Below are 144,179 nucleotides of genomic sequence, written 5' to 3'. Positions count from 1 at the left end.
CAAGTTTCCAACTCATGCCCTCAAGTAAAAACTTTGTTTTCATACTGGATTTTTATAAATTATCTCTTCTGAGATACCCACTGCCCATCTGAAGCACACCAATATATTAATCTGAGTCACATTTTTCTATAACCCAAGTAATGATATCTCAAACCTGCCTTTTCATGTCTAGATTTTCAACTGAGTTAAAGTTGACATTTTGTGTAATTCTTGTCATTATGTAAAGTGAAATATGACTTCATCTGCAAAATTCTTAGAAATGCATCTAGAAATAAACTGAGAGACACTGGTCTGCTGTGTTGGCAGTGGTTTTGAATACCTGATAATGAGGTGTTAATTGCCAGTGAAAAAAACCTGCTTGTGGATTTGTTTTAAAAATCAAACCCAAATTTCAAACTGGGATAACAGCAGTTACCAAACAAAAATGATAGCACAGATACCAAACAGAAATGATAAGAGTCTTTTAATTAATATATTCAGCCTTCTATATAACTTCAGCCTTATTAAAAAATACAAAAAACTAAAATGCATAGTTAATTATATTACTTGCTTTCACAAACTTCATACTAACTGTCAACTTTTTTTCTCAGGGAAAAAAAGTGCACAGAAAAGATAGTCCTTAATGTTATTTTGCTTTTGCAGAACTGGCCAAAAGCCAAATTTGAATGGATATGCTTTATATGTAAAACTTATCATGCAGTTCTAATTAAAATCTACTGAAGCTTTCAGCTTCATTTGAAAGAGTTCATCTTCTGAATACTTTTAATTTTCTTTTGATTGCATTATATCTCAGGAGAAACTATCACACTTTCTTAAATTATATAAGATGGACTAATTTTTAAAACATCAGGAAGTAAACCCCGAAATTTTGTTTCTTGTGGACAAAAATTTATGCATATCTTTATAGACGCATATCTATTTCTATGCATATCTTTTATATCATAGGATTTTTAGTGGCAGAAACTCTGCCTTCAGTAAATATTCAATATCAGCTTGTGGGAAAACAAACAAAAAATATTTCAAAAAATACAGTATTTAATTATTTATTCTCGTTGATAGAATATATGTTTTCACATATGACTACATCTCCCTGAGATGGATACTGAATGTAACTGATTTGACCACATGTACAAAGTACCTAAGTCTGTTTCTGTCTTCTAGAGTATTAATTTAAAATGCTATTTAAGTGTGTGCCACTGCTTAACTGGGGTTAACTCTGGGTAGGTTTTCTAAGAAATACATTTTCTAAGAAATCTCCTCATTCTAGTAGGTAAACAATAACTAGCAAGATAGTGGATATTTACAGGTATAGACCATTTCTATTGTCTTCTGTCTATATTATATATATAGAGCATATGCATCTATTGTATGTAATTTATATTAAGATAACAAATAGTTAATAATTAGACAGTAATATATTGCAATGAAGACTAGAATGAACAAATTAATAATACTACAAAGATTATAACAATGAAGATAGATACAGATGTAAATTATATAGAATTATATAAATATAGATACTATGGAAACAGTAATTTTCTTTGTGCCCTATGGAAATAGTACTCGAACTGGTCAGACAATATAGGCTGAACTACCATCAACAGTGCTGATAAAGCCTGCCTCTATGCCTCCTTTGCCTCTGAGCCACTGTCTGGCCCAGGGCTGACTCACTGCTAATGGCACCCAGCTCAGAGCCACGGCCATGCAAGGTGGGCAAGAGAACCCTTCTGAAGAGTTCATAGCAAAGGTTACTCACTGTTGGTAATCCATTCCATAGTTTGTGGGTGGTTGAGGATTTACCAGGTAAAAAATGCCCCAAAACAGCTTTCTTTCACCTGTACTTGAGTAGGACATCCTGAGGTATCCTGACCTCAAGAGATCACAACGGACTGGTGACACATATTGAAGCTGGAGTCTCTCAGGCAGTACCGATGCAAACACGTCTGTGCAGTGACTGCACCTACAAACCCTGGAGTATCAGGCTGTAGTGCACCTCAGCACCAGTAATGTCACCAGGGACAGAAAGCACAGGGTACAAAATAGTCACTATATTGGACTTCTAGAGAATTACAGAAGAAATATAAGAGTTAAGTCTTAAAATTTTTCCACTGCCTGGTAAAGTAAAGAGGTCTAAGGAATGAGCTAAAGCAGCCATGGCATTGGTAGTGTCAAAAAAAGTTATGCCAGCCTGAGTCTCAGTGTAACTTCTCCTTGAAGCTGATCTTGTTTAAATATGTATTAATTATGCAATTAGGTTTTAATAGTGGTAAGTAGGAGCAGGCTGTGGAGTTTGCTGATGATAGAAGACCGTGAGTGCTCACTAATAAAAGAAAATTTCAGGACACCATGAAAAAAGAGCTGAGTGATCTCACAGAATGGAAAAATAGGAAAGGGAATAAACATGAGAACTGATAATAAGCACTTCTACTATATATTAAGAATTGGAAATGACTGAAAAGTCATGACTGTTGAAGTATTAATATGGTGTAACACTAAAATATGCAAATGTGATCTTTGAATGTGTCAGGAAAGTCCTCCCAGGAGATATGAAGTAAATGTTTGACCCTTTCTAGTCCCACCACTTTACTCTGGTCTTCCGTATTTAAAACAGATGGATTCAAACTGAAACAAATCCAAGAGGGCTATATGAAAAGACTATAATTCAAAAGAAAAGGAGTCCTTACATTTTTTTACTATAGCAAAACTTTGTCTGCAAGGGATATGCTAATATTGATAAGCAAATCCTATTGTTAAATATTAGAGTAAGTGGTAAAGAAAAATTTTGAAAGAGAATGTTGTCACAGAAATATATAGATACATTATGTACACATGTAGGCTGGAAATCAGAGGAATGTGCCTTAAAGAAGAGGGTTCTTAAACAGTTTTCATTAACAAGCAGTGGAAACAGAAACCTAATTGCTTCTGAAATTTATAAAGATTACCACTTTTGATTGATTGTCATACCAAGAGATTGGACTCAACGACCTGGGAAGAGCCTTCTTACTCCACTATATTTATACGATATCTAAACTACAGCCTTAAACTTTAGGGTTGAATTTGCAATGATCAGCTTTATTCTTCTAGTATGAATGCACTCTGCAATCAGAGTAAAGGTCAGCTTTCCCACAGTAAGGATTCCTTCAGCACCAGCAGTATATGAATAATGAATTTTTCCAGTATCTAAAAACTGAGTCAGTTCTCCTAAATTCCTATCCATTCGGTAGTTTGGATAAGATTGTCTCACATGATCAAAAAAAAAAAAAAAAAAAAAAATCTCAGAGGCTTTAGTGTCTACACTATGGAGTCATTGGATTTCAAGAAAGTCCTAGTCCTGCACCATGAAAAGGTCAGACCACAGCTCTGGTGGATGGTGTTTCATCTTAGCAGAGACAGCAGAAATATAATTTCTGCAATGCTCTTTAGTTGCAACAGAAGCAGCTTTTATTTGCTCAATATCTTTGGATAAAACTGGCTCTACTTACAATTAAACATGTTGTCTTCTTCCCTCTAGCTAATGATTTTTCATCTTTGCCACTGAAAATGAAACTCAAATGTTTATTTCAACTGGGCTGCTACTGATATTACTCTGTTTTAGAAAAAATCCTTCTTCATTTACATCTAGAGTCCCAAAGGAATTTTGCCTTTTAATACAAATAGGGAGGATTACATTTCAAAGCTATCCATCCATTTTACTCCAGCTGAAGTCAATTGAGGGTGTGGGAGTTTGGAAGCTTTGGCAAATTAAGCTCTTACACAGCAGCTATGTTAATGATGGTGAGTCAGAAGGAAACCCATACCACACTCCCACAACTGCATCAGCTCCCTGCTTCTATCATCAGGATGTAGAACACATTTACTTTTTGTCACTGAATTCAAATGTGACTGAATATAGAGCAGATCTGCTGAATAGGAAGGTGCAATTTTCCATAATGCCTTTTCAAAACTGAATAAAGGTCAAAATCTGTTTGACTTACATTGCATGAAATTAATTCAAAGGAGATAATTTAGGACAGAATTCAGCCCCAAGCTCCGGTAGGACTACAATACATATGGCCTTTTCAGAAAGAAAAGAACACGCTACAATGTCTCTCACATACGTCTCATAACACTTTTCCAAACCAAATCCAAATGAAACTAATGTTAGATGCTAAATAGTTATTGCAGAGGATCACAAAAATAATAATTCCATCATAATGGGGCTAAAATAAATGAACTAACTTGAGACAAGATTGAAAGCTTGGGTACCTTTCATGGACTACTCCCAGTTATAGAGAGCTTCATGAATACAGTTAATGAGGCATTGCATAAAAATCATCCTGGAGAGACATGATGTTCAACAAATACCTAGCATAGACCTAAGGATTTCCTCATTAAAAAGGATTTGTTTCAGCCTTAATGGGCCATTCGAAAACCTGCTGATTACTTAAACATACAGGGCTGGTATGCTCCTCATTTCCTGAGAATTCTCTGTGCTCCCAGCACACTCACACTAACACTTCTATTGTGATGGCTTAAGTCCAGACTGTGAATGATGTATAACAGAAGGAGCAATCAAAATCCCCTAAAACCATTAAAGTCACATTTTCATTGTTAGTTTGTGGCACAGTACTCCTATGACCAATAATTCTAACTGCAAGGAACACATAATAGTAATACTGTGAGATTGGTTCAAAATTAATTTATACTGGGCTACTTCAATTAGTCAGCACAACTCTAGAACAGATGTTCCATACTGTAATGCAGTATTATGGAACAAGAGTATGACACAGCTACATTGATTTTCTCATCACTACCTTTCTTATTTAGTATCAGACTACAGGCAGGACATATGATCAAATGCAATTATGAGTCTTTAGAATTAGCAGCTGGACATGACAGAAAATATTAGTAAGTTCTCCTGCCCTTAGAAGACCACCACGTGGAAGAAAATCAATTATTATAAAGTTTTGGATGGTTTCCCAGATAGACTGCAAAAATTGACAAACACTTAAAAATTTTTCAACCAAAAGAGGACAGGTGTCAGAGGAAAGAGGAGATGTATTGAAGCACTTATACCCTACTTTACAGTAGTGCATCATCACAGTGGTGGCTGGCCCAAAACCATGGCACTGCTCAACATCTACCACTATATATAAATTCATCAATTCTAAGGCCAGAAGCAGCCTCTGCAAACACAAAGTCTTACTTCCTATTGAAAACAGGACATAGGATGCCCAGGATACAATATGACCTGTTCAATAAACCCAGCTATACAAAACCTTTACAACTTTTTCCTGTTTGGAAAACATCTACAACTTTCTTTTGATGTGAATTGTCTCATTTTAACATCTTGCCCTCCAGCCATATCAATAATTTTGGTTTAGTTTCAAACTTCTGCTTTCCATGTAAATGCTTTAGCTGCAAACCTTTGATTCTTTGAATCTTAATAGTTACTTGATAAATCTAACTAGATTAAAAGAGATTAAGCTGCTAGAGTTATGTACTGTAGCGTTTATTTCCCAATAGGATGATCCTGAGGATTATAATGTAACCTCTCTAAACTATTTGCATGCCTGTAGCAGCAGATGTGAGCATATTGCTGCTCTGAAGTAGTAATATTCAAATGTGACATAACTTCCTTACTTCTGTACAAATAGAGAGCAATAGCATCACAGCTCTTGCTCATCTGAGCTTTACAGTCAAGGCTCCTTGGAACTGAAAATTTTCCTGCTTTCTTGGAAGTAACACTCCTTCATCTTAGGCCTATGATGTTAGGCTTGGCCATATGTAAATTCAGCTGTTTGTTTGCATCTAGCTTGCCAGACAGTCTTGATCAACTTGCGTCAAAGACTTTCCTTTTTATTATTCACTAGACTCTCAAAATTTTTCATCTGCAACTCTATCAGTATCATTGTGTATTTTCTTCCAAGCATGGAAAAAGAATATTAAATATAATAGAGTCAAATACTGATCCCCATGGCACTCATAGACAAATCTGAAGAATGATTCTTCATTTACAGTAGTATTTTAAGACCTTTTGCTTGCCCACGTTTTAATCACTTCAGTATGTGCCATGTTGATTTTATTTCTTATTCAACATGTCATGTGCTACCAAATGAAATGCCTTATAGAAGACTGTGTTCCATCAGTTTTATTACCTTTATAAACAAAACAGGATTGCAGCATCATCTGTTTCATTATTCTGCCTGAGATCATTATTAGGCTGACAAATCTATAATTATACTTTTCTCTTGTTTACATTGGAACAGAATTGGATCTCCTATTAACATATGGGACTACCAAAATGCTTTGAGTGTTGAAATTCCACACTGAAAACCAAGCCTAACAGTTCAAGTATATCATCAGACAACTCTGTTGAAAGTCTTGGATGAAGATTGCCTGAATTTGCTTATTTGAAATGTTTGTTTTCATTAGTCCCTGTTTAACATATACCTTTGTTTTTTGAGCTGAAATATTTTTACCCTTATGCCATACTTGATTCAACAGCTACAATAGTGATATGGGGCTGCATGGTATTGCAACCTCTTTCTTATGACAAGACATTGGATATGTCTCAGATGTGGTCTTGAAGTGCAAATGCCCCTTCTCACAGCCATCACTGTGCTCTGATATGCCATATCATCTGCCTTTTTTGTAAAGCAAGAACTGTAGTATTTTGTTTAATAAATACTCTGCCTCTGGTATGTTATTATTGAAGTATTCCTATTAAGATCTGGCTTTAGACCAGTGCTAGACCAGAATTATCCTTGTCATTATCTACATCAAAACATCTTTCTTGTTTTACTGACATTTCTCAGTACCTTTTTGTTCTTCAGCTTCTCCCATTATTGCTCTGTATCTCATAGTTTTCTTTGTAATCTATGGTTTGAGCTGACCAAAGCTATTTTTTTCTAAATACAGCTTTGAAAGACAGTGGTAAGAGAGGTATGCTTCCTGTTTAGTACAGAGTAATCTAAAATTCAACAGAAAATATACTGGCTGAGATAGAAACTGTTTTTTCTCACTAAAATAATGATATAATCTCTATCTATGCCTGCATTAGATGTGGGTAGTGACTTAATTAAATGTCAACAATATGTAAAACATTATTTTTTCTTTAAAATGTCAGACAGTATACCAGCACAACACTTAAAATAATTTTCACTTTTAAATGTTAATATTTGCAATGAAAAGTTTCAATTTTGCCTTCTAAAAATTATATTTATATGGGAACTAAAAAAAAAAAAGTTAGAAAGTCAAAATATGGTCAAAACCTTTCAATTAAGTTGAAAAAGAAACCCTGTATAAATTGAAATTGATATTCAGAATGTTGTGGCTTTTTATTTCTCCCAAAATACTCATGTATACACTCACACAAACAGGATCAAGCATATATTCATTGAGAAAAATTAGTCTTGAATCCTGACCTTGCTACTGACTTGAAGATTTTGATTCCTGTGGCTCATTGGTCAATAAGGTGGACTCTGTAGAAATAGAAAAATCTGTCAACAGAGAACTTGCTACAGAGTTAAAAACAAGCATTTGCAATCTTAAAACTCTATTATCTATTCATTTATTGATTAAAAATTCATCATCATTTCTGCAGTAATTGTCTTCAAACTCTCTCCCTTTATAAAATGCAATTCTTTGTACAATTCTCTATCAGTTCTGTTTGCCAAAGGCCCTGAGGCATCTCAGGGAAGTTTCTTCAAAAAGAGCTTTAAAACTTCATGATTACTTAGATATTGTAAAATAATCTAACTTGTCCAATATTAATATTTATTTTGTGCAGTTTGTAGTCTTTTTGTCCTCTGTTCTCTGAATACCCACTGTGAACCACACGTGAAACTGGATGTTGTTTACACTATAACCTGACTATCAGCTAGATCTGCACCCGTTTTACGTAAGCACAGATTTTGCTCCATATCCCAATATGCCAAGATCACAGGGCTTGGTGGTGGTGGGGGCAGGGAAAAGGCAGAATAGTGGCCTGTTATTGCACTACTTGTCTTACACTTTCAGGAAAGGCAACTTTATTTTTGCTATTGCTCAAGCATGCTACACCCTTCTCTCCGGCTCTGAATTATTGTCCAATGTATTTTATTTATAATAGGAAACAATGTTTGTTTTTCAAGTCACCTAGGAACAGATGTGGCAGGGCACAGTTGAATGGGAAAAAAAATAGGACGTGGTTCCCTTCAAGTGGCTAAGGAGGCTGTATATGAAATCACAGCCATAGGTCTGTGTTTTGCTCATGGGAACCTAACACTGAAGGTCAATGTAACCATGACATGCATGGTAAGGCAACACTGCCAACAATAACCCTAAAATCCCAAAGCTGATATTCTTTATTTATAGTGTATTTATTGGTAAAAATAAGAGTGGAAATCTTCAACTCAACTACAACTTAAATACATTTCTCACCATGACCACACCATGTCTGGCCTGCTGGAAAGCAGCTCTGTGGAGAAGGACCTGGGTGTCCTGGTGGACAACAAGCTGTCCATGAGCCAGCAGTGTGTCCTTGTGGCCAAGAAGGCCAGTGGTGTCCTGGGGTGCTTTAGGAAGAGCACTGCCAGCAGGTCAAGGGAGGTGATCCTCCCCCTGTACTCAGCCCTGGTGAGGCCACATCTGAAATGCTGTGTTCAGTTCTGGCCTCTCCAATATAACAGAGACATGGAGCTCCTTGAGTGGATCCAGTGGAGGGCAACAAAGATGATTAAAGGCCTGGAGCATCTCTTACGAGAAAAGGCCCAGGGAGCTGGGCCAGTTCAGCCTCAAGAAGAGATTACTGAGAGGGGATCTCATCAATGTCTGTAGGTATCTAAAGGGATGGTGTCAAGAGGATGGATCTAGGCTCTCCCTGGTGGTGCCAAGCAATAGGACAAGAGACAATGGGCAGAAACTGATGCACAGGAACTTCTACCTGAATAGGAGAAGCTTCTTTACTGTGCAGAGACTGAGCCCTGGAACAGATTGCCCAGAGAGGTTGTGAAGTCTCCCACACAGGTTTGAGCCTGTGGCTCATCCTACCACCCCTGATACAGTGCCATACCTCCATGTAAGTTCACACAGCAGTAGACACCACTGAAATGCTGCAGAACTCCTGCCATGCATCCTAAGCAGTTGCTGTAGGACCAGATTGTTGCTTTTTGCACAATGTGTGAGAAAATAAAGTCATCCCTGCACCTTCCCCCAAATTATCTGGTAACAAACAGCTCTGGGAGAAGCTGCCATTCTGAGCAGCATTGTTCCCACTCTTCTGAGCTGCATGCATGCCACCATGCTCACCCACCAGCTCCAGGAGAGTGGGAAGTGATTCACCTCAATTTTGCAGAACTATAGAAAACTCTCCTCTGCTTTGCTGCCAGTGTTCCAAGGCCCTCACAAGTCCAGAAAAGAAATTATGAGGAGGTATTAGTGTAACCAGGGTATATGCAAGACCTGCTTCTATTTGTTCATTCTTGCTCAGGGACAATGCCATGGCTGCCTTCAGGGCTGTGATGTAATGCAGCTGAAATAATGTTATATATACCTGTATATACCAATATATACCTAGATTTTCTTTTTATAATTTGTTGGCTGACTATACCTCTCTTACAGAACATGAGCAAATAATCTGTTGAAATATGTAAGTAATCTTTATTGAGGAATCAGTAATGGTAAATGCAGCTCAAGCAATGTGGACGTTATCACTTACCAAAATCAATATGATAAATGTAACAGCACAAGATAACAATAGAGAAATGAACAGTAGCTTCTGCAAATTTTTAATAGAAAATTAAGGTTCCCCAAATTTTAACCAAATTTCTATTAGATACTTATGTTTTAGAATGGCATTTAAAAAGAAACTAAAGGCATATTTCACATTCCCAACTTGTAATCACCTATTTATCATAAAAGGAGAGAGAAATACATTTTAAATTTGGTATACCAATGTGTTACAAAATTATTTTCTGAATCCTGCTTTAAAAATATACGTTTAATATATATACATTACACCTGCATAGATGCATTTTTACTGATATATGTTATGTCACAGATAAAACTTCTTTAACCTAAAGAAGCAAATAGAAGAAAATCTCAGAAGTGCAGAAAGCACAAAATTACTTCTTTACCTGAAATTAGAAAGTGAGTTGATACTGGCAACTACCTTTGAAACTATTACTCTTGGGAAGTTTTTTTATCTATTTGTTTTCCTTGCGACTGGAGATAAAAACACTAACTCATTGTCCATAGTTTAGTTGCAATCTGCTACTGATAAATCTTTACACATGTTGTTGTAACTCATTTGGAGTTCTTTAAAACTTGTATCTTTCTAGCATATAATATTTTTACTTGGGGTTTACTGTATTGGGTATTTTTTCCCCAAGGTATTTCCACTATGTAATTCTGAACAGAAATACAGTATTAATGCTTAAGTGAGAAAAAAACTGTCTTCTCCCTTATCATTATTTTTGCCATTTTGAAAAAATAAAATGAAAACCAACAGAATAACTCCTTTTTGAGACAAAAATGAGTATTTTAAAATTCCAGTTGTTTGCTGGAAATATACTCAGTGAATAACAGTCTACCTTTCTTCCCTGGAGTAATTGGTTATGACTGGGTAGGGTTATTTGTACTTGAAAATTTCATAGCAGGCAGAGTCTTTTAAAAACATTACTTAGAGTTGTATACCAAAGGAAAACTTGCAGCAACAGAAATACATTCAAAGGGATTTTTCTGAGAGTTGCTATTTTAAGGAACTAAAATCTGTGTCTAGCATGAGTTATTTGTACATTAATTATTCTGTGACTCCTGCCATCCTTCCTTTCAGTACACATACCATTTTTCATTATGAGTACTATATTTTCATGTAGTAGTCAATATAACTTGGAAACTTTGAAACATGACCATACTTATATGTCACACACGTACCTAACTACCAAAGCCATTGATGACCAATGCCATGCATCTCCCTCATTAACTGCTACCCACGGATATCTGACAGAAAAGTTAAATGGGAGAACAGAGGCAATCAAAAGTTTCTCTTAATTCTTCCCCAAAGATCCAGAAGTTACCTTCTGGCTAATCACTTAATTTTGAAATAGAAATCTGAGGTTTTGTTACTGAAAGTTTTCTGAAAGAAGTTTGCAGCGCAAAGAGAGAAAGAAATAGCGCCTTCTCCACGTCAGGATGGCAAACTGAAATAATGAACTTCAAAGAGAATAATGAAAGGAAACAATAGTTTCTCCTTGTGAATTTCTTCATTCTTCCTTGTGTCCTTCACAACCAGACCAAGCATTTCACTCAGCTACCTTATTCATCATCTGACTCCATCACTCCAGCATTTTACCCTTTCTTTTCACCCTTTTATCTCAAAATTTACTCTGCCTTATCCATTGGAAATCTTATTGTGCTAGCACTCCTTTTTCGGAATGGAAAAAACCTCTTCGTGTTTATCCCATCAGAGATCACATTCAACCTTCTAAAAACCTGAATCTCTTCTGGCTTAGAGAGAGATAATTAGAACCAAAGATCCTTCTTTTTATGGCTCTATTTGTCTCCACATCCTTAAAACAATGTTTTCCTTCTACTTGACACTTTTAAGTATCCCTCTATATTTGTCTGGGAGAGTGGGCATGTGCAATTGTGCAAATGTGCAAATGGTGTTTTACTACCATCATGTGTTTTTCATTAACCTTTCACCTTTGAGGACAGGTCTTTTTTCCTCCTCAAAAACAGTTCAAGAAATATGGGTCATAGACTCATAGGCACAACAAAAGGAATGAAAGGCAGAATGGACTAAAGTGCCTTCAGTGTCTTTGGAGAAGTTTCAGTGTTGTCACTAATCACCACCTGAAGGATTTGGTCACCTGCTGGTGGGACAGGAATGTTTCAGGCTGAATGTTTTGAACACTTCCATTTATACATTTAAATATCCAGAGGGAGAGGATCGTCTCGTTGTAACCTGCTATTAAACACGGAGTAGATTCAGCAATAGGGTTCATGAGAACACCGACCACCACCACCAACTCCAGCTATATTACCCTATACTAGTTAGAGTTCTCATTTGAGAACATTTTAAGAAGACAAAGAAATTAAAATCTGTGCATGACACAGGCTCAAGTAGCTGATTTGTTGAACAAAAGTGAGCTGGCACATCCATCCCCTCTGCTGTTCATGTTTGTTCTGCTATTTAAATTGGATAAACATGCTGTACAAATGCTGCCAAATCAGGTTCCCCACCTGGAAAAACAGGGAGAGAGAAAGCTTCTGCAGGTAAAGTGGTTCTGGTCAGTAGAAGACAGCTAAGTCCAGTGCTTTCAAAACTAAGGCAGGTTTTATGTCCATCCTCTATAGGCAGCAATTTGTGTGCGGCATTCAAGGATTACAGTTTTCAACTCTGATATTTTCAATTATAATTTGCTTGGGTTTGGACATCTAATACTTCTGTGTCTCTACTTCATCTCAACCAAGCTGTCAGTGCTTTACTGCTCCAGGCTCCTCAGTGTGTTGAAGCTGCCAACATTCTTTCCCACTTCTTCATGATTCTATTAACTGTCTGTAAAAATTTGAGGTCTGGAATATGAATTTGGTAAAATAAAATCATCCTTATTTCTCTGAGAGTAGGAGGTTACACCACAAAGTACCAGCAATGAAGATGAAAAAGGAAGCCAAGTGTCTGGTTAGAAACAAGTAGTTTGCAGAGGTGCAATACTGTGCCTTGCCAAACTCCATTCCTAACACCAGAGGGAGCTGAGTAAAGGTATAAATTCTGAAAACCCCCTCCTTGAGAAGCCCAGACTGCTGGCCAAAAGGGCCCCCGAGGCTAATACTGTCATCTATCCAGATTCAGAAAAGAAAAAAAATTTTTACAAATATTGCCATAAGGAGAGCATCCATTACTTCCTGTTTGAGGAGGAGTGAAAAAAATAGCTTCACAGTGTTTGCCCAGAAGTTTTCTTCCTTTTATCTTCTTACTGAGAACTCTACCAAACTCTTTTATTTTTTGACATAACATCCATTTTTAAAAATGAAATCTTTCATACATCTGCTCCTTGGGTGGCGTTGGTAGTCTGTAACTTATATTTATTTCATACACAGATATTATTTTGTCCAGTCTTAATTACTGCTTTTATAAAAAGCCATTTCCTTTTGCTTCTTCAACTTTTCACAGTTTTTGCTATATGGATATCTTCATAAGTTTAATATAATAATCTTGTTTATCAGCAAAGATCTTACCTCTTCTGCAGTAAATGGGGTTTGGCTTTTAGGGGTTTTTTTGGTTGATTTGGTTTGTCTTTCAATTTTATGTTTTCCCCACTGTTTTAAAGATATACTGTAATATAAAAAACTGTATGATCAGTATTACAGACAAATGTCTTGATATAAATTTTCTTAAAATATTTTAAAAACCCCCAAACTACCACATGTTCTTTAGTTTTGCTTTAATTCTTAAAGAAAAACACAGGATCTGCTGATCTATCAAGCTGCATATACATGGTCTGTAATTATTTCAGCACTTGTCATTGACATAAATGATAAGATGGGGTATCTCTACCACCAGATGAAAAACTCAACCCTTTCCAAGCATCTAACTGCAAAAAATGTAGAGACTACCACTGTATTCAGAACAAGTTCAACACACACTCTTTGAGCCAATATTTGGGTACTAGCCTATAAACTGAACTTTAACATCCAATAGTTCCGTTTTGGGGTTTTTTTATTTATTCAAAACTCTCCTTTTTTTTTATTTTCCAGTGTTTTCTGTTGACCTGAGAACTCTGTCATTGCTCATTGTGGTAACCTGCTGGATGGAGGACTGTCCATTTTTGGCTTCACTTGTGATTACTATGCTGCAATAACTTTCTTTAAACATTTACCTTTTATTTTCTACTCTGACATTTATGTACATCACACCTCATTTGCTGCCCAGGAGTCCAATTAATTTTAAAAACTCCATTTTTGTCTGCATTCATCTGTTGCTGATAATTTCTGTGCAATAAGTTCAGTTCTGTATGAAATACCACATACTTGATTTTAAGCAAGCTAAGCCTACAGTTATAATTACTGATGTGCATGTTGCGTTTCTGAATGTGAAAATGGTCATCATCCATTTGCATGTGCAATTATCCATTCTGCATATACCATCTGCAGGTGAAGGTTTCAGAGGCCACAGTGGTCATTTCTTATGCAAATTAGATGTTGACTACACTTGCATGTTTTACATGTAATTCCCCGCTTAAGACAGCTAAAAATCAAGACCTAAAATTGCTATTTACAATAAAGGAGATGATCAAATTCATTAATCTGAGGAAGTTCTAATAAAGATGTGTGAAATCTTGTGTTATATTGTCACTGTGTTTCACAGTTATGCCAACACTGCTGCTGGACAGGTGAATAATGCACAACTTTGTAGCAAACCTGTGGATGGATTAGGGCATTTGAAGAAAGAGTAGCTATGCAAAGTAGGCTTTGATGCAAAGTTTGGCTTTGTAAAAGCTGTTGAGGTTACATCATGAAAAATGCGAATGAGAACATATGTTCAGATTTAGGGGAGGGAGATGTAACCTGCTGCTGCATTGTAGAAGAGCTAATCTTACTGTGTTAAATCCATTGCAGAGGATGCTGATCGGCTGGTCTTATACACATGCCTGTTAGGCCACTGACATTTCACTGTTCAAGCTGCCCATATGTCGAGTTTAAGCCTCACACATATATCAATGACATTGATGCTAAAATCCAGCAATGGGTGAGGTGAAATAAAGGTTTTTATCCTCACTCAGAAGAATTACTTAAATTTCTATTCAGAAAAGAATGCCTTCATCAGGACCTGCAAAAGCAGAAAGTGTGAAAAGAAAGGATTAACAGAGATGCCCTTGTGCTTTGCTGAAGGAATAGGAGTTTCTCCCAGATGAACCCAGTGAAGAATTCAGCTTCTTTCATTAAAATCCAAGGATAATTCAGAATTTGGAATTTGTTTGGTTCCACTCACTTGAAACTCCCTCCTAAAACTGTTATCCCATTTGTGAGTGTGAGAATTCCTGTCTTGCAGATAAGTCTCTTGTAAAACATTTCATATTGAGAATTTTTATTTCAGTCAAATTATAATGTACATTTCAACATCCTCTTTTCCATAATAATAGTCACTGACTTTCCAGAACTTCATGACTCTTCTTTTGTTAGAGGACAATATGGTGTATGTTTTGCTGACACCAAGTTCATCCTTGTCTGAGTGTTTTAATTTTTCCTGTGGCAAAAGAAATTAAATTTTTTCTGTGGTCACAGATAGCTGCCGAGTTACCCAGCAAGCTTCACTAGCACAGACATAACCTAAGGAGAAGGGCCTCCTGAAAACTGAATTATGTTCCTAAGTTATTGAGTAGTAGTGCTTTTAGAGCAGTCTAAGGTCATGAGACAAGGTTTATAAGGAGAAGCAGTATTTTCTATCAGAATCATTAAAACAATGAGTAAAAAAAAGTTATACATTTGGGGCTCAGAATGCCTTAAAATAAGCATCTTTGAATGACTGGCTTAAAAAAAAAGAAAAAAAAATAGAAAACTATAAAAATAATAGCAATTCTAAGAAGAAATAAATTTTAAAAAAAGAAACCTAAAATAGTTTCTCTGTTTATAGTCTGTCCTTGTATATTCTCCTCCCTTACACAGTACTCATTTTTGTGATATATTGGAACCTATGTTTAGTTTTTCAAGAAATATGACTACAAAATAGAGGCATGGAACTAGATCAATCCAGGTCAGCAGGTCCAGTCATCATTTTGTCAGGTAAACCCTTATTCTACTTAAAACTGATTATGGTCCTTGCTTCCCCTTTTCCCATCACAAAAGTGTGGTTTAGAAATGCACTGCCCCAAATCTTAGAAACTTCCTCCTAAATTCTACCTCAAATTGATTGATTTGCCATTTTTGACTCATTTATCTTGTGGCGGCATAGCTGAAAAAGCTTTTAGCTTTCCCAGGTTTGTGGTTGACCTTCTTATGTACTTGTCCAGAGCAATCATCTCTCGTAGGATTTTGCACACCTAAATAATCCAGATTTTTATATTTGCCTTCTCAGGAGAAATAAATTAATTTCCCTGATTGTCTCACAGCCTGTTGCTATGTTGGCTGTACTTTAATATAACCTTTGTTATACATGGGGACCAGAACTGTGTATGCTATTGCTGCCTCTATTGGCATATTACCTATCTGCCCTGAATTGCTGCATCTTTCAACTTCGGTTGCCTTTTTTTTTCCTGACCACATCACATCAATGACTCATAGTCATCTGTGATTACTAATGCACTCAATGTATTATACATTTGTCATGTGTTGTTTGTTCATTCTGTTCATTCTTTGAGTCTTTTCCCAGGAGGAGAAGCATGTCCAGAGATGTGTCAGGCTTTAGTAGCACTTCCTTTTTTTTTTCACCCTTAGCGCTCTGGTATGTGTCTCTGCGTATTTTTTAATTGGTGTCTTAATTTTTCCATTTGAATGAAAATGTGAGGACATTGGTGATTGTTGACAGTCCCTGAGCAGCTAAATCCAGCATCTCAGACCAACCACACAGTGTTTTGTCCTTCACAAAGAAAAGTTTTGTCCCTAGAGCAAAGTGTTGAACAGCACACTTATTGATCATGGTCTTATCCTGATATTCTGTGATGGCCATTTAGGTAATTTGGCAACAAAAAAACTTGTCACTGAAATCTTGAAAATTAGACAGAGATCTAGCACAAAAAATAAATATTGTTACAGCCCACATGACAGCTATGAGCTGCTCACAGAAGCCTTTACTAGTACCAAAAATAATCTGCAGTATTTCATACCACCCATGAAGGCTTCATACCTTGTAAAACCCCAAAACAGCTATACTGCCTTGATGCAGTCAAGAGGAGACGAGTGCAAAAGAAACTACAGTTAAATAATTCTGAAACATTCTGAGACATTCTTCAGTCTCTTCAGTGAGAGCTGATATAGTTGGTCATGCTTGGAGAGGTAGATCATTGATTTTAGCATGAGTGAGGGTTACAGAAAGAGGACGCTGTTATCCTACAAAGAATGGCAGACAGAAGAGCCAAATGCTCTGAGCTCCTGGAAATTTAACTGACAAGGAAAAAAGATTAGTTTCACTTTTTTTTTTAACCTAAACCTCTCATTTCAAGGAACATAAAAGCAGGTAAGATTTTCAGGTGATTATCAGTTCTGGGAACATGAACTTTGATATTGGTAATGAGGATATCTATGCATAGAATTCTTAATATATTTTATCCAGTGATTTTTAATTTGTTTCTTGGCAGAAAGAAAGGATTCACTCAGAACCTCAAAACAAGTTAAAATATGCGAAAGAGTAAAAAAATACAAAGATATGCAAACCTGAGATGAGATTATTTTAAAAATAATGAGTGAGGGTAAAAAAAAGAGCTCTTTAAAATGCCTTGATGGGTTTATTTTAAATATTGAGTGAATTATGCAGCCTGTTTTCTTGTTTTGTTAATGAAGCATCAGGACCTAAAATACATTTAGTGTTTCATGAATATGCAATGAATTGCTAAATATTTGCAACGAGGTTTGGCAGTGTGAACTTTCCTGAAAACTTATCAACCTGAAAACTTAAAAATACTTTGAATCAGCAAGAAGTCAAACGCAGGAGCTGATCAGCTACTCTCTTTCCTTGAGGAAATTTCTACTGGCTTTTGATTTTTGGTCAGGGAGTGCAGAAGAGCAGCCACTATGGATGAAATATCTCTTGACCTCATTCAAATAATGTCTTGACCAAATAAAAGATGGAGGTATTCAAAGATTCCCCATGTAGATTGATAGAACTGGAGTAATTATTATTATTATACGACACAGTTGCTTGTTTTGCAGCTGTCACCAAAACAGGGCCTTTAGTGCATTCAGTGAGTTTGAAAACATTTTTCAGATCCGTTAAACACCAATTTATTTATAAAAGACCAGTCATAAGTAGAACTGGAGTAACTGCAAAACACTATAAAATGAAAGCAGCTTTGCCAGACTGAAAATAGAAAAAAAAAAAAAAGAAATTAGCCTACTTTATCATCTTGGAGCTCTTCCTTTAGTTGGAATTATGATTGTAGAATCAAAGAATGGCTTGAGTTGGAAGGGACCTTAAAGATCACCTAGTTCCAACTCCACTGCCATGGGCAGGGAACCTTACACTAGAACAGGTTGCTAACAACCTCATCCAGCCTGATCTTGAACATTTCCAGGGATGGGGCATTCACAGCTTTGCTGGGCCACCAGTTCCCATGCCTCACTACTGTCAAAGAAGCTCTTCTTAATATCTAATCTAAACCTGTCGGGGTCCCTCCCCCCTGCCATGTAGCCCTGGGAGAGGGGCCCTGGGGGCAGACACGGGATTTCCCTGCCCCTGGTCAGCCTCATTCCCATTGATTGTTTTGTGTTCCCTGCGCGGGCAAGGACCCTCGGGTCCCGTGATTGCCGCAGTTCCTCGGCAGATCCCGGCCATGCGGCTGGAGAAATAAACATCTCTGAAACAGCTATCAAGAATCGGTCCATATGTATTTCTTTTCCACAGGACTCCTTGTTTGATACATCGTGTTACAGTATCCGCACTGTAACACAGACCTACCCTCTTTCTGTTTAAAGTCGTAACAGCCTTGTCCTGTCACTGATTTCAAAGTCCCTCTCCAGCTTCTCTGTAGGCCCCACGTTAAACAACTCCAACTGCATCAGTCTGTCTTCATAAGAAAGGTGCTCCAGCCCTCAGATATTCAGGTTTTCATAAAAGGTCAACCCAAAGGAGCTGGGATTTGGCCCCATCACTGGTTCAGCTCAATGCAGCTCTGGGTGCCTCCCTCACTTGCTTTCAAGAATGGTCAGAAAATTATCTGGTCTCACCCTCTGTCCTTAGTAAAACTGTAATCAAATACTTTTAACAGTTAAGTATTTTTAAATCATGGCAACTATATTTCAATACTGCTGCTGGTAGCAGAGTTTTAAATAGGACTGTGAGTCACATCAGGGCTCTGTGTGGCTGCTCTCCTGGAAAGAAGCAGGCATAGCTGCATTAGGTGCATTTCTGCTGCTCAAGTGTGCAGGCTGCCTCGTAATTCAACACTCCTGACAGCAGCTGTTCATGCTGAAATCATAGGCTGCAAATTGCAAGAGCTGAAAGGCAGATATTCCTCCTCCTTAGTTATGCTGTTGGAAGGGTGGGGTGGCACGGCTGTAGGAGAGTGGGAACAGGGAACAGTAATTCTATCATCCGTCCCAACTAAATTCCTCTGGGCAGTGCAGCAGGGCTGGAGCTGTGATGTCCCATACAGGACAGTGGGATTGCTTAAATGACTTCGTTACAAGCAGAAAGCTGCCAAAATAAGCTGCTCGAATGGCTTCAGACTGCGCACTACAGATCCAAGACTGGTGTCCACCATTAGAGAAGATGTAGCATATATGTCCTCTTTTTCTTGTGCTAATGTCAAGTGCTTCATCTGACTTGGGAGATCTCAGGGTTTTTCCTCTCATGACCAAGTGAAAAAGAAAAAAAATGTATGGCTTTCTGCAAATTTCTAATTTATTTTTTCTTTCCAGATTTTAAGATTCTCTGGGTTAGCAAGCATGAAGATATTAGGAATAAACAAAAAAGATGGAGGCAATATGTCTAGGCCCAAATCTTTTAAAGATATACACTTGTCGTTTCCGTCATTCAAAACTAAAAAGGACATACAACTTAAGAAAATAATCCAGCCTGAAGTTACAGGTACCTGCTTGGTCACAAACCTAACTAATGTTTTCAAGCACATATTAAAAGTACAGAGGTGAATCCCCAGCAAGTCCAAGGGATCAATGCAAAACCTGCTGAGTGTCACTGTTCACACCTGAACCTGATCTTTGGTAGCTCACTGAGGTTTGTACTGCTAAATTAGTGCAGTTTTGATAGAAAATAGCAAACATATGGTGAAAAATTCAGCATACAGTGACTGGTAATTAATTAAAACTTTATTTATTCTTAAGTGTGCTGTGCTGACTCTAGAGGAGTCAGGTTTTTAGTACCTACATTCAAGCAACTGTACAATCTAAAAGCATATACTTTGATGTATAGAGAAAATACACAGAACAAGCTGACTGGAAAAGAGTTAGAAAATTATGAGGATGGTACTGTAAGCTGTGGCTGCAGCCTTTTCAAGATTGTATTACACCTTATCAGACAAGCATAATTTCTAATAGCAAAAATGTATTGCATGCAAATCCCCTTAGAAGATGATAGATGAAAGATAGCTGGTTTCTCTTACATTCAAAGAGGATTTCAGGTTGTTCCTGTCTGAGTTACTAGAAGTTAGGTTTCTTGAGAAATAGGAAATCCTGACAGAAGCCAATATTAAAGGCATTCAAGTGAAACCTTTAGTGCTTTATTTTTCTGAACAGCCAGGGCAAATTGTTCTTTTTGAGTTTTCTGAGACCATTTTAATTGTATTTAGAGCCAGCGCAGGTCTCCTGAATACAGGAGATCCAGTGGAGGAGAAAATACCAAACACTTGTAGACTGAATGATTATCAGCACAGGCCCTGATCCCTTAAAAACTTTGTGACATTGATTCCTGTTTTAAATAGCAGTAAGCTGTGATTGTTCAGTGTAATTGGCCCCAGGTGTCTGAGGCACAAGACTGCCTTTTAGTATGAAGTATTTCCATCTTGTTAGCACTAGAGCAATGCTAGAAAGCTGTGTAATTCTGTAACAGCTTGATTCTATGTACAATGGGACAAAGAGAATGCTGAATCTTAGAAACTTACAGACATTCAGGAATTGTGCTGAAGGAATAGCAGCTTTGGAAAAGAGTACATTTCAGACTGATAATATTTGCAGGAAGTATCAATTTTCAATCTTCTTTTCTTTAGGACAGTCTACGAACATAAATTACTGTGTAACAAGCTTCATACAGCTTATGTGCTCGTCATCTAGAGGAATCTAGGAAAGATTGTGCCTGCTGTCCCCAAAACTGTGAGCAAGAAGGAAACATATGACCTCTGTTTTTAACAGCGTGATACAAAATGTTTTTCAGATTCTGAAATGCCTAATGTAACTTTAAAATATTCTCATGTATGAATCCATGAGCACTATAAATATTTCAACTAGCATTGCAAGTACAACAAACCACCATAATTTCCTCTGGTAAAGTAAGGTTTGTTTGCAACTCTGAGGGCCAGTGGTTGATGGACAGTGTCAAAGGATTTACTTGAAAAATAGCATTGGAATATATGCAGATTTCCCCAAATAATAGGAACAAATACAGTCACTGTACCACAGGAATACTCCCTTCTCGTTTTCAATTATGTCATAAATCTTTCTATGGTACAGAAGCTCATTAATCAGAAAACCAATAACCTCTATGAGCATAGCCACTCCCCCTTGAATAGCTGAGTTCAGATGTGATCAACAGTAAAATGAATGGTCTTTCCCCTAGAAGGAATGATGTATTAAAATAATCAATAGAATATCAGGGTGATACGACGATGGCATGCTTGTAAGATGTTGTTTGTACCAATCACACCTGAGACTTAATTGCTTCGGTTTAAAGATATGAGGAATCTCACTGTCACTAAGAATGAAAAGCGTAGTAATCACTAGTTGACAGCAGATCCACATCAGGTGTCTGCTGTCATAGTGCTGCAGCTCTCACTGAGGCACGTATTCAGTTGGAAAATCTTCCATGTCGTTCTATTTCGCTGTTTCTGATTATGCTTTCCCTTAAAACATGCTTTGGGGTAAAGCAGGTGTTAAAAGCAGTACAGCTGGACTGTGTTCTCCTTGGGCTAATCAGACCTGTGTCTTTAGTACTGCTGACAGGGTCATGTGAGTTCAGTCTCTGAGGCAGCTTGGTTTGTGATCAACTGCCCGATGTGCTGGGCTCCACTGTGCCAGACTGGCAGAGCTCCCAATGCTCAGGACTGAGACATGCAGTGCTTTTGACTGGAGATACGGGACAGCAATTTTGGAAACTCCTTCTGCACCAAAGTCAGATGTGGCTTCAGACTCTGAACAGTATGATGAATTGCTGCAGTTTTTTTCCAGGTTCCTGGTGTATCCTGGTGCCTTTCATCAACTTTCCCCTTGTCCTTTGACAACAGAGTCTGTATGTTTTCACTATCATGTAAATTAGCACTTCCATAGGACACCATCTACACAAAAAATTATTCCTCCTTCTGGTGTGGTATATTATAGCAGTCAATTACATTGTAGCATTCAGGGACCATTAGGAAAGACGTACGTCCCTCTAATGTCTAATTCAAATCTTTGATTTCCAAAAGGTGCCAGAGCCCTGCTTCACACAGGGAAATTAAAAGATTTATGACCTGCAGAGGGGAAAAAAAAAAAGAGAAAAGAGTAGGTAAAAGAAATTAAGGGAAACAAAAAATCAAGCTAAATATGAAAAGGAAATTGTACATTAGGTTTTCCACACAGTTTAAGCAGGGAGAATATACATAATTGATTAATTTGTTTCATCAGAAGCACCTTATAAGAATGGCCTGTATCAAACAAAGTAAGAAAAATACATGCAAACATGGCTAAAAATAAAATTGCTAGACTGAGTGAATCAGTGAGGAACAACGATCCAGAATAATGGGCAAATATAGCACTTGGGTCTGAAGATGATATGGGGCATTTCGTCAAGCATAAAGAATCCATCTTAAAAACATTCAGATTAATAAGGTTTCTGTCCAAACAGGAATAATTATCTGACAAGAGCAGGACAGGCCTGAGTGAAGTATTTATAACTATTTGATTATCAATCAACATAATCAGAGCAATAAAAATGACTGCTTCCCAGCAGGTGGCACTGAAGCTAATGAGTTCTAATTCACTTCAGCATCTTTCTGCAATCTTCATAAAAATTGGTAGATTTTCAGGATAGAGGCTTCCTCATTCTCTTTCTGGAAGGTCCCTATTGGAGATCTCAAGGAGTCAGAGAACAAAATAGGGGCCAACAGAAAAATTTCAAAAATCACAAAATGCTGCAATTAAAAACTGTCTGGCTAAAAAGAAAGAGCCTTTTTCTCTCATAAATACTGGGGTAGAAACTGTACAATGCTACAGAAACTTGGCTCTATCACCTTTTCTTCAGAAGTCATAGATCATGTTTTGCTGCCTAAACCTATAGTTAGCCCATTCAATCTACTTTTCTTGAAAAGCTTTGCAATTCAGATTAATATTCACCCTCTGTATTTTAAAAATTATAGGCAAAATACTAACATGACAGCTGACAAAGCCCCTTGAATGTGGTTAGAGTGAGATATATGGTGCAGCCCTGTGGAAGCACAGCGTGATAGATGGATGCTGTGCAGGCTTACCAGCCATCCTGATTTGTATGCAGTGATTCCATCCTCATTCTGAGACTCCCACATTATGCCAGGGATTATGATTGTTCTGAGACTCCTGATCCCGAGGAGAGGCATGCAGAAAAATATCTAAAAGTGCTACAGTGAGGCAAAGTTGTAAAGGAACAGCTGGAGGGACAAGACATCGACAACAAAACAGGGAAAAGACAATCCCATAGGCCTTAGAGAGATAATTGAATGACATCCTCTGTCCCTAGCATACCTGGTATTCTACCATTCTTTCTTCTTTGTCTATTATTGTGTCACTGCAAATAATAACCCTGTGTTTAATAATATAGAAAGGATATGGACTATGACTATTTTAAAGTTTTATAAATCACTCTACCTTGACCGTTTGTCGACTGCATCCTTGAAAGTCTACTGAAGAGTGAAAAATCCTGTTAGCAGACATGATCTGTTGTAAAGAGTTCTTGTTTTTTCCTTTTTGGTTGTTTAAATTTTAAAGTATTTGTTTTAAAAAGTTATCTGTAGGGCTGTCCCATTATAAGAAAATGTTTAAATTTTAAAAGCAATTTACAAATTACCCTTCTGTACTCTATGCATTAGTTCATTAATAATGGATTTCCATGTGATGTTTCCTTATTGCTTTTTTAATGGAAGAAATTTAGCCAGTTGCTCTCCTAATTGTGACTTGATTATGTTCCAGTTTTTACAACAAACTTTCCTAAGATGAACTTAAACAGAATCAGCTCTCTTCAGTGTCAGTTCCCCTGAAAATATATATCCAACTGCTACAGCAGGACTGCTGCTTGTGCATTCACACAAGAAGCTGAAAGCAGTCCAGCAGAGAAACTGTGAATTTGGGAGACTATGTTTATTAGAAGTGAATTCTGTACTGTAGCCAAGCATACCTGCAAAGAATAATATTTCAATCACAAAACAGGTCAGTGAAAAACATACTTTTTCAAGGTACTTTGATAGAGAAACAAAAATCTCAAAAGAGTACAGAATTAGTTTAATTAATAGAGGAGCCTAAAATTCAGATCTTTGCAAAAATTAGCCAAGGCTAACTTCAAGGAGAATACAATTGCACAGATATGCATATAATCTGACAAAATTGTTGCTAAAAGTATTAAAATTGTAAATCAGAGTTTATTAAAAGCCAGTAAGTGACTGAAATAAGCTTTCCTGTGGAAGCCTGTGTATATATTATTCAAGGTGTCTTTCCTGAAGGAACCTGGCTCATGAGCCTCCTCTCTTCTTCACAGGATCAAGGAGGCATTCAGATATACAGTACAGTGCAATCTAATGCTTAAAAGGAAAGATTAGACCATCCCTGCAGAAAGTTGTTCTCTTCTGTATGGGTCACCACACAGAGAGGGACAGAACCATGTAGCTGGCAGCTCAGCAGCAGTTTGTTATATGGCAAAGGAGTATCTAGCAGTGTGATCAAAGAACTGCTCAGCTTCTAGCGGAGAATGGTTCCTTGAACTATTCTCAGCCCATCTTCTCTATAGCTCATCTTTATTCCCCTCTCCTGTTCCTTCAGTCTCTCGCTTTCCTCCTCCTCCTGGTCCAATCTCCTCTTTTCACTTTTTACTGATCTATTCTATCCCTCCCTACCTTCCCTGTGTCCAGACAGTTAAACCTCTTTTCTAGAATTTTTCCTCATTAGGCAGAGCTGATTGTAAACATGGGAACTCAGCTGCAGAGTCTGGAGCCACAACACCCCTGAAAAGGCAGGAGCAACAAGAGACACGGGAATATTCTTGTAAACAGGAATATCCTCCTAAACATCTGCATCCCCAGGGTGGAGCATGCCTGGACATTTGGGGAGGCAGGAGCAGGGCTGGAGCTCAGCAGGCAACTAAGAAGCAGAAACAACAGCATCTTCAATGGACAGAAAGTATTATTTCTATAAAGTCATACATAATCAAGTTAATGATAATTCAAAAGCTTTACAGTTTATTCAAATTTGGAGAAGTTTTCATAAAATCGGCAAAAAAAAAATCATATTCTTTTTACCTCAGAAATCAACCTGACAAATGTCAAGTTCTTGCTCCATAGAACAGAGACCTAAAAAAATACCTCTAGGAAGACTTTTAAGATGTGTAAAATAATATTAGTCTTGTCCTCTGAAAATTTCTGGATTATTTCAACTAAAACACTCCCAAATAAAGAAACATAAAAACCAGCCCACATATAACATGAACATATTTAAAGTTTAATGATATTTTCAGCAACTAGAAGGAGTCATAGGCTAGAAATTACTGGGAAACTTTTATCATTAGCAGATGTATTACCTTATCAATGGTGTTGAAGAGGGAAATGATCCATTACTAAAACATGCAAAAATTACAAAAACTGTATCTGTAATATCTGCAAGTCCTGCAGGGCATTGCCTAACCTGCACCTGTACAAGTAGCAAATAGCACTTTTTGTTAGCTAAGCTGTTTTTAAATATTGATTTATAAAGACCTTTCTGCTGTTGATAGTAAATTGTCTATCACTCTGATGATTCTCCAGCTCTAGCACAAAAAAAAAGGTTGCAATAGGTCTTTGTATGGTCCAAATTTAAAAATAAAATTACAAATAATAAAATATCAATGTGTCTTTAAATTGTGTACATTTGCCAACAACACTTCATTCTTTGATAAGTGACAAAAGGTTGATAATTTTTTTTCAGCAGATTTTCTTCATAACAACAAAGCTATTAATATAACTCAACACAAGAAAAATATGCTTTGTTTCAGCCAAATCACTGGAAGAGCCCAGCAGAGGATAGTAGCACATATCTTATGGGTTTGACTGGCTGTGGTTTCATAGCTCTGATCAATAAACTAATTGAGCTGTGTCAAATTGGTCTTCTGGGCTTTTACTCCTATTAGAAGCAATTCATACTCAATTTTGGAACAAACAGAGAAGGCAGGCACAATGATGTCTCCTCTGTGAACAGCCTGGATGTACTGCACATCTTCTCTCTCATTTTCCCCTGTAGCTTATTCTGGTATTATAAATACAGTCCCCATGATCCTGAAGTTTCTTAAATTTTTACTTGATTGTAGTGAAACTCTCTTTTTAACCCTGCAACAGCTTTAAACATGTTGTTCTGCTCTACTAGTGTTCATCACCTACTTTTCTGATCTGAATCCTTCACTGCCTTGCCGAGGCAGTGACACATTTTTCACTTTCATTTATCAGGCCTTGCAAAATCTCAGTCCTGTGTTGTTTTCACTGGATGTTATTTTTGCTATACTATGCATGGGAAATCCAAATGTGAGGATCAATAATCTTTGCATTTTGATTAAAAGGCTGAGAGGAGATAATCAAGAACATGACTTTTATTTATTTACTTATTTATATATTTTTCTGGTGACTTTCAATTGCATTGAGATATCTCTGAACTGCATTTTGAAGACTTTACTACAGGAGTCTCTGCTCCAGGACTACTAGGACCTTTCAGCTTCACTATTGATTTAATAGCGTTTCCAGAGCTTCATTTCAAAACAAATTCCAGCAGGCATGCACAGATTGTCAACTTCCAGAAGCATTAAAAGTAAATGCAACAATGTCAGGGAAGGAATTCCTATACAGAGTGCTGTAGCTTCAGTTAGTCCAGCATCTGTCTAGGTCTTTTTTATCCCACATACAAATCCTTCTCATGTTGCCACTTATAACTGCACAGGTAAGTTTCCCTGGAGATTTGCAGTCCTGAGCATAGTAATGAGGAGTTCCCTTGAGAACCATGTTTGCCACAAGGGTCAGGATTTGGGTTTGTGCTTCCCTTTCCTCTGGTCTTCTGCTGTTTTGCATTAGGTGTACACAGAGTGATTTTCATGCCAAAGAACCTTGTGCAGTAGTGCAACAAAGAGATATGGGCAGATCCTCCTTAAGAAACTAAACTTCAGGAAGTGTTCCACTAGCACTTGCTCTATTTACGGGAAAAGGTTTTGTCCTTATGACCAGCAAAGACTTTAAAGTATGTTAATTTTAATAACAACGCTAAACCTTTTATTCTGTCATAATGAAATAATCAGTATATTCTACTGCTGCAAGCTGTACAAACATTTGAGTATAATATTATGACTTTAGTTCTTAGAGATACAGGTATTAAGGAAAGAAATTTTATTTGTGTTTGCAAAGTTTGCTAGGATTTGATGTTGAAAAAAGTCTGAAATGTTTTGACTTTCCTGGTAGCAAGAACAGTTCTTCAAATTGTTTTCTTTGAGTTCTGAGTTTTGGGAGTTTTTTGAGAAAGGAGACCATCTTTTGTACTTTTGTACACTTAATATATGGACTTTCTAGAAGTTCTTTTTGAGGTCAGAGGTAGGATGTAAAACTACTTTTGTGACTACTTTTTTTGTTTCTCAACTGCACTTTTCTGGAGAGATAAATGTAACATTTAGCAAATTCACCCTGACAGTTTTACTGTTCCACCCACACACAGTGATTCCTCCACTAAAGAGTTAACTGGAGCTTTTGCCGGTCAGTACTACTACCTTTCCTATCAACAAATAATAACCTTTAACCTGCCTCTAGAAGTGATTTAAACCTGCACTAACTGAAATACTGACTACCTAGAAAGGTTGTGATGGGAAGACCCCTGAGTTATACTCTGGCAGAAGCACATTTACCATGAACAGAGGACATGGAGAAAATCAATCAGCTGTCATTACTTCTCTAGGAACATCCCATAATTCTTGCAAAGAACAGGTAAGTTGTCCTGCAATTCACCCAACTGATGGGAAAGACTTCATAGGACATTTAACACAAAAAACCTTACACTTTACCATCAAGGCATGTAAGCAGAAGTAAAGAGAATATGGAAACAATTTCCTGAGGAAATGTTTAAACCTACGATAAACTAAACCCAGTGGGTGCCGTTCACCCAGTTTGTTCTGGGTAATAGGAGGTAGTCCTGTGGACTGGCTGGCTGTGCTACACTTACTGCTATGCCAGCACCTTAGTAAGTATTTGCCAACACTTACCAGACTTTTCTCTTTGAGCACCCAGCAGCAGCTGATTAAAATGACTGAACACCGGCATCTTAAAGTCAAAGTAGCATGTAATTGCCAAATAGGACATGAGATTTAGGAGTATATTAGCACAACAAAGAGACCCAATGCATCTTTTTCTGTATGAGCTCAGAGGGCCTATCCATTGCTCCAGTATGGTCCAGCCTGTTTTTTCCCCTAGACTGGGAGAGCTAGGATGCTTGATGGCGGATAGGTAAGATTCAGTTGTGAATGTTTTGTTATTTATTAAAGACTCAAGTCAACTGATAACTAATATATCAAAGAATTTTTGAGTAGTAAAATGTATATAGAATAATTATTGGAAGAATTGAATAAAATTATGAGGCAAAAAATAGACTGTCACAGATTTTGTACCTAAAAAATCATGCTTTGTTTTCCCAAAGAACATGACATTACAACATTAATTTATGTGGCAATTTCTCCCATAAGTTTAGGAGTGGGTCCAGTCTCCACTCTCCAGCTCAATAAATCTGTAATGAAAACCAGTGTAATGCCCAACGTATTAGTAAATCCATACTTCTATCCTTTCTACATGTGTTCATTCTTTATTAATGTACCAAAAACTTTTCCCTTACAAACTGGTAGAAGACCAACAATGAATAAATCATTCAAATAAGCCTTTTAGCAGAGCTGTATATTAATGATGATCATCAATATCTGACATTCCCTCAGGAAGAAATTCAGTTTTTAAAGTTATTTGTTTTAAGAAACATTTGGGCAACAGGTATTCTTGTTGCTTCAAAACAACAGCAGGGAGTCTGAAGCATACTGTTAACACCCTCTTGAGTAGATGTGACTACATTTTCAACCTATTGAAATTCCTGCTGTGTTGCCTTGTATTTAATCACAGTCTTTATTGGCATTTCTTCATTGTAACTGCACTTTATTCATTTATTCACTTAAATGTTTATACAAAATTGAATATCTAAAACTGTGGCAACATCTTTTATGAGCAACAAATAAAAATTAATCCTGCTTGCATTGCATGTGCACATCTATTCAACAGATGCCCTGTTATTGTTTGATAGATGCCTGTGCCAGAAAAAGAGCTAGAAGCATATTCTGTTTAGTTTAGAAATAATTGGTTCTTAAAAGATTTTCAGTTTTCTATTTATCAGATACATGAACGTATGTTTATGCATACACTCATTTCATAGTAAGAGTGTCATTTGTACTTTCTACAGTAAGAATTCTGATTATTTGCCACAGTCAGAATTCTGACTAAATGGAAGCATAACAGATCAGAGTCTTCACTGCTATTTTCATTTCACAGTCTATTTTCATTTTTCATAAAGAAAGAATGGGTCCAGTACGGGCTGACTGAGAGTATGAACAGTGTTTCTCACAATTATGTAAAAAAAAAAAAAAAGAGTAAGTCCTTAATATTAAATCACTTCTGTTTTCCTTGTAATTTTTTTTTCCATTTTCTGCCAGGAAATAAAACCAAAAAGGTTTACAACCTTTGACCACCACCATGCAACTAAGCCATAGTGCTAAGTACCACATCCAGTTGTTTTCTTGAATGCCTGCAGGAATAGTAACCCCTTCACCTCCCTAGACTGCCCATTCCAATGCTTAATCACCCTTTCAGGGAAAAAATTCTTCCTGATGTCCAACCTGAACCTCCTCTAGTGCAACTTGAGGCCATTTCCGCTTGTCTTGTTGCTGGTTGCCTTTGAGAAGAGGTCAACCCCCATAAGCAGTCAGAATTTTATCTGTTCTCAAATGAGGGAGATTTGGTCCACTACTAGCTGGACTAAATATTCCCAAAAGGCATGTCTCACAGCAGAAATCCTTTTGTTCTGCAAGCCAATGTCTCAAACTGGGCATTGTAAAGAGAGGACATGTTACATCTTCAATAACGAGACCCATGAATAATTTCTATGCATGTAACTCCAGAGCCTTTTCTCTGACTTCTTTCATCTGGAAGGATGTGTCTGGGAATTTTGTCTAGCACAATTATTTCCTCTTGCAGCACTCTGGGCCCTCATCAGAACTGAGCTGCTACAGGTACATTGTTTATCTCACATTTTAAATGCTGACCCCAAAAGAGAATTTCTGGGGGAAAAAATAAATTCAGGAATCAAGAACAGGGGTTTTGGTCAAACAACTGCTTCTTCAGGCACTTAATTTTGAAATTGCCTCACGGTAATAACATAAAGACCCTCCTTTTTGTCAACAAAATCCCTATGGCACTTAATTACTTGATTCGCCACAGCGAACAGTTCTGTGTCTCTTTTGTGCCTAAAACACAGTGTGACTCACAAGAATCTCTACTCTTCCTTAGCTGTGGCATCCTGCTCTAGAGCATACGCTAACCACATGGCATAAACCCACAGGAGAAGACACCCCTTACCACTCAAAAATCAACATACTCATTTGCACTGACCTTGAGCCAGGGAGAATACACTTCAATTAGCAGACCAGGAATTTGAGAATTGGCTTGGAGTAAATATTTAAAGTGTTTACAGAAATAAGAATGACACAATCACCAGAGATTAATATTAGTATTACACATCATATTCTACAGCTTGATAGCAAATATGGGATGGCAAATGGGGGCTGAAACTTCTGCCTGATCTGTGGGTGGTTTAGCCCTTTACAAAATCTTCAGTACGTAAATCTGGGAAAGAATGAATGCACAAAGGTGTGCACTCTATCTCTATCCAGAGGTTGGATTTACACATCTCTATATCATAAAAGGGGTTTGAAGTGAAGCTCTTCACTTCAGCAACTCCTCCTAATTACCTTAGAAGTTCTGTACACTGAGTTTTGTGAATCCTGTTTTGAACTACCTTTCTGGTCATTAAAGTACTTCTCTAATCATTGTGTGGAAATTGTACTTACCTAACTTGTGGCTGGGGATGCTGGTAAGTAGAACTAAAGAGGCAGTTTGGCTCACTGCTGCACTGAACCAAAATTCCCTGTGTGAGTCCAGGCCTAAGAGATTATCATTAAGCAGGGAAAAAATCCTCCTTAAAACAGTATTTCATGCAGTAATTTCAGACTGATGGAACTATTTCTGAGAATATAAACTACTCAAAGTAATGGCGATAAGGAATTAAATGGCAACTAGAAGCAAGCTATGGACTCATATTTTAGGGCCACCAGAGGCCACTAAGGTCATCACATCCAACCTGCTGCCTAGTGCAGACCAAATAATTTTATCTAATAGTTCCTGCAGTGAACAAAAATATTCTTTCTTGTGGTGCAAGTTAGTGTTACTTTTAGCCGAGCAAAAATGTAGACCTTAAGAAAACATCCATTTTTGATCTAAACACTTCCGGCTTGAATAAGTCCTTCTCCAATTAAAGAAAAAAAAAAACAAAAACAAACACCAAAACAAGTGTTCACATTGCTACTAACTGGAAGGTAAAGAAACAAGGACTGTAGTTTTCTGAATTAATAAAAACTGTGAGTTGCACAGAGACCATAGAGTCCAGTATCAGCCAAAGATGATTTTTTTTATTTCCTTTATTCTTCTATTCATCACTGAGATTTTAAAGTAGGTTAATTCTGGAGATTGAAAGGGTTTTCCTAGTAATTCACAACAGCATAACTTTGAACATATTCCAAAACCATGGCAACTAATAGATATCTTTCACTATCTTAGTCATGCTTTGGAGCAAACTCAATGTCTAAAACATGCTCTAAAATACTGACCAACACAATGCACTATAATGTGAACCTTTTATGACTAATATTATGCTTACCAATAACTAAAGGCAAATAAGTACCAATAAGTAACAGTAAGTGACATCTTGAAATTCAATTTATATCCTACAAAAAAAAGAAAAAACCTTATCCTCGGTACATGGTACATAACTTTGCCAAAAGAAGTCTTATTCTGCTGACACTTATACTAAAATAAATAAGTAAAGAAAAGAAAATGCTAAGATAATCCAAGAGTGATCATAAAATGGATCACAGTCATATTTCAAATACATATATATACACATATATAACACATACAGTAGCTGAATATGAAATAATAATGGAGGGAATTTTATCTTAACACTGCAGTGTGTCTCAGAAGATCCACCACATAGGTCTCTGTCATAAAGAGACAGTCCAGAGACTGTTTCAGATGAGAATTTGTTCTATCACACTAATGGGATGTGAGGTTACATGTCCAAAGGAACAAATAACTGTGAGAGAGAAAATTGCCAAGGTCATTTGACTCCCTCCTGGAATTTGTTTCAGTAATTTAGAGTGAATGGAGTATCAAAAACTTGGAGATGACTTAAGAAAATCTAATTACATCCAAGAAACTGTTGACTCCTCTGCTACCAAAGTTTAAGGATAAATTCCCAACTACCATTGTACCCCTGTGTAGCCTCCCTCATCAATATTCTGTGGTAGGATAGAAGAAAGCTTCTATTGAGTGACTCCTCTTTCACTCTTGCTTCAGCCCAGCATGAATAATCTAATACAGGAGAAAAAATAATTGATACTAGTCACAGAGCCCCTTATCTTTGATTACCCTATCCATGGAGAAGTTTAGGGTTTGAACTACAAATGTTTGAGTCTCAAAATAATGTCTGGTCTTCCTGATCTGCAACCTTCCCCCATCACTCCATTTTGATATGCCATAATTACCAATGGTAGCTCAAAAGCTGTCATGGAGTTTATTTCTGGTAATTTCAAACCAAGAAAAAGTCCTTTGTATGGCTCTATCCTGAGCAGACGGGTATCAGTTCGGCTAGTAGAAAATGCTAAAGAAGGGATGTCAAACTTTAGACAAGCTTGAAAAAATTTAAACCTGATGATATTTTGTATCAAAAATGCCTCCTGATTTGGCTGTCAAGCAGAGTAAAGCTTAATTGTTTCAGCGTGAATTAACGCAGTTCTGAGTAAGGTGAACCTTCATTTAGTGCATCATTGTTCTGTGGTAAAATGATGATCTTCTGTCAAGTAAAAGGATTTGATTGCGAACAGAAAACAGTACAATGAGCAGAACATCCAGAGGAGAGCTCACAAAGAACAGATGATGTTCAGTGAATGTTGGTAACCACCTTCTTTCTTTGACCAAAACACCAGATTGCATTTCTGAAATGTGCCAGAAAGCATTCTTTGACTATCGGCAGCCAGGAACCTAAGTTATTTTCATTAATGCTTCATTTGTGGTATGAATGTTTTTTGTTAAAAGTATGTTAAGTGAGGAGAAGAAAGTGTTATTTTCAATCCTCAAAAACCCCAAGAAATGGCAAAGCTATGTCTCCAGTCACTCCTATGAAAAGATTTAAGAGATGCCTGCTGAACAGTTGTCTCAGACTTCCAAATCTCTACTTAGATTGGCAACCTCTTCATAAGGCCTTACAATACATTTACTTCTCAATAATCACTGCTTCCTTTGAATCATGATTTACTACTTCTATGTATACCAAAAGACTACTTTACAGAAGATAACCTTCTGCTATTCAGGTGGAATGTGTAAAATGTACGTTTTCATATTCCTTTGTGCCTTCTGTAATGCCATTCATTACGCAAGAGCAGTGATGTTGCACATGTTGTATATTGCTACAGTGTAAGATGGTTTGCAGTCAATGCCATCAGCTGGAAAGCATGTGATCCCAGCTCAACAGTTTGCCAGGGATTGTGCGATCCTCAGGGATGTTACAGACTCACAAGATTTGAAATACAGAGACATTTTACACAGTGCTTTGTGGTGCCTGCTGAGTGGTTTCCTGGAGGTTGCATGAATTCACCACACTAATGAACTGATGGCAGTAAACAATAGTCATTTCAGTACTATTAAAGATGCTTTTTTCCTTTGGGTACGAATGAGTAACTGCCAGTGACTTTAAAGAGAGGTACTAGTCTGAACCTAGGATCTAATTCTGTGCAGTTTGGTTTTACTCTATTTCTTAGTGGTTTCAGTGCTAGTCCAAGGACCTAGATCATGTTTTCAGGTGTCTGTTTATGTCTCCAGCAAAACTTCTTTATCAAAATGCTCTATCAGCATCCTCATGGCCTTATCTCCCAAATGCAGATGTTTTCACATGCAAATACCCTCAGCATACTGGAAGGTCAACATCAAAAAAGGAAACAACTACATTCCACAGGTAGCCTGTGCAAGGCTACATATGGGAAGATTGCTGCTGATGATCCTCCAAATCAAGGTCTGCACAGAGGTAACACACCAGAGCACTGCACATGGTGCTCAGTTTTCCTCTTCTAAAATTTTGCTGTGCTGGTGGAGGTCACTATAAACTCTTAAACACTGTGGTTGACATGCAGATGTGGAGCCAGAGTCTGCCCACACTGTGACAAGTAGGGAACCAGCATGGCTTACATTCTCACTACAAGTGGCCTAGCAAAGATCCTCCTTCTCTTGGTCTCATGGTCCAGCCTACATTTATCTATTGATTTATAGAAAAGCTTGGGCCAAAATAATCCAATTCACTGAATTTATTCCGTAGAGTCATGAATGTAGGCCAAAAAAAAAAAAAAAAAGAAAAAAAGAAAGAAGCCAATCTAGTTGGTGAGATATAAATTCCACCTTGCAACCACTGCAGTAGGAGTCTCACTCTTGGAAATTCATAGGAAATTATTCAACATTAGAAATCAGAATGTTGGACAGCTCATTATACTTTTAAGATTACCATCTATATTGCATTTAATGACTGGTACCACCCCAAGAGCTCTGAAGCTGTATCTTTACCATGATTATTTTCTCCTCACCATTGGGATTACCCTGAGCAGTTTTGCAGCAGCAGTGAGCTGGCAGAAGGGGGTTTTACCCCTCGCGTGCCGACACAAAGAAGCCCGGAGGTCAACGCTGAAACCCCTCTGGAAGGCGGCACTCAGTGCCCAGCACACAATGAAAAAGGGGTAGAGCTCCTCACCCAAAGGGGCTGTACCTTCCTGTCCCTGTCAGGCAGGCACACAGGGAAGGCAAAGAAGTAAAGAGAGGGGACTCTCCGTATGAGTTCCACACAAGTTTATTCCCACGAAAAAACAGGGATGAAGAGACCAATTGGTGGGAGGGTCCAGGGATCTTATACTGGGTACAGAATAGGTGGGGAAAGGGATCTCAGCCAATGGGATAGGGGCAAGTAGGTGGGATTGACAGGAAGGGCACCAATGGGAACAACACAAAGGAGGGACTTAGGGAAGGATCCAATGGGATGTCAAGGAACAAGGAACTTTCTAGAGCTAATATATATTACAGAAGGAAAATGAATATACATAACTTCATACATAACACAGGAGGACAAAGTATTAACCAATTGGGAGAAAACATGCAAAAGACAGAACAAGGGGATCATGGGTTCTCCGCATGACTGAAAGTTACATGCTAAACTTGGGTTGCTGACCACCACAGCTGGTTGTCTGAATTCTCCTCAGGAGACAGAGTGGCTGGAGCCACTTACACTACCACAGTAGCCTAGTCTTAACCTAGTTACAGCCTGGTCTCCAAGAGTAGATTAACCTGATCTAATTTTAGATTCTCAAATGAGGTAACTAGTGTATGCCTGTAGTCAAGCACATGCAGTATCCCCATGGCTAGCGACAGGTTACAGGTTTTTAATAACTGCAAGGACTCAGGATGAGGTTTTTCTGACTCTTCCTGTCTGCTCTTGCCTTTGCCAATAGAAAGGTTTGTTCCAGTTTACATAGTTGAAACTGCAATTTCCTAATGACCAGGCGGACATCACCTAATTTATTTTAGCCCTTCTTAGCTCTGCATAATTTCATGCTACAGCACCTATTGCTGTTTTAATGTTGATATATGTCCTGTAAATAATAGATATTGGTTACAGGTAGCTATTCTGGTAGTTAGTCTCAGTAGAATAAAGCATCTGTGGTTTCAGAATAACAATGTGGTGTAGTGCACTACAAGTGCAGGAGTGGGCACAGAAGTGTGGCCCAAGCACAGAGGCTTCAGGGCTCTGCACAGCTTGCCTGTTATCCACATCTGAGCACTAATGGAATGAAGCTCCTGAAGCTCAACGAAACTGATTTCAGGAGTCACCAAGAGCACAAGTATCTGGCATATACAATATACCCCATATAGAATTAAATTTAGAAGTAATTTGAAATTGCAAGCTAAAGAAGAAAGACCATAAGTGTAGGATTTCTTGGAAAGCTGCAGTAGCCTCAAATTTACACTTGGTTGAGGAGGAAAAAATTATCAGCATCCCTCTCCTCATGGCAAATGTCTTGAGATGCTGAGTATTCAAGTAACCCGACTATTGAAATAAAGGGGAAAAGCAATGGCATACAGTCACTGGGGAAAATAAAAATGAGTGTAAGATAATTCAGAAGAAAGATTTTTTTGTAAATAGTCAACCCAAGACTTATGGAGACTGATTTTTAACAGTGCTGAGTGCTCACATCACTGTATATATACTGTTGTATATATACAACATAGGTCAAGTATACTTTGACCTGTGTTGTATATATAGAAAGTACTGTAGCAATCCTAAGTGTTCTGACATTAAGGCTGTAAGGGCTATCTTTTAAGATATATTTAGGCACCAAAAATCATGCCTATAGGGATTTTCTCAGAAGACATGGGAAATAAGATCCCTAACACCCATGAGTCAGGGTTAGCATATCCTTAAGCTAATGATATCCTCAAACTAATTTGCTTACCTGCACTTTTACGGGTTTGAAAATATCTGTAGCCATGTAATTGAAAGTTGGCAGCTTGAATTTGTATTTTTGACAGGGCAGTCAGGAAGAAACATCAAACTAAAGGTTTTGAAGCATTCAGAAAAAGTGTGAAAGCTATTGAAACATCTTAGCACCTGATCATGGGCAGGTTTACCCCCCAGTAGAATGGATAATACAGACAAAATACAGCTCAAGCTACAGCTAGTCAGGAAAATCAAGCCTGTGAAGAGGATTTTGAGGGACAGGATCTGTGTTTTTCTTCCTCTTTTATTTTTTTAAAATATGTGAGTACAGCTAAAAAATTATTTTGAAATGTACCGATATCCTTAAGAAAATCTTCCAAAATTTCTTCACAAAATTTTCTCAGACAGAGTGACTTCAAGACCTTGAGAGACTTATTGTCAGGTTTGCTATCCTGATTCACAACCTACTTAGGTGAATCAAACAGAAGTTTAAAAGGCAACTTGATCAGAGTTCGTAAGAACCCAGAGGAAAAGACTTCGGATATTTGGGACACTTTAATCTGACAGACAACAGCATAAAAAGATTTTAGTTTCCAGGTAAGTTAAAGACAGAAAAGCAAAAATTAGGAAGAAGAGATTTTATGAAGAATGGCAGTTAATCATTGTTGCAGCTTGCCAAGATAAGTGGCAAACTTATCATAACTGAGTCTTTAATTCAAGGTTGAATGACTTTCCAAAGGATGGGATGCAAACAATACATTTTGGGGCTAGATAGAAAAGGAGAAAAAAACTTCCTGAGGGAGAACGTTTTCTGTCCTGTGATATGCATACATCCAGGCTAAGTCTGTGTCATCCCTTGGCTTAAAATGAACGTATTTATACTTGGCTGCCTTTCATGATGAACAAGAGATGGATGCATACCACAGAATTTACAGTATGCATTCACTGAACTTAGCATGGAGCATTCATCTTTTGGCCATACAGTATGCCTTTTTCCTTGGAAAATTAATTACAGTTAATTATCATGACTCATATCTGCAATGCTTCTTAATATGTATAAACTAAAATGCTGTCCTAGAATTCTGTTCTATCATAATTGAATGAAAAAAAGATCAAAGATGAAGAAAAAGTACTATACAGTGTGAAAATTGTTTACATTCAAGAATGTACAATGACATTTCTGTTTTTTGCATCTGCTGTCATTTGCTTGCATTTGCTTTCAATGTCATTATTTCCAAATATTTGAAGTTTTCAGATGTTCCAGAGACTATATTCCTTACCAAGCGTAATATAAATAATAATAATAGATTTTGTAACAGACTTTTTTCCCCCAGAATTAAACATAAATATACATATACAAATGTAAGTAAAAGAATGTGAGCCATTAGCTTTGAAAGGATTGTATCATTTTGTATCAACCATAAATTTACATCCGAACTGTATGTTCCTAAAATTCAATGAGGCTTAAAAGATAGTTGGGAAACCTTGACAGAGAACAAGTCATTCTATATTGGACACTCCCTTGGGGACATTTTAGTCAATTAAGAGTGGTCACAATTGAAATGGTAGCAACAGAAAAAAAGGGGAAGAGAAATTTCTCATGCAAGTTACTTTGAAACTCTTGTGTTTCAAAAATCCACATATCCACTGGCTTTCCCCTGAATAAAATTCCGGAGGGGGACTTAGAGTTCATATAAATTCTGCCAGTGGCATCTAGACTCTGATTTGTAATATGTTATTAAGCTAGGCATTAAAAAGAACATGACAGGACCTAATCTTGCCACTTGTTATTTGTGCTGAAGATAGTCCTCTTACATTCACATAACTCAGTTTCATCAGACATATTAGTTATATATTCAATATTATTCAAATAAAGAGGAGGAAATAAACTGGAGGTGGGATGGGAGTACTGCTTCTTTTCCAAATTCATCAGTTAGTTTTGCAAGAGAGATTTTCTTTCTCCACAGACCTTGCCTCTCTTACATCCCTAGATTATCACAACTACAACAGTAATTATGCAAATTAATACTTTTTAATATTCTGACTCATCTTTTGCTTTGAGGTTTAGTAGTACCTCCCAGGTTTTTGGAAAGTATTTCCTCAGGAGAGTGAATTAAACTGGAATATTGACATCCAGGGTGACTGATAATTTTTTGAACGCACCAATGGAGTTCTGGAGTTTGTCAATGTTCAAAATGTATTAATTACTGTATGCATTTTATTGAAGTAGATCTTGGTGGAAAAAATTTTAATCACTGTCTAACTTGTTCTTCAATCTTATGCACTCAAAAAAAACATGAAACTTTTCCAAATGTACTTTCCTGTAAGTTTCAATCTGTTATATGCAACTAGATTTTGTCACTATTATTTCTCTAATGGTTCAAAAAGTATACAAGAAATTTTATGTACTTAAACCCACGTAAACAATTCAAAGTATTGTCCTACTTTCTCTGCAAATTTGCAAACAATATTCAAACAAAACTTACCATTAGCTGTCATGAAAACCTTTGACTGTATGCCTACTTGATGTAGAGGTTTCCTAAACTCCAAGTGTTCTTTTTCACTGCATCGCCTGCATCTCCCGTGGTCAGCACAAAGGCAGCCTTTCAAATCCCTCTGTGGGCTACTAACTTTGGCTTGTCTACGTACACAAACTCATGGCTGCTTCCCACTCCATTGCATATTTTTCCAACATCAAAGGAATCTGATGCTTTGCATATCTCCCAGCTATCTAGCCCACGTGATTACAGGATTTGGAGCTGATGCATTGTTGTTGTTACTAGCTACTAGCTGAAACCATACTGGTAGCCCACAACTCTATTGTCCTACATACTGTAAAATGTGAGAAAAAGATGGTTTGTGGTTCCAAACACCTAACGGTCCTTCCAGACAAATGAGAGAAGCCAGGAATCTAAGAGAACAGTGCAAAAGAAGGAGTCAGATCTATAATTAATCATTAGCAGTTGTAACTGATACTGAAGGAAAACACTCTAAGCGAACAGAGGATTAACTCTCACATGGGCATAAAGACTTTTAAAGTTTAATCTGTCCATTCAAGAACATTGTAAATTGAGTCACTATGGAGTTAAATGCTTTTACTTCTCTCCAATAGTTTCATCACATATATACAGAACAGCCTGTTCAAGTGGAAAATGTCCCTGCCCAGCACAGGGAGGGTTGCAACTGATCTGTAAGGTCCCTGCCAACCCAAACCATTCTATAAGTGACTTTATGTTTCAAATAGAAAACATGTCCATTTTTCTAACTGTAGGCTCTGCCCAGCCAGACTGGGCTCTCACACAAAAAGACTGTATTTCTATTCCCCTCAGCGTTAGTAGCAAAAATGGCCAGACCAGCTGGGTCCGTATTTTCTCCCAGTAATGCACTCAATAACAGTTTCTATATTCTGCTGCCGGTACCAAATTGAAATTCAGCTATGCCTACATTGCATATTTCTGTGGGCATAGCCCTGTGATCCACTGATAGGAAAATGTCTTACAGAAGCTTCTGTCATAAGCATACTTCCATTTAAAAAAGAAAAGCTAAACAAAACAACTCACAACAAACTAGACTTTTTAGCTGTTAAATCTGTTCAGCTTCTTAGCTTGTTTAATTCAAAGGTAAGCAAATAAAGTATGCAATACATAGCTTTCACAAGAGAAGCTGCATCCTTGTTTAGAAAGGGTTACTGCAAAGGCACACTACTGTAGAAATAACTTTAAATCATTCCTCGTGAAGACATGGCCCTTAGTGGACAATTCTGTTGATGATCCACTGAACAGACGAGAGTTTGCAGCACAGTTGTATTGACTTGGTAGCACTGGGTAATTTTTGAAGAAATTGGTAGATTCTTTGTTTCCAAAACCACCAGATTTAATACTGAACTAATACAGAAACAAATCTGTTGAAGTTTTTGTGCTCCCTTTTTCCTTCATTAAGCTTCATTTTAGTGTACCACTGCTGAAATATATATATATATGAAGTATCAACAATATAATACTGGTGCACAAGATAAGAGTCAAGGCAGGAAAAAGGCAGGAGAAATCTATAATTAGATTTTTCTCAGTGCATCCATCTTCATTTATCCAAGAGGCCAAAGTCATTATTATTTACTCAAGAATCTCCTTGGAGAGTAGAACTGTAAAGATTTACTGCATATTATGAGAATCTGTAAGTATATTGAAGTTCCCTAGTTCAATTATTTGTCCCTTTTATGTTCGATTAAAATGGGAAGAAAGTTATACCAATGTCTATATGTTTTGTTTCTGATTATATCTTCCCTCTCCTAAGTTGTTCCTGTAATGGAAAAGGGGTAACTATACTTCATTTCTTCTCTCACACTTTTTTCACCAGCTGATATAAGCTTGCCTGAAAAGTTCTTTGTGTTTGGTAAGGGAAGATGATCAAATTTTTTAAGAAATTCATGACAGGAAATCTTTACTGGAGCAGTTGTACATTTCACAGCCATTCTTTGAGCTCAGTGGAGCATGAGGCTTAGATGCAATAACGTCTCTTTAAAAATAGTGGTACCCCAGACCAGTCTAGATTCAAGAATGAAGTCCTTGATTTGTCTTGGCCTGTTACAGCAAAACACTTTTTCAGGATCAGTCCTATGAGTCATAGTGCAAAGGCATTTAATTTAAAATTTTAAATCTGATTATCCTGTATAATATGAGACGGCTGTTTAGGCAACAGCCTTATTCAACAAAAAAGGTACTATGCACATGCACATGAAAAAATCCCAAATCCAAGCCCAAACCTAAAAGCACCCTAGTTCACAACAGATTACTTATCCTTACTTAATCTTTGTTTATCCTTGATAAAACATATAGGGCAAACAAAATCTTCTGTGAGTAAAAGAAAGCTGTAATATATTATCTACATTTCCATACAAAAAATTTTAGCATTTTATTTTCTCTAAAATAAAGACATTAGCAAACAGTATAAATGTGCCTAAAAAGACAGACTTAAACCGCTCAGGTATCAGTGTGTTCAACCTGCTGCAAAGCAAAAACTAAGAGCATGGAGCTCTCTCTCAGATTCAAATACTAACAATATTTTATGTCTTTTTTTAAACATAAACCCAAAGCCTCAGCCTGGATTCAGTTCTTGCTGTACAGTACAGTTCTTGTCCAGATCTAGAATCCTACTCCTTGTCCACAGCTTTGCAAACTGCACCGAGTCCCTGCGCTCAAAGTCATTAAGGCTGATAGCACAGCTCCAGGTACTGGTATTAGGCAATCTAGCTGCAGAAACAGGGCCAAGTCTAAGGCAAGCCATAACTTGAGGACTCTTTGCAGTTGCGAGGAAGCTGAAGGGGGTTTACCCCTCGCGTGCTGACAAAAGGAAGCCTGGAGGTCAAAGCTACAACCCCTCTGGAAGGTGGCAATCCCTGCTGAGACACACAAAAGGAAGGGGTAGAGCTCCTCACCCAAGGGAGCTTTCCTCCTGTTGCTGGAATGAAGACACAAAGGCAAAGAAGAAAGAAAGGGGACTCTCCATATGCGTTCCACACAGACCCACTACAGCGAAGAACAAGGACAAAAAGTCAAATTCTTGACAGCATCCAGGGATTTTATACTGGGTACAGATAGGCGGGGAGAGGGATAGGGTAGGGTACAGATAGGCGGGGAGAGGGATTACAGCCAATGGGATAAGGACAAGTAGGTGGGGTTGACAGCAAGGGAACCAATGGGAACAACACAAAGGAGGGACTTAGGGAAGGATCCAATGGGGCGTCGAGGAACAAGGAACTTTCTAGAGCTAATATATATTAAACAAGGGAAATGAATATACATAACTTCATACATAAAACAGGAGGACAAAGTATTAACCAATCAGAGGAAAACATACAAAAGGCAGAACAAGGGGATCATGGGTTCTCACCATGAGTGAAAGTTACATACTAAACTTGGGTTGTTGACCATCGCAGCTGGTTGTCTGAGTTCTCCTCAGGCAAACAGAGTGGCTGGAGCCAGCTGCACCGCCACAATAACTAATGAGTGTCAAGAACAGCAAGCCAGGGATGATAGATTTTTAAATGATGCACTTAACCCCCAAGCCCACAATCAATTACAAACAGTTAAATGCAGATGGGACTCCCACAAGGTCCTGAGTCCTTCAAAAGGAATGCGGACAAAAAGAGGAGTCCTATCCTTGCAAATACTGATGGGACTAACTTCATGGAAACAACATCAGTGGAAGAGCACACTATTAGGTACAGCATGTAAGATTTTAGTCAGCTCTTATATGTTCTTACTTTAAAAACCTCTCATATAAATACTCAGATCATGTTAGATAAAAAGTAAGTATTTTTCTTTTTCTACTTGATTTTGGTAAGTATCTACTTTTGCAGTTGGGGAACTGATTGAGAATGGAATTGTTCCTTTTGTTTTACTTTTGTAATATTGTTCTGTTTCTTTTGACCCTGACAGTATCATGCTTTTTTACTTTTAAAATATCTATTAATATCCACATTTTCCATTATGTGGATAAAACCTATTACTGTGCTCTCAGAAAATATTTTGGATCCTTCAGAAGACAGCATAAGCATATTTCCAGTCTAAGGTGGCAAGCTCAGCAGCCAGTGTTTGCAAAGGCAATTTATATAGCAACAGTATTATCACAAAGGGCTTACATTTTATCTTCAATTAGAAAAAAAAAATGTTTACTGCAATTACAAAGGTTTTATAGAAGAGATGAATCTAAGAATAAACCAGTTCACTACAATGACTTTGAAATGTAAAGGTTAATATTTGTATTCTTCATAAGCAAAATTCTACTATAATTTAAAAACAGATAAATCCCTGTACATAAACATAAATCCTTGCACAAATATATAAAGAGCATGCAAGAATCTGAAGCAAGCCCTGTAATTTCCTGAAGAACTGACCAATTTTCAACAAAATAATTTTGGTGAAAAGAATTCTGTGGGCATATATGAGCTTGCTTTAATGCAAACTATATTTGTAGTCAAAGATAGAAGAGCTAAAGCCATTCATCTGAGAAAAGACAGGACCTCAATGGTTCATTTCCTATTCTGAATCTCAGTGGAAAAAACGTTTACGCTCAGTCTCTCATCTCTCAGGAATGACTCTAACTACCAGGCTACTATTACACTAGTACATTGTCCCTACTGAAGTAATTCATCAGGACCTAGAGAACAAGTGAGGAACAACAAAAAAAAAAATCTATATTAAAAACTACATGAAATATAATAAACTCCTGTATTAACTATGTTTTAAAAGTGTAAGACAATTTCTTTGCCATTCATGCTAGATAAGCTGATGTCATTATGTATAGTGAGCCCAAATCTTTCCCACTGCCCAATTTCCCTTCTCTGACTGCTTCCATTTCTCTTGACAGCCTAGATTCTGTGCTGGAGAAGGCAAAGAGCAGGTGGGGGGAGGGACAAACACAGGCAAAATAGCAAAAATCTGCAAGTTAAAGGGGTGCTTAGATCTAATCCCAGGACTGAAACCAGAGAAGAAAAAAAACACTGAAAGATTAATTTGTTGAGTTCCTTTGCAGGCAACAATTGCTCAAAATGAAACTGAGTTCTTATTCTACTGGCTTTAGCAATGCCCAAAATTGGACCTGTAATTTCCCTCCCCTCTCTTACTTGTATTTGGTAGCTTCGTTGAGCCTACAGAGATGTAAGATATCCTCTAGCCAGGGGCTCTAATCTGCCTTCTAGGACATATTTTTGCCAATAGCTGCAGGGAAACAGAGACTGGTCCCTGACCTTCTCTCAATAGTCTTATGAAAAAAGATGTATATTTTAGTACCTTTTCCTGTTCCCTGGGAGTAATTTTTCTTGTTCCCAGGGAGTTCTTACCAGAATAGCTGCACTCAGAAATACCTTCACGCCAACAGCAAGCTCACAGGAGTTTGAACCAATTCCCATTACGGTTATAGAAGTATTTGTATTGTCTACAGTTAATTTTGGGTCAGGCCTCTCCTTCTGAATAAACCTGTTAGAAGACCAGACCTACTCTCTAAGTGACTACAGCCCTTACAGCAAATCAGCAGTTTGTGGAGCTACGTGGAAATCTACCCAATCTCTCTCTTTCCTGGCTTCACAAGTGGGAGCTGTTGATACCTGCACGACTCCTGGTACAAGGCAGAGCAGAAGAGCACAGTAAGTTAATCTGCAAGCCATTCAGAAACGTCTAGGACAGAGGCAGTGACACCAGGGAATCATATGTCTGCACTGAACGTCTAGTAAATTGTTTACTTGGAGCGTTGATGAGCAACGTGCAAATGAACCTCTGAAGCAACTACTTGTCAGGTAAGGATACTAACGTGCTCTAATAAAAAGCAGTATGTTCTCATCATTGCCGTATTTTTTCCCCAAACGTACTTGCAGCACGTTTATATAATGCAGGGAGAGTTCAGGGCAAGGATAAAGAGTTGATAGCCAGCTTTTGGTGTGCTCGTTTATTTGACTCGCTTGATTCATAGGTCTCCTCTTTACACAATGTACTCTGAGCTGTTTTTTCTTTTATTTTTAATGTTCAGTTATTACTCTTGATCCTGAATAAACATCCAAGAAATCCTCTAGGTTTCAAGAGCAAGCTTGACAGACTGCTTTTAAGAACTAATCCAGTGTATGGTTTGTTTCTCATACAGTCAATGATTATTGTATTCTATGTTTTCCTCTTGTTTACCCCCTTTTTTTCCCTACCACAGAACCGTTTTTTTTTCCTCTTGCCGTGTGGGGAAAAAAAAAAAAAAAAAAAAAAAAAAAAAAGAAGAAGAAGAAGAAAGGAAGAGCAGGATAGGAAAGCTCTAGCAGTGCTTTTTCTATAGGGGCTGTGCGGGGAGTGAGGGAACAGGGCTGGGAATCTCCTGCCCGTCAGAGGAGCGGGTCGCCCTTCCCGGGGGCAGGGAGGGGGGAAGAGGAAAGGGGGAATTGTGTGAATGCGCAGCAGGGGCAGCATCACGCCTGCCGTGGCCCCGGGGAGCTCCGGGGACACCCTGCGGCGGAGGGCGCGGGGAGGCGACCGCGGGGGGACGGCAGCTCCGCGGCCGGGGTCGCGAAGGGGCTGAGGAATGGCGGGATGGATGGATGAGGGATGAAGGATAACCGGGGGAAGGGATGGAGGGGTGAAGGACGGATGGATGGGAGGATGCGGGATGCAGGGATGAGGGATGGAGGGAGACGGCGTAGAAGAATGAGAAAATGAAGGCTGAAGGACGAAGGGATGGAAGCACCGAAGGACAGAGGGCTGCCAGAGCAAGCGCCCGAGCTTCCCAGCTGCTCCCCCTGCGCTGCGCGCCCCCGCGCCGCTCCCGGTCCCCCCCCTCCCCGCTCCGCCGCTGCGCGTGCCCGCGCCCGGGGCTGACTCTCCCTCGCATCCTCCTCCGGCGGCGGCGACGGCGGCAGCGCCGGGGATGGGCAGCGAGAGCGCGCCCAGGAGCAGCCCGGGCCCCGCCGCTCCCCCCTGCTCCCGCGCCCGCTGCTGCTCCTGCCCCGCCGCCCCCCGCGCTCCGGGGGCAGCGCCGCCGCCGCGCCATCCGCAGCCCCCGCCTCGGACGGGTGAGTCACCGGGCCCTAAGCCCTCGCCCCGAAAAGCACCTGCCCTGCATCCCCCCCCATTCCGCTCCCGCGCCTCCCATCCCGGAGCCGCCCCGGGATGAGCGCTGGGGGAGCAGGGGGGCCGCGGGGGAGGCTCCGCGCTCACCCCCTGCCCCAGCCCGGAGGGTCCCGGCCCGCGCTCCCGCCCCCTCCGCGGGTGCTGAAGGTCCGCGGGGCAGCGGGGATGTCCCCGCGGCTCCGCCGGGATGCGCGGAAAGGGGCTCCCGCCCTGCTGCCCCTCCTGGGCACCGCTGTCCATTCCCACGGGGATTTCGCACAAGGGTGCACGGAGACCCCGACAGCCCCGGTCCCCCGCGGCGGCCAGGAGACCCCTGAGCCCCCTGAGCCCGCACCCCCGGACGCCCGGGGCGGCTCGGGGAGGGGGCAGAGCCTTAACTTTTGCAAGGGACCATTTGGAGGTGGGGAAGGAGGACCCAGCAGAATTGGCGGCTTCCCCGGAGTCGCCCCGGAGGGAGGTGGCAGAGGGTCCCGGTCCTCCTCCCGGAGCCGCCGGGTGAAGCGAAGCGCGGCCCTTCCCGCGGGGTTCGGGAGGCGGCTTCGGGCAGGGCTCAGCGCTCAAATGGACTTTTCTAACATCCCCCCCCTCCCTCCCAAATAATTAAATAAATAAAGTGACGGGGGCGGGTAGAAGTCTGTGCTTGCTCTGCTTTCGCTGCTCAGAGCCGCGAGTGCAAACGACGGGATGCTGTGTCTGAAAAGGGTTTTCTGGTTTTTATGTGTCATGATGCACACGGCTGGTGGTAGCTAGTATAGTAACTATCTGTATCCCAATAGTTCCCTATCGAAGGGTTGTTATGGCAGCAGCGCTCCCCGCTTCTTTTATTTTTTTATCTCTGGCACAGAGTAATGTTAAAGACCTGGAAACTGCCTCAATTAAAAAAAAAAAAATAAAAAAAAAAGGCAGCCTCTTGCCTCTTTGCCAAATAGCCAACAAGTACAAATATCAGATTCACACTCAATCTTCACTCCCTTCTCCAGAAGCTGGTGCTGTGATAACGTTTATGACTGGAGGAGTCTGGGGGAAAATGTCTTTCCCCCCACACCCAATCCCTGCATTTTGTTAAATTTTGTCGGAATTTTTCCTTGGTTGTGGCTTGTGCTTTTTCATGTGTTTCACTGATACTTTTTCATACTGTTGTTTCTTACAGAGGATCCCTTGGTCCTGCATTACACTAAAGGGTAAAGGGATTCAAGTGGTCTCACATACAAGTAAAGCACATCCTTTGCAAAAACTTGTAATTCTGTAGATTTTGCTTTACTGTACAAGTCACAGGATGATAGTTTTCTCCTTGCAATGCGAAGAGGAATCTCTATGAGAGTCAGAATGGTTTCAGCACATCTTACCTGCCACAGCTGCTGGCAGTCTGAAACGATAAGATTTAAAGGCTATTATGGAAGTAAGTTTCTCTGTCATTTTTAATGGTCAGCCTGTTGTCAGTCAAAACACATATAGTTCTAAGGGAAACACTGATTCTGATTTCCGTTTAGTCAGGTTTTTGGAAACACTGTTTAAACCCTGAAACCATTGATGAGGATGGATGTTAAAACCACATAAAATTGGTAGAGGGTTATACTACTTTGCCATTTTTACTCTGCACTTTTATAGATACCATTTGTTGTCTTCAACCAGAGTTTGTTTGGGTAGAGATTGAGCAATAAATGATAAGGACAGAGGATTTTTTCCTGGTTGCCTCCTGCATTTTTACTTATGACAGAATATTTGAAGACTGATATTGATATTGCAGAATGAAATGTTATTGAATTGTGATAGCTTGTTTCCAATTGTACATTTTGAAATAAGTTTCTCTTATCAGTAGGAAAGCAACACAAATGTGTAAATGTTTATTTAAGGATGAAAAAATGCTGTCCCAGGGTGATTCATGCATAGAAATAGGCTAGATTTAGGTTAAATACGTGAACTAAAATAATGTAGTGTAAGTGATCCGTAACTAATTTTCACTGCTTATAATGAAAACTCCTGTTATCTTCGAGCTGGAATTTAGAGATGCTGGAGGAGAGACAAAGAACAGCAAAATACATATATTTAATGACAGACTAAATCCTTGAATAAACATCAGATATTTCTGAGGGAATGCAAGGACTTTTCTTAGTATAACTTTGGTCATGACTCTGATCCCAGCTAAATCAGTTTGAGATTCTCCCCAGGCACTGCTGTGAGCAGAATCAAAGACATCCCTGCTATCCATTTTTGAGGAACCAGGACATGAAAAGATCATTTGTCGTTTTCCCCATTATCATATCTGGAAGGGTTTATTTTATGTCTCATATGGAATATTCCACACTTTACCCTCCTAAGCAGTGCTCAGGCCTATAGTTCTTACCCACCCAGAGAGCTCAGCTGAGATAATTCTTGTGGGAAAGAATAATTCATGTATTTCTAGGGGCAGCTCTATTGGGACCAAATAATAGTCATGTTTACTGGAACAAGGTTTGACTTTGAATGATATTTTCATATTTGATACCACTAAAATTTCATATTAGGGAGTGGGAATAACATGTTTCTTAAAATAGTATTATTCGCTTAAAGGTTCTGGTATGAAAGGACTAGATTAATTTAATCGAGATGGAGGGTAGTTGTGTCTATCTTTAGTGATTAAAAATATCCTTAGTGATTTAAAAATAACCTTAAGTTGTAATAAGGAAAAGACAAATTTGGACGCTCTGAAAAGGGTTACAAATGAAGTTATTTGATACAGATTGCACTTATTTAACAGAGTTAAAATGGAACAAAAAAGAAAGCTGGCAAAAACAAGTCATCATGGGAAAAAGTACAGTATAAACCCTGAAAGAGTGGCAAAAATTAGCCAAGAGACTCCAACTTTGTTTGACTCCCTTAAGGGAGTCAAATGGAAAAAGCCCCATTGATTTCAGTAAACATTAAAAGCTCAAGTATATGCTAAGAGAAGATATGGGTAATTCAACTAAATACCACAAGAATTCAGAGTGATAGTTACTAAAATCAGATTAGAAATGTATGGGCTTTCTTCAGTTAGAAGGAAGTCCTGACTTCACTGAAAATGAATTGGAGGCTTGCCATCTATTTCTCTGGGCCAAAATGTTAACCTGAGGATAATGTTTCAAGTGACTTTTGAAATACGCTGCATGTTATAGTTAATCTGGTTTTAATTTGTGTGATATTCTATTAAAATGAGGTTGCCTTTGCCAAGCTCAAGTTATTAATTAGTTATTAGTAACCATTTTCCCTTTCTTTTTACATTTTTTTAAATGTCAGTTTTTCAGGAATGGAAAGAAATACAAAACAGTCTTCCTGCAAGACTGCACTCATAAGCTGAATAATTCAAAGCCTGTACTGTCACAGTGCAATCAAATTTTTAATATGATGCTGTCAAAGTCATAAAAAAAGAAAATCAAATGTGACATCATAGAAGACAATGTATATAGCTGACATGACATCCTAATGTTTTAATTTCCCTGTGTTATATTTATTGGTTAATAAAGATAGACTTTTCCTTCTTTCCTCTGAGGAAACTCCTAATACAACATATTAAATATTTCAAAAAAATTACTATATTTTCATAAAAATATATGTAAATTTTGTGAATTCCCAAATATAAAGGAGATTAAATCATTTAAAAGGTAATGTAAGGCCTTCACTGGGAAACAGAACTAATTTGTGGCTGATGAGAAAAAATTATTGTCAGACAAATTTTCTGGAATATAGTAGGTATTATCTCGACAAAGGACATTTTATTAATTGTTCCTAACTATGGATGAACCTCTGTCTAAAGAAAGAAACTAAGGCACCCTTGCACTCAAAAAATATAGTAATTTCTTTCTGCAGAAATAAACTTTTTTCTGCTGTTTTTCTTCCTAAATTAAGTATATTTAATGCCAATGAAAAGTACTAAATTATCAGAATGGAAAATAAAACTGGTTTCGCCCAGTCTTTGTGGACCACAGGAAGCAACAGTGCAGTGTGGTGACCCCAGAATGATCTGCCATTTCAGCCTGGTTTGGCTGGCTTCTTGACAAGGAGAAAATATTTGCCCACCAAGATCTTCCAGGTGGCTAAGGACCAATTTGCTCCAAGAGAGCGGTGTACTGAGGAAAGTTGTCTGGAATGGGATTTTGGTTGATAACCTCATCCTCTGTCATCCTCAAAGAAACCAGCCCTGGTTGTGACTCCATGGGACCTAACTGGATCCCACAAGGAGCACAGCATCAGTGCTTTCAGAAGTGCCAAGTGCCATCTCAAGATCCTCTAAGAAATGGAGTGAAATACCAGTTCATTTCACACAGGCCACAAAACAGCTTTCAAATCTCAATGATTTTCCGTCACTGCTGCATGTTCGCTGTATTTGAATCAGTGAACTAGAGGTGAAAGGCTCCAAAAATGTGATTACTAGTCCCCTGAGACATTTAGTTCTTCAAGGATATCTTACTGGAAGTACTTATTTGTATTTCAGAAACTGGGGCAGAGAGAAATGAATTAACAACACACAAATATTATTCATTTGTTCTAAAAAGTGCTTTCACAGATATTTTTGGGGGGGGGTTGGGTTGATGTTTTTTTGTTTGGTTGGTTTTGGTTTTTATTATTTTGTAGACAGACTGTTTACGCCAGGTATTTGATTCTGGAATACATATATAATCTGTGAGCAAACAGCCTCATAGATTTGTATTTCTTTACCACATAATGCCGCATTTTTCATCTGACAGTAAACAATGATTTAACCATACACTCCCCTACCTGGCTAAATTGAAACATTCCAATATTAATGTTTGGGGTGTTGGGTTTCCCCCCCATATCTGCCACTAAAAGATCAATTAAAAACGTAAATGTAGAATCAAGTGTAGACTGAATGAACATCTGGTTTTTATCATGGATTTTTACGTAAAATGGATTATTTTGTCTAATTTAAGCCTAGTACTCTTTTGGAAAAAAAAATCAGCTTAAAACTATTGTAATCATTTTATGCTACAGTCCAAACCTACTATGTAAATAATGCTACTGAATTAAGGAAAGCCACAAACACTGAAAATTAATTGATAATCCATCAGTTCAAAGGTCTCTTGTCTTTTCTACAGATGTCTTCTTCCTCTTAGTTTATCCAGGACAGCTACTACAAGAATTTCAAACCAAGAAAGTGTGCTAGAGCTGAAATTGCAGGAAAGACTGTTTTCCCATTCCAGTGTTAGAATGAAGGTGAGAGGCAGGGATCCATAAGGTCTGAACTTTGAAGGTCACGATGACATAAAACATATGCTCTCTTCAAAATTATTTTTCTCATTGAGGCAATGAGTATGGGCTTTTTAAATTTTGGAATATTGGGGGGTGGGGAGGGGAGCAATTTGTATTTGTTGAGAGCATTTATTTTTATAATTAAGCAGTGTTAACTCCCTGTATATTCAAAGACTTTCTTCAAATGAGTCACCACATCATGTGAAGTCAGGTACCAACAGCAGTACCCAGAGCAGATTACAAACCAAGGACAGATGGATGCAGGTGGCAAGGAGACCATGCCAGACACCACGGGGTGAAGCAGGCTCACAAAGCAACAAAAACAGTTTTCTCTGTTTATCAGCATGACATTTCAAATTTCAAGTATCTCCTTTTGAAATTAAAGACACAGATTTAGAAGTCCTCAAAAAACTGTTTCTTCACCAAAATGTTTTGGATAGACTGAAAGGTAAAATATTGTAATGCACATACTAGCATATCAGAAACAATTTAAATATTTCATTTTTTGAGGTTTTTCTTCCAAACTAAAACCAGCAAAATTATTTCAATTCTGGGAAGCAAAGTGAGGGGAACTCATATTCTGACAGAATAGGATTTCAGTAAAGATTCTTCAGTGGCTTGAACTAGAGAAGAAATGCCTTCCTTAAAATTGAGGTTGTGGTGAATGAAGGCACCAATCCCAAAATTGTTTGTATAGATGCAGAGCTTGGGGCATGTGTGTATTCCAATAAACTGACTAATTGTGTACATCAAGTTACTCATATGACAAGTACTTTCACTTTATCAGAATTGAGTCCTTGCTGTATGGCAAAGCAGTGAAAGTCCTGTGTTAGAGGGAGAGGGTAAAACTTATGGTAGAATTTGATCTGGAATTCTCCATCAAGATTATTTTTCAATGGAAATAGTTCATGCTTTGAAATTAGAATTGGCATTAGTGTGGGTCAGTAATAGAAGACCACTAATTTAACTTGAAAAACAGAAAAACATAGTTCTGCAATTTAAAATTTGAAATGGGAAATATTTTACGGCCACTACTGCTGAGTATTGCATTTAAATGGAATGAGAGGACACCCAACTACACTTAGAGAGCAATCAAATTATTGCCTGTATGTTATGTTTGGAATAAAATTTATCAGTCAAGGCTATCAACCTAGGCTATACTGATTTTATGATTTATTTAAGCTGACAATAGAAGTTTTTCACAAACTTGCTGCTTAAGACTGTTATTCAGCAGTTCTAAATACCTGTAGTTTAAAGGCCAACGTTTAAGCATAATGAAGTTAGATTGCTCTGACACAAATGCTAATTAGTTTCTTGCAGCTACCAGACTTTTAAAGAGTTTTTAAGCAACCTCATTTAGATGAATGGAGAAAGAAAATGCAGTAGTATCCAACAAATGTCATTTGGGAACATAACAAGTTTCCTAATTCTAGAACTTGCAATAATTAGGAGACTTTCCAGTGCAAATGTTTGCCACAAACAACACTCACCTCAACCAGCTACACTAAGAGACAGCTGATGTCCTACATTCGGTATTAGGACTGGTATTAGGATTGGAAGGTAGGAGCTCAGGGAAAGGATTGAACTTCACTGCTTGGATGGTCTCCATGCCTTCCCTACAGATGCTTGTCGGCCACCCTGTCTGGGCAGCATGCCTGGGGAGCAGGGGAATGACCAGCTGCCTCCCGAACAGAGCTTCCTGGGGAACACAGCCAAAATTTCCAATGATTTGACCTCACTGAGCCTCGATACTCTGTACATAGCTTCCTGACCTGCTGGACCTTCAGCACTGGCCTGCATGCCCACGTGCAGCAAGCTGACAGCATTTGAGATTCAAACTAAAGAATATTTAAAGAGAAAGCAAAGAGAAATTTTCAAAATGACACTTAAAATACTTTGGCAGTTAAAATGCATATAGCTAGAAGTGTGTTTCCTGAGGCCCCATTGAGATGAAAGGTCTTCTTTCCACAGACATCCTAGGGAAGGCAAGTGCAAATAGATTAAAGCATCTGTATTTTAAAGCAATCATAACAAAAAAAAAAAAAATTAACAGCAATAATTACATCAGGTTTATAGATCTTTCCAGATAATAGATGTTTAAGCCTTGCATGGCAAATGGTACCAATATTCAATGGGAAGGAATGCCAAACTGCTTGCACTGGAGTGAAACACAGCAGCACTGCTATGAAACTCAAGGCTGAGAATTTTTATACTGTTGGTAATATCCAGCATGAGTCTGAAAATAATTTAATTTCATGCAGTCATTGAAATAAATAGGAAGATGGCTGCTGTGTGTGTGTACATGCAAACTACAGTATGAATGAATCAACTCAATTCAATAAAAGGAGAGAAGTAGAGTCTGTTATGTTATCAATGAAGCGCTCAGCTATATGAAAACATGATTTAATTTATGGTAATTTTACAGTTTCACCAGTTCTCCAAAAGAACAAAACCATAAATTGAATGTTTAAGAAGTGGATCTTTTTTAAGTCAGTAATTCTGCTTTAGGTAATCTTAGTGGCAGATAAATTTAAAAGATTGATTATGATCAAACCAAACCAATTTGTTACTTCTTTATGATGGAAAAGACACTGCAGTGGAAAGGAATGTCAGAAGAGAAACTTGAAAAATACACTTCTTTCAAAACTATTTTTCTTGAAATTTGCACAATTCCAAGAGGTTTTTTGGTTAAAAAATATGAAATTGTCTTTTATTCTTCCCTGAAAAAAAATTTCATGCAGCTGTAGATCTACAGGAAGTATATCACATCCCATCAGATGTTACTGGGAAAACCTGTAGCTTTCTGTGTTAAGGTATATAACAGCAGTAGTCTAATCTCTGTGTCTTAACCATATAATTAGTCTGTATGTATGTGTGTGTGCGTATACACACATATATGCATATATATAATTCTTTAGTGTATATATACATATATACACATACATACATATATATATATACACACTTATAAAGGAATATTAATATATATATACATATAAATATGTGCATACACATAAATACATACTTCTGTTCTTCCTGGTGCACAACAGCAGCTGATCTCCTCAGGCACCCTACCTGGTTAAAATCCTCCTCCCTGAAACTCAGCAGTTTTGGGGTTTTTTTCCCAATAGAGCAATTTGCTGTGGTGGATTTATGAAGTGATCTTCTTTTTCTTGAACTTTATTGGACTGGCCTAATTTGTAATTCTTTTTGCTCACATTACTATGCAGATATTTGTTCCTTTCATTGGGTTGCTATAGAGTAAGTAACTTTGATGTTTGTGCTCTGTATTTGTAAGTGCTTAATGCTGTGAAATGGTTATGGATTATCTATAGTTTTCAGACAAGTAGAAGAAAATGACTCCAGAATTATCCCTCCCTGGAGGTCAGAGATGCACAGCTACAAATGGAAGCCAAGGCTCTAAGTTCCCAATCCCCCAGCCCCAGCCATGCCTCCTCATATAGTACAAAATTGGTTTAGCACTGATTTTCCCCAAAATATGGGCAACAATTTTGATGCCATGAAGGGGAGGTAATATGTGATAATTCGTAGGCTACTTCACCAGCAATGAGTAAAGGCTGGTAAAGACTTGAGAAGATAGTCTCAGATCAGTCTAGATAGCTACCTACTGGTATGTATATATTTGAATGGATACAAAATGATATCTCTCTCTCTATATATATATGGTATGTATATTTTTTTTAAGCTTTCTACAAAGTATTACTTCAAAATAGTATTTTCCTCCTGATTCTTTACCACCTGTTCTCTTTTCTAGTTCATTCCCTCTTGGTCATTACTTAACATTTCCTTAACTTCTGTGACACTTTCTTCCTGCATTTTGTTCCTCATATTTGTTTTATTTCAATTCTTAATTTCCATCTTATCCTTTGTATCATTTCCCCAATTATGTCTTCTTATTTAATTATTGAAAAGTTATTTTATTTACCTTAAGGAGAAAAAAAAATGGGGGAAATTTGAAGTTTTCATTAACAATTATCTGTGATGAACAAGAGCAAAATCCACACAGAGACTTACAGCTCTGTAAAGGTTTTTAGGCAGCAGAAAATGTGACTTGGATGTTTTTGTCTGTATTAGCAACCAATTCAGCACAATAGGAGCAAAGCAGTAGATCAAAGCATCTGGTGTGGAGGTCCTTATATTTAAGCATGTGATCAATATGTTTTACCACAGACTAGATCCAGTTTGTTGTCTCAGACAAAATTTTAGTTGATAACTTCATCCCTGAAAGCAGTTTGAGGCTATTTGAAGGACTAATAAATTCAGATCCTTTTGTCCCCACTGCAGGTTATAGTACATTTGGTACAGACTGTAAGCAGAGCTTCCAGTTTACTTTGCTTCAAAAGAAATCCAACCCATGCATACCAAGGCTGCTTTCAAACCTCACCAATGTACGGCAGTTGGGATTCACTGCAAACCAACACCGGGTCTCCCAGTCAAATGGCAGTGTCCTAGGTTTCCAACAACAAACTCCACCACCTTGTCCTGAAATTGCACAATCTTAACTCAGTTCTTAGTCTTCAAATTTTTATTTGCTTCTGTCCCCAGAAGAATGCTAAGTCTTCTGAAGAGTGAACAAGTCTGAGAACTGTAAATATTTCATTGTTCTGGCTCATGGACTAAGTACTGCAATCAATTACTCATTCTTTGGGCAGCTGTGTCAGGCGCTAGGCTGAAGAGTCATTCACCACTATTGTGGGGGCAAGTAAAGATTTATTTCCCTCATTCTGATCATGGTTCCTATAGGTGTGGCCAACAGTTTATCTTGATACGGTCTCTGGGAGTAGTAGGTTGCAGTGCCACAACTACAGCAGGAAATCAGCAGAATTGAACTCAGACTGTCAATATTTTGGCTGGCAAATCTAATCATGATGTCATTAGGAGAACACCAGCACAATTCTTATCCTTTTATTTTAAAAGAAAGCTTGATTCCATTTCTTTTTCCCCTCCCTCCTGTTTCTAAAAATAAGTTTACTTTGCTAACAAAATCTGAAGCCTGAACAGATAGATGCACCTCTTTTTAATCTTACACAGGGTGCTTAACTTCCAGCTTGGTAAAATTTGAAACAGACTTAGTGATTAACACTCTCCTCTGTATCAAAATTCCTTTTCAGTGCCATGAAAATACATAGTTCTCTGGGTTTCCCACTACCCAGTCTGTACCATTTACCTTCCTGGGGGGTGCTCATACAGCTCATAAACACTGAAGTACAGATGTTTCATCCAATGTGAGGACAAGACACCAAAAGTGATGCAGTGAATTGCTCTGCCTTTTAGTACCCTAACTCTTTTTTGGATGCAACCATCAAGCATTGCAATGTCTAACTGACAGGTGCTTTGTTTATAAAGACTATCTCTACCCTGAGTTAGGCTTCCTGCACAAAGCACAGGAGATAGACAGCTAAGAGGGGCAACCATAGAAATCATCAAGCAGAAGGAAGAATAGCTTCAAGGAAATATGGGGGGACAGTAATACACGTAAAACCTAAGTTTTTAAGGTATCTGCTTTCAGCACTGGGGAGGTCTCTACTGTCCCCTGAAAATAAACAAATAAGGCCAATCTGCTTTTTCTTCAAAATTATTCGAACATGCTGCTAATTGATGCTCAAATATCCAGTAATTAGAACACTTGCCACTGAGGTGGATGACCTTTTAAACACATACCCACACTCCTGAGTTGAGAAAAAATTTAACTCACAGGCACTTTCAGGTCGGAAATGTGCTCTAGCTACTCACTAAATGGTTATTTTGGGATGAAGTCAGTGACTTTCTCCCCTTGAAACCTTGCCAATTTGGATAATTGATTAAATAACTAATGAAGCTGGAACTTAAACCTGACCCCCTTTCTTCACAGAAGAACAGACTAACATTGGTCTGTGGAGTGAATTGCTTGCCATTTGGCTGAATAAATATTTAAAAGCAAACTGAATAGTTCCAAGAGGGGAAAATTAAAAAGTTGTCCTGTCAAATAACAAATACTTTCTGGTTAATGGGAACCTTCTGGGAGGCAGGCAATCTTAAGTCTGATACTCTCTGTAGATCAGATGAAGTGGGCTTCTCCGTTTCCCAAGAGGGAATTTAATATTCTGCAGTTTCAGAAAGTCTTGCTTCTCCATTTTTTTTTCCCCATGCATGTGGCATCTGCCGTGGCAAGCATGGTCTCAGAAAATATAGTGGTCCTCTCTGTGAGTTGAGAGTGCTACCTCTTGCAAACAAGTTCAGCATCCAAGAACCTTGGCAGGGTCAGGTTTTGAGGGAGCCTGCTGCATGAGCACCATGAGCTTGGACTGTGCTGTAGTTGTGTGGAGGCTGGAAAGTGTTGGTGGTGTCTGAATGCTCAACTTGGTATTGTGCAAAGCAGCAACTAAATCCCTTGATAGAGTTGGTACTCAATTTTAGGGTTTAAAAAGCAACGCTTAGAAATACAGAAAGGTACTAATAATAGAAATATTCCATAAATTTAACATTTTAGAGCAAGATCTTAGTATCCAGTTTGGGGAACTAAAGATCTCTCTTCTTTCACGAAGGAGATATGGTGTAGTGAGTGATAATATGGCTTTCCATCATTACTTCGCCACTTTGTCTCCATTTGTCAGAAGGTATTCAAGTGGCAAAAGCATAAAATAAGTTAATGTCCAAAGGAGTAGAAAAATGTTTTCGTTCAGGGAACTAGGCTTCAGATGAAAGTTAATATCACTTCCCACAAATAGCTGGTTTAGACAGACTATTTACTCAAAAACATCTTTACTTTACTAGTCCTTTACCAGTTGCTCTTCCTGTTTAAGATTTTTAAGTCTTCATGGCTCCTGTGTCCTTGAAAGCAGCTCTGGATTAACATGATAGTTCAACTTAATCTAATATAGTTTTTACATTTTATTTTACATAGGTTTCTGTAGCACTAAAACTGATTTGCTGATGTCCTTAAAAATGTAATTTATTCAAGTTCAGGTAGGCATTTATACTTCCTAATGCTCCTTGAGCAATTTTCAAATCATAGATATAATTTCAGAGGAAATTCTAATGTTTGGGTAAGTCTTCCCTGATATGGAAAATGGAAGATAACCAACCCTTGACATTTATTATTCCCTGTTTAGAATGAAACCTTTCTGAAGCAGGATTAAGTTGACAAGAGCATTAGGATTTCCCAAATATTTATTTTTTCAATGTCTGCAAAAATATCTGCAATCTCTTGGCGGTAGGCAGGCAGGAAGCTGCCTTCACCTATTAATCTTTTACGACTTCCTCTAACCCAAAGCAACATGTTTTCATGCAAAAAAATGTATCTATCTAAGTTTTAACAGGTTGGAAAATGTTATTTTTCTGATTATAATATGTAGCTTCTTTGTTACATGTGTAATTCCTTTTGGATGAGTACCTTGCAATTCTTTGATAGACTTGGATTCTTCCTGGACTAGAATATATCTATTCCACTATATGTTACTCTTTCAAACTAGTCTTTCTTTATGTCTCTCTGTGACTTCTGGAAAGTCTGTATTTTCTTTCTGAAGCACAGATATGCCAGAATGGTCATTCTTTCCTGTTAAGAGTCAAATCCTCAGCTGTGGATTGGGTGCACATTAATACGTCTGGGAAAGCCAAATTTAAATATTTGCATTTCAAAATCCCTGAGTTTTCTTTAAAGTCAATGAGTTAAGATAGAGGTGTGCCTCTGACAGTTAAGTATTTAATTAATTTGAAAACAGCCTAACCTTCCATGTGAAGCCACATAAATTTTCAATTTAAGTACAAATATGGCACTGTATTTTAATCCCTGTATTTTTTTCTCCTTTTTTTTAAGTAATAATCTGCACCTTTCCTTCTCATCTTCTGTATCTTCTCATCTTTTCTAGCAGTATTTTATCACTCAGGGTCATGATCTTACTTGAAATATATATAATTGACCCAAAGTTGTGGGCCTGGAGTGGTTCAAAATGCACCATGAGTGATTTTTCCTTCAGGTAACTTTAGCTGCCAAGAAGTCAGCTAATCTTCAAGGATTCTTCTGTAGTTCAGAGAGAGAAAGCCATCACTGCACTTTCTCTTAGACCCCTGTCTCTTAGAGTCCCTCCCTCTATATAGAGTCTATATGGCACCACAGAGGAGCTTCAGTGAGTACCATGGAGAATATGCCTGATTCCTTTTTAAAATATGGCAGCATTAGTTCGGACTATAAATTACATTCCTACAAGACTTTCAGTTTCCAGTGTGCTTGACCTGGTTTATGTGTAGAGAGCAGGAAAGGAGCCAGATGAGCTTTCTGTGCCTCCCCTGCAGTTGTGAAAGCAGGGGACTGTGGCACAGAGATATTTGAGCTGGCAGCACAGAAGCCATTGTGGAGCAGCACAGCTGTGTTCATGCAGCACTGCACACTGAGTAAAGAAACACTGCTGAAACCAGCTTAATTCACGGGCAGAATACAAAAATTCATATGAATTTTTTTATAGCAAATAGATTCTAAAAAGTCCATTATTTAGTAAGCTTCTTCCAGATCACCACGTTCTTTCAGTTTCTAACTTGGTTTTTGACAGATCATCATCAAACCTCAGAGACATCTCAGAGACAGTTCATACAAGCCATTTGCTGCTTGACCAGAGTATATGGTCTCCTGAGAAGCAATGCGATCACCCTCCAACTTCTACATGTATACACATCTATGTCAAAGTGTTAAAGAACATGTTAAGCAGGAAAAAAGTGAGAACATCATGATATTCAGTTTTGGAGGAGTAATTCAACTTATTTACACTACAGATAAGTCCTTTTGCTGTTTTTTGTTAATGAATGCATGCTGAATGCTAGTAGACAAGTGCATGTCATTAATTATTCCTAAACCAAAAGGATACACAACCTAAATACTGCAATAAATGCCCACAGTGCCATTTCAAATAAGGTTTTCTGAAGCTTTTAATGACATAGCAATACTTCATTTAGAACCGCAAGACTATGGAGGATAAAGCTGCAATCTTTTCTGAAAGCCTGAGAAGCAAGTCTGGCTTTCTGTACAATCATTATCATTTTGCCAGCTGAATAGATGTCATTTAAGTTAGACCCTGTAATATTAGTGCTACACAGGGTTTTGTAAGAGAAAGTGTCTTGACTGTGTAGAATCAAATTTGTGTTTGCCAAGAAAAATGTCTTTACATTGGTATGGAGACTGGTCTCCATTTTGGTTTACTACTCTTTTTCACAAGTGTAACTCTGTTTTGTTTCACCTAAAAGTACTTCTAGGTTGGGAAATGACAATCTGTGTGTACAGAAATCCTAAACCAATAAACATTGGGCTCAGCTAATTTTATGACTTTCATTCTCAGCATAGATGAGCTGGGAGCTGACCTGCTCTGAGGGAATTGCTAGTGCCCCTCCCTGAGACCTGTCAGGAGAGTATGAGCTTTTGAATTTGTTCTATGGTCCCTAAGTTGCCTTTGCACCAGGAGAAAAGCATGGAGACAGCAGGTTGTGATCCAGCTCTGTCTTCTCGGAGCAGAAAGGTGACTCTAATTCTTTCACACACATATTGGTTTCTTATTGGACTTCTGATTTAAAAGTAACAAGGCACACAAAATAAGGGAACTAAAACTGGTTTTATAGCAGTAATATCTTTACACTGACTTTACTCCTAAAAATTCGCTGCATAGTTTTCCTACCACTTACGGGCACATGAAAGGGCTGGTGATACCTAATCTCATTATTCTGTGATATATGCTATGATTTTTTTTCTCTTAATGCTCTAACTTAGAAAATTATAGTATTGCATTAAAATCTAAAATGCCATTAGACAGGAAAAAAAGAAGAGAGAGAGCTAGAAATATGCACACAATAATAGTACACTTTTTATGCAAAATCCTTTCCAGCTGCTAAGCATATTATTGTCTTCTCTGTTCTGTTAGCAAACAGATACTGTTTAAAGTATTTAGGTTACAATAGATGTTTTAGCCTGAAACAAATTATGAACATATACTAATGTGAGCAATTGAACTTCTGTATCAGAGAAATTATAACTTTCAGGTGATGAGATGAGGGTAGGTGGAAGTTAATTAAGGTAATCATATCTGTAACCAGAGGATGATGAAGGATGATGTTTTTCCAAATCCTTACTTTCTAGATATCATGAGTGTAGATGGCATCTTCAAAATGCATCCCATACCAAAAAAAGCAAACAAATCGAACCAAACCAAAAAAATAAAGCTAATTTTAAAAGTATTGACATGTCTTTCTTTTTGATTCACATAATTTTTGGGCACACCTCATAGTCTCATATGGTTTAAGCTACCATTTTTGAGCTCTTTTTTCAGTTCTACAATAAAATCTGTACCATTGAGGCAATTCAGATTGAGCCTGGAGAGTGATAATGAGTTTGACTGAATCCACTGAAGTTGGATAAAACTGTGCTTCAAAAATGAGATGGAATTTTCTTCTACTTTACACATACTCTTTGTATAATTTGACAAATCTTTAAGTAATTTTATGTTTTCTCAACCCTTTTCAGAACTATGAATTTGTGCAGAAATAAAGGCAATTTTTTGCCTTATAGAAGTTTTACTTCTTGTGATAAAAAAATAAGGACAGTAGGAATAAAATCAGTCCACTTCTACACGGAATAGTTTTCATGGGCAAGCTGTTAAGAAATTATCTTGATATATAATTTGATCAGTCTTAACCTTGGTGAATCTTAATCCAAATGTGCCTCCTGTACTTGGATGATCATATACTTAAGCAGGTAGTACTATTGACATCAATGTGCCTACTCACCAGTAGGAATTTAAATCAGGGTGAGTAATCAGCATGGAAATGTCTGCGGCTATAATTATAATCTTTCACAAAGTAGTAGTCCCCTTGACTGTTCGTCTTGCTTCATAACTGAAGATAAGCCTTCTAGTTGAACCTTTGGTTAGTCTGTGTGGTTTTTGGTTATGGGATAGGGCGTGGGGAATTGGTAATGATGACTCACTATGACTTGATGCCATGAGCTGCAGCTTTCCCAGAGCAGCTGCTTTTTCTGATAAACATAATGCTCCACACTAGGCCTTTGATTTTGTGCAAATTTTACTTGCTCATTTGGTCTTGCTCTTTGTATTTTACTGCTTCATTCATCACACCTATTCTACTGTATGTTTCAAGATGGTCAAGTATTTTCATCTGTGTTTTTTATTTTTCTCTAGCAGAAGTTGCTAAAGGTTTTATAAGCATGAGTGAATGCAGGTTCAAATTATACCTCACAAAAATAGTGGGAGAAAAGTGTAACTGTAACAAAAATAGCCAGGTGGGGGGCAGAATGCTAGGGGTGTACACGCTTCTACTGCAGTTTTAAATGCTAAATCAGTTGTATGAAGAGCTAAAGGTCTGCTGCACCACGAGCACATGCCACTTCTTGGAAACAGTTCCTCTGACTATCATTTTCCCTTGGAAAATACTCAGGTCCTTGACTGTGTGCTGCCAACATTCATTCTGAGCCCTCCATATGGACAGAGAAGGGATTGTTTAATATCTTCTGTGTCTGATGATTATCCACTTTCACGGGAGAGGTTCTTGTTTGAGTTTTGCCAAAGAAAAAAATGTAGCAGTAATTCCATCCCTTACACTTCATGTTTACTAAGTAATTTCTTTTATCATTAATCACAAAAGATTGTATCTGATTTTTAGCTTTATGTATGTTTTATCAGTTTCAGGAACCAGTAACTCCGTAAGCATCTGGATTTTCTTCATGTATTACCAACATTATTCTATAACAGATTAAATATATTATCTACTTGATAATTTTAGAAATTAATGCATTTTCCTATTTTTCTTGGTAATGCCCACAAACAATAATAATTTTCATTTTTAATTTTATTCCCAGACTACATTCTAGACCCTGGTATTTTAAAGAATTATGACAACGGTGATTTAATCGTCATATGAAATACACGGTTTTGTTTTTAAAATTTTTGGGAGAACTTTTGGTTTGCTTCAGATCATTGAATTTTAGGTCACCCTGTGTTTGATTTTGGTTTGGTCTTTTTTCTTACAGTCTTATTTAAAAGGGGTTTAATTCACAACTTTTTTTTTTTTTTTTTCTTTTTGGCAAATGGATTTTGGAAATGGAAACCCTCAATGCAATTCATTTAATGTGGTACCTAACTACTTTGTAGCCCAACTGTGTATTCTCTACATGACTTAGGGATCACCATGCTCTTGTCATAAGCAGATAAATATAGATTTTTAGATAGATTTCATCTTTTGCTTTTGGTACAAGACTGAGAAAGTCCTTGAAGAATTTTGAGCATTGTGTTACCGCCCTTAAGAGCCAGTTCTTACACCACTGGATGAGATAAAGACTAATACTGGAGCCCAGACTTCAGAGAATATTCAGTTTGGATATGTATTTTGAAAGGTTTTATCATCTTGATTGCTAGTTGTGGTTTGCAGTTAACATAATTTTGCTCTAGGCATTGGCATGTGGTATTAAAGGAAATGTATTTTGCTTCGTGCTCTTCCTGTTGTTTCAGATTAGTAGTCTTCCATTTAAGGAGCCTCACAAACACCTAGAACGAGTACCAGGCCTCCAGGAACACCTTCACAGCCTCGCTCCCACTGCTCTGTATGACCCAGTTGCCTTGTGCAAGGTTGGAACATCAGTGATGTGTTGGAGCATCCAGACAAATAAACAACCCCTGGTGTTCTGAGGATTTGCTCCTCCCTGCTGCTGTGAAGCTGGAAATGCTGGGCTGTAGCAGCCAGCACAGCTCCCTTGGTACCCTCCAGGCTTTGCTGCAAACTCTCATCAGCTGGGGAACTGTCACAGGGAACTTACCACAAAGATAAAGGGAAACATTTTAACCTCACAGTCCTTCACTAACACCATGGAAGGTTTCCAAAATAGTTTTGGAAGATCTGGAAAAACAGATCTCCTTCTTCACAGAGACTGCAGAACAAACCCTGTTTTCAAAGGAATTTAAAAGAGTTCTGTAACACTTGTCCTTTGAGAAATCCTGAACATGCACTGTTCACACCTGCTGAATAAAATTGTTTTCTGAACTATTCTCTAATGAAGGGAATGTATTTTTTCCCTTCAGATAAAAGAAACCTCATCCCAAAATATTTCACCATTGACATTAGTCATACTTATTTAAAAGGGTGTTTAAAAGTTGCATTCAATGTAATTTGATTTCTGTGTATTATGGCCACTGTGCTGTTATCAGTCCATTCTCCAGAACTTGCCAGTTCTTGGTAAAAGCAATAAATTTCAGTCCTTGGAAAAGAACATTATTTTTATGACTGTGTCAAGATGAGTAAATTGGATTAAAAAAAACAGGTTTTCTCTATATAGATTTGTAGTGATGCTAGATGAAACTGAATTATGCTGATTATGAATATATTTATTTTAAATAATGTGAAACTGCATGCATATAATTAGATCTTTAATGCTAATTTTAGAAAATTGCTTCAGTATGGTCAGCATAATCTATTTTTTATCAGCACTTCAAAATTATTCTGGTTTTGATTATTACTATCTCTTTGCAGCAACAATAATTTTTATTTATTTAAGAAAGTGATTAAACACAGTTCAGCATATATTTTTGGAGGTAGTATAAAAAGCTCTTGCTGTGATACTAAATGTGAGACATCTGCTTTCTGGGTGAAATTATTGCACTAATGATTAAGAATCTATTTCTTTATTCTAACTTTAGAACGTTATTATCTATACAAATAGTATCATTAAAAAAAAAAAAACCAAAACAGTTTCTTAACAAGTTCCTTTGGAGTGGAGAAAACTTATTCTGCTGTTCACACAGGCTGCTTTCCAAAACATTTAAACTCCACTGATTGAAATAGAAGAAGAGTAAATAGAGCTTCAATAGTTAAAAGAATGGAAGTTTCCTTACTCTTTATATTAGATTTGGGGGAGTAGGTATGTGTTAGCTTGGCTTTTTTTCAAGGCATGGAATTTTTAGTGAATAAAAACAAGTTTAAGATGTGGCTTTTCAGATCTCTGTAGTTAACCCTGGACTCCTAAAATTGTTGAATGATGTTGAATGTAGTTGAATGATTATGAACATGTCTGCATTGCCATTTCCTCAAGGAGGGAGCATTTTCTTGTGAACCCAGCCTCATGAAGTTTTGGGTTGGTTTGTGTGCTTTTTTTGTGTGTGCCTTAAGATTGAGAGAAACTTCTTTAATGAATGATAACTTTTTGTCCAAGAGGATTTGTCTCTTTATTATTAAAGATTTTTTTTCTTTAGAAAGAAATTACAGTGAACCTTTCATTCAGAGTGGGTGATTTAATGATCTTCCCAAGTTGTGTTGAGATGTAGAGAATAAAATTTTTTTAAAGACTAGAAATAACAGCAGCATGTAACAAAGTGAAAATGTTCATCCAGAGAAGGGTCTTAAAGGAAATAATTAAAGACAGAAAAATTAAATAAAAACACTTTATGCTGAGCAAAGACAGAGAAGGAATAAGGAATGTTGAAGACTGCAGCAGCCACTGCACATGAATTGTTGAAAACACAATGGCTGCATTACAAAAATAATTTCTCAATGTGTTTCCAGTTAGAGAAATAGAAATTACCTTTAAAATTAGCAAGAAAGGAAGCATATCTGTAAAAATTAAAGATTTTAATATAAATTCTGAGGACTCAGTGATTTACTAAGAGATAAGTGCAAAATACCTGGCTTATGCAGCCTGCTCTCTGAATTATCCAGGTGCAAATTTCCCCCAAATTCCATGCAAAGCCTCCTTATGAGGGTAGTCACATAACAAGTACTCGAAAAGACTGAGCTGGACTTTGCTAAAAAACAAAAAAAAGACTGGCAGCAAAAGTGGTCATGTCCAAATCCATTCACTTATGGCAGTATCCCCCAGTCTGCCTCATTCTACAAGGAAAATCACTTTCCCTTTGCCCTTCCCACTTCTGAGAACAGGATCGTAACCTGCATGATAATCCCATTTCTTCCTTCAAGTTATGCATGAGATGACACTTATTTCAAATATTAAAAAATGTATGGTTGCTAGCTACCTCGCTTTATAGGTATTCCTCATTTCTCTTTTTCAAAGGGAAAATTTAAATTAGTTTTATACTGAAAGTGGGCTGTTCATCTTCAAGAAAACATGGAAGTGAGCACTGTCAGGTGATAGGACTACAAATAATTCCTACGTAGATACCCCTCTTTCATCTCTGTAGATATGGACTACTGCCAGTTTAAAAGAAGTCTGTTCCCTCAGCAATGCAGAGTTTGATTAGCTAAATATTCCACACCAAACCTGTGGGGACCTGCAGTGTATGGAGTCCAGTCATGGGCCTAAAAAGACCTTCCAAATTCAGGAATCCCAACATATTTTGCTGCTCCAGAAAATTTAATAAATACTGTCTATTCAAATATATTTAAAGAAATCTGATTATGCTTTGGTTTAAGGATCATCACTTTCAGGTAGCAAGTATACTGAGAGTTGTAATTCTTGTGTCCTGCTCATGAGCATGAGGAAAATATTAGAGTAGCTGAAGAAAGCAGAACAGGAGGGAAATGTCCAAACAAGAGGTTGGTTTTGACCCCATGAATTTTTGTCCTTGAGCTCCTTGCAGAAGCACATAACTCTATGACTAAAGCTGTCCAAAATTAATGAATAATAAAAACAATTTCCATTAACTCTATTTAAAGCCAAATATGATAGGTGGTGCATTGTTTCTTTTTAATCCTAGATAAGCAGCCAAATTAGCTCGAGGTGGGGGTACTGAATTAAACAAAGTAGTGATTTCTAACTTTTGAATTGTTAGCAAAGGCACAAATTCTTTCATCCTTTGAGTCTTCCTGGTGTTCTATCAGGGAACTGTCTGCATAGTGTCTCTTCTGCAGTTATGACATTTTCAGTCTCCTTTGTTCTGTACCTTGTTTTAATGATCATAGTCTTAAAAACTCAGAGGAAATATCATATCGTCTCTCTGAGCCCGCCTTCTTTTATTGTTTGATATTCAGCTTCGTTATCTCCCACCTTTAAAGGGTCAATGCTGCAGCCTGTAACCGATCTTTCAGCTTGGGAAATCTGAGGCACTGTTACAGCATTCAGTTTTGTTCTGTGTTGCTGCCCTTACTTGTGACTAGGTAGAGCTTTTCCCATTCCTGAGAAGCGCTGAGCCTCCTGTGAATAGTTCCCTTATAAAAGTGTCCTTTGTCTAAGGTCTTCTCACTCAGCAGAATCAGCAGTATAATAAAAATGTCAGTTTAAGTTTTAGTAGGTAATGCTTGACTTTTTTAACAAGACAGGAGCACTCAATGTTGAAGCCATCACGAAAGAAAATGTCTTTTCATGACCACTGGAATTAGAGGGCAGGGACAGCGAGGGAGAGAGCAAAGGGTGGGAAACTGGCTTTGTTCCAAAATGAGAAAAAGCTACATTTAAGGAAATAATTGAAAGATTTGGCATTACTTTGAAGAAGTAATACAGCATATCCTTTTTAAATGAATAAAACCTTAGTGTATAATAGTCCTATGTGAAAAATGCAGAAATTAGTGTTTGAAGTATCAATGCATGAATTCACAAATATTTTAAACAGAGAAAAACAGTGAAAACACAATTGCCATCTGAGTTTAATACTACAAACACATGTACACAAGTCCAATTATCTTCAATGAAGTAGCATTAGAAAAAAGAAATGAGGAAACTTTAAAAAATTAACATCTTGTCAGCACACTGACTTCACTGCTTGCTTAATAGAAAAGTCTGTTATCACTTTTATTTCCTTTGAGGATAGGGAAGAAGCTATTACAGTGTAAAATCCCTCATGCCTATGAGAAAAGAGCTGAAAATAGGCTGAAAAATGTGGGGGGAAAGCAGGCATAATCCAAACTAGTTACTCTCAGGAACACTTCATTTTTTTATATCCCAGCTAATGATACATTTTGCACATTTTTATGTTTACCTAAAGAAGATGCTTATAGTATTTTGTGTAAGCACAGAAAGGAAAGAAACTGAATTATAGGTGGTTTGAAGAGAACACCCAACAATTGCTGCATAAGGCATACTAAAGCAAAGATATTCAAATTCAATAAAAAGGGGCATTCTGATAAATACTAATAGTGTGTAATTAACAGAGTATCATAGCTGAATCTGTGACATACCACAAAGGCTAAATATTGTTTTGTGTGCCTAGAAACATGTGTGGGAGGCAAGAAAAATAAGAGCTGTTAATCACAGAGGCGCAGTGAAACTTGTCAATAACAACCTCACAAAGGGCACAACTTTCATCATCTTTGTATCCAATGGCTGCATAATGTAGGATGATTAATGTAAGGTAATAATTAATGTCCCCTGGGAATAGGGGTTTGTGTTTAGGATAGGTAGAAGGGACTGTCGAGTGACTGGCAATATTTATCTTGCTCTAAGACATGGTTTTGCTTTCCATTTCCGTGAGCAGGCCTGGCATAGCTGTGTGCTCCCAAATACTGAAAGCCTGTGTGATGTCTGGTCTTGAGAACAACAAGATCAAAACATATTTCAAGGGGTGGTCAGCGCCAAAATGGGAATTTGCATCTATGTTGCCAGGGAGGCAGAGATGTCTCTGCTAGTGATTAGGGCTTTTTACAGTAAGAATAAGACTGGAGTGTTGAAGGTTATCTAGCAGGGAATGATAAGGGGAAGGATCTGAGATGTAATGGAAAGGCACATATAACAAGAATGCCAAACTCATTGTTCCCAACTAAGCCTTCGCACTTCTTCCTCCATGGCTTTCTACATGAGGAAGTCAAACACAACAGCTGGCTTTATATTGATTTCTTGTTTTATTGCCTTGGCTGCTTCCTTTGGCTGCTTTTTCCATCCCTGGTATGTTAACATATTTTCACTGCAAAGTTCAAAATGCAGCAGGAAACAAAGCACATAGCAATGTATGGCATAAAAAGGTGATTGAAGAGCTGTTGTCAATGAAAAAGGGAATAAGTCAAATTAACATAGAGAATAAGCAGAGAAAACTAGCCAGACAGCTGATATCGGTCTTATCAACTGCTACTGAATAAATAACTTATTTTGATTGGAAGTGGCTGAGAAACCACCACAATCCCTCAGAGAAGTCCCACTTTCGTTGCACTTTTCCAAAGAACAAAGTATGAAAATGCCACAAATAATTTTCCTTTTTTAGCTTTTAATACTGCTTTGCAAGTGCTTGTAAGTTTCAAGTTAACACATGGTGGCGTTCTGCTTTAGTCTGCTGTAGCAGTATGGCAGCACACTCTTTTGGCTGCCAAGAAATAATATGAGCTGAATACGTCATCTTTGACCCAAATTACAATTGCATCATTCCTCTGAGCAAATGGAAACACTGCTGTATGTCATAGAATCATAGAACTGTGTAGGCTGGAAAACCTCTAGGATCTTCAAGTCCAGCCATGAACCCAGCACTGCCAAGTCCAACACTAAAGCATGTTCCCAAATACCACATCTACATGTCTTTTAAACACCTCCAGAGACTGCCTCTACCACTTCTCCAGGCAGCCTGTTCTGATGCTTAACCACCTTTCCCACAGATAAATTTTTCATGATACCCAGTCTAAACTTCCCCTGGCACAACATGCTGGTTGGACCTGATCCCCCGGTCATCCCCCACATGCCATGTGATGGCACTGAAGATCATCTTTTTGTGAAAACAAGCTCTTCAAATAAACCAACCAACATATACACAATCTAAAAAATGCAAACAGACCAAAAAAACTATTAAACAAGCAACTATCTCCTCAAAAATGCCTGGAAATTTTCCTTTTCCATACTTTATAGAAGTCATCCCCAATTCACTTGAAATGGAAGCAGTCACATCTTCTACAGAATAAGATATATTCCCATTCATAAATATCTCTGTATTACATTGCCAAACTTTTGATGATAAACACATTTTTAGGTTGATAAATTATAGTCTTGTTTTATTATATCATAAAGATAAACAAAAACTAACTCAAAAAATGGCATGTTTATTACTCAGTATTCAGGGTCTTCTCCAGCAGAATGTTCCCAAAGATCCTGTTTTGCTACTGTAAGGACAGGGAGCAAGAGCTGTAGCTTCCATATATTTCAATAGCTTAAGATTTCAGTATTAGAAGAACCTGAATTCCCTGTTAGATATGTGACAAAGGGAAGGTTATGTACTCTTCAAAACCTGGAGAAGCTATTTGAGATAGAATGGAAAAACCTAACACTTGCCAACAGTCTTTTTCTCCTTCTTTTTGCAAGGTGAATTTTCTGACAGATTCATCCGCACTGCTTGCCTAATAATAGCAATTGTCTGTGTAATTGGGAGCATAAAAAGAGGTGGGTAAGCCTTTGAGGAGAGCCAGCTAAGCATGCAAATACTGCTTGTAATTGGTACATAAATTTAGATGATCTAGTTGCATGTGTATTTCCTACTTAATGGTAATATTGAGAAGCTTGATACTTGTTCTGCTTCCCAACTTTCCAGGCCCTAATCAGTGGTTCTTCAATGCATTTGATTTTACATGCTTTTACAAGAGCCTAACACCCAGAGCTGCTTGTTTTAAGTGATGCATATTTCATCCACCTGCCTTTTCCCGCAAAAAATAATAATGAAAAAGCAGGAACAATACATATGTATGGAATGATACTTGGCAGATAATGTACAGTGTTTTCTCTTGTGTTGTTTCAAATTTAGGCTTGAGCTGCTCAGATTGAACTTTGTCTGAGCTGTCTTCTGCACAGAGTGGTTTTGAGGATAGACTTGGCCACTTAATGCGAACATATCGTTACTCATCTTCAGAATTCAAATTCAACATTACTTCCATAATTTTCCTTCACCTGTAGCACAAAGCAAGCCTAAGTGGTTCACATACTTAGATTTCAAGTTTCTTCAGGATTCTATTTTCATCCATAAAATATTTCATTAGTCTCCACTGAACTCATCAGCATTTTTCAAAAACAGCTAATTTTTACTCTGACACTAACTTTACTTTGTTCTTACTTTCTGGAATCCCATCTCCTTCCATTCCACCCTTCCATTCCATTCAATTAACTAATTAATTCTTCTCTGTCCTTTTTATATCCCTTCCCTACTCTTTCATATTTCTTCTCATTTCTCAGATCATCTTCATATTGACTCCCTATGTCTGTCAATACTCTTTCCAGTTTATCCAGGTCATTGAACTCTGTTAAGTCCCAAACCAGAAATGATAGTGAATCCTAGTATACCAATAACTAGTAACATCCTCACAAGGGAAAAGATGGTAGCACTATTTCTGAGGCAGTGACTGCAGGTCTGGCTCCATTTCTGGGCTTCACGAGTAAAGTGCTTTCTGTAGAATTTTGCAAAGGAAAAGCAATGCTTTGGTGAAGCGGAACCCAAAAAAATATACCTGTCTGTTAGCCAGAAATCTAAAATTTCTTATTGAAAACAAAGCCCATACATACCATAGGAGATTTGCAGAAAAAATACTAAATCAAGATGCAGTAAATATGTACGGTGACAGTGCTAATGACCACCTTTATTACTACTTTTTTACAGGTAGCAGCAGTTACATATCTAGTCCCCCTCATTATATTCTTGACAGTGATTGTCCCACTCAGTTTGTGTGCAGATGTTAAACTGAGACATTATCAGTTGATGACTACATTTCACTACCATCCCAATTATATCCACTGTCTCCACATGCAATCACAAATATAATTGTATGCATGAATAGTTGCATTGACATTAAATTTTGTAAAAACTGGATAGCTTAGAAAAATAACAGACTGCCTGCAGTTTTATTTTACCACTTTTCATGGCTATTGTAATTCTAGGAGTTTGGACTCTGCTAGGGTTCACAGGAGTTTGTTTTTTGCAGCATAATGTGCCTGAACCATTCTATGTGGTTTCCACTTGTTTTAAAAAAAACTTCCATAGTACATGATTGTGGCATAGATTTTAATTTTTCTGAATAAATAATATAAATCCATAATGTCCATAATGTTTAGGAAGACAGAATCTTATTTTAATATTGAGAAATGTGTAGGAGAGAGGAACAAGACACATATACAGGACTAGTAAGAGAACTCCTTATTCATAAACTTAAAAAACCACAAAATATGTTAACATTAATAATATTTGACTGAGTTCTTGCAGGGGCTTTTATACAGCAAGACATCTTGAGTCAGATCCAAAGTTAAAGCACAATTCTCAGCTGCACTGAGAAGAAACCTGGCACCTCAATTAACAGAAAAGTTTTCTATGCTTGAATTAAGTATATGATAGCTTCTTAGAGGAATTCATTGATTAAATTACCAGTGTCTGTCACCTTTCAGTTTAAGTATTTTTTTATCTTCCATTTTTACTATGATATATTTGTAAAAATTCACCACAAGCCCTCTCATTCTCTTTATTAGGCCACTTAACTTTTCCTAAAAAAGAAATAACCTCCTTCAAATCATCATAGTAGGGCTTTTTACATCATTTTTCTGACTGAATAATTTTACCTAAATGAGAGGACTGAAAATTTCTGTTTATGAAAACTTACCAGGGAGAATTTTATTTCATAAGATAGAAACATTGAGATAAACAGGGGGGGAAAAAATCATTAATTTTTTAAACTGGGACAAATATGATAGCAAAATTCCTGATGAAAGTATCTAACCCAACGATGACAGACAAATAAACATGTGATGTTTAGATGGTGTCAGATGTTATATAGACATTACAAAAGATGCTATCACAAGAAGATTTTGAAAGTACATGTTGTAAAACACACCCCAGTGCAGATAGATTTTTCTAGGATTAGTCCTCTGAGACTCATGTTGCTACAACTGGTGTAAATCAGCTGCGAAATGGGAGAAAACTGAAACAAACTTGTTTTCATTCATTCAACTGAGAATGCGGTTAAGTATAAAGGAAGATAAGAGAAGAGGATAGCCAAGTAAGGAGAAGAACAGCAATAGGTTTCCAACAGATTTCTTTCTGAAGGTAGAGTAGTTTTGACTTTTCCTCTTAAATATTTTTCCAAGCAGTCATTTTTGCATTTGCTCTTTTGCAGAAAATTCTGTAGCACTGGAGTTTTCAACACCTCTGTTCAATCGTAGGGCTCGCAGCAACATTATTTAATTAAACCATGGGACCCGTCTGCTATCCTGTAGTAAATGATCAGTCCTTCACTGTCATCATTTGATTTACTTGTAACTAACTGGTGAGATGAGAAAAACTTCAATCTTAGAGAAAAACATTTGCCAACATAAAAATGTATTTCACTGTATGAGAAGGTGTGCAAAAGAGTCTTAATTTGCCTTTATATATCTCATTGATTATACTTCTTTAAACACAGGACATAAAAGGAGAACACTTTTTTTTTCTGTAGTATAGCATAACAGACAAATGTTTATTTTTATATTCTTTCAGAAGAGCAGGTATTTCAGATGCAGTTTTGACAAAGTATAATAAATATCTATTAAAATATAAAGGGAGAACAGAGAAGAAAAAAAAGTTAGTCTCTTAGAGTAGTCATAATTTTTTCCTGGAAAACAGTTGTAAAAACCTGATTGATCCATTACTCTCCCCTTTGTGTTTTAAAGATAATTGCAAGTTGCAAAGGAAAATAAAAAAAAAAACAAAAAAACATGAGAAGTTACTTGCCATCTGAAAAAGAAGACAAATATGAGTGTTATATATTAACGAATGTTAATCTACTCATTGCTGCATGAAGGGAGTCTTTCTGCTGAATTTGCTAACATCTGCTGAAACCTTTTGTTTTCAGTTTCACTAATATGCAAATATTGAGCCTTATGGCCATTCCAGATGTTTTAGCCTGAGCACATGGTCCTGACTGCTGCAAAGCTCATCTCCAGAAGTTATGCCATACCTTCAGAAGTCTTTATGATACTGACTGTTGCCAGGAAAGACACTGTTATTGCTATGAGAAACATTATATGCTCTGAAATATAAAATACCCAGTAATGGCAGTAATACAACTAAAGTATAAAAACACCGTAAAGCAGGAAGCAAGGATTTTATTATGAAATTCTACAATTTATAGAGTACAAATAAAATAAAGATAAAACTGAAATCAATATCTCTTTTATACTTCCCTTCTACAAATTCGCTTGCAGCTCACTACAAATAACATTAATTAGTTATTAAACAATTCTATATTGTATTCAAAATTTAGTGAAGGTATGTCTTTCGATATTTTTCTGCAATATATTAAAAAAAAAAACCAGACAACAAATCCCTTTTTTTTCCTTCACACCTTTTTTTTTTCACCAGCATCCTATTTTCCTGTTGGGGCCTAGATGCTGCCAATCCTTGTATTTTTCCTGTTCAGAAGCTTCCTTCACAAGCAAGTATGGCTCCCAAAACACAGGCCATCAGAAACCCCTTTTGCTAAAAGCCAATCCTGGTTGCCCTTGCAGGTCACAGCAACACTGTGTGGCAAGAGAAACAATCTCTGTGGTAGTAGCATAGTGAGCTGTGGGGGATTTCAAACTCTTCCAGCTGACAAACAACTGCTGTAGCTTACAGAGGGTTATTTCCACTCCCACCAGCTACTGAATTGGATTCTAAGCTGCACAGGCTTTTTTTGTGGCCAGGACCCAGGGTATCTAAACTGAAGTCCCAGAATGAAAAGAGTGATTGACGATTTTGTTCTACTGGCAAAGGGAAACCTTTCCAAGGACAGTAAATCTTATTAAATAGAAAACAGTGGTTTTGCTGGGGCCAGTCTGAGATTGAGAAATCGACTCCTCCGGGAGGCAAGGTCCAGAACAAGTTTGAGTGCCATCCTCCTTTCCAAGTGCAAATTAGATTTTCTTAACCTTTCCTTCTACAACATAAACATTTAGACATACAGTCAGACAAGCATTATATGTTGTAAAACAAAGCATTACACAGTAGACACATCTTCCCCTGGGGAGAGGAATGAAAGAATAAACATGTAACAAGCATTAGTCACATTGCTTAATGCACTACTGGAAAACACTCAAATATTCATTGTGAGTATCCTATAAAGAGATATATGAAGTATAATAAGTGTGCTGTATAACTTGTCAGATAATTTACTGCATTCTGAATCAGCCCAAGTTAGAATAAATTCGAAGAGTAGTTCCATGTATAGTTGAGAAAAGCAGCAAAATCTTGTCAAAAAATAATTTTGCATTTGTCTTCCTAAGTGCAGGTACGAAAAGCATTCCTGATTTTTTTAAATGTAATTCTTTAGCAGCGCCTATAACTGGTAAATTGTCAAAAGCCATCTTGATTGACGAACTGTAGAGAAATATCCTGAATAAGAGGATACTATCCTTCTCATCACCGTCATCTGACTGTTTCCTAGCAACCTTTCAGTATCATCTCCATTTATTTCCATTTCCATAGGGACTGAGACTGCAGCAGTTAACAACTACAGCATGTCGATACAGCCTAGGAACAGAGAGCAGCCAGTGGAAGTTGAACAGAACGAAATCAGTTACTGCTGTGCTCAGCAGAAAGTTTTTGGAAGTATGTGGGGGTCCCTTCTAACTTAGGATATTCAATGATTCTCTTATTATATACACAAGTGAAGCATCCATCTCTGATTGAAAGTTCATATTTACAGTCATTCACTTGCAGTTTATAAGCACTGTTTTTTAGAATAGAATGACATTTCAGTTGGAAACACAAATTAGTTCTTCACACATATGAACTGGAGAGAGCAAAATAAAAAATCCCACTACCCTGAGTTGTTCACACCAAGACAATTGATGGTCTCAGGTATGGAATATTCAAGACAAGCACATTGAAAATTCATCAGCAGTCAGAGATTCATGCTTATACAGTCTACAGCTGCTCTGCTGTCAGAATGCAATTTTCTGACGTAATGATAAAATTTGTGGTGAAATAGCAGGTTTGCAGTAGATTCTAAATAGAGACAGTTTTTTAAATGCTTTGATTTTGTGTGGGGGGGTGTAGTTCATTTGTTTGCTTATTTATTTTCCTTACATGGAATATTTCTCTGTTTCTCATCATGTCTTACCCCCGGCATGGGATTTTCAAACTGCATTAGATGGAAGTCAGCTCTGTCACAGTTCCTTCTTTAGACCAGTCAGTGGTGAAAGGTGAAGAATATCACATCTTACCGAGAGTGAATCCAAACTGTCATAGTTTTCTACTTTTCCTGTCACTTGCTCATATGTTGTCATCTTGAATAGAATTTAACTTCCATTGTGGATTCCACTGCAGTCACTGCAAGTTGTCCAATATCTTACTGTCATATTGTGTAGAAAAACTGAGACCATGAGCTGTGGCCAGAACTGGACAGCAGTTCCATGTGGACAGGTCTGAAGCATGCAGCTAAGTGTGCTTCACTGAGCATTTCTGCACACTCTGCATCATGCTGGGCATACAGACCTAGCCTTTTGACTGCAGAATTTAGGGGCCTACCTCTGTTTCCTAGGTAGAATTGCAGAATTTTATCTGGTATCCAATGCCCATTTGATTCTGCTCATTTGGCTTTACTGAGTGGTTGAGGAGACTTGGCAGGGTTGCCATTGTTGAGGAAGAATCTCTATGTATCATGCAGCTGCAGGGCTTCTTTTCAGTTCTGAATTCTATAAGCTGTGTGTTCAGTTAATTACTCAGTATTGTGGTGTTAATGGTGCTATAGTCGTGACACAGGAGTTTGTACAGGCTAGGCCAGAACTTTTCTGAGGCTAGGGAAAAGAAAGAGTACATCAGCAAGCACACTGTCTTCCAGGGAAGATGCACACACTAATAAGACAACTTGAAAGTGGAGGGGAATGGGAGGAATCAATTCATTAAAACATTTGCAGATGCACTGTAAGAATTCAAACAGATATGTGTAATGACTCTTACAGAGTAAATTATTTACTCTCTCAGAGAGAGTAAATTATGCAAAACTCTGCCAGACTGTGTCTAACCTTACACAGAATTACACAGAATTCAGTGGTTCTAGGATTTAATCAAGTCATCTCAAGCACCAAAAAATTAATACTTCTCTTTAAAATGCAGCACATCAAGCTTTGAGTAGGTAAAATGTTATACCTCTCATTTGTAATGCATGAATTGAGGCACAAATTTTAGACTTATGTTTACCCTTCCATTAGAGTAAAAGCACTATCTGTATACGTTATTTATATCAAAGGTACAATTCTGAGAGTGAGGTTTTGTTCAAAACTGTAGGCTAAGGTGAATAACCTTGAACTTCTCTTGCAACTTGGTCAGTTCTGGTTTTATTCCTCTCTTTGGCTTTGCAGCGAACTTTGACACTGAATCCTTTAGATGGGAAGGGATCTCTTGAGAACACCCAACCCAATTCCCTTGCTCAGCTTCACTTCCCTTTACCATAGCTGTTATGGCTTTCTACCCTCTGCTCCAAGCACTGTGAGTACATCATCTACCCATCTCTTCTGAGCTTTCTTCTATTGTAAACATCTGTGACTCAGTCACAGTCAACTCCTTTGGCTCCAAATAGGAGTTGATCCAGTTTAGAGCCTTTCCTGAGAGCCAGGAGGGAATGGTGCTGCAACAGGCTGATACCTGTTGTCCCTTGCGTAAAGGCAGGAAGTATTAACTGCATCTGATGGAGAAACCACTGTACCATTTCTCAATCAGGGTGGAAGTGTTGGAGGCAGTGTGGGGCAAGGGAAGCTCTGACTGCAGAGCTGAAGTCTGGGGGACAGCAGGGGCTGTGGGAACTTAAGTCTTCTTGGCACCCAGCTCAGGGCTCAAAAGGTCTGAGCTCACTGACAGGGTGATGTGCAGGCCAGCAGCTTCCTCAGGGCCAGGGTGCTGGGGGTGAAAGGCAGCCAGGGGGCAGAGGTTCAGTGCCCACACTGATGGGTGCGGCCCCACAGCACCCAAGACAGCCAAGACAAGCAGCGTGGTGATGGCAACAGGCCCTGATAACAGATTGATGAACACCAGCCAAAAACCAGCTAACAATTCAGGGCCAAGGACAAGCCAGGGAATCCAAATAATTGCTCAGGAACAGGGCTGGAGACCCTGCAGCACCTCTGGAGGGTGCTAAAGTGGGATTCTGGGCTGTGGGTAGGTTTAGGGTAGCTAGGCAAGGACAGTCAGCTCCACAGTTGTTACATAGCCCTGGGAAGATCTCTGTTTAGTACCCAGTCTACTTTAGGATGTGTTGTGAGTAAAAAATTATAATTGGCTACTGCAAAGGAAAAAAGCATTTACTCAAGCTGAAAAAAATTGAGCCATACCACTTCATTTTTGTTAACAAAAACAAACAGCTGAGAAAACATATATTGTAAGAAAATAGCTTGTACTGGCAAAGTAAGTGATGTTACTGTAACTGCAAGGTGATCTCATTAGCAGCATGATATTGTACAAATTTTGCACAGTAATTGCTTAAACATTCCCAATATTATTTAGAAAGTTCAAACATATCTCTCTTAAGATCCATTGGATTTTGCTCTGATAGTGTATTCCCTAGGAAGATAAATTATTTGTTGATTTGTTAAGAACAGTGATCCAAATGCAAGAACTGAAGTGCATGTAATTGAGGTCCAGATGGAAGGACATTAACCCACTCACTAAATTTTAGTGCAGATATTTAAAATGTTCCAAAGAGTAAAATACACTATTTTTCAGTTGGAGCCTTTCCTTGCCAGAAAGTACATTTTAAGAATGAAAAAGCTTTCTTTGTGATTTTTTGTTTTAATATCTCATTCTAAAAGAGCAATAAAAATTACTTTTAAAATGACCCAACACTTGCTTACTTAAGATTATAATCTGAGACTGTATTTTAAGTACTTCTATAAATATTAGGATTCACTATTGCAACTTTTCCTGCATGTCACATTAGAGCATAAGCTCCAGAGGAGTAAAGTCACGGAGAAATTTCAAGACCAGGGGAAAAAAAGTGAATCAGTGTGTTTTTTAGTCTGAGCATTGGGAGAGTTCAGCACATTCTGACTTTCAGCTACAGTCAAGAAAAGAAATTTATTGTAAATGATATGCCATTAACCTTTGAAAGTAACTTTGCTTTACAGGAGTTGTATTCTACCAGGACCTTATTATACTATCAGTTCCTCTGAGTAATTGAGATTGTTAAACTGCTTCTTAAAAATTAATTTCTCTTGCTGATAATGGGAACATCCCTGGCCTCCAAAAGAATAAACTGTACTTGAATTGACTCAGCCCGGAAGTATTGCCTTTTTCCAGTGCTGTTTTTTGTGAGCAAAAAATGAAAAAAAAATTTAGCTTTTAAAAAAAAAGAAATTTAGCTTTTAAAAGAAAAAGTGTTCTCATCTGTTTGCATTCCGCAAGATATAATTAACTGAATTCCTAGTTTGAACACTTTCCTTTCTTCACTTCTTCATTATTGGTAGGTTCATATCCCTCTAAATTGCTGGTGAGCCCCATAATGATGTCACTCCATAATAATCATTACTCGTGGACTTATGTAGAGCTATATGTATAATTCATCTCTATTTTCATCTGCAATTCCATAGGTCATACTTTTATATATGCTGTGAAAGGAAGAACAAATGCAAGCTCATGGTATGGTGTTATCCAAAGCTTCCCTGCTTCTAATTTGTATTCATTATCCCTCCATCCCTCTCCCTTCTCTGTTTCCCTTTTCAAATCTACCACTTACTTTGTGCTCTGATGTGTCCTCACTTTTCCCTTTCTCTTTACATGCTGTTTTCTCTGTCCTTTTTTCATTTTCTTTGTCTCTCTCCAGGGTATCTAGTGGGATTATTTATCAACAGTAGAATTCAGACTTCCTCAGCTAATTTTGCTGTAAGCTTGACAGACATACATGAAAATGCTCTTGTCCATGATCACAAAAGTGGTCATGCTTCACTGTAGCAGTTCTAGCTGGTGTTTTTAAAGTATTAATCCCCTGTTTATTTGGGGAAAACAAAATGACAGTTAAATAGAAACTTGGGATTCTTACAGTTCAGACCCAATTTAAAGTACTATTGTGTGTTAACAGAGATTTATTTCCAGTTTTTCTTCCGCTTATGGTGGATTGATTGCATGTTGCAGGGCCTTTCCTTATCTTTAGTAAAGGATAAAACAACTGTATATTCTGTAGGTTACAACTGTGTTTGACTGGTCAAAAAATCCTGGAGTCTCAAATCTGGCTATAAGCCTCCCATGAGAAGACTTCTTGTTGAGAGTGTTGAGACAGGCACTAAGCCAAGATATTATGCAGAATTTTAAGAAACATGTTTTTTTAAAATTAAATAGGAATAAAACCTCAAAACAATATATTAATCAATGATCTAATTTGTAGATTTCTAGATATGAGATATTTATTTTATTTCCCTTTATTTTTTACTCTTTAACACACTCCTCCAAACATACTTTAAACACATGGATTACAAAGGCAGTGTTGGATAATGACATTCTTAATTTTAAAAGCCAGTGGTTAAAGGGTAATTAAAGCAAAAATGATTTGACTTTGATGTCCAGTATACAATACAGTATTTTTAATACTGAGTGAGCATGGAATTCAGCCTCAGGAACTGTCCTGAAATAGCTCGCTATCTGTGATACTTTAAACTTATAAATATTTAAGCCTATCTTAAAGATTATATGAGACCCTATCTTAGAGATATGAGAAACTGAACTGCAATCATTCTTCCTTCAAACACTAAATTGTGTCAGTTGATGTGATCACCTTTCAGAAAGTGAGGCCACTTCTCTTCTACTCTCCTCGATTCTCCACTCAGCTTCTGCAGGTTCAGTACAGTAACAGAAAAGAAAGAAGATAAAAAAGCCCAAGTCAGTACTGACACTTCTATAGAGTAGCCCACTAACAATGCCATTTACATTTTAGTGTGGGTTATGGGAAACATTGGGATTGCTTCCCTAAAAAAATATTTTGAAGATAAGAATACAAAACCATTAAGCATATAAGCAAACTGAGATCTTTTTGTCATTTTTTGATTTACTTTTATCTCACTTACCAAGGTTATAAATTCCAACACCCACGGCAGGGAAACAGGATTCAAAAATAACTATTATATTTTATTGGGAATACATAAAGAAACATGACTTTCTGCAAAGATATGAAAAAATCCACCAAACTACAGACCAGCTCTAATGGAAGTACATCTTACTTCTTTCCAGCTTAGTTTGCAAGTTGCTAGAGATTCCTTGTCATTCTCCATTCTAGAAGAACCACTCCTAAAAAATTACTTTTTCTGGCCAAACCTATGGAAACTGGAATAGTATCAGAAGAAAAAATTCATATGGCTGTGATTAGTGATGTCTCCTGATTTCTGGTGACATATTTTAATGAGTGGTCATCCTTTATTATTTGCTCCAGAATTTTTCTGCCTTACTAGCAGAGGTGAATATATATTATGTTATTGGTCATGACACCCTGTGGCTCAGCATATTACTCTAAACTGAAATGAGTGGCTTTCATGTGAGTGTCATAGGTTGTGAACAGCAGCAGCTCAGAGGACAATGCCCTTTCACTTTTGTTATCAGCTAGCAGTAAGCCAATATCTATAGGAAGACAGTGACATCTTAAAAAAACACCATTGAACAGTTAGAGCCTTGACTCCATACTGGTAAAATGAAGTTAAAATAAGGCTCACCCACCTCTTGCAATGGCTAATTATTAGTACAGAGAAGTCAGCATGAGCAGCAAAACAGTAAAAAACCCTTCCCATGAATGATGTTTTCATTAAGGTGAAGTTATTGGGCATTTAAGACCAAAATTACCAAGAAGAGGAGAAGTGGTTTGTGTCTCACTTGCACAAAACCATAAAACAGAAAACTTGAGAGGGAGATGAATCATCTTGCACTCCATCCAGCAGTATGACAGATCATGAACTGTATTACAACATGTGGAGAACCTCAAGTAGTCAGACTAACAGAGAGATGTGGAGAAAGAAGCAGCTTTCAGACAGACATCCTTTGTCATCCGTGGGTTTCCTGTATCCTTGAGCATCTCAGCTGAACTGCTATTTTAGAGGGTACTGTTGCCAACTGCTTCCATGAGCTATCATAACACATATGTATATTAATTGCCAAAGGCGTTAAATAAATCTTTTTGCATCTTGGCTTTCTTACACATGACAGCCTACACAGAATGCTTTTTTCTTTGTTGTAGCCTGCTACACTTCAAGTGAAATAATATACTGGATTTGTGCCATTGACTTACACCCTGTGCATCCTACTTATGCCAGTAGATTTATGCACTGCTGACAGTAGGAACAGACCATAATCATATATTTCCCCCTTCCATTTTAGTGGAGAAAAATTAATATATCTGATTAAAATATCTTCACAGACTGACAGGGACAGCAGTATCAGTACGAGGGAGATTCTCATTGTGTTTGAAAATTACCTGAGGGGTTTCAAATGGTCTTTTAATTAATTTATAATAACTTCTGAGTATAAGTGGCAATACATAATCAAATCATTGAAACAAAATGCCTGAATGACATTTGAATTTTATTCAGTAATTCAACAGGACTACCGAATTGGGATTGCCTCAGCATATGGCAAAGATTCAAGAAATTTCCAACACAGAATAAATGACTGGGATGGTGCTTTACACATTATAGCACTCAAGACATTTATCTATTGGAACATATGTATTACTACAGGCCTAATTCTAAAGAATGTGTTCTTGCACTTGTTCCATCATTACCTGTACATTTGAAAGATGATGCCCAAATTACTGTCTTGAATACATTTGCTGGCAGGTCTTTACACCCGTTTTGGACACACTGAAGGTGTCTTCACAGTGGTACCAGTATAATTAGACACTTGAAGGAAATAGCGAAAATGTTACATGCGCAAATTTATTTTAAAATTAGATTTCTGGCAAGTACATGAGAAAGGATTGAGAGTATGTTAAAATATCTGAAAATAATTGCCACTAAGTTTAATCAGTTATGTGAAATGTGAAGTCAACCCAAGGTCACCTTAAAAAAGAAATGAACGATTTCAGCAGCCATTGCACAGAACCAGATTGCATGACTGGAAGGTTAAAAACAAGAAAGGACAAAGTTCTTCAAAGCTGTGTAAATTTGTTAATGTAGGCATACTAGAATCATGTAAATGAAAGAATCACTGATTATTTACAAACGGAATTCAATAATTTTATAATTGATGAAGAATTGAATGGAGATAAGAGGCTTAAGTCACATAGAATATTTTTGTATTCCTATGAATAAAAGGTCTATACATTTTCTTTAAAGTTTTTTATATTGTTCATAGACATCTCCTGCACTTCAGACTCCCCCTGCTAATTTCAGAGTGTAAAGAAGATCAGACAGGCTGCATGTCTGCTCCTGCCAGCTCCTGCTAGCCTCTCTACAGAGATCTTCAAGGTTATTTCTATTTTATGTCCCTTTATCCTACATTTTAATAGAGATAGGAAAATAGTCATGTAATAATTAGGCATGTATAATTTATCCTGGTCTATCAAGTTTACCCTTCAGACTATCAGATCCCCTTGTGTTCATCCATCATCTCACATCTGTACTCCAGACAATAACTTTACATACCTCTAAACTATTATTGGCTTTGCTATTGCTTAAGACACTTGTCTTTCCTGGTACCAAAGGCCATTGCATTTGTAATTTAGCTGCTCTTGTATTAATTAATTAATAGGTCAAAGTTGTAAGCAGCTAAAAGCCAAATGCTCATCAGAGACATCTAATAGAGCACTGTACCTGAAGCCAAGCACCGCTTTGGAAGCAAGCATAGCCATACTACAGAAATAGACACTGCTTGAATAAAGCATGACCAGCAGCACCATGGTCCGTAGCTATTTCATCTGATTATAATCAGATGTAGGATGAAAATTTTCAAGGAAGAGTACCTGATAAACATGAAGTCCAGTGTCTATAGAAAGCAGGACAGCAATGTCCTTCTGGATCTCACATCCCCAAGCATAAACAGGGACTTAGGGTAACCCTCTGCTCTTTGAGATAAGTCAAGTTGGCATAAATACAGTTCAAAAACTAGTTGGAATGTGGCTGCATGGTTAGTGTGTGTGTGAATGTGTGGGTGAAGGGGGAAAATATCTAAATACCTATGATAGGAATTTACAGAAAATCACTTCTCCAGGGGAAAAGACTTTTGGTCACAACTACAGGGGTGAGATTTGACTTGTCATTTAAGAGTCCTTTGCTATGAGTAGCATTATGACTCAGTTTATTAACATCATTTACATTCCCTAATAGGATGATATTCCTGTTTAATACTGGCACCTTAAAAATCAGACATCTTAACCGAAGAAAGGCTTCTTCCATAGCAGTTTAGGCACTCTGTGGGGAAATTAGCTATTATGAAGAGTTAAACTCATAGGATCAAGGACAGACGAGTCCTCAGAACATCTCCAGTCCAACTCACTGTTTCCCACGGCTTTACCCAGCTGGACCTGGGAAACCTCCAAGGATGGAGACAGCACAACCTCTCCACACAACCTATTCCATTGTCTCTATTTATATCTAGTCTGAACATTTCTTGTTTCAAGCTACACCCACTGTCACCCCTCCTTTGTTTACAACTGTGAAAGCCAGCTCCACTTTCTCAAGGACCACCAGTAGCTAATAATGGGCTGCTGTTCAGTCTCCCCAAAGATGCCTCTTCTGCTGAACTCCCTCAGCCTCTCCTCAGAGGACAAGTGCTCCAGCTCACTGAGCATCTTGGTTGCCCTTGCTGTGCTGTCTCCAAGTTATTGATGCCTTTCCTGGACTTGTGGGGGTGAGGGATGACAACTGCCTCCTCCGGGTCACAGATAAAAGCGTTGAGGAGAGGGGGTCCCCATTTAGACCCTCTGATGATCACTTGTTACTAGACTTCATGTAGCATGTGACCAATTAAATTTCAGCCTCTCAGTCTAACCCTCCGGTCATCTTTCTATCCTTAAAACTTTCCCCTCAGCCATAGTGTCCGTACTTGCACAAAATCACATTGTGAGAAACAGTCGAAAGCCTTACTAACACCCATGCTGATGACATCCCCTGCTCCATCCCTGTCTGCAGATCCAGTTACTTTACTATAAAAGGCAATAAGGTCAGTCACATGGTTAAGGCCCACCTCCATGGACTAGAAGTTTACATGCATTATTGCCCAGATTAGATGCTTTTATACTGCAGAAATAAGATTAAACAAATCTTAAAATTAGTCTTTCATAGTTCTAGAAATTTTTATTTATGATGTCCATTGTAAACACAGAACTGTTTTCTTCACCAGCTGTTTGAACACTATGAGCTCTTACAGCAAATTAAAGAGGTTTCAAGTGACAAAAGCATGCCATTGCTGTCAAAAAAGAAGGGCTTCTGACAAACAGGATGGTAATTGCAGTATCAGGTATCCTGCTGCTTTAGGTTGGCTCCTCAGTACAGTTCAGCTTGGCAGACTTAGCTTTGACACAAAAGCTGTTTAGTTATGGTTAGATTTTTTTCAAGACAAGTTGAAAAGTTTGCCATTTAATCTTCCATTAGAACAATTGATGAATCTTCCATTGCCTTTTGTGAAAACTAGGTTATGCCATGAGGACAATCCAGAAAATCCAGCATGGCTCATTTGGTTTTGAGATGCTGGAGAAGAGCGGCTTATACTGGGAATTGGGTTGCTCTGAAAGACGAGAGAAAAATTTGCTTAGAAAAAGAATGTTCAGAATCTAGAATACTTCATTGGCCCTTGTGAAACAGGACTTGGACAATACATTTGAGGATCATAAAAAGACAGAAAATTAGCCATTGCTTTTATCTGAGGAGTTCCTAAGAATATTTCAAGCTCGGACCGAATTGTAGTACTTAATAATAATTTTAAAAAAACCCAAAAAACAAAAATAACACAAACAAACAAAAAAAACCCCACAAACAAACACATTTTAACGTCTACTAAATAAAACACATCTATTTTGCATTTCTAACAACATTACAAACAGATATTGCCAGTGCAGTAGGTATTATGGTCAAGAAAACATTATGTATTTTGGCACTATCTTACCTCTTTCCTCCTGGGAACCTCTGTTTCTGCAGCACTTTAGATAGTTCAGACTGGTAAGGAAGCCTCTTCAGACTATATAACTTTAATATAGTTTCTTTTCTTCGTACTCAACCACCTGTAAGTGCTATCCCATTTGCCAGTCTGCAGGGGCTGTTTCCATATTAAGACATATAATTGCAAGATCCACCATCATCTTTGTAAGATTCCTTGATAATTCATTTAAATCATTTGTACATATGCAGCTAAGTGGTTAATAAGACTCAAAAACTTATATTGTCTCTCTACATGAATGGCTTCTAGTTCCCAGTTTCAAGTAGTAGTCTGAAAACCCAACTTCTAGCTGTTACTCAGAATAAATCATGGGGCTCAAAGCCCCCTCACAAGGAAATACTCAAGAAGGCAATCTATCCACAGGGAGAAAGTAAAGAACCTGGCCTGTAACATACTAATAAGCTAGGAGTATGCAGTAGGAGAGGGCTAATGGATGCCATGTTATTTATAGCCACAAGAAGCTCACTGCCTATAGTTTGTAGATAGGCACATTCAAAGTGGAAATATGAGACACATTTCTACTAGTGTTAAGGAATAGCCATTGGGTCACTTTGTGAAGGAAAGTAGTAGATTTTCTGTCCATCATACAACATTTTAAAATCAATATGGGTTTCTTTCCAGAGATGTACTATATTAAACCATAAATTATTGGACTTCATGTGAATGTCATTGGGTGAGGTGTTACCTCCTATGTCACTTTACAGGTCAGACTAAATGAATGCAGTGTTCTCTTCTGGCCTTAAAAGCTATGAAGTGATCAATGGCTGTTACAGGGCCACAGCCATGGAAAAAAACAATTATTACTTATGGCTGAAAGGAAAAGGAAACACCATGTGACCTGATAGGCCTAGTCAGTCAATACCAGCCCATGGAGACTCCCAATACTCATAAAGCAAAAAGTAATCAGACTTGTCTGAGCTGTGCTTTCTGCTTTGCGATTCAAATTCAGTATTTTACCATTTTCGCTCTCCTGCACAGAATGTAATGGGTTCAGTTAAGATGTCATTTCATGTCATGGAAAGATGCAAGTACTCAAATGAGAGTGGCATTCTAATATATATATAAACAATCCAGGTCCGTCCTTCCTGTAATTCATTATCACTGCTCTATTTCACCACTTTTCTGACCTGGATACCTCCTTTACATCTGAATACCATTTCTCATGTTCTCTCCCTGCTTCCCCTGCCCCATCTTTGGACTTATGCATCATTTATACCTTTGCATTTGTTTATGATTAAGGAAAAGGTGTCTAGAAAAATAAAAATATTGATTATTGAATGACATAACTCAGCATGAATGAAAGTGCACTAGAAATTCATTATTCTTTGCTTTCCTAAATATTTTGTATATATTGTGGCATGGATAAGTACTTTTTTTTTTTTTTTTTTAAAGAACAAAATTAAGAATTAGTGTCTTTTTCAGACAGAAAAACTCTGGAAAGACCACAATCTGACCCTGTATATTATCACAGAGTCACAGAATTGCAGAATGGTTCAGGCTGGAAGGGACTTCTGGGGATCATCTGGTCCAACCTCTCTGTTAAATTAGGTTGCACAGGATCATGTCCAGACAGATTTTGAATAACTCCAGAGAAGGAGACTTCACAACTTCTTTGGGCAGGTCTGTCAACCTCAAAATAAAGAAGATTTTTTCATATTCAGATGGAAGTTCTTGTGTCTCAATTTGTGCCCATTGTCCCTTGTCCTGTCACTGGGCATCACTGAAAATATGCTGTCTTAATTCTTTTGTGCTATTAATTATGTGCTATCTTAATTAATTTAGCTCTAAATTAACCTTCAGAATTCCTGTGCAGTCTGTCTAGAAGGTCAGTAGAATACTAATGAATTCTCTTGTCTTCTTTAGCTATTCTGTGTACAGTAGGCTGTGTAGTGAGAAATGACTGAACTTCCTTTGAGACTTTTACTACAAAACAATTTTTCTTGTCAGAAATATGAATTACATGGGGTTGAAGGAAAGTGTATGTTTTAAAAATATGAATAAATTCTGGATGCTACTTAGGAGGAACCTTCATTTTGTTTTCATTATGAAAATCAATTTGTCCTATTGAGTGCAGAGCACTGTGACAAGATGCTAGTGGAAGATGGATTATGTATAGATAGATACAGGTATATAGATATGGATATATAAATAGTTCCATGATCCTGAGAGAAAAGGAAGGAGACAGGAAGGTGGAAAGAATATCTCATAACTGTCTGTGACATAATGTCGCTGGATGGGGAACATTCTTCCTGTCCCAATCTCATTCAAATATTCTGTTTCAAAAATTGAGTGCATGGGCTGCCCCTCTGAGTTGATGCCTTTTCATGTTTTGTACCTTACAAAAAGGTTTCTCAAACAGATGTGTAAAAGGATCTTGTACCTGCATGGGAATTATGTGGTAGGGATTACTTTCTTATCATGATGTACAGGTATAAAAATCCCACCAAAATCCAATCCATCTTAAAGAACTGACAATTTAGCCATGATTTATAGAAGTGCAGGTAAAATGCTACAATCTTATTCTGTGTCATTGCATCAGTGATGTGTAGATTAAATATGCTAATAATATGCTTTGCTATAGTCCAAGATGACAGGTTTTCTTCTAAGGATTACAAAGCATTGTACCACTCTGTGCTGTTACTGTCTACATAGAGTGATACGCCTTTAACTGCCAAAGTAAGATGTAGCTCATCTGACTGGTCCTACAACAAAAGAATTCATGAAATTCATGAAAAGTTGAACCGCATCATTTTGCCTTCATTTTTTTTTTTCCACAATACGTACTGGAAAAAAAAAAAGAAAAAGATACATAAAATGTTGTCTTTGTTCTGGTTGATTATGAACCCATATAGTTCAAATTCTGAAGGACTAAATTAAAAAAAAAAGCTTGAGGACATTGTCTGATTAATTATTCTGAATTTTCTGTAAGTTTTTTTGGTAATTGTAATGTTACTTAGCATCTGTAATAACTATTTGGGAAGAAAAATAGAATCAAAGAGATATTTTCAGAGCTGTTACTATTAAATGTATCAAGAAATTTAAAATCTGAAATTTATGCAACTTGCTGAATGTGTAAAAAAGATCAAATTCGTCTTGGAAGGAAAAAAAAATCTAAGAAAACATCTTCACAGATAAGAACACTTAGTAGTAAGGAATACTTAAAAAGTTGTGCAACCAAAATACACACGTGGTTCAATAATTTGAATGAATTTTGATACCTGGTTTTAAAAAGCAGCTTCAGGTGTAGTCATATCTCTAGAAGTAGTACCTAAAGCCTAATTAGAAAACATTGTCTTACTATGAGCAAGTACATCAGCTTAAACCTTATAACTTATTATATTTAAAAAGTTTATTATATATAAAATCTTAATAAAATATAATTATTATACGATTTTATGTGTAGATATAAAAGCTTAAAACTTATAACTCAAGCATCACTTTAAACCTTACAAGCCTTGTAAGCTTCAAACTTTCAGTTTAAGTGCTTTCAGTCCTGAGTGCTTGGATACGAAGACACTGGTACTCAAAGAAAAAGAGAGCATATGCATCCTAGCACTGTAGGGTAGCCAGCTGTAGAGGTTCCCTACTCCAACAAGCAGGGTCTGGAATGGGAAGCATCAGAGAGGCAGCATCCATTTTAGCCAAGTGCCTGAGTAACCATCGCTGCAAATCAGGAAAAGAAAAACACCTTGGGGTATTCTCTGCTATATAAAGCATCACGGTAGGACCACTAAATAAAGGAGAGAGGTGAGTCACATGGATGTTTGATGACTTGCCACAGATTTCTCTATAACTGCTATCAAAAACTAAGCTAAGGCTTTTCTCTGTACTGACCTTACTCTGGTCAAAATGAACATAACAATTCTTCCCACCTGCTTCAGATGCTTTGTTGCCAGTGCCTTTGTACTCAGGGATTCAGAGTGATTGTACTGAAAGGTTGAGCTGATCTTCTCATGACCTTTTCTATTGAGTGGAAATATTTACATTTTGCTGAACTTCTGAAAATTATAACCCTGAAAATGAAGGGAAGATTGGAATGTAGGACATTAAAGCTACATCAGCACTAGCAAAACAAGTCACTGTCATCATCTTACACTGGTTTTAACACTTAGATTAAAAGTGTTTAAAACCACTTAGTTTTTAGCATGTTCTCTGCCTTAATTTTCTCTGGTGCTAAGAAATGCTGAAACATGGTTTGGAGCCTGGCAAAACACACAGAGTCAGTTCAGCCAGCAGTATTGATAAATCTGTCCCACTTCAGGAGAAATAGGTTTGTGCATAGCCATGTGGCATAAGTCATCCTCAGGCTTGGCTTGGGTTTTGATCTATACGTGTGACCTTAAATTCAATGCCATCAGCTGTCTTTTTTGAATCAAATACTTGAACTGGGCCTTCAATACCTGACCTTAGCTCTCCAATCCTGGGTTAAAGGTAATTTACACAGAAGGAATCCAGTCATTCTCATGGGTCTGACCAGAAATTTCATTACAGATTGCAGAGCACTTCCTGAAAAAAAAAAAAAAGAAAAAAAAAAATCACTGAATGTGTTGTTTCACCAGTTTTCCTTCTGAAAACTTATGATTTTCTTCTATAAAAATACTGAATCCAAATCTGCTCCAAAGTGCTTCCTGTTTTGTTTCAAGAGCAAAACAATTTTCACCTTTGAATTATAGCTTTCTTCTTCTCTCTGTACATATTTACTCCAGTTTTATTGTGAACAGGAAGTAAAAATTTATTTTACACTGTTTTGATTTTTCAATCACGCATTACAAAATTCTTTCTAAGTACTACTGATCGGTCACAGCTCATAATTTTGAAAAAATGAGACAAAATGCATTAAGTCTTGACTGATGTTATTTTATGACTTAGCATTTATACACACCCAACAGTCAGAAGCTGGTTTTCAAAGTTGTTGCAACACTACCATATCCTAACATAAGACTCAGTTTGGGGAAGCCGTAGATGTATGCTTGCATGTGCGCTGTCAAATATTATTCTGACATAAGAAATACTAGTCCAGTCCATCAGCTGCTTTTATTAATCTCCTATACTAAATTTAGAGCTCATTCCTCTAGACATCCCTGGTGCTAAGATAGTGTGTAAGGACAGCATGTTTATCTACCAGTATTAGCAACAGACGGCATCCAAAAGAGAGTAATGCATTCAGCACAGCGTAGCACGGCAGTGCACGGCATAGAAACAGAACCTTATGAACTTTCATATCTTCATGACCTTTAGCTCAAATACTTCTCAATGAAAATATTGTGGAATTTATATTTATACAGGTCTCAAGGCCTAAGAAAATACCCAAAAATGAAGAATTATGGACACATCCTAGTATCTGACATTTAAATTCCAATCGCATCTTCATATTAAAATGGTACCTACCAGCACACAACTTTGGTTTCATATTCATGTCTCTTATTAGTACACGTTTAGAAAGAGTGTATCTCAAGCATAAAAGAGATCAGTTCAGAAATTGAAGTTCTTAAACAAATATATTTTTTTAAACTGCTAGAAATTTACTGTGTCTACTGAAGCAAATGAAGTTTTGCCTTAGAGTCTCCTGAGAGCAATTCTGTAGGCTGTTTCAGTTAATAATTGGGGGAAAATGAGGAGAATCCAACTTACACATCAGAAGAAGACAAAGATTTCAATGAGATTGAGATGAAATAATAAATAATGCATTTTAATACATCCATCCTGGCAGTAACTTAATTCACATCATATTCATACAGCTAGAGCATTCCACAGCCTCAGAAGTACTGATCTCTAAGTTTTACAGATGTGGAGCTTATATTATACTTATTTAGAACTTAAATTCTATTTATTTCTCAGGCAGCTAGTTTATTTGAAATTTGCTTGTAATATTGCAGGAGAAAGTTGTGGCTGATAATTATATACTGAAATGGATTATTTTAATAAAACCTTATTTGTCAAAATAAATGTTACAAAATACAATATAAATTAATCCAGATCAGTTACACTTATAGCTGTTGGCTCTGAACTGGAAAAAAACTTCAATAACAGTAAAAAGAATAGCACCAAATATAGAATACACAGCACACACAGAGTGAGATTTAATTTTAAAGGATGAGTGGTTTCTCTCTCTGTTGGTTACCCTTTGGCATGTTCAACTAATGCACTTCCCTCTCTGCCTGCCCCTTTCACTGCTCAAGCTTTTTCTCCTGATGCAGAATCAAAACTGTAAGGCTTTTTGAATAGCTAAGTGAGCCTATTTGACATCAAGTCTAAAATAATTCCCAATAATACACATTATAGAGGAGTCATATTTCTAAGAAACTACAAACACGTATTTTGTATTCTAAGCCAAGTGGAATTAGTTTCTGTTATTTCGTTCAATACACAAAATTTAGTAGGCATTTAGCTTAGTGGATATTAGACACCTAACCTAAAGAACTTTGATTTTGATCCAAAATTATACTGTCTAAAGAGAGGGTCTTCTTCACTGCTCACCTTTATTACCATGTGCTTACCAGTGCAAAGTCAAAAAAAAAAAAAGAAAAAATGGACATAGACCAGCATGGCTGTGATGTTTTTATACCAACTTAGCAGACTTATGAGTGGTTACATGAGATGTAATATAGTGAGAACAATCCTGAGACTACCAGACTGGCATTATATTTTGTATCATACAATAAAAAGGGAATAAAAAACAAGACCTGCCATAATTATTACCATTGCTACTTAGAAAAATTATGGAAAGTCTTGAGACTTCATGTTTTGAGGCTCAAACAAGTCTCTGTCAGACCTGGAGAAAACACCGACCCAAGAAAAGCACATATATTATTTAAAAAAAAAAAAAAAGAGAGTTTCTAGAATCTTTCTCTAAGCCCTATAGCACTGGTTAAAAAGACGCAAGAGATTGCCTAGCATAGTGCCTAGAAATCTGCTATAGAACACTAATTCCTGATTCATCTGAAAGTGCTTTAGAATTACAAAGGTTATTCTTGCAAATTTACTCTTAAGAACAAATAGCCTGAATAAGTAAAGAACATAATTGTGAAGAAAATAAAAGCATAGATGAATTAAAGGTGAAGGATAGACCACTTATTTAATGAGAACTAAGTTAAATGAGGCCACAGAAAAATAAAAGAAGATAATTTTGGAGTCAAAATGCAGCAACAGGTCAAGGGCATGTGGCAACAAAATAAAGAAGTTCAAAGGTAACAAAGGAAACCCATCTTTTCCAGTTGAATTGCAAAAGCAATATAGACAGGAATTACCCACATGCAAATTGTCCAAGACACCAATATTAAATTCATAAAACTCAGCCTAAATTGAACCTCCTTCTGGATATTCCTTTACTTGTTTTTACTAAACTCGTTATCGAGACACTTGAGAAAGTTTACACTCAGTAATTAAATGCTCAGTAAATTGCTCAGTCCCTGTGACATATTATGGCCCAGAATTGTACTTAAAGAGGAAATAGAATTTTGGAGCTTTTGAAAAAATAAAAATTTGCTCTTGAATTCTGTAACAGTGTTGTTTCAATTAATAGACCTTGCTGGAACTGAAGTTTTGGGGCAGGTGCACAGAAGGGCTGATACAGAGACTAGACATTCACTCCATACCTGGGATTCACTGAGCAGGTGAATAACCTCATCATCATTATAACAGCAAAGCAGGGTTGATTGCAGAGTCCAGATGGGTATGAAAATGCTTGTTTGTCTTCAAAAGCCCAGGCTTTTGACCTGAAATAACACAGGACTGTGACCCTTATTTTTTAGGAAATAAATAGCACTGCCCTAGATAAAGTCTTCTCTTTGTGTAACTTTTTAGGTTATTGTTCTCCTGTAAAAAAATGACACTAAATTATTTGAAATTAAATATTACAGTTGCAAAGATTCCATATGCTGAAAACTACTCATACATACCAGAATAACTTCATTGCAAGATTTGTGCAGTTTTGTAATGTTTTGCTTTTGAATAAGAATCCTCAAATCAACGTTATTTCAGGCATTATTTCCTCTTCATCCTATAGGCAGTCAATTATGCTTGTTCTTCAGGGACAATTTTATTCTATTCCCAGTAAACTATTTCTGTGAAAAACCTCAATGATCAGTCTGAAAGCAAAGCACAGCTCCAAGTCACTACTTAGAGCTGTACAGAGTATCTATATGACCGCACATTTTAACTACAGACAGCGATACGTTTAGAAATAAACTGTATCTTTTCCAGGAGCTATTTTCCTTGACACCGCTTTCTTCTTAAAACATGAAAATTAATGAATATTGTGTCCTTGCACCATTTATTTCAGTTTCTGTTTTTGTTATACAGATTAAAATCTACAAGTGTTTGTCACTGTATTTATTGTTTCTCCTTCAATTCTAATTCCTCTTTGCCATTCCCAGGGTTTGTGCTCTTTTTCACTGCCATTAGGATTATGCACATGTGTACACTGTCCATTTCACTAGCCAGTCCTTCAGGTGCAGAATGTAGTGGTATTTCTGTTTGCACACTCTGCAGATACCTCAACTGCTTCAAGGCAGGTACTTTACCCTCAAGTTCTTATTTCTCCCATGACCCTTTCTTTCCTTTATGATCTTTTACATCATTTTAAAATACCTACAGGGCTCCTACCCTTTCCTTTAAATCTCTTCTGATCAGCCTGTTCTTCTGTGATGTCTGCAAGAATCTTATCAGCCATTTATCTACTGAGGTATGTTGTATCTATTTATCTAGATAGCATAATAAATAATCCTGACTTGGATCTATCCTTCCAAACATTAGCACAGTTGTGATAAAACATGATCAGTTCAGGGAACTCCTCTACTTTTACTGTAGTGTCCTTCTGCCTTCATTCCTTAGTCTCATATTTATTATGTCACATGTAGCATAATTTGGTATATTTTCTTTGGGTAAGGATCTTTGTGGTTCAGCACAAATATTTGATCATTATTGAGAATCAAATTACAATATTAATTTTTTGCAATTGGAAGCACAAACAAACTTGCAAAGACAAAACTGCATTTTCACTTACTTGAATTCCTCTAATTATAAATATCATGCTAAGGATGTATTTCAAAATACTTTCCATTCATTAAATAGTTTAATAATACTTACTGAGTACTTGAAGAAAGTAGCATCTAATATTTTCAATCCAGAGAATAGATAGCAAAGAAAAAAAACAACTAGATTCAGGCTTTGAGCTATACAAAAAAGAGTTATCAAATAGTATATTAATAGATTACAAATCAGATAGAGATTTTCTCCTAAAGAGAAATATTTTCTGCTAACAGTGTAATAAATGTACACACTGACAGTCACTGAAACACAGGCATGAGAACAAAAGGATAATTGCATAAAAGCGTGATCAATATAAATCACAAAAAATGTGGTTCAATATCAAATTACTTTGAGTAATGAAAGATAGCACCAGCCTAAAAAGTGTGAAAAAAAGGAACTAAGAAAAATAAATTACAAAATTACAGGATCATCTAGCAGAGTTGCAGGCATAGTAGCATTTTATCTGGGAAATAGAATGTGATCTTACAAAGACACATATGGCACTTCAGAGACCCCAGTGAGAATGTTAGCATCTTACTCCAAGAAAACAATTCAAAATCTAAAAGCACTATGGAAGTACTGCTTCATTTCATGGAGAATTTTCCCTTTTGAGATCACAAAATTCTAATTAAAATGTCTGTGCCTACACAATACCCAGAAATATGTCAGGAACACAATTTTAAGGAGTAATTTTCATTTTAGTAAAGTGTGTGTTGTGTCACACAACAAATGTGTCTTTCCTTACTCTTTGCCCGCTTTTTATTGGGGTGGATCATCACTGGAGTGGCTCTACCAAAACCTCTTATTCAGAAGGACAGGACCTGCCCCTTCCTCCCCTGCATTGTCAAAGGTCTGTGTTATCCCTAGTGACTTTGAGGGAAGAAACATATGGAAAGAAGGGGAAACTGAGATATATTTGGACCATCACATCAGCAGTATTCCTTGTCAGAATATCACAATCCCATGCACAAACAACTGAAACTGAAGAAGCTGTTGAGAGTCTGGGATAATTTGTGTATGACAGTACACACTGATGTCTCATCTTCCTCTTCTTTAAAGATGTTCATAGAATATTAATGAACAAAAAAGGGAAAGATGACTGTTAGAGATCTTAAAAACAAGAGCTGAACAGCATATATGATTAAGGTCTCCTGTGCAGGGCAGTTGTTTGCAAACGTCTCTGTGGAACTTTGTTGTGTTTCTCCATTCTCATTATTATGAGCATTTTATATTTAAAAAGCTTCCTGTTCATGGCATGTTATTCCACACCTGCTCATGTCATTCCTTTTTAAAACCAAATTATATTCCTGTTGTGAAATTTCAGTATCATACGGCCTAAACAGTGTAGCTGCATTGGGCAGCATTTCATTCTTTCAGATATGGGCTTGTCACTGTTCTATTTTTGTTGAAGCATGGTCCCAAATTCTCCTGGGGAGCTGGGCTAATACAACACCATCAGTCACAAGGGTTTATGTTACACGCATGGCAGTAGGGCATGACCACCTATTCTATTAAATTGGCACAAGGATTCAAATCTTTTTGCCTTAATATCAAACTTGGAAGAAAATACGTCATGTTTTAAAATTACAGCAGTTCACTATTTTAGAAACCACCAGTCTGAGACAAATCACACATGGTGACTTATGCAGAGCAGTAAGACCTGTGTTTCTCTAACTTGGTTTATTTCAAAGTTTTCAACACACAGCACACAGTATTTCTGTAATATTTTATGTGTGACATATAAGTACTTCAAGTCCTCTTAAAAGGTATCTTTTTCTTTTCACTCCCCAGGAAAAAAGTCAGTTCTTCCTATCCTGACTAAATCTTACTAGATTTTTATATTTTGCTGTCAAAATATCTTCATTATTTGTGATATTTATTCATGTTATCCTCATTGCTTAATGGATTTTTTTTTTTAATCCCAAGGCATATCATAGGGAAACTACTCAACTTAAAAAGATAGATGTTGCCATCTTTAATATGATACAAAATTAATTTTGGTCTCAGAGAAGTGATACCTTTTGTCATTTTACAGTCCAGGAGATTACTCTTCTGCTGTAATAATATTTTATATATATATATATATATATATATATATAATTATATAAAATAAGATATAATATATATAAATAATATTATATATAAAATTATACATATATTATATATAATTATATTATATAATAATATATATATGTACGTATAGAGTATATATAATATATATATATTATATATATATAACTCTTCTGATAAAACATATATACTCTTGTATTTGAATATAATTCCAGAGTGACAGTTCTAGTGTAACTTCCGAACTTAGTTTGATATCTGGTTTTTATGTGTAACTTGCAAAGAATTACAGTTTTGTTCTTAGACTGAAAGTTAAGCAGTGCTCTGATTTGTGTACTTCTATGATTTCATATTCCAAGGGGATGCATTCCCCAATTAGAAATTTTTAACATCTTCCACAGCCAATTTAATTTGCACATTTCTCAATACTTTAGGATAGTCACAGTAGTTTCTTAGTTACGCAGCCTGTGGAGGAAGCATTCAGTAGTTAATCGAGACAGTGTTTAAAAAGAGATCAATTCTGATAGCAAAATACATTGAAAGCAATAATATATATTTTCTAGCTCTGAAAGCAGAACCACAAAGAAAGGAAATATAACAGCAGTGATAGTGCATAAATATGTATACATATGAAACCTTTTTTTTGTGATATAACATTGCCTTTCTCCTCCTTGTCTTGAACATGGTCACCACAACAGCTGCTCTTTGCTTCTGGTGTTTCATTGCACAGCTCTTCCATCACTCTTGGACTCCTGATATCTAAGGATATCAGGATATCCTGATATCTCTCATAAGGTATTACAGATTCCATGAGGTCCTCTTCTAAGAGTAACAAATGTCAAGTCAGGGACTGGAATGAAAGGAAGACAAATCTGTAACAAGGAAGGGGAAGGAAGCAGGCAATTAGAGAATAATTAGAGAAGAAATGTGCAGTTCAAATATAGAGATAACTTGGGGAACTTCCAAAGGGTAGAAGGAGAAAGGAAGACAGAAAAGAAGTATTCACAAGGTAAAAGGAAAAGTAATAGACAAAAAAGATAATTTTAAACCATGTTTTTTAGTGGTATGGAGATTCTCGACGCAGCACAACAAACATAAATGGAAACATGCATCCATTCCAAGTTAATACAGTTTATACTTTGTTATAATAATAATGTATATTAACATACATAGTGTGTACAGATTTTAAAAGTAAATTTCCCAGGTATACCATAAGTGCCTTTCATTTCAAATATAATATTTTTGCAGCAGAGAATAGAACCAGGAAAAAAAAATCAGTTGGCTAGGTATAAAATTGGTAACCTTGACAAAAGTAATTACAGGACAAAATTGATGTCTTTCTATTTTAAATAATTTTTGAATGGCAAATCATGGGGGAAAAAAGTTAACATTTATAGTTTCTGTAGTATGTAGATTCTTTACCTTCAAATCTTTACTTAAACCAGAAAAGATTACCTTGCTTGCTGTATGGCTGGGCTTTTTGGATTAAATAAATTAGATTCAAAATGAAGCCTGAGGATAGTGCTGCTGTATTGTCAGTCACCTGAGCATTATTAACTTGCATTTTAAAATGCTTTGGTAGCATATCCAGATTTCTGTATTCCTTGATTAAATAATAAGTTGAATTAATGGAATTAGTCTTGTTCTGGGGTTCAATCCATTTTTTGTAGGTTTTTCTCCTTTCTGCTAAGACTTTTTGTTTGGGGTTTTTTTAGAGATTTTAAAATTTTACAGGTAAACCAGAAGAGAGCAATATGAATTCCGTGTGCAATTCGTTATCCCTTGGTTGAGCACGGAATCGTAATATTTTATTTGTCAGTGTTATGGGATATCAGTGAATGTACTCATCTCTACATGTGAAAAAAATGTGAAAAAGCAAGCACTTGAGGCACTCTTAAGTGTAAGCAGAAACTGGCTTACTCTTTTTTCTTTAAGTAGGTGGTACTGAAGTATTTACGGAGTCTGTGACACATTTAAACAGATTTGGGTATTAAACCTAGTGCTCCAGTAAAATTCTTAGCTAGAGTCCTCTCTGATTTCATTTCAGTGTAGTACTCTCATTTAAAGCCTTCAGTAGATTACAGTTGCCTAGACCATGCAAGATCACCCAACTGAACTGGCACTGTCATTGAGCACGAATCCTAGAGTAATTCAGGTAGGAATGGACCTTGCAACATTTCTGGTGCAATGTCCTGCTCAAAGTAGTCTCAGATCTGAGGTCAAACCAGGTGCTTAGGTTGGTGTCCAGCTGAGTCTTGAAAACCTCCAAGGACAGAGAACACTTGACATCTCTGAGCAGCCACTGCTAGGCTGTCTTCAGAATGAAAATTTTTCTCTATTTTTAAGTTTATGTACCACTAGAGAGGATCATGGCTTAGTTTTCTCAGGGACCACCTTGTGGGTTTGAAGAACTGATAAGTGTCCCCAAAGCCACCTCTTCTCCAGGCTCAAAAGCACCGATCCCTCAGCTTCCCCTCACAGGGCAAGTGCTCCAGCCACCAGAGCATCTTGGTGGTCCTTCACTGAACTGAGCTATCAGTCTGGTACTGGGGAGCCCAGTACCTCGCCACAGGGTCTAGCTCTCATCTGGGTGCTCAGTAGTGGGGGTTAATCCTTTCCCTTCCTCTACTGGCAATTCTCCCAAGCAGCCCCAGATGTTGCTGGTGTTTCCTGCCAGGTCACAGTCACATTCAGCTTCCTGTCTGCCAAGATCCTCAGTTCCTTTTCAGCAGACCTGTTCCCCCAGCCATTACAAGGGGTCTTCTTCCCAGGTGCAGGACTTGGCATTTGGTGTTGAATTTTGAAATATTCCTGCTGCCCCATTTCCCCAGCCTGTTTAAGTCAGTTTGAATCATAGCCCTGGCCATTAGCCCTTACCTATTTACTTAGTTCCCAAGGCAAAAAAAGAATTCTTACCAAAAACACGTATCACCAAGAAACATCTTGGTTATCTAAAGACAGAAGTCTATGCAAGATGGTCGTTCACAAGTCAACCTAACAGTGAGAACTGGAGAGCTCATGAAAGCTAAGTCCTTCTAAGGCTTAGTCCAAACTAACATAAATTTTTTATCAAAATGTCCATTTTTGGTGCCCTTATGTGACTCTCACTGCTCATTTAGTGCAACTTTGGCATTTGCTTTGCTTCTGAATAGGGCTTCTTTAGAGGAACACATGATCTGAACCATCTTTGTTGAAAGCAGTACCAAGTTTTTTGAATCTTCAAATAATACCTTTTTTCCCTCTTTCCTGATACGCTAAATCCCTCTCACTGGTTTTTAAATGCCAGAAATCCTGAAGCCAGGATTATCTTTGGCAGACAGGTCCATTCACAGACGTGCTGTGCTGATTTTTGTTCACTAGAGTATACAGGGATTTTCCTGTTGTCAGAAAAAAGTAAACACATCCCTCCTGGCTTTCTTCCCCTCCAGATGTACCAATCAAACTGTAATTCATAGGATAAACTCAGGAGTTTTGGAGACTGGTATTAAAACCTTTCCATCAATTCGCACACCAGAAAAATTCTTCAGTATTTCATTTATATATTAATATATAAATATGAATATATTTCATTTTAGGTCAAAAAAAAAGGGTTTTTTTCCAACTGGATGGCAGAGTGTCTGTGGTCACTAGGTGAGAGGTCATTCATTTGTCCTCAGACAATGGCAGATGAGTCAGACACTACTAGGAGTGAGCAAGGTTCAATACTTTCCACAACCCCATGCACTGAATTTAGGCTGAATGAATATCTTGTATATATCCTGCCCCACAAGCTACTTAACACCATAGGTATACATGATCCTTACATTTTCTTTGCCCAGTGTGATAGAGATAACCATGAAAAAAGAGGAAAGGGTTGTAGGCTGGGGATAGTCACTATAGCAGTCAGCACGGCCAATTCTTTCTCCCATCTCTGGTTTGACATTAATATGCTACTGAATTTGAAATTAAAAATCTAGTTTTGTTGTCTCTATCACCTGTATTCAATTACATCCTTTATTATTTCCATTGCTTTCTAATATTATTCAGCCTACTGAGCTCTTTTACCAGATCATCTTGGAAGGAGATCACTGGGCTACCAAGACCCCCTATTATTCCAGTAACATTTCCCTGCATGACTACAAAGCATGCCCACATCCATTGCTGTCTCATCCTCAGTCACTGATTAGCTATGATATCTTTTACCTTTTTGATCTTTCTCACAAATCAATGCCCCCACAACTCTTTATCACTTTGTTTCCATTTCATGGTCTCGCTCTCTTTTCATCAATATCCTCTGAAGCCTTCCTGTGCAGGACTGTGTCCTCTCACAACTGCTACAGAGGGGCATTGTAATTTTTTTTTCTTTTTGATGATGCCTTTACAAAAACAGTCCATGTTATTTTATTTTAGTTTAGTTTATTTATGACTATCTTAGTATGAAAAGTGAAAACTCTAAACAAATACCGAACTGGAACATATTTCCTTAGTCCTCTGGTAACCCTGGCAGCTTGTAATCTCTTCACTGTGGATCACAGCCTCGTTATTTTCATTTCAAAGTAAACACTTTATTGATTTATTTGTTTGTTGACTGGTCAAACATGTTAATAACAACTCAGGAAAACATTGCAACAGTAAGCAAAGTTATACAGATCAAGAGCTAAGACAGCAGAGTTGATTTTGCCATGAACATTCTAACCTGAATCTTGCAATAGCTCTATACCACATTTTAGAGACCCTAGCCAAACATCTAATGCCAGCTCACAAAACTGAAACAAACTGAAAAAGGAACTCAAGACTTTCTTCCATTCAGGTTTGGAGAGGTGGCTGGAATTTTCCTTTTTTTTTTCATTGCATAGATTTATAATTAAATTTTTGTTGATGGAACTAAAAAAAAGTAAATAAAATCTCAAGTGAAAAATTTCAAGGGTCACTATAATCTTTAGATGATCCAGCCTCACATAAGTCTTCTCTGTGTCAAAAAAGAAGAAGGTGTCAAGGTTCTGAATAGAAATCAGAATAGCTAGCTCTCTATTTTGTTCAAAACACCATTCCTCTTAATATGAATCTCCTGGTCACAGCAATGTTTTTCTAAATCTACTTGCACCTGGTTAATTTTTTTTTTTTTTATGTCTAGAAGACATTGTATAGGAAAGTCTGAGAATGTTGCTGCTGCAAATATGAGCAGATGACAGGAAGTGTACTTCATTAGTTCATAGTGACGACAGGACATCCTCAAGCACTTGAATACAGTAAAGCTGAATTTTATGCATTGACTCACAAAATGAAATAGAAGTCATATATTTTCAATTCTTTTTCCAGACTTAATGATTTTACAATAATTTCTTCCCAGTTTTAAGTGTCATTCTTGTACTCCTCTTTTAGAGCTGCTTGCTGCCATCCATTTTATATATTCCATCAGTGTATTTTCATCTTTGTCACAAGTTCTACACCTCACAGTCACCTGAGCTCCTCTCAGACAGAACAGTTTCTCATAAAGCCACCAGGGACCTCTATGCAGTCAATGAGGACTTCAACAGCCTATTGACTGCTTTTAAGTGTTTGAAATCACAGCCTTATTACTGCTTTTTTTTAGGCATAGCATTGTTAATTTTTAGTGAAAAATTTTTTAAAAATCAAATATCCTTTATATCTTTTAACATTTGTTCCCTTATGTTTGGTGCTCCATTTTGATCTTCTCCTTTGTGTTTCCTCATTGCTTCATGTTTTATAGCACATCAGACACAATAATGGTCATATGCCCCATACCTGACTATTTCTATGTTCAAATTTGCTGGAATATTTACTGGAAACTTCCCAAAATCACAAGGGCAACAGATAATCTTCATAGAACAGATGGCAGGCACCTTTGTCTTCATTATGGCATTGTTGCTTTAGAAATTTACAGGTCCAGATGCTAAGAAAAAGATGGAGCTTTGTTCACTGAGACCAATATCTGCTGCTTGTTTCACACTGTGTTAAAATTATGGTAAATATGTCATCTTTTTATGACCCAGTAGCTTGGGTTTATATGTGCAATTGCCTGTGGGCCTTTGTTTTCCTACTTTGTTTTAGTAAGAAAGCCGTGGGCTTAAATGTAATCTCAGAATTGTAGCAGTGAAAAAAAATCCCATCCTATTCATTCTGTTCACAGCTGATGAACTTGTATTGAGCTCATATCCATCTATCTGGGCTAAGTGATGAGAACTGAGCAAGGGTTTCTTATCAGAAAAGGTCTCAGCTCCCTCAAGGCAGATAGATACAATGGCAGAACTGAAAAAGAAATGGAAGATTATATGATTCCTAGGATCTAGTTTCCACAGACATTTTTAGGAGTATAATTTTTACTTCAGAAAAGTTTCACCAGAAAGTCTTTCTTCTACAAAAAAACTAGTGTAGCTGAGTAATGACATATAAGAATCCCTCCAAAGTTGCTATTGTCCTGTTTTTAAACTACAGTGCTCAAATGCTGATCTATCGTAGATTGACTTGGAAATTCAATGAAGTTACTTCTTTAACCTGCAGACTGGAGATATAGATAACTGTAGATAATCTTACCTGCAAGGAAGATAAATAATTACATGCCATGATTAAGAGCAGAGGAGTTGCCTCAGAAGCCCAGAAAGATATAGAGTAACATGATTTAAAGTCAATGCTTTCTGAAAGCAAAGTAGGAAAATTTCCTTAGTCTACTTGATGCACAAGGAATTCACATCCTTTGGCAAGTTGTGCAACACTTGAATTTAGTTCAGACTCTTCCTTTCTTTATTTGAATCACACTTTCTACAAATGTTAATTCACATAAACCAATTCTTCACCCAAAAAAATGGATTGAAGAATGTTACTTGGGTCGGAAAACCAAAACACTGAGCTGGGAAGTGTCAGAGTCAAGGTTGTTTGCCAGTATCAGTCTACCCTCATGTGAATGTGTGTGTTATAGCTTCAAATGTATGATCACATACTTGTTTACTCAAAACACCTTGCCTCACTCATCACAAAAGTTTGAAAATTCTCAGTGAATGGCAAAAATAAAGGCTCTGTTATACTAAAGGAAAAATGAACACTTTTTGGCCAGTAGTACAAAACTGTTAAAAAAGGAAGTTACTTTCGCTTTATAGGGGTGAAGCAGGCAAACACATAGGGTAAGTTTTTGACATGGACTTTGATTGGAAGTATCTTGTTTTCTTACACAATTTTTAAAATATTTAAGTATTTAAATGCCAACAAACTTTAAAAGGATCAAGTTGTTTGACTTCTACTTATGTTAATAGTAGCTGCCCAACTAAATTCTTCAGTAACAGCACAAGTTTTCCTCCATATTGCATTTTATAATAGAGATCATAATGCACAGTTCGAAATAAATTATACGACAGCACAGTTGCACAGATAAATTATAAAGTAAGTAAATGTCTTTAGTTGTGTTCAATTGGTAGTCAATAGAGCTACTGGAGGAAAAAAGTTATGCTAATTTCAGTACCAGGAAGATAGCAACAATAGGATAAGAATATTGTGGACGATCAGATAGTTCCAGCATGTGGAGCATAGCTGGAAGATCATTAGGGACAGGAAAGCACAATGCTCCCATTCAGCCTCAGTCTGCTCATATTTTTCTCTGATTATCATTTATTGTCTTTCCTTATGATTATTCACCATCTGGAAGAGTCTTTAGTTGACCAAAGCCAGGAGACAAGAGGCAAGACCTGAGGAAGAATATCAAGTACTTTGCTCACTTACTCCAGAAGAAAAATTGGATAAATCAAAAGCAATCAGTACCATCACTCAGGATTTTTGACCACATTCTGAAGACAAAAAAAAGAAGTAAAGCAGTGACCCAAAAGTCAACTTCCAAACACTCAAGACCATGTCATTTATGATAGCCAGAGTAAAAAGCACAAAGACTGTCTCTCTTGTGCATAATGTTTTCTAGGTAAATAATCAAGTTGAAGGCTGATTAGAATAAACAAAGACAAGATCAGTCCACTTTCTATTATTGTAGCCATTCCATAAACTGGTGATTTCTAACCTATCAGATGCTATATCATCCAATAAAGCTCACTTCTATCTGTAGCCAATCAGCAGCTTAAGCTCCACCCTAGACAGGCCTGGTCAGACTGATTCATGAGTGCCTGATATAAAGTGACTACTTTGCCTTCTATCTACAAAGCAGAACTCCCAAATCAGAAAGTCAGTTTTAAAGACATTACTTTTTGAGCCAGCAAACCAGTATGATATGAATGCACATAGAGCTAAGTGAAAGGAAGAGAAATCTTCAGAGACAAGAGAGTCATGTGGTAAGATTCATGCAAATAATTTGAAATATAAAGCGCGTAAGTCTCATTGGGTTGCCTGCACTTTAAAACTCTGTAAAGGAGAAAAATGGAAACTTTTTCCCTGTGTGTCACTCCATTATTTATTTTAGGTCCAGTTATGGAGCTATTTCAGGCTTTGAGAAATAGCTATTTTATGCTTTAAATTGAAAAATCGGGGCAATCTTTGTTTGTGCAATTCATAGGCACCTAATCTGCAAGAAAAAATTTTGTCTTTTCAGTCTCATTCTAAGATTTCTTATGTGTGTGTGTTTAAATAAGTCTCATTTTTCATAAATTTCTACCTGACCTGTTGGTTTGACTTTATTTTTCCTGAAAAAAAATTTACCTGCTTTATTTATTCTGTGTTTTTTGTCAAAAACAGCATAGCTGGCTTCAGTTTTATTTTGATAAATTGCTAAATAAGTATGGGTTTGAACTACAAATTTAATTATGGAAGATAGGACAAAGAACACAGCACTTAACAAAAACAATTACAGAAAGAGATAATTAAAACAGAAATTTGACCTAGGTATGTCAGGTCTAAAGCTTGAAGTTTGAAGCAGCTAAGCTTTGATCCTGCAAAGGCATGCCCAGAGGCTTGGTTTAACTCACTAAAATCAAGGGGGCACTTTGCAATGCAAAAGAGTAAGCAGGTGCATCCATCTTTCTAGTGCCAGAGCATAAATGTGCCAATAATCTAAAGTGTGCGTGAAAACCCTCAGTCTCACTGTTTAACAGTTTTTAGAGAAAGCAATGAAAATTATGTTAATCTGGTCTCCATATTGTTCTTGACTTGTATTTGCTAAAGATAAAATTAAAGACTAAGTCTGAAGAAAAAAAAGGAATATGGTACTAAAGAGAAGAAATATGATACTGAAGAGACAAGCACCTTCATGTTGTGCTTCCACACAAGAATTGCTCACAATATGGCGCTTTTTTTTTTTTTTTTTTTTTTTTTTTTTTTTTTTTGGAACCATGGTGTCATTACACAGAAATTCATGCAAAAACTAATTTAAGTCAGGCAAGCCATTTACTCTTGCAAGCTTTGGATCACTGAGAAAAAATTAACAGCTCCACTTCCAAGAAAAGGAGCCTTTCATATTGTTAAGAACTTTGTTGAAAATAGGGCAATGGGTGTCACAGGGTTGATTCTGACCATGCTTAGTCTCTGCAGTGATTTATTTCCATCTGATCAATTCTCAGTAGCTTAATGGTAGCAGATAGTTTAGTAGATAAGACAAAACTTTTTCTCACTCGAGTCTGTGGGAAAATACACACTGGTGCTAGTGAAATTAGACTTTTTGTTTTTGGTTTGTAACTTTCTCTTAACTTCTGGCCCAAGTGTAAAGGGATAATCTTGGTTTATGAAGATAATGAGACTCGAGTGGTGTGACGACAAGGAGGTCCAGACCAACGTTTTGTGCCTCTGCCGAACACTTGAGATGGTTAATTTGCAGCTTAACAGTTGAATATCATGAATACTTGTGAGTTTAAATCTATGAAGAGATTATCTATAAAATAACGGATTAACTATAAACTATCAGAAGAGATTATCTATAACAAACTACATTTTTAAAAAAATGTATTTCATTATTTTATTTAAAACTAAGCATTCTGTCTTGGAAGGAGTTGGTAGACACAGAGAAAGATGTTTATAGGTGGGATTACAAACCTGAATCATAGGGATGTTTACTGTTAGTTCTTGTAACTGATGTCTTCATTATTTTGCAATTTTAAAAGTGAGTTGATAATTTTTTAAAAAAAATTTTAAGTGTAAAGTGGTTCATGTATTTATTTGATTTCCTTCACTATTCCTTTTCCCATCCTCTGTTACCAGATGAAAATGAAATACCAATGCAGTTCTTTGCCCAAAAGATTAGGGTACAGTTCGTTGTGGGTTTTTTGATGATTTGGTTTTTGTTTTAGTTGTGGATAGTCTCCCTTACCCATTAGATTCCTGTATTTAAATTTAGATTCTTTTATAAGGCAATAATGCCTCCTTTGGTAGTGCAGTAGTGTCGGTAGGACAACTGCACAGGTTCTTTTTCATAGTGGTTGGATATTCTAATTCCTGTGCAGAGAAAAAAATACCATTTTTGCAATGCAACTATTTTGAGTAGATAAGTGTTCAATTCTGCGCTAGCTGTAACACTCTTTTGGTGGCATAAATCACTCCTATGTGAAGGACACACCAACAAAAGGACAAACATGAGCTGGTTAGAACTGCCCATTTGCAACATAAAGGGCATTTCACTTCAGAGAAAAATTCTATATAAATGCATTTAAATATTTTATAATTCTCTGGAAGAGAAGTCTTCTGCATATAAAATCTATGTTACATCACTTAATCTTCTTAAGTGGATGAGGGGGAAATGCAGCAAAAAGTCACTTATCTTGTGCTAGTTCTAATATTGCCTACTCATGTGTGTCAGTTTTAGGAATAATAACTGGAAAGAGTAAGCAAGGGATCACCCCGAGGCACATAGTTTACCCTAATACATACAGATGGAAATTCTAGGGCCAACAAAGGTCAGGCTTGTACTGTGTAGCACTGCAGAAATGCAGTAAAAATATAAAGTTGCTATATATTCCCAAGACTTGTTCTCAAATTCTAAAATATTTTTACCCTAAATCTCAGCTTGTCTTCATTCTTTGTGTATTCTTTCCCTCTAAGGACTTGTCTAACCTTGGATACTTGCCAGCCTGCTAGTAAATAACCTGATCGTGTAATCCTTATTCAAACAAATCTGTTGTTGACTTTTATTAGGCCTGTTCTGCTCTCTCTCATATTTACCTACACATAGCTACAGTGTCTCCAAAGGACACAGGATACAGACATATATGCTGGGGAAAATACAAGTCTTGATTTGGGAATTGATCATGAACTTTTCAATCAAGCAGAACTTCCAGAAGAATATCACTTTTTTTAAAAAAATCTATTTGCCAAGCCACTATGTTATTGTCCCACATTACAGCTGTCTAAGGTAATGTTCCCTTTTTTTTAGATTGAGGTGCCAAAAATTTTAGTACTCATATGTAGGTGTGAGGAATCATGTGCATATGCCTTTTTCAAACCAAAAATAGGGCACTTGAATCCAAATTGCTTCAGTACAATATCCTCTAAATAACTACCCAAAGATGATCATTATCTTAAAATTATTCCTGTGAAATAGGAGTTTTTGCATGTGCTTAGCTCTTTACATATGAGTAACAGCTCAGTAGAATTACCGGCACGCATGAATGTAAATGATTTTTATAGTTACTTTAGAAATTTAGTACAATAAGGAATACCCACATTGTTAAAATATTCTGAATTTTGGAGAAACACAGAGTGATGCTAGATTAATACAAAATGTTTGGCTTGTATTGCAAATTATGTTAAAATCTATTTTGTATCTTGAAGTAGGTCAATTAAGGTAGTATAGTTAAACTGCCCCTTTTTTGAGCAGAATAGATTTATAACATAGCTAGTTGGATAAAAGCATAAGAAATAGTGCAAAAAAAATTATGTCATCAACTAACAGAAATGCAGAAAGTCTCTTCTAGGGAAAAAAACAACACCAGGATCTGATTAGATTGCGACAATGAAAAAGAGGCAGAAATCTGACAAAGAAAAAACTCCAATTAAGATAACTCATGGATAACAAACACACAAAAAACCCCCATGAGATATGCTGAATGCCATTTCATCTATAAAGATAAAGTTATCTGATGTTTTAAAAGTAACAGAGAAGAACTTGTGGTGGAAATGGCTTTCTCAAGCCTTTTGATGAACAAAGTGGATTGACTGTCAATCACCCTAACAATGCAGGAAGAGAAACTACTTGAGGTTGAAGCAGCAGATTTGTATTATAAAAAGACTAGACATTAGCTTTAATATTTTTTTAATTACTTTATTTTATATATGAACTGAATTTACAGTCAGAAAAAGGAAATAAAATGTTAAATAGTTATGAAACATTTTAGCTCTTAATAAAGACAATTATGTAGTATTTTGTACCTCTTTGTAATGGAACACCAGCAAATCCATTTTTCAATTATATTTAGACGCTTACTGGTATTTTTGTGTATATGTGAACCAAGAAAGAAATTATCAACAAGCAGCACTTTAATGTAGGAAGGCTTTCAGGTTTCAAGAGACTAGTTCCTTTCTAGAAAGTATCATGCTGCCTGATTCCCATGAGGACAACTTACCTAGTGTAAAGATCAATAACAAATAGGCTTTCTTGGATTAAGGTGGAGAAAGTTTAAAAAGGCTTGCAAGATTTGCAAAGTTCTTTCCAAAAGAGAAGAGGGCTTTCCCAGCAGATCAGTAGCAACTAGGGACCTCGTCATTTTGAACCAAAGCAGCCCTGCTGGTTGTATACATGAATTGGCAGGTAAGGGAGAAAAGTGTGTACTAACCCAGACCGGAACTCTGGAAAATGCCACTTTTATTATTAAGTATCATATATTTTACTTTGTGTCCATGGCCATCCAAATACTTTATCTGTGCTCAAGGCTAAGGTTATGAGTAATTCTGCTTAGTTTAAGTGTGAACATTTAGAAGGTTCAAATGGAAAAAGTAATAATTTCCAAGTCTAAATTCAAGATAGCATCTAAGCTTCACAGGTGGCTGCTTCTGTTTTGAAGATGAGTGTTCTAAGGCAACTATAACTATTCTGACTCCTAGTGCTCCACTTCTCAGTAGCACAGTGCACTCCTCAGTGCAAACACTACCCTCAGTTCCAAGTGTGGAAGTTTTAGGCATTGCAGCATTAAACTGTAGCTGCCTGAACACTTTTCTAGTTTTTAAGACAAGTGACACTGAGCACTGTATTCTCCCATTCTCTAATTTCCTTTCACTAGAAAAGTACAAAAATTGCCACAAGATTTGGATTATAAGAAAAGGCATAATTCTACTATGCCAGAAAAGCCAGAAAAAAGTGGTCACTCTGCTGCCTGCATGAATGCATAGAAGGTGCATATGAGTTCAGAACAGAGGAAATTACTCCTAAAACCTGTGCAGGATTTATTTCAAAAAGTGTTTAAGATGATTAATGTTTAAAGTGAAGAGAGTGCTTGCAGAATGGAAAGATGATTTGTGAGTATTATCTGGGATGGAATCTTTCAGTTTGGGAAAGTATTGTAGTATGCCAGGGCAATCTTAGGGCTATTTTGCACTTTGATATCATACTTGTAATTTAATGGAGAGAATATAATGGAAAAATGGGTAAGGAAATTATTTAACTCAGGAGCAATGCAATTATTGAAACATAATTCATGCAAACAGCCTCCCTGTTATTGGCCATACATGCCTCCTGGCTTCTACTTGTAGAGTATAAATGCATGTTATAGACCTCCCCCCTCACCTGTGCTTTAAGAGGACGTATCCTGTAGAAAAGGTCTCTTCTTTAAAAGGATCAAGGGGACAACACCTTAATTGTGGTAGCCACACTCAAAAGGGGAAAGAGAAGACGATGCTGGCCTCTGTGCCAGCCAGGACAGCATCCGCTCAGGGTCCAACATTTCAGAGGCTAAGTGTAGAGTTAGTTGTCTACTCAAAGAGCTAATAAATAATGCAATTTGATTTAAAGATTTCAGATCACTCAGGGCATTCAGCAAGCACCAAGAAAACAGAAATCAGTCTGGAGAGACTGAAGACCATTCTGGGAAATATTTGCTGTATAGAATGGTTGTAAAGTACACAGGAAAGAAATGGAATAAAATGAGGATCAGCAATAAGAACATTGACTTAGTGTGTGGACATAGGAATACTCTGTGTTTTTCTTAACCAGATATTCCATCCCTTCCCACCATTAGACTTGATTGCCATGAGGCAGTACTTGCAGATTGTTCAGACAATCCAAACATTATAAAAAACAGTGATGCCTTAACTTGCAAGAGAAAATTTTCAGTTCCTTCTTTTCCATTGCCTTTATCACCATGATGATAAGGCCACGTAGTTCCTTCAGATGAGCTTACACTGTGTTTTCTTTTATTGCTGCTAAAGCCCTCATCAGCTCCCTTAGGTTTTTAACCAGGCTCCACACTGCACTCCTCTGCTCATATAAAATACAGCTGCCAAAATAGCCATGTCTTGATATGCCAGTCCTGCTTCTGTTCTGAAGCTCTATCTCATTCTCCTGTTTCCTACTACATCAGAGTCAGCCTTTATGTTTTTGCCATTGTACTCACCTTGGAACACGTCCATCTTTATTCATTTAGCTGCTGTGGTAACTTTCACCTTTCAAGTTCTCTCTAGGTTGCCCTTTAATGCTACAATAGGCTCCTCAAGTTGATCTTGCTATTAACAACTATGGAAAGAAAAGTAAAACAAGACGAAAAAAGAAAGAAAGCACTCTTGTATGAATTCACTAGCAAATAAGATGGCTGATACATATCTACTTTAAGCTTTCTAAAGCCATTGAGACCTGCATACTTAAATGCATGATCTTACTTCTGCTATTTTTGTCTTATCATTCTTGTCCTCCTTTGCTGGCATCATTTACTATATCTTGGCTCAGGCAAAATATTTCTTGTGGCAAATTTTTCACCTGTAAGAGAATGTTCATAATACAAACTCAAATTTTTGTTTTGATGGAGCCCTCCAGGAACTTGACATAAGATATGTTATTACTGTAATATTTTAGAAACTACAACAAAGTGTTACATCAACCAGTTAAACTACATCTTTGTAAAGAAGTAGGTTCTGTGGTCATATGGTTTTGCAAAATATTTAAAAAGTTTGAGCCACCTGATGACCCAAATCAACTCAGTTGTGAGATAGTCTCCATCCATCATCTATTACATAAGCAAGACATCACTCCTAACACAAAAGTGTAAAGCAAATTCCACTGAATAATAAAATGTATTGTATACAAAAAAAAGTACATCAGATTTTCAATTTGAGAAAAACTGACAATTTTTCTGGTGATATATATCATAGATTAGAACCATCAGGAAATGACAACTTCCATTTGCAGTTTAACTTTACTATTTTCCACACGTTTTATAGCACAGCTACCATTTACTTGTATTTAAGTATTTCTCAGATAATGTAATACACTCTAACATTATCTTTTCCATTCATCATAGCTAACATTTAAAAAAAAAGTCTTTAAAACAACAGCAAGGAAAAAATTTAAAAGCTGAAAACCCAGTTTTGCAGATGCAAGAACCTTACATCTAATTATTCCATTTATGATCTCTAAGAGCATTGAGCTTGCTCACTCAGTCCCCAAGCTCACGTTTGCAGAAGGAGATTCAAAAACAGCTGAACAAATGCATATGTTAAGCAACCTGACCTTGACTCTGTACTCTGTACATTATGGTAGTGATTTCTTTGTAAACTGTTGTTTCAGCTGAGTTAATGAGTACAATTCCTAGACAAGATCAGACTGAGAGCTCGGGAGAATGCAGGTGACTCAGAGCTAATGTGATATCAGATGGAGCAAAAAGAAGAACAAAGACACACACTCACTTTTGATTTCCCTGAGGGGGTAAACAGAAACACTGAAAAAAAAAAGTCTATTGGAGGAGAGGGAGTGGGAAAATACCTTTGGTAAGTGTAGGGAGTTAAAAGGCTTTGTGCTGCTATTCATTTTCAATATTTTGTGTAAGAAACTGCCCAGAGCATCCAGGAGAGCCTCTCACTGGGAAATCTCACTGTAGCAAGTAGCTGCTAATTCCTTTTTAAATTAGTATGTATTCCTGAAGTACAACTTCGGCCTTTTAAGCACACACCTAATGAATGCTTTAAGCCAAGTGTTCTTCAGCTGCTTGAAGGTAAGGGTGTGCAGCATGGTGGTTATCCCCTGCAGCTGTACTGCAAAGCTTGCTGTGTGTTTGGCGCAGGCCTAGCTGTATCCTTAGCACACCAGACAGTCTTAATGCAAGCCACAACACTCAGTTGAAATCTTTGCCCTACACACCAGCAAGCTGGGAATATTCAAAAGGCTTTGACCCAGCTTTGAAGGAGAATTTGGCATACTCCAGGGAAAACCAGAGGCTAATCAAGAGGCATTTTACTGAGAAAGTCAATGATAGTGAACTAAGAGAAATCTTTTAGTGTATGAACCAGATAAAAATCAAATTAATTTTTTCACATTTGTTACCTTTAAAAAGCAATAAACTCATCAAAAAACTTTTAAGTCTGAAAACACCTAAACTACAACTGAAATATTTAATGGGTTTGAAATAGCTAGGAGAGGGGGGAAAAGGCTATGAGTACTAAATAAGAAACCTCATGTTTTGCATGTTTGGTTGTTTATCTTTGAGGTCAGACTGGAGGGGTGTGACAAACACATGGGAAATTTGGACAGAAGGAATGCAAAAAAAAATCAACATATTGTGCCTTTTTGATATTCTAATTGCATTTCTTCCTTCTGTTTCTTCAAATCACATCTGACACTTAGATTCATCTGATAGATTGCAAATGTATTCCAGGGTTGTAAATGTATTTGACACATTAAAAATATAATCATATTGGTTTAAAATATCTGCATCTTTTCCTTCTAAGGGCATTGCAAATCTTTTTACCTGTAAGTTATAAATAGTGGGGAGATTTAGTTTGCACTCCTACTTTGCTCAAAACATTATTTAACATACTTACTACATGGTTTAGATCTGTCATTTTCACTTGTCATGCCCAATGGCTGTGATGTCCATAGCTGTCATTCAATAATATGAAATTGTACTTTTTGCATCCCTGTATTATTTTCTGTGAATTTAAGACGAGTCATACTGACAAATGTTCAATTCTTTTCAAGCCTGATAGAAGACATTATGATTCTGTCCTGAAAAGACTGCTTTCCTTCATCACACTAAAACTTATTTATAGTTCTGCAAGTTACTAATGCCATTTTCTAAAACTTATTTATAGTCCTGCAAGTTACTAATGCCATTTTAAATTACAAAGATTAAATTTTCATTTAAAATAGTAAACAAATAAGTAAATAACTAAACAGCAATCTTTTTTCCCATATTTTCTAATTATTTTACTGTGTTATTTTCTTGACCACAATGCTTTCATAAACCGTTTTTGGATCTGTATTTATTGTGGACAGATTTTATTTTCTGTTGGGTTTTTTCTGTTTGCTTGATTCATTTTGTGTTTGTAATGGCATTACAGAGCTTACATCCTGGGCTGGTGCTCGTAGTTTTCAAATAAAAAGCTTTTCCCAGTCTGCAACATCCTAGGTAGTGACCCTGCCCTTTAGATCTTTGTTTTGAAAGAAGGTAGAGAAGACATATATAGACAAGAGTTCTATATACACTGTACAGCGTGCTGTTTATAACAGTCCAGGATCTACAGTTCAACTTAGTCTACAGACAAGGTATAGAATGTTTCTGATGTCATTGTGTTTTACACAACTGTTCATGAGAACAGATCTATGCAAATTCCACAGAGCAGGAATAAATGTAGATAGGAAAGTATTCTAATCCCCTGGCTTTTTTATTTTGTTACATATTTTGTGTGAAAGCATTAGAATTTTCTCCACACAAGATAAAATGGTTTTTTATAACCAGAAAGGATACCTGCACCCTCTCCTAGTTTATGCTGACAAATAAATCAGATGGGAAGTTCTACTTGCTCATCTGCATCAGATATTTAATGAAGTTGAAGACCTTTGTCAGTACACCCCAATCCAAAGTAATAATTCACGAAGTAAGGCCAATAATGATAAGAAAATATTTTCATTTAAAGGAGTATTAACCTCTTTCTATTGAACTATGTAGGAAAGTTTTAAAGATATTTGTTTGCAATTACTTGTTGATTCAAAATAGCAGTAATTGTTCATCACAAATATTACTCTGTAATTTCTCTGAACAATTTATCAACATCAATTTGCATTTGGCACATATACAGCCTTTTTCTTGTAACTACCGCTTGATATGGTAACTACTTTGCTTAATATTCTGTCTGGGGTACCCAGATTCAGCACCTGTGTAGGCCAGACCTGTGCTTCAGGAACCTGCAAAACTAATTTCTCTGTTGCCCACAAATGCATTCACCAGCTCGATCAGAAGCAGAAAGTTGTGGGGTTTTTCCATTCTCCAGGACCTGCATGCTAAGCCTGCAGACAATAAGTTCTGTGCTGATTTCGAGGGTTTAAAACCATTAAATTTTGGTAAACATATTTTATCTGGAAGATACTCTTTAGTCATCCTTCTGTGGAACTGGCAGGTACAGGCAATGGGGGTAGACTTGAACATCATTGCTCTCCACTGCTTCTGAGAGTAATTTAGGCATTAATTACATTTAAGAGACATGAGAAGGACTTTACATTTGTTGCTTAATACATTTCAGTCAGGGTAGTTATTGGATACAGAGCTATAAAAAGTAAAGATTTTTGTATGATAAAATAGCTGGGCAAAAATATCAGTGCTTGGTAATAGCAAAAGAATATTAATCATTCATCATACTCTGCAATTCTATCTGTATTCTCCTGGAAGATATAAATACTAAACAGTTAAGGCCCACAACCTCTCAGCAAGTTGAGTCTCATTTCCATTTTATAGAAAACTACAGGCCACAATAATTAAATACTTTGGTTAAGGCCACAGACTAAGTCTGCTGAAGATGTGCAAATAGATTCAAACTCTGCTGATTCCCATTTTGGTTTTTTAACCGAAGAACAGGTTTTTTTCTGCAACATTTCTCTCAGTCATTATACATCTCTTGCATAGTTTAAATTAGCAGCATCATTAAGAAGTGAAGTTAATTACCTTCTCTCCTTTTTAAAACTGTTTGCTGATTTCTATATTGAAGAGACTCAAGCAGGTTTTCTCATGTGTTTATAATGGTAAAATATCTAAACACAAATCTGAAAATAATCATGCTGCTTCTCCATGTTTTCATGGTATAAACAGCCAATAACACCCACAACAACCTTATTAAGACAAAGATTAGCAAATATAGGGGTTTAATTGGATTCTGTTTTCAAACATGTCAAAGCCCTAAAAGACTAGCATTTGCACTCTCCTTTATTTCTTCTTTATAGGCAAACCTGTTGTTATGAAAATTAATTCACTGTTTGAACCAACAAAACTTCTCATTTTTCTAGTGAAATGGGACGGTAGTTTTTCGCGGTATGTTATCAACCAATTTCTAAACTCTCATTTTCAAAAGCAAGCACAAGGCATAGAAAGGGCAAAATTTGAAGGTAGGAATGTTAATTGCTTAATATAATACCCAGAAACTTTAGTAAATTCCCCCTGGTGTATTATTTGAATTTTTAGGTTCTGACATAAAAGTAAAACATTTGACCTATGGGCACTTATGCAAATATTTCATATAGAGCCTGGAAAGTCAAACTCTCATTGAAGAGGACTTACACAACTACTTCATGTTCTTAAGTTCAAATGTTTAGGCACCTGTGGGACATTCTACCCTCTCAGCTTCCGTGTAGGCTTTCTGTCTCTAGAGACCTCTTCATCCAAATTGTCAGTGAAGTCTTGAGCATAAAAGTCCACTTATTGGCTTCTTGGCTCTGAGGAAACCACAGACCTTTCTACTGTGACTGAGCTACCAAAAGCCCAGGGACATCTCATTACCCTCCTAGGATTGTCAAAACAAAATGTGTTTTCCCTACAGTATGTCTAACCCCCTCCTAATTTTTGGAGCATGACTGAACTTCGCATAAGTCAGCATGGAGATGGAGAGAAAGGATATCTAATTGACATGTAGCTGACTTATGATGTCACAAGACATCCTTAAAATGTGTTTTGTTTCATTTTAAAACAGATATTTACCCCTTCTGCAGTCTGTCATATGAAGCTGCTGTATTCTAGGATGCATCACAGATGGAAGATCTTGTCTCCACAACAACAATGTTCTGGTGAGAATCACATTCTGTTACAGTAGTCAAGTATTTAAGTCTCACCTGTGATGCACAAAGACCTTAATTTCTGAATTCCTGCTTACAGCTTAGTTGTTAGGTTTCTTCCCTGGAAGATAAAAGCCCAAATCAAACACAGAAGGTATTTGGATTTGATTCTCCTATTTTCTAGAATGGCATTTAAGATGTGCTCCTTACATTCCCCACCTGCCAATCCAGAAAGAACTGACCCTACTTCATCCACTTGCCTCCAAAAGAGGATTAATAACTCTATATCCCTAAAGGAAATAAGAAATAAGCATCTAGTCTCCCTACAAGACAGTTATTTTGTAAATTACTTTTACAAAGTAGTCTCTCTCCTTTAATATGAAAGTAGATTATACAACCAACTTACAAAATATGCCTAACTTTTGGAAGATTGAAGTCCCAATATAAAATGTCTAGGTTAGTTTTGAAAACAGTGATGGATTTCTAATGCATATGGATGTCAGGTGCTTTTAAAAACTGTAGCCTTAGTCCTTCCACAAATAGGATGCTAGTGCGTTTCACCAAGCTTACTGTTTTGATGTGGGACTTTGTAGAATTCTGCAACACGTAGCTAGAGCTGAAATTACACTTGTTCTCAAAACCATTAGTATGTACTAAACAAGGAATTTAATGTGGCCATCATCATTAGACTCACATAGTAAGAGTTAACAAATTTTTTTCAGTGTAAAAGAGTTAATTTCATTAAGACTCTTTATATTTAATAAATTGCTAGTCCAAAATTAAGTGATTTATTTATATTCCATGTAAAACAGTTATAAAATATTATGCAAAACATCGTTATAAAATACTGTGTAAGAAGCTTTAAAAAGCTAATTTTGTATGTCTTTGCAGAGAAATAGAAGCACCTGCTGACCCTTAATATTTAATCTTCTCATTGTCACAACACCTTTTTTTTAACTTTTTTTTTTAGCTCCCACAGAGAAGAGATTCTGAAAGAAAATAGAAATGAGTATTCATTCATCCTTATTATCCTTATAACTAAGTTTATAAAACAATATTGTGAGCTTACTATGAGCATATTAAAGTTATGATACAGAAAAAAATAATTACCTGTGATCACTGCTATAACTCATTTGTCATTAAAAAGATAGCTCTGAATTGGAAAATGTGTTTTGGGGGAATAATTTGAAGTAGCTGACAGAAGAAAACTGAAAAAGGAATTTGGGTTAACTTTTGCCTCAGAGATAGTGGGGTCCACCACAACCAAAAACTTTATACCTTTAAACACTTAAATCTCTCAATTTGTTAATGAATTTTAATAGCAATATGCTACAATGGCATAACTACACTGATAATGCAGTAAGAAGTTACCATGGGACAGAACTCCATAAATACATTTTTTCTTTTTTCTAACATGTAACTGCTGCAGTCTACTTCTTCTTATTGATTTCTTTGGGTTTAGATCCATGCCAGCTAAAAAAGCATTTGAAATATCTCTGAAAGTAATGAATAGATGAACAGAGAATGCTAATTCTACTTTACTACCAAGTCTTTAAACATACAGTATACAAAGGGAGAGAAAATATAAAAATAATACCTGTACTGCACATCAGCTTGGGGCATATTTGCCTAGTCTGCTTTTCCTCTGTGCCCATCAATTTTAGCCTTCTTCATATCATCTTGAGACTAAAAACTGCTTTGTCCAGGCTTTGAAGTCATACTAGAATAGAAATTGCATTTTCTCAACTTAAAAAACTTGGTGTCAATAAAAGAAAGTGCATGACAATCTTTACACACAAGACCCATGTAGTATTGTTATTACCTGTACATGCCTCCTGTGAGCAAAGTTCTGACCCCATTGCCCTTTTGTGCAAAGTAATAGAAGTGCCAATGAATTGTGATTCATAAGGACTGTTACAATATCTATGCTGTATAAGATCTTTGCTGCATAGTGGATCTGGCCACACTCAAGAAGTGAGCCAGCTCTCCCCTGTGTTGTTTTTCAGGGCATCAGTGCAGTCAGCCCACCCAAAGCCATGCTGAAATGTTGGGTACATCAGCTCAGGTAAATTACAGCTGGTGCTCACATGGTATCTGAACTAAAATGATTTATTTTGGTCTTACTTGGAAAGCAAACACATTGCAGCTATAATCGGGGGATCCAGATTTGCAAAGATGCAAATCAGAGTTTCTTCTGCAATTACTATAACTCCTTTGTGCACTTGACGTGACACTGAGATTAGGAGGTAATCTGGTAGATCACTTTGTGATTTTTGCTTTTCCAGTCTGCTGAATCTCATCTGTGCTGATTTGCAAGCCCAAAGGTGTCACAGATCCCAATTACTCACTTACCAGAGGATTCAGTCAGTACAAGAGAAACAGTTACACAATATTAGTTACATGATAATTTCTGTGCTTACTTTCAGAATGCTGTACAAAGAAGGTGAGTCTCTTTAACTCCATTTTATGTTTGAGGAAACTAAATCAAGGCATAAGATCTGACTTGCCAGCGTCCCCCATCAGTTCTTTCAACATTCAAGCAGACCAGGTAAAATGTCATCAACACTCAAACTTATAATAGGATACTCTCATTTCTAATTTCTGTCAGAAGTGCCATCACAGCTTCTCTTTTATGGTAGCCTAAAGTATAGTTGTATATGTAAAGAAATTAAATGATATTTTAAAAGCATAAAGAAGTTTACACTGAAATAAACCTCTCGATTTTGGTGTAGAGGGAGATTTTATTTATGTAACAAGTATTTCATTTACAGCAAAATTTAATACAGACCAGTCATTATGGTTCCCTGTTCTTTTAAAAAAACAGGTTTGTTTACAGGTAACGTATCTGACTATACCAGCATTTCCAAACCCAGGCTATAGCAGTCAGCAATTCTTTGGGAGCAGTGCTAAAAACTGATACCTTGATTAAGTAGTAAGAAAGAACTGTGGAAGAGACTAGAATGTGAACGGGGACTCCATGTGCATTTGGGAAGACTTGCTGCAGATCAATGTCCCATTCAGAACAGACAGTTTTGACAGTTCAGGAGGAGGTTTTTGCCCAAGAACAGATTCTAGATCTGAGAGCTCTGTAAGGATCCTAATTTCTTTTTTCTTTTTTTTAATAAGAGAGTAAGGAAACAGACACTTTTAGCTATTTAGAGCATAAGTAGTTCTGAAACTTTAACATCTTTCCCCAGAAGAATATAAGTTCCACATATTTTTACAGTTGCACAAAATAAACATATTCTTCATATTTCTTCACATTTTAGGAGTGAGGACAGCAGTTTAAGAGAGGCTGGCAAACCCCAGTCATTGCTTTCTTCACCAAATGTGCAAACAGCAATGTGTATACCATTCTTGGGAAAAGGAAGAAGGAGTTTTTGTTTTACCAGTGTTCTCACTGGTAGAGAAGTCAACAGAGGATAGGAGTCTAAAATTCACGGATCATTTTAGGAGAAAAACAAAAAAATAATAAAAATGTGGAGAAAATACTTCACCACACATGCTAAATAACATAGCCTTAACATGCAGTAAAACAGGACAGGAGCATCCAATCAATGGAAAATTTCTCTGAATTAGAGAGAAGTGTTACTTATTCTGTAACAGTAATAGAGCTAGACCTGTTCAGACCATATTCATTCCACACCTCTGATGAGTTCCAAATCACAGAGAGTATCACTCAAGTATTTTTCCACTCTGGGTCTACTCAATTGTTAAACCAGTTCCTAATGAAGCATTGCAGCCAAGTGTATCCAGCGCAAGTTTTGCTCCAGACACAAAATAGTCTGCAGTCATGGTTCAGACTCATGGGGCATCAAAAGAGGAAAAAAAAAACGGTAAGAAAGAGCATTTTTTCAAAACTATTTCAAACCTTCCACATTAAGAGTTCTCTGCAGTGAGTTCTTTATACTCTATTGGAAATAGCAGCGAAACTCAGGAGCTGCTTTCCTACAGTCTCATAATAGGATTTTTTTCAATCAGTACTGTATTTTTTCATTTTAGTTTTTGGGGTAGAACACATTACTTTTTCAAGCTTTGCAGCACAGCTGTGATTCCTAGAAATGTATCTCCTTTGGAAAATGGAAGCTTTGTGTATTCACAGGGCTGCAGAACCCAGGAACCTCAGGCTTCCTGGATTTAGGTTTACCATGAAATTGAATCAAAAACAATGTTGAAAACATTTTTAATAAGTCTATGGTGTGGGAATTTTTTTGTGTATGAATTAATATGTATCTATGGAAGCATACAGGAAAGATACTAAAAGGCATTAATTATATTGGTTTTGCTCTTTCTTTACCATCCTTCAATGTTGTAGGGTCCCAGGAGTGAGGTGCACTGAAGTCTGGCAATTCTCATTCATATTTAACTGTTCCTCAATATCTGTCTAAGCCGGAGCAGTTCATACGTATAGTTTCCTGCCATGTCTAGTTGTTCATATCTATGTTCTGTAGAGGGGCTGGGAAGCTGAACAAGCTAGGATTATTTAAAGATGTTATTCAGCTGCTTGATTGCAATAATGCTGCTTCCCTCATCACAGACATTTTGATTGGAAATCTGCAGTGAGAGTCACAAAGGACAATGTTGATGTAATTAGGATGCTAAAATGACAGTGACAGAATGTTCGTTGAGCTGTGGGAATGACATTTAAATAGTGGGTTTCATACTCTGTATTTACCACAGAAATACACCTTCAGACTTATGATGCGCGATAACAAACGTCTGCCACCCTTATTACAGAGAAAGTGGGGCTTATTATTCAGGGAGTAACAACAGCTTTCAAAGCAAAAGGCAAAGTACTGGTCAATGAAGACCAGGAATGTCATATTTGTTCTTCCCCTGTCTTTTTGCTCTAGGGAAAAAGTCTCTGTTACCCTATCCCAAGACTCTGTTTGGAATTATTCTCCATAGGAGATGTTTCCATTAAAGTTAAAAGGGAGAGGGCTAAGAATTGCATTCACTGTATCATTTATTTATTAAGCTTCCCTTTCTTTGCTTTATCTAAGTGATTTTTCTCCTTGGCAGCTACAGAAGGAATTACTTTAGTGTGCTGTACTCAGTTTGATAATAGTTATATTCTGTATCATTCTGTGGTTTCATTATGCTTCTTTTTGTGGCATCATAAATTGACCAGTTTGGAGTATAGACATCTTGATAGTTTAGTGGTCATATTTATACTGTGGCCAACCAAAAGGGATTGTTTGAGAACAGTGACTCCCAATTACATACCCATATCGAAAGTTTACAAATATATATATGAACATATTAAAAGTGAGGTCCAGTATTGAACCTCACTAAAGATCAGAACAGGAGCAGGTAGATGTTGGGCCAGATCCAGGCTCTGGATCATGCTGAGGAACATGGGAAAAAGCAGCTTGATTCAGAGCATCTTTGTGGTCACAGTGCTGTCACCTGCAGCCAGAGTCCTCCAAAAGATCTGTGAGAAATGTGAGGAAACTGGGTTTGGGAGCAGACAGAGCTGATCACAGTCAGAAGAACATAATGCCTCTTACTCCAAATGAGTTATTTGCATGGCAATATATACAAAGCCTACAATCACAGGTCCAGAAAGTGTATGCAAAATAAAGTGCTATAACCAAATTAATGGGATTAGCTCATTAGCTGGATAACGATTACACCTGAGAATGTCAGTGATTAGATCCTGCAGTCATTTTTAATTTGGAGTGTCTGCTGCTGGGGTAATGAGGTCTAACTCTAGTAATGAATGAGTAGAGTGAGGCTGGTACGAAATGCATGAAAGATTAAGAGCCTACATGAATATCAGGGATGTAATGCACCCTGCACCATTACTCCATGAAAGTAACAGTAGCACCCTTGGTGTAGACACTGGTAGGCATGGAAATTAATTCTGTGTAGTAAATAACATAGCAAAGGCATGATTCTTCAATTCTGAATCAATAATACAGAATAAATAGCACAATAGGACATACATATAATATGTCTTCAACAGAAAAATAACTATCAAGAAACTGCCTCTCTTCTGCCACCTTTACTATGGGTGAGTCTGGAGATCCTGTCTCTCCTGCATACTCTCGAAGTCTTAAGGCTTCCAGTTCTTTAGCATTCCTTGTCTGACCACTGATAATCTTTCCCCTTTCTCAGAGGAACAGTACACAAAGAAAAAAAATGCAATGCTTCCAAGTCCTTTTCTCTCAGTCTTCTCATAGGTCTTTATTCCACTAATTTCCATGTATGAAATAATTGTGGGATTAAGATGCTGGGCCCTATAAAGAATGCTCAAATTTCTGCTGATGTAACTTAAAATATGTAAATGCACAGTAAATAATAAACTCTAAATGATGACAAAGGATAGGAAAAGAGGTATTGGCAGTGTTATTTGGATAGTTCAGTTAAATGGTTTGTATGTTGCTGGAGCTGAAAGATTTCCCTAGTTTTTTCTAATTCTGAGAAATCAAAAGGGTCTGACATTGCCCCAAAAAGAAAAGGAGTAAAGATGAAAACAGGATCAGAAGAATGATGAAAAGGGGACAGTAGAAGGGGAAAAATAAGAGAGAGGCAGTTAAGAGAGTGGATCAATCTGTCGGTAGGACCATGATGTCTGAGGTTACAGCCATAAGGAGACTCAGAAGCATTGTACGTGTGCATGTTCAGGAACAAGCTCTTTAAGGCAGCTCCTTTGAGGTGCCCTTACCTGAAAGCTTAGGGGACACTGGGAAGCTTAGGGGACACTGGTACTCCTGTGGGTGCTTGCTGCTAGAGCGACAGTTGCTGGATTGTCTCCTGATAGAAACTACTGATTACTCAGGCTAGGTCTGTATCAAGGTGAGATACATTTCTTCCCCCCTTACTTTCCTTTAGAAGGTAATTCAGTAGTACAGCTCATGAGAAGGATGTGATGCTGTTGTCATATCCCATTCTGACAGCATGTGACAGTGTATATCTCTCTCTGCCAGGCTTGACAGCAGAAGAAATCTTCCAGCCACTAAGGGAACCATGAATTGATAGCTGGGATGACTTTTTGTCCTCTGCAAATTTTTGTGACATTGAAATGCTCCCTTTTTGTTCAGGGCAAAATTGAAATCTTTCAAACAAATCTGTCCCTAATGAGGTCCACTGACATTAAAGTAGCTTTGGGCCTCCCTGAAAATTTGTTTAAAATATGACAAAAAAACATCCCTGAGAAAATGTTAACAAACTCAACATTCTCAAGGTAGATTTTTGTCTTGACAAACTGATAATGGAAAAAAATTTAACTTTTTTGGATCAAGTCTCTTTGAACTTTCATAGATCATAACATAGTTTTATGCACAATGCATCAAAATGCAAAATCATTTGAGAATCAGTTTATTAAGAGAGAAGAGGAAGCAAAAGACACAATTCGTCTTGTCCAATGAAAATAAGAATGTCATTTCCACCATAGTTTATAGCTTCTGTCCAGTAAATCTGAGTTTTTCCTCCACTAGCAGAGAACAGGTTATCACTGAAGGATTTTGGAAAAGGAATAAAAAAATTTGCTCTTCATTTCAAACAATTATAGCAGTGGAAATGTTTCTATTGTTCTTAAATTTTGTAAATCAATCCATTCCAAAGATAAATTCTGTGCCGCGTTTGCCTGCATGCTATCCTTTTTATCTAATTTTCCTTATATGTGGCAGTTAAATAAAACAGTGGTGTAAAATCCCAAAGGGAAAATAAATCTAGCTAGAATAATCATATTATCAACACATTAGCACTGCAAAACTCTGTCTTGCTTCCTTGCACAAAATGACAATTTAAAGTATCTTTCCAGAAGTCTCCTGGAGATTATCGTATTTTCTTCTCTATTTAGGATTAAAAAAAATCTTAGACAACCTATTTGAAGTCTCCTAGTGAAATACTTACAGTTCAGTTCAGCATTATATGCCAGTTTCAGAGAGTCTGGAGTGTAATTTATTTCATTTTACTTTCATCAGCAAGTCAAGTTCATCCATCCAAAACCAGTTTCTCTGGATGCACACATTTCATTTGTTATCATTTTGAGTAGCACGGAGTGCAGTCAAATTCCAATATCTGTCAATTGCACACAAGTACTGTTAAGTAATCTTTTACTTTCTATTTAAATTCTTACACCATGAACATTGAATAAATGCTTGCTTGGCATTCAAACAAACAGCTTAAAGCAGAAAAACTGCCTTTAAACTGTAAGGAATTTTCTAACTATTTGATGGGAATCTGAAAACTCTTATTTTCCAGTTAATATTAAATTACTTCGAAACTATAAAAAAGTATTCTGCACATGTAGTTACGCCTCTAAAAATCCAGAGTAACTCAATTTTTAAAAATACTCCTCTGATCTTCATAGTCTTTATCTTCATTTGTTGTACCAAATTCTACTTACATTTTAATCTTTCCTTTTGGCAATGGAGAACAAAATTTCAAAACAATAAATAACAAAACCAGATGCTAAGATGTTGAACATGACCTAGGAACCTAAATAACTGAGAAAATAAAACAGAAGATATGTAGAAAAAACGCCTTTAAAAGGCTTCATTCTAACATGTTCTTAGAATTTTTTATTATTTTTTTAAACATGCTCATAAATCTTAGACATCTGTATTGGCAACTAAAATTAATCCACTAGAAATAGCTGTTTGAAAACAATTGTTTGTCTTATTCATAACTCAAAACCTTAAAGAATAGAAGACTTGAAAGAAACTGACTGGTAATAAAAAAGAAGTTGATAATAATTGCTGACGCTGAAAATGCAAAAAGGGACAGAATATGAATGAAATCTAAATTGGAATTTAAGAATCATTTCTCTCTAAAGCTTTCTATTCATATCAGCTATATCAATAAACATACTTGTTTGCTTAACGGGGAGTAAATTCACCCAATTCCCTCATGACATATTTCATCAGAATTCTAGTCTGAGCAACTGCCTTCTCTTCCTTGCTAGACTTTTTCCAGAAATCTAAAGGCATATTTCCCATCTCCAGCTATTTATATAGAGGTTTCATGTATCTTATGCTGTAAATAGTCTTGAGGATTGGAGGATTCAGCCTGCTGCTGTGCTTCCTGCTGAAAGAATTGTTTCAGAGCAATGCATTCTTTCATGTCCTCTCGGACAAAAGGGTTAAGGCACATAAGAAAGAAAAATATTTTATTTCTCCTATAACAATAATACCTGTCTCTGCTTTCTGCCTCCTTTTCCCATCCACCCATCCCTGGCTCAGTGCCTCAGTGAATTCAACACTCTGTTTCCCTCCCTTCTATTTGCCAGGATGGCAGTAGTAGTGACTCCTTTGCCTTCTGCACCCACTGGCTGTCACAGTGCAGCACATCTTGTCAGGACGACACAGCAGTAGCACATCTCATTAGGCCACTGCCTCTGTCCATGGCCAGCAGCTTGGGCAGTGGTTCCCTAAACATTCATAAGTTCATCATGTGTGTGGGGGTGGGGGTGTGTGAGTGTGAGCATCCTACACAGGTAGAGATGTATGTGAAGGTAGGGATACAAAGAATGTAAAGCATAATTATAAAATACATTTCAGGGAATCTAAGTAATTAAGTGTGCTACAAATACCACATAATATATTGTGTGTGTACATATATATATATATATAAGTATCCATACAAGTATATATTTATATTTATATTTATATTTATATTTATTTATATTTATAAAATGGTGCAGGTGTGAAAATGGAGAAAAAGGTGATTTAATCTTTCCTTAACCATTACTAAAAGGTGATTAAATCTTTCCTGAAGTTACAGATTGTGTGTGGCAGTGTATTTGTGTGTATGAGGGAGAGTGTTCATTATCTGTACCTTGTTTCAGCTTTTAGATTCCCTGTGCCCAGACTTACATCTGTCTTGCTGTCTCCTGAGTTGCCTTAGGTTTTTTATTTTTCAGTTAACTTTAATCACAAAGGAACAGCTTTTGAGTTCTCTCGTAAGTTCTTACATGTTGCTGCAATCCACTGAAAGAACAAAACCTTAACCTTACTGAAATTAATAGGTTTTCCAGTGTTTCCTTGAGCAAGATTTCATCTCTGATACTTCTTGTCTTTCAGCAAATCCAGATTTGCTGGTAGAATTTCAACTATAGTTCTGCGAAAGGGTTGTGGCTTTTCTTATTTTAAAGATCAAGGGGTCATTGACTTTAATCTGATTAAATCTTCCATTTCCCTGTACTAATTTACCTCAATAAAGAAGATTTGGATGTTTTCAGAGATTTGAAACAAAGATACATAAAAAAGATATCTGATCGGAATAAATGTGATATGACTACTTTCTGGTGAAATTTGTTTGAAGTAAAATATTCTGGTTTACAGATTCAACTTTTTTGATGCAAATTTAAGTCATAGTTGTCAAATACTTGTTAAAATTTTCATGATACTGTGAAAGTTACTTTGTCTTTCCTGGGCTTGATTTCCACCCCTCTTCTACTCTTCATAAAGCAGTTTCAGTAATAATTTTCTGATTGTGCTGTGATTAAAACTTTATGCTTGCAAAATTCCAAAAGATTCTTTAGGGAAAGGCATTTCAACAGTGAAAGTCTTGTTATTACTAGAGCTGAATTTATTTTGCTTCTATGGTACTCTTAATTGGTAGATTTGAAAGTATTTTATTAAAGGAAAGTAGTCTCACACTATCGGTATCTATGAGACAGAAAGTGATTAGTGCCTAACTCAAATTAAATTCTACTCAACTAAACTTGGGTTAAACTGATAAAAGAGCCAGGAAGTTCTCCTACCACTTTGTTCTATGTCCTATTTATTAGACTTCTCAGGGCACCAGCAGGCTCTAATTGCCTTGGTAAAATAATGCTGTCCTTCAGCAGACCAATGTGCTTGTCAGTGAGATAAAGATTCCCTAACATTATTATTATTGCTTTTGATTAAACTTAGTTTACGAGGGCTTACAATAGACATGTATTCTAGCAGAAATTCCATTTAATTTGGCCGGGAAGAAGTCTTTGTGGTAACTTAACATTTGTTTTATGTGACATTTGACCAAAACTGACCACAGAGATCAAAGGCTGCCCTCAACAACCACCACGTGCTGAGCATTAGCAGGTCTGGTTGTTAGCCCAAAAGTTTCTTTAGGGTTCCTGGAACACCCACCTAGTGCAGACAATCTGTTGGGCACCACAAACAGTGAAAAAGGCTGCCCAGGACAAGACGGATGTGTCTTCCTCCATCCTTCACCAAGACACATCAGCGCTCTAAAGGAATGGGTCCTTCTTGGGGTTCAGAGCTGGGAATCCTCCCTTGAGAGCAGGGATCTAGTCCCCTTCTTTTATGAAGAAGTTAGAAAGTTACACCTTCTGGAACACAGCTGGAAAATTATTCATCCAAAATAAAGACCGGTATTTGTGGTCTTTCCACCAAAGGAGATTTAAACTGCCTCTTCCACCTTCTCTTTACAGGGTTGTAAACTGCCTGGGAAAGGAAGCTGTCTCTACCTTCTACTGCTGGAGATATGCCCCTGGGCATAAACCATTGGGGAGTCAATAGGCAGGAGACAGGAAGAGGTCAAAAGAAAATAGTATTGTCTTGATTAGCAACTAGGCCTCCAATGAGGAGAAAAGGATTGCTCACGTCTATTTCTAAAGCTCCTCACACATTGTAAAATTGACAGACATTGTTGTCCAGGAGCTAGGAAATCTTTAAGGAAATTGAAATATCTAGGTCTGAATCACTTCAGGCTGAAAAAAGATTCATATCTAATAGGTCATAGCTTCAATTGCTGCATAAAGGGACTTCATCTTATGCCTGTTTCCTTTAAATTCAAGCAAACAAAAAGCAGCTGTTACCAGTGCATTTAGGATGGAGTCTGCTCTTGTAGGCACATATATATCCTTAGGGCTGAGAGCTGGGGTAATAGCTAGTTTATCGATTTCGAATGGCCCTTCCTCGTGAAGAATGAGCCCCTTCTGGGGATGTGCTGGCACCAGGCAGCTAAGAGCACAAAAGTCTGAAAGGCAGAGGGTCAGAGAGAGTTTAATCATGACCAGTACTAAAAGACAAATGGTTTCAGGGTTGCAGATACCAACATGTCCGCTGATTCCTACTAGTAGATCCTGTTTCTGGTTTGGGGCCTCTTAGGACTTAGGATAGCCTAATCAACCAGGGATTTAGGTTCCTCTTAACATTTTTGTCATCGAATTAGTCCTACCCACATTTGCTAAACTGTATTAGCTGCATGGATTCACAGTCTGTTTGAAAAGGCAATGGCCTGCCATCACTTTTTTTTGCACCAATGTCCTTAATGCAAAGGAATACCGAATTAAGTGCTGCTGACGTCATACTAGACCCCTTTTTTTAATCTTTTACTGTTTATTTTCCTTGCTCTCTTTCTTTCTTTCTCCCTGTGTTTCCTCCTACCTATCTCTGCAGACTTTCTTTAGAAAGTTACTTTCAGAGTAAGATTGCTATATAAAGCCTTTCATTGTAGGAAAGGCTTTCCACTTTTTCAATGCCTAGTTTTAATAGGCAGTAAAGTTGTACCAGAGAAAGACTATGGGCTGCAAACCTTAAGATGGAAAAAAGACCACTTGGCAAATTCCATTTCTAAGATACAGTAAATAATTTTACCTTGAATTGCTACTGTAGTGGCAAAAATTTCATTAATTCATTATGGAATTTTTTTCTCTATTAAGAGTAGAATAATGTATGCCACTAAAATCCAATAATTGAACATTAAAATCAAGTGCAAATTGGACATTAGAATGAAACTTAGACTGCAATTATTTAACTTCTCTTTTTAACCAGGTTAAAAGGAAGACAATAAGCTAAGAAATAGCATATAGCTTGAGCCTTTTCAAAAGAAGTATGATCTCTGGACTAACTGCTGGTCTGTTTTTTACAATGTATTGTCAGCAGCCTGTGCAGAATATTCTTCATTCCTGTGTGCTAACCTTGAGTTGCTCTCAAAGGCATCAGGGTATGTGTTAACCTGGACAGTAAGTAGTAAAAAGAAAACATCACCTTAGAACATGTTGGTGTTTGTAGCTACTGGAGGATTTTTTCAGACAATTGTTCCTTCAACCCATTCCTCTTATGTATTTGCTATTTCTTCACTGAAGGACTTCAGGTTTTTTCTTTTCTACAGAAAAAGTCTCTTCAGTGACTTTGTTAAGCTTTGTATTTCTCAGCTTGTTATACTTGTAGTTCCAGCTGTCTGCTCTTCCTTTTGTTACGCAAAGAGACTCTCCAAGAAATTAACGACTGCTTTCTCTCAACTTCAATTTTGTTTTCTCAGAAGAGTGTGCAGTTTGAGAGGTTGAGGGATTGTTAGTTTTTGTTGTTTTACAATATACACTATCTAACATAGATATGGTTTTTCAAATATGCTTTCATTCTTGTTATAGCATGCTTTAGGCTTTGGGGGATTATGTTTTTGTTTCAATTTGTGTGTGTGCATATGTTTAAACTTCTTATTAGGAAAGTTTCTGAATTTACTTCTTGTGGATCTTGATCCTTCTCTCTGTGTTTGAGTAAAGATGCACTTGGATCAGATCTTAAAAGTCTTCTGTTCTTGTTTTCAGTGTCCAAACTTTATAGAATAGTATAATTTTTATAATGAGTTACTAATCTTGCTCCAGCAAGACAAATATTTCATTCAAGAGTCTTGTTTTATAATCACCTTCTATCTTACACTTACCAGTTTGGGTTTTTTTAAATATTTAGTACTACCAACACAAGTCATCTTGAAATCATAGCTGTTGGTGCACAATGAAAATGATTGGTGCTGTTTTTCCATTCTTCCAATTAGTGCTGGTGTCCTTACACTCACAAGTGCTCTACAATCCATCACTTATTTGGATTGCATTTTTCCCAGATGGAAAATAAGCAGCCATTGTTTCTGGCACTCACTATATTACAATATGAAGGATTTGTACTCTCTATACACAGAATCTAACCTGAAGCTTTGAGTCATTGATGGGCTTTTAAGAAAGCTGGGTCAGTGAGGAGTTCTGCTCAAGGCATTTAGACAACAACTAGCAGAACCTGGATGAGGACTCTTGGCCATCCTGAGTCCTGTTGACCAATGCTTAGTTACTTCTTAGCTCAGAATAGCCAAGAAACTCAATGCTGTTGGTTGTATTTGTAAAACAAATGCCCATCCTTCCACTCTGTGAGGAAAAAAAAAAAAGGCTAATTTGCAAAGAATATGGACATATTTTTTAAATTAGGCCTATAAATTATCACCTCTCTTCTCTGCTTTGACTCTAGTAGTAAATGGCATTCTCCCACTCAGCCACAGAGCAGATTGAAACTGATTTGAGCACTTCAGTTGCTTACTTTTCTCTCTAGGGCTGTTGTTGTCACACTGGCAACTAGTATCCATAGCACAGAAGACATGGCAAATTAAAGCAAGAACGTACCTGCATCCTAAAAAGCAATTATACCAGTACAGATCCCAAACCTAGAGGTATAATGAGTCTTTTAAGGAAAAGGTGCTAGGCAAGCAGAGAAGTGAAATGTTAAGTAGAGATCAGATTATGGGGATTTTATGGTATTTCTTAGAGGTCTCTCAGGCTTTCTTTCCTGGCTACAGAGCTATCTCGCAAGTTCTGTTGCCACTGGCAAAATCCTCAGATATATGAAGTTGTAGCTGCAAAAAAAAAGGCAGCATTTAATCTCAATTAAATTTTTTTAGCTTGCTTATGCAGCAAGATACAGCAGTGTAACTACTGCACCTAGCCTCTAATCATATCTACACAAACAGCTGGTGGTCAGATCTCCAAAAGCCTTGCTTTGCCACAGAACTAATATACCCTACCGTAAGTGCTCAATATTATAAGTAGGCATCCTCTGATTTTTCCTGATTCTGATTTATCTTCTTCGCAGGAGGAGGTGTTTTTCCACTATACAAGAGAAATACATATTAGGAAATCAGCCAGAAGCAACTGTGATTTTTTGATGGGGAGTTTAGCTTAGGTGCACAGGAATGCCTATGGTTCTTCTGCCACTTCATGCTCCCTCTCTGTTTGGCTTTGCTCACATCATTTTCACAGCCACTGTGGGTTAGTCAGGGCTTTCTGGTGGGCAGGTGGCCATCACAAATACATAGCTTGTGCAGGTATGTTATTCATATTTCAGCTGGCCAGCTGCACTTTTACAAGCCAGTCACAAAGCTGCTGAAGAGCTCTTTCTGCAATTCTGGCAGAATCAGAGAGAACAGCAGTTTGCTGTTCCCAAACCACATGGAAAGAAGGGAGGAAGAGACCACTTGCTTTTGGAGCACTTTTCTTTGATCAGCTTCATTTTGTGCAGAGCCTTTTCAAGGCTTTTGAGCAAGGGATGGACTGGCTTGTGCTGTGTAACTAGGATGAGCTTTATATTCAGGAAGATAAAAAGCTCTTTCCTGACAAGGCAGATGAAGTTTTCTGCTAAGCTACAGTGGCGAAGAACTCCATTTTCTATACCCAGCACAATATGGAAAGCCATCATCCCTTTCACAGATTGCTGTCGGTCATAAACTAGCTGTGATGCGGACAAGCAAATGTGGAAATGAAGGTAAAAAAGGTTCTTTCTTTGCATGTTACCAAGGCTGGCAATGCTGCTGAGCTTCTGATCACTTTGCATGCATTTATTTTCCAGTTGTGCCAAGGGAAGGGATGGAGAGTACTCCTGTACCCTCTGAGAAAAACTTAAAAGCTCATGATTAGAAAGCAATACAGCTGCCATGTGGAGTGTCCTGACACTAACTCGATTGTCTTGAAAAGTTTCTTGCTGAAAGGACTTTACTTTTTCCATATGTGGCGGTGCTGGTGGATATAGAGTCACTCCCGTATGGACAGCAGTGCTTTAGCCATTTTCCTCTGCTGTTCTGAGAGACTCTGTGTCCCTAGCTAATGTCTTTTGCTGTACAGTTGGATCACAGAAAGAAACCACTGAGCTGTTGCATAAGCAGCTGGACAATGACAGTGTGTGACTGCCATGGAGAGAAGGAGAGGATAGATGACAATCACAAGGAAGGCTGGGGGCTGCTGAGCCGTAGCAGAATGCTGTGCGTCACCTAGAAATTTGGAGAAGGAAGCTGAGAATAGGGTAATAGGGTTTTCTTCAGTAATGGGGTCAAGATTCAGATATTCTCAAAAGAAGTAGCAGTACCCCATTGTACTAGCAATTGACAGGAAGATTTAGGTTTAGCCTTTGAAAGTAGGGACTGTGTTGTTGCTGTTGTCCACATAGTTTTTTACTTCCCTTCGCATTTTCACTCTGTACAGTGTGCCTACTTCATAGTTTGCAGACAACTTTGAAGATGGGGGATGTTTTTACCCATTTATTCAGCAATTCTTTGCAGTTTTAGACTGCCAGTTTGTGTTCTTATTAGGTGCATTTTATGAGAATCTGTGTTTAATATTATGAGCCCTAGGCAGGAAGGAATCAAGTGAGGTCAACCTAGCCCAGCCATAGGACCTGGGGACACAGTCTGATCTCTTATTGCTTAGTGGTGCTTGTGTAACCTGTTCTTACCAGTCTCCAGTGACATGTTCTGCTCCATCCCTAAGCAATCTATCCTAATGGCTACCTGTCCTTGGGGTGCTCTTAGATCATTTTTCTAAAACTGTTCAAAGTAAAAATTACCACAGCTGAATAAAATGATTCCATACTGTTCTCAGAGTGCAAATACGCAAAACTGGAATCTGTGGAATTAACAAATAACCCGAAAACAAAGAGGGTGGAGAGGGGAAGAAAAAGAATGTTGTAAACAGTAGAATAAAAATATGCAGTCTGAGATCAGCAGCTCATTCAGCTTTCAGCCTTTTAACTCTGTGCAGCTCTGTTGAGCCTTTTCATACTGGACTGTTTTCAGAAATCTGTGGACAGGCATGGAAATGTGTGGAAGCAAGCCTGTGTTTGGATGGTGGGGGAGAAAAAATCCACTGTTCTGGTTGCAACAGAGGAAGCATAACTGGGAGCAGTGAGAATTAATTCCAATAAAAAGGAGCAGTCTTCGGTTTCAGAAAGCTAAAAGCAAAAGCACTTGGGGGCATGTCCATACAGCAGCGACTTGGAGATAAGAAGTTACACACTGGCTATCCTGAGGCAATCAGGTTTCCTTTAATACTGCAGGTGAAAAAGCTCCAGCTAACTGGAAGTGTGCTCTAAGAAAATACAACTGTTAGCATAAATGCAGATATGCCATGGCCAAGGCAGGTAAAACATGCCAGAGGACAGGGAGAGCAATCTCAAATGAGCCTTCTTTCTAACAATAACAATTGTTTGCTTGTGATTCCTATCAGTTCCCACTGCATTCAACTGTGTTTTTATAGCCCTGGAGGATCTACCTAGCCTGTCAGCTTCTAAAGGTACCTACCTCTGACACCTCTTTTAACCTCAATGTCCTTCTGCTCTTCACCCACTCTGATCCCAGGAGTGATCCTCAGAGACTATCTTGAGGTTATTAAGTACTTCTGCTTGACAGATTCTGAGACCAGCTGGTGGTGAAGACAAGAGCCCTGAATGCTTAAAAATTCTAAGGTGTGAAAATAAAGTGATTTTTTATTCATTATATTCAGCGTCCACACTTTAAAGAATTTTTGCTCCATCTTTATTTTAAAATACTATCCTTTTCCTTTGGAAAATCTCAGTACTAGACTAGTAGTGAAAGTTATAACTCTGCAAGCACTGATATATTTTGGGCTACTGGCAAAACCTTGAGAAGCTGGAGAAATTGGTGTAAAACTAGGTGTAAAACTATACCAGAGAAATAGGCACTGATATTATTGACCAGAAAGGTTCTATTTTCTCTCCCTGCAGTATTGCATAATCTTTCTGATGATCCATATCTGTCTCTTCTGGAAATATTGAAAAGTCCCAATTGCAATGAAGATACAATAAAACAGTTTCCATAAAATTCAGTTTTATTTCTTAGGGAACATAATCCATTCAAAAAACAGATATATTTTTGCAAGCCTTGTCTGGTATACTTGGGGTTAAGAGTGCTGGTACCCCATTACTATCCCTCTGGTTTTGTTGCTGCTAAATGCAGTTGCTTGCTGATGGAATGCCAAGATTTGCACTTTAAAAGAAGCCTTGCTAAGTTTTATACTGAGAAAAACTGTCTTGTACTGATGAAATACTAGATTTTCGACTTGGGGAAAAAAAAGCACCTAGAAAATACTTGCTACACCACAACATTCTGAAATGTACTTTATAACAAAACTATCAAAAGTACAGAATTCTTCCAGCTGGCAAAAATCTCAGTAAACACATCTCTTTGACAAAGTTTTCCTTTCAGACTCTGACATGCATGGGGGAGGGAATGCACAGAAAGGAAATTTGTGATTCTGCAGTAGAAGGAAAACCGTGAAAAAGGGTGAACTAAGGTCACTTGCCTGGATGGCTTGTAACAAATGTCTCCTTAGTGTCACCTTAATAATGAGAATTACAGTGGGATGTTAATGGTTATCTTGGGCACAAAAAAGAAGGACATAAATAAATACAGAAAAGACTCCCCATTTTGGAGAATATTATGGAAAAAAATAATCTGTGTATTCTAGTGCACCCTAATCTTTATGTCCCAGCAGTAGAGACAAGCTATTTCTCAAGAAAATCCCTTCCAACCCAAACCATTTTATGACACTTTGCAAATAGTATTTGTCAACAAGTGCTTACACATGCCTTCACTGTACTTACTGCTGCCTGACTGTGCACAGGACTCAGTCCCAAAAGCCATGAAAGCAGGGTTTGCTGGTCCATTCCATAGGTTCCTCAATCTGCCTTGCGAAGTCCAGAAGCCATTGCTTCTGTTGGCACTTCATCATGAAAAGTTGCTGCTATTGCCAGTATACATCTTAAGAGTTATTACTGGAGTTAAAACAAAATGGAATACAAAAATAGAACTCCATGAAAAAATCCTGTCCAGCTCCTCAGGGTATAGGCAAGTGGTATTTTTAGGAGTCTGCTCAGGTCTTCTGCTTCCTTGCAATGACTTTCATTCAGTTCTTTAATGGGTCTTGCTTTCAGAACCCTTTTCCACCATCCCATTAGCAGTAGTTTCAGAGTGAAACATGCCAGTGATGCCAATAGATCTAACGGATCTGTGCATCTGCATAATGGACAATCAGTTCTCTGAATCCAAAGGATGCAGGACTAAAAAGGACTATATGGCCAGGATGTAGCTAGCCTGGATGTAGGCTAGTGTTTTGGTAAAACACAAAATCTAAGAACCATGATCCCAGATCAAGAAGGGAGACATGAGTTCACAGGGCAGCAAAGCCAGGAGAGGAAATCAACCCAGAAGAGACAAAAGTAGGTAAACTCACCTGTTTAACACAGTCAGAAGTTACTATTGGTACTTGGGGTAGCACAGACTGCAGGTGATTATCCTCATATTGGCTCTACAATTCAGAAGCTTCCCACACAAATGCAACACCTTGGACAAGCTACAATTTCAAGCAGAGAACAGAATACGTAATATCTGGTCACTCTCTATGTAAAAAGAATTGTCATGTGGTGATGCAGGGGTTTGTTATTAGCAGATGAGCTTAGTGTAAAATAATCCTTATCAGAGATACTTGAGTCAAAGGGCTTTTAACTGGAGGGTGACTGCTTTACAAGACACAATGTTAAAATCCTTTTCTAATTTTTCATCATCCTTTTCAATCCCTAGGAAATGATCCGCCCCTGTGAACAGACATGTTTCCCAATCTATTGTCCAAACTCAGCTCACGCTATCCGTTCAGTGATGTTATACCTGTTCTGTGTATTGCTTTCAATAGCACAGAAACAAAGAACAGCTTTACATGAATATCAGTTCAGCGTCTTTTTTTTCATTGAGCTTCATCTCCTAGAGCTGCTCAACCTAAATCCCTTCTTCCTTAGAGATCCCATTCTTGCTCTCCCTGCAGTAAGGCAAGGAAGCAGTCTTTAGCTCTCATACGTCATAGCCTTCCTTCTAGGCATATTTTCCAGCAACAATCAACATAGGCTAAAAGAAGCCAATGTAATTAATTTTTATATTTATATATACACATATATATATACACACACATACATACAATATTATATATTTTTCTATTTATAGAGGTGGGATTTTTATAATTTTTTTTGTGGGGCTATCTAGTCAAGATAACAGAACAAAAATAATTGGAAAATGTACAGAAAAAGAAAATCAGACAAATTTTATAGTAATTGTAACTCACTGTAGAATCTACAGTGGGCCAGTTTATTCAGAACACTTCCTTCTGGTAACTGACCTCCCCTCCTTTTCCCTTGTGTATCATAGTGCTCCATGGTTAACTGTTTTCAGGTTTAGAACATCTGTGAATTCTAGGGCTACATTCAGGATCAAAGGTTAGCAATTAGCAACCCATAACTTTGTTAGGTTTCTCAGGAACCATATGGAAGAGTAGTTCTGGGAAGAGATTGATCACTTCTCTCAGGAGGAAACAATTAGAGCAAGGACAAAGGAGGCTATATGGACTCCTCAGCCCTATTTCCCCTATTATGGCAAAATAAAGGATACCTCACAATGAGGCAGCTATCTCTACTTTTCCTAACTTTTAACACATAAAACCATAATGAAATGCATAAGGATATATTTTATATCCATTTGTCTTTATTTTTCTTTATGTTGGAAATATACTAAATATGTGGCTGCATAAGGAAACCCTCTATTGGTGCTTTCCTCCCCTAGGTTTTTAGGAGTCCTCTAGAGAAGGCATGAATGTTCATCCCTATGTAGCCAAGAGACATGAACTAGTTTTTGAACAAATGTGAATGGAACAAATCTGCAGCATGTTATACTTTAGACAGTCACGAGGATAGAATCAAAGGGCAATTTTGTCTGTCTTGTGTGTTCCAAATGCTTGGCCTAGGTTCTAAGCAAAAAAACTTCTCAGTATATGCTGATTCACACCAAGTATGAGACATATTAAAATCCTGCTCTTAATTTGTCAGTGAGCTTTTAATGTGAAGAAGACAAATATTGTCACTTCGTCCTAGTGTTCAGGAACCCATGCCCTCCCCATTCAAAGGAAATTTCTGAGGTTGCAGCTCAGTGCTATTGACGCTCAATGCATTATGATGTCTGATTGTTTTAACAGGACATATATATGTAATTTAATACCTGATATTATTTTCTCTCTTTCTCTTCCTCTGTTTTTTTTTTCTCAGAGCAAATTATGACATCGACATCTAAAGGAATTTTCCGGCCATTTTTTATTATCTTCATTATCCTTGGTTGTTTCATGGCATTTATATTAATTTATATCAAACCAACAAACAGCTGGATTTCTGGTCCTATAGAATCAGCCAGTTCAGTGTTGAAGATGAAGAACTTCTTTTCTTCCAAAACTGATAATCTCAATGAAACTACTGTTTTGATCTGGGTTTGGCCTTTTGGTCAGACATTCGATCTAACGTCCTGCCAAACTATGTTCAATATCCCTGGGTGCCATCTGACTATTGACCGCTCGCTATATAACAGATCCCATGCTGTTCTCATTCATCACAGAGACATTAGCTGGGATCTGGCTAATTTACCTCAGCAAGCCAGACCACCCTTCCAGAAGTGGATTTGGATGAACTTGGAGTCTCCAACTCATACTCCACAAAAGAGTGGCATTGAACACCTTTTTAACCTGACCCTGACTTACCGGCGTGATTCAGATATCCAGGTGCCTTATGGCTTCATGATGGTTGGTACGAGTTCCTTCACATTTGAAGTACCAAGTAAGGAAAACTTGGTCTGTTGGGTTGTAAGTAACTGGAACCCTGAGCACGCTCGAGTCAAGTATTACAACGAGCTCAGCAAATACATTGAAATCCACACCTACGGACAAGCCTTCGGAGACTACGTCAACGACAAAAACTTGATTCCTACTATCTCCACGTGCAAATTCTACCTTTCCTTCGAAAATTCAATCCACAAAGATTACATTACTGAGAAACTTTACAATGCTCTTCTGGCTGGATCAGTACCCGTTGTACTGGGCCCTTCCAGAGAAAATTACGAGAATTACATTCCAGCAGACTCTTTCATACATGTGGAAGATTTTCTCTCCCCCAGAGAGCTGGCAGAATATCTTCTGATGCTTGACAAAAATAACAAGATGTATCTTAGTTATTTCAACTGGAAGAAGGATTTTTCAGTGCATCTTCCTAGGTTCTGGGAATCACATGCATGTCTTGCTTGTGATCATGTGAAAAGACACCAGGAATACAAGTCCATTGGAAATCTAGAAAAATGGTTTTGGAATTAATTTGTGTGTGTGTGAATGTGTGTGTGTGTGTGCGCGTGCACTTTTTTGAAGAAGCCAGAAAGGACTTCAGTCCAAGTGGAGAGGAAAGGAAAAGAAGAAAAAAGGAAGGAAAAGAGAATCTCATGTCATGGTTTATCAGCTATTTTCTCCTGGCTATCCTATTTATATTTTGTAAGAGATTTTAAAAGATCAGCAGCAGCAGTCATCAGTACTCAGTTTCAAATTATAATAGAGGTACTAATTATGTACACTGAAGAATATTTGATTGCTTATTATAAATTTAAAACGATTTTCCACATTTTCTGTGAAACACATCCCAGTCTTACACTTGAAGTAGTCATTTTTAACAATTGTTTTTTTATTTTTAACATTATATCCCTATTGTTTAACCTATTTGGAAAATAAGGAAAAAATTTTTAAAGAGAAAACTTTAAGAATATAATTTGTTGTTCCAGACTGAAATGTGTGTAATACTTCAAAAGACAGCAAAGTTTCATATGTTCATCTTGCATTTTATGAGCACAGTAAAGTACAATACCTAACATTATGGAAGTGTAATTAGTTGCACCCTTTTTAAGGGTAATGAACATAGAATTACGGTTTTTTAAATGTATTAGAATAGCAGACAGTCTTTGTTTCTAAACATGTTTCCTAACAAATTGTCCCATTATGTTGTTTTTTACCCTGTGATGAAAAAAGAAGTCGTATTTAGAGAAGACGACCAATCCTGGTGACCAGAGTCCAGATTCATCCAAATTTTGTGTGTATTCAAACGTAGCACATCCTTAGCCCTCAATGTGTCTCAAGTACTGTTAACCTGAACCAGGCCTCTAAGTGGTGTTACACTGATACAGAGGTAAACAGATTTTAACAAAGGTGTTTGATTACATCAGCCTCATGCACTGAATTCAACTGGTAATGATGGATTTTTAGAAGTAGTTTGCTGAGAAATTTTAGAAAGCTCTCTCATATAATTTCTTGAATAATAGTGAATTTTCCCCCAATTCTGTCAAGATCTGTTGAATTTTAACTGTAGCTGGACAAATTGATGTTATGATGCTAAGTGTGGGGAAAAAAATTACTGAACAGTCAATTTTCTGAAAGAAATACGCTGAAATTCAGTAAATAAGCTATCAGGCTGATATATAACCTTTCAACTTATTAACCTAATGAATTTTGGGATTTGAAAATATTTTATGTGACACATATTAAAAATGCACTTTTCAGAGCAACAATTGCTATCAATATTTGATAACATAAGTAGATTTTTAAGTATTAAATTTGCTCTAATAGCAAATACAAAATTGTGATGATTTTCATAATTGTTTAAAGTGTCTGCTGTAAACATGTGTCATTTGATTTTACTACTTCTTTCTTTCAGCTAAGACAAATTTCTGATTGCCATATATATTCATATATACAAGGTTGTTTTAATGACATAAATGTATGGATATGTTTTGGTGTCAAATGGAAGCCAATCAGCTTGGATTTTCAGGTCAGAGTGCTACAAATCACACCTGCTACTGTAAAAAAGAAAAAAGTTAAACTGGAAAGACTTCAGCTTATAAGATGTATAAGACCATGATCAAGCAAAGTAATCAATCAAGTAACTAAGATTAAATTTGCAGACAACCATGTTTCTTAAGTAAGGAAATGAGAGATAAATATTTAGCAGAAGATAAGGTGACATGTCAGATTTTTATTTTCTTTTTATTCCAGGCTGGAATAGAAATCCAGAAGGCTATAAGAGTAATAGGTAAATTTCTAGAACCCAAAACCCCACGGAAAAGTTATAGAATCACTTCTGCTCTCCCTATGGTTTCAAAAGCTGTATTCTGATCCAGCTAACTTTCAATATACTGTGAATCACCTAAACTCACCAGCATTCTAGTATGCAGAAAGATGAGCTTACCTTGAAAATTCATGCAATACAACAAAACTGAGTCTTCTAAAAACAAGCTTCTGACATGGATGTAATGTCAGTAGTGTTTTATCGTTTTGAAGGCAAGTGGCTATGGCTTACAGTCTGTCCTACAGGACATCATAACATTTTGTTTTCAGGACTGTGAAATTCTCAGTGACTGAACATACTGCTGGATTGGCTCGATGACCTGATTCCCTCAGTGCTGGAATTTGGAAGTTCTTTGCAATGATCTCAGTGGAAGGTGAATGTGCACAATCCTTCATTTCATTCCTCGTTTCAGATTGTGAGTTGTGCTGTGTGTTAGAAGGCCTTAGGTCGAATCAGACTGGTTTCTCAGCAGCAAGTCCTTATAGTAATAATGAGCAAGCATATATAAGATATATGTATTGTTACTACAAATATTGGTCAGTGGATACACAGGAAAGTTTTAAATATACACTGAATTTTAATCCTGTAAGTAATGTCTTTACCTCTGTAAGCACAGGATCCAGTCAGCATGGCTAATCTTAGGCTGAATTTTAAGAAATGTGAAAGTCTTTTGATGGAACTGCTGGAAAGAGTGTTGTTCTCTTCAGAGAAGCTCCACACAAGGCTTGTATGTATTTCATTCAGGAAACGTTGCTAAACATGCTAAAATTGCTTTGAAGATAAACAAAGCAGGAGAGAAATCTAATCCAGAATTATGCGTAAGAATCATTACCAAATCCTAAAAAATATACATGACTCTAATGCCTCACTGACATTCTTGAAGAGTAAGGGCTGGAACGAAATTGAGCCAATTTTTTATGAAGATTTTAAGGTGATCTGCAGGTATCAGGCCTTAAGCAGTTCTGGATATAAAGATCTTTGTTGACAGAAGATGAAGCATTTTTGGGCGTGTCCAGCCTGTGTAGTAAATGATGTGATGCAGTGGATATAAAACATCTGTGCTCCATGCATGCATAAAGGCTGCCTACCTAGACCTACGCACCTAACTCACCTTAGTTTGCTTCCAGTCTGTATATGACATTCAGCATTGTGAGGTCTGTGCTTTTTTTGTGATCTACTCTACATGAACAACAAGCACAAACAGACTCAAATAGCAAATCACTGTGAAAGACAATGAGCAAACTCAACCAACTGTGGAAGGGTAAATTACATGGGACTAGACAAAATAGGTATTATGCTTTGGTACCACTGGCAAAAGAAGATAATTGCACCAGAAAAGAGAACTAGAAGATGGGAAATCACACCAGTTCTATTTTCTCAACAAATATGTTTCAGACATTCCGTTTATTTTGTTTGCCAGCCCACAACAGTCTTGAGTTGCACTTCTCACAAGCTAACTAATCAGTCAGTGAAGACAGAGAGTAATTACCATTCTTTCTTTTACAATGGCTTACTCTGGACGTTTTTAGGCTCTCTGTCATGCACTGAGCTATCAACATTACTGCCTTTCTCAGTGTGGAAAGTAAGACCCAAACCAGATAAAATACTAACAGCACATGCAGTGCTACCCCACTGAATGTGAACAGGTATCAGACAAAACTGGCAGCAGATCCTTGTAAAGCAGTTTTCCTTTCGTCTCATAGACAATGTCCACAGCAGCTCTTGCTTAGTATGAGATCTCCATTCCTTAGTGAATCCTGTTGCCAGTTTCTTTGAGTTCCTCTTCCCATAGGTCTATAGTCACAGTGAGCAAGCAGACTGAGTGAGGCCCACAGAAAGTGTGAGACATCCAGCAACATACCTGTCTTTTAAGAAACAGATCAAATAAAATTAAAGTTGCACTGAAAAAGCATGAATGTGGGGATTTGAAGAGTTCATGCAGGCTGAGAAAGATATGGGAAATTGACACCACTGAACACAATACAGAACTACTTTCTCTCTCTAGATACTCGTGTTTGTTTCTCAAAATAGGCTTTAAAAATCATGTCATTTTCTCCCATCTCTGAACAGGCAAGCTTCAGTTAAACAACCAATAACTGTATCTGATTATTCAGGGAAAGAAAGAAGTCTGTCAGTAAAATAATCATATTTCTTATCTAAATTCAAGGACCTTTATTCTTATTTTCTTTTTGATTTATAAGTCCTCATGCAGCATCACTTTCTGGACGTGATTCAAAAGGACCATAAGAGTATGCAGATGACCATGAGACTTAAGCATGTGGTTAATTTTAAGAGCATCTTTAATGTTTTAATGCACTGGGGCTTTAGTGAG

General features: G+C 37.2%; 1 protein-coding gene across 2 annotated transcripts; it reads left to right on the top strand.

The window, feature by feature from the left end:
• Positions 1-46,296: 46,296 nt before the first annotated feature.
• FUT9 (fucosyltransferase 9) lies at positions 46,297-140,055 on the top strand (the record flags this gene model as incomplete). Of its 2 annotated transcripts, none has more annotated exons than XM_082303054.1 (2): positions 46,297-46,441; positions 138,968-140,055. In XM_082303054.1, 2 exons carry the CDS (start codon positions 46,297-46,299, stop codon positions 140,053-140,055), a joined length of 1,233 nt encoding a protein of 410 aa, XP_082159180.1. The 2 variants fall into 2 exon arrangements, with proteins under 2 accessions (XP_082159180.1, XP_082159181.1); XM_082303055.1 differs by lacking the exon at positions 46,297-46,441 and adding an exon at positions 117,818-117,884.
• Between the last annotated feature and the right edge of the window lie 4,124 nt (positions 140,056-144,179).

This window comes from Coloeus monedula (assembly GCF_965178545.1).
Source record: "Coloeus monedula genome assembly, chromosome: 2".
In the NCBI taxonomy this organism is placed as follows: Eukaryota; Metazoa; Chordata; class Aves; order Passeriformes; family Corvidae; genus Coloeus; species Coloeus monedula.
The sequence above is the reverse complement of the archived record's forward strand: the minus strand, read 5'-3'. Positions and strand labels throughout refer to the sequence as shown.